The sequence below is a fragment of the Panicum virgatum genome, chromosome 9N (assembly GCF_016808335.1).
Source record: "Panicum virgatum strain AP13 chromosome 9N, P.virgatum_v5, whole genome shotgun sequence".
Lineage (NCBI taxonomy): Eukaryota > Viridiplantae > Streptophyta > Magnoliopsida > Poales > Poaceae > Panicum > Panicum virgatum.
Window position 1 is genome coordinate 59,109,834 of NC_053153.1, and position 141,723 is coordinate 59,251,556.

Here is a 141,723-nt window from a genome sequence, read left to right on the forward strand (position 1 = left end):
ACTAGCTTGAACAAGCATGCATCGCGCGCGAAATAGAGGCTTTACTACAGTTACCCTAAAATTTAACTTGTCCGGCCGGCCTGATCGATGGGCCATACTCGCGATCTCGGTCCCCGCGCGCGTGTACGTGGACCCTTGTACTGGCCTGTTATATGATGCCTGCCTGCAGATTGTGGTTACGTAGGGTAGCCAAGAGTCCAAGACACACGAACGAAAGGCCGGCGTTGCGGCCACTTTTTGTAGTTTGTACGCTACTGTATGTGCAGGATCAGATAGATGCACTGACTGATCACAGTGCTTGCATGCATTGGGCGATCTGCGGCGACAAAATTAATTAATATGCATGCATGCATGCAACAACTAAATGGGAAATAATTAAACAACTTGAGCTGCTGGCTAGTACAAATAAAGTGAGTGAGATCGATGATGCATGTGTACGTACGTTGTGGCAAAGAAATGCAAAGGCGGATGATCGTACATTCGGCCACGAATACTGCATGCGCCATCTCGCTCGTCGATCATGCATGCAATTATTCAAACAGCTTAACCGCTGCAGAGAGCGATCGCCTGTACGGGCGGGGATCGATCCATCCATCTTGATGATCACCCACCAATTAACAGGGCTACCATCTATCGTTTCGAGCATTAATTACTACGCATCTGAACAATCAGGAGGCGTCGAGTGGCAATGCAAACCGGTATATCTAGCTAACACCCGGATCTAAAGAGAAATAGAGCCACATTGTCCCAGACAAACTAGCTAGCAGCAGCCTAGTTCTATTTAATTTGCAGCGGGCTTTAATTCATTTCCTTCAGTCATGTAGGCTGATGAGTTAATTACTTCCTGTCCTCAGCAGGTCCGGGGCCCCCTGGTCCTCAACAGTTTCAACAAATTAAATCCATAATAATAATGTAATGGGTTAGAGGACCATCGTCCTAGTTACTACGTACTTCTCCTATTTACCATCGCTTCTCTTATTTATTGTAATACGTAATTTTTGTGATAGAAAGCCCTTATGTCATTTGCTTCCTTCATATTCAAAAATACTTTCTTATGAAACTAATAAAATATTAATAGACTGCTCGTTAAAATTTTGTCCTAACAAAACAAAATATGTCTAGTATGAAAAATGAATTGAGGCTTAATTAAAACTTTGATCATCAATATTAACATAAGGATTTGTTGATTTTATCTTATCTTACCACCACTAATGGTTGTCGACTCCTTTAATTTTGGACTCTACACACGTGAGAATGCGAGACTCACTTTGAAAACATCTATGTTAACCCTCGCATATAGGGTGTGATAGAATAAGAGAACAACACTAAAAACTTTTTATGAAAAGCAAAAACATTGGGAAACTATTTTTACTGTCTAAAATCATCATTAGCAACAGATACAATTGGACCCAATATATATCTAAAGTAAGGACCACTTACAAATTATTAAGTACTCCCTTTGCCCCCAAACTGTAAGTTATTTTAAATTTTCTAGGTACATATATTTTGCTATGCACATATAGATATAGATGTAGTGATATCCGCTATGTGTCAACACACATAATAAAAACTATGTAATTAGTAGAATCCAAAGCCACCTATAATTTGGAATGGAGCGAGAAATGAAGTACCATTGGTTCATATTTTAAAGCATTTTATATGGGTTAGAGCACCGTCCTAGTTACTACGTACTTCTCCTATTTACCGTCGCTTTCAATTATTTATGGTAACTAGTGAGGTGATCCGCGCATTTACGCGGCTAGTATTGATATTCTAAATATATCTTGCATTATTTATCTAATTATTATTCATAAACTTAAATCTTTCTCATCACATGCTACTTGCTTCAGTAATCAAGAGTGATTCTCTGCTGCTAGTGCAGTGGTGCCTCCTTTTACCTATATCTTTCTTTGTCAGTGATGTGGCCGTATAGCAAGCGTACAACCCTAATCCTGTCACGACTACCTATCTCCTCGATCTTAACTACTACTATTTGCTAGTTGTAGTAGTAACATGTTTTTTTATCTGCCAACCCTTCCAGTAATGCTGCACACTGCTTAGTTTAACTGTCTCAGCTGTTCTTTTGCGCTAGCTTCCCTACTTTATGATCCTCTTTGTCGTCTGTTGCTACCATATTTAATTATGTCGTCTATTGCATGGCACCATGCCTCCATGGCCTAGTTTCTGTTGGAGAACAATTGATCCAAGTTTCTTGCTTTTGGAAGCCAACAAATCTCTATAGTGCAGAGCACAAGATTTCGTTCAGAATTTCAGTAACCTATGTTCATGTTTAAGCTTGATGAGTTTATTATACCAATCATGTCCTAATCGATATTTACCTGATTCTCGATCTGCTTGTGGTGTTAATTTTTTTGAACTTGTGGTGTTAATTGTGAGGTGCGGTAGTGTCTTGTAGCAATGTTGGTAACAAATTTTTGTTTTTGTAGCAAGATTTTTTTTTGGACAGAGAGAGTACTACTCTAGGTAGCAGAGGCTGCTAGTTGTGCTGATTTAGTGATCCTGTCCTTGATTGCTCCAAAAGTGAATTAATTAAATCAGTATGCTACCTGTTGCTGGATCCTTGATTTCGGCTGCATGCATGCAATTAGGGCATTTCCAACAAGGACGTGCATCTGGATTAGCTATCCACATGCCACTTTTTTTGTCCTGTACAGAAAAAAGGAAAGTGGAGAAGAGGAGAGAACAATGCAACTACCTTTTCTTTCAAGTGATGGTCTGTGTATACACCACACAGGCGCGCGCACACACAACAAATCGAGCATGCCAGGAATGTAGGAAGGCCAGGAGCGTGCTTAGCTCAACGCTAGGTTCCACGCTGTAGAAAGACGGCCGGCCGCATGCATGATGATCACTAGGTCAACCGCGCTACGCCGCGCCCACTTGAAAATGTGGAGCAAAATGGTTGATGCGTTGATGGTTACATATGCGTATGGAGCAGAAAGAGAGGTCCGTTGAAGGGTGTAGCAATGGGCTGATTGTTACGTATAGGCCGAAAGGAGCGAATGCCAAATCTATGCCCCGCGTCAGGCTTCCTCCCACTGGGAGATTGGGCTGACTGTCTCCATGTATGGGCAATGGGCTGATTGTTCTCGGGACACATGTCACGTCCACAATCTCCGAGCGCTCCCAGGCCACCAATCTCATAGGGTGTATAGGAGTAAGAATAAAAATAAATAAATAAATGTGTTTGAATTTTTTTTTTGAAGAAATGGGCCCAAGGGGGCCGCCGGGGGGGGGGGTGCCATGTCAATAGGGGCATACTGCGTTGGCTGTCCGCAGTCGTCGTACTATAAATTCACCCTCGAAAAAATATACTATCCTGGTCATCTAAATGAACTCTCTACTTTACGTCCAGTTTTACTGCACCCGTTCCTTCTCTATCCCATCCACTGTGCCAACAACTAGGTGTGGGGCTCACAAGTCAGTTTTTTTTTAACCCCCCACACCCCCTGCCCCCTCCCTTCCCCATTCTCTCTCTGCTGCCTCCCTGCCTCCACCGTTCGCCCCTCCCTGCATTCCCCGCCGCCCCTGCATCCCACACCAGACTTCCTCCTCCGTCTCCGCCCCCTCCTCCCTCCGCCGCCGGCGGCTCGACGGCCCACGCGGCCTCCAACCCCTCCCTCATTTTCTTCTCCTCCCCTGCTCACCTCTCCCACCCTCGGCCATCCCCGCCGTCGAGCCATGCCGGCCACCCTTCTCCCGCATCCCTGCGCGGGACAAGCAGCGCCAGCCTTCACCTGCGCGCGCGGCGGCCACGGCCCCTCTCCGCCGGCTCCTCCGACGAGGCCATGGCGGTGGAGGCCACTTCCCCCCTCGAGCTCGGCCAAGGCCCCCTCGTCGACGGCGGCCATGGCGCGCGGGCCACGGCGGGGTGGCCACAGCAACAAGGCGGTGCTCCGTGCGCGGGCATCCGGCCGGCCACCCGTCCTGGCCCAGGCGGGTGCGCGCAGGCCGCCGGTGGCCCGTGCCCGTCCCTGCTTGCTCCGGTGCACGAGTGCGGGCGGGCCGCGGCGGCGTGGCGAACCTGCGGCCGTGCGCGGCCTGGCGAGCAGGGCCGGCCGTACGCGGCGTGCCTCGCGGCGGCATGGCGAGCAGGGGAAGACGGCGAGGAGGGCGCCGCGGCCACGGCGGAGTGGTGCGGAGCGGCGATGGGGCGGGTCGGCACGCGGCGCGCGGGGGGCCTCGCTCCACGGCGTGGATTTGCGGCGGCGTCGGGCGTTCCCCTCCTTCCCTCCCTCCCCCTTCCCCTGCGGGTGGAGCTCGGGCGGCGGTGGCGGCATCCAGTGGCGAGCGGTGGCGGCCGGGGAGCAAGGGAGGCGCGTCCTCGGCGCGGTTCCTCGACTCTGCTCTTGCCCCGGCGCAGGCGGAGCTCTTCCTCCCTCCCCTCTCTCTCTCTCGCGGCGCGGCGGCGGCGGACCCGTGAGGCCGGTGACCCATCCCCGGCGCAACGATGCGCCCTCCTCCCCAGTCTCCCTCCACGGCTCTATGTTCCGCCTCGCCGCTGGGCGCAGAGCTGGACGCGGCGGTGCGCGAAGCGGCGGCGCCCCGTGGAGACGGGTCAAGCAGACCCCGGCGGGATCCACACGCAGGCAAGGCGGTGCGGTAGGTCGGCGCATGCGGGCACGCAGGGAAGGCAGAAGCGCCAAATCGATGGCTCGCATCTATTTTCTCTCTCCCGGGCACGTGTCGCTCGCGGAGCATTGGAGCGCTCTCGAGCCTCCCTATCCAGGGTGCATAGTAACTAGAGTATGAGCAATAATTGAGCAGTGGATAAGACCACATCAGGGCCGTTCCTGGGCCAGGATGTATATCCATCTGGAGGTCTCTAGGTATGGGCCGGCCCAGTGGCAACAAGCCGAGTAACTAAAAAGTCTTTGTGGCAGTCATGGACTTAATTTGATCACCTAGTTTTTGTAGTTTTCTGTGCTTTGCTTGGTTCTGTTTTTTCTTTGCGTATTGTAAACTGGTACCCCAGTCGGCCTGTGTACTGGACCGGAACTTATGGTTTTCAATTAAAGCAGAGTTCTTCTCCTTAAAAAAAAAGTTGATCATACCCTCCTCGGCTGTCTGCTCGAGGCCGTGGCCAGCCACTCAAGACTCTCCGGGCATTTGCACGTGTCCTCCGGTCAGATAGATCCGATCCCAACAAAAAAGACTCCTCGCTCGAGACACCTGTGGACTTTGGTCAACGTACAGACTCTATCTGGCTGATCGATCTCTGGGTGCGGGTGCGGGTGCGGGTGCGTGCGCTCGTACGCAGCGAACCCGTCGACCTTTGGCGGCCCTCGCGACAAATGCTCCCCGACATGAGTTTTTTCTCTTTTTTTTCTTTTTCCGGGTTCCCCGACATGTGTTAACGGCGCCAGCAATGACAAGAAGCCGTGCAAGCACCAGGGCTCTGAACTGTAGTACTCAGCGTTTATTATTAACGTATAGCAGATGAGCTAGCCATCCATCAAGGGAAGAAAAATAATAATATGCGGAGATAAAGCATAAAAAAGTGTGTGTGTGTGTATTAAATCCCCTACGGTTTTTCTAAATTTATTTTAGTAGTTAACTAGCACGTCTATTATTCCGTGGTAGACAACATGTTCGTCAACAGAGAATATAAAAAAAACTCGATCGGGGTTGAAACGGTCCCCACCTGTGTTTCATTAAGAGGAAGCGACTGCCTCGGCTCTTAACCCGATCGAGAAACCCCTCGAACCCTGGCCCACCAGCGAGGGGGATTTTTTACCCCGCGACATCGGAAATTCGCGTCCCCCAGGACTCGAACCCGCGCCGCGGGGGTGCCGCCAGCCCCAGCCGGCCAACATGATGACTTTTTTCAATCTTGGGAATTGCCGATCTAACTATTCTCCTGGAGGTGCTTACATTACAGAATCGGGATATATGGGATGTGCTTGCATTGCAATGCACACGTAGGTATATAAAAACTCTTAAAATTTTATATAGACACACACACGTAGGTATATAAAAACTTTAAAAAAATTTAATCTGTGACTTTCCTCGCACGGAGAACGCCGCATGATCGACTTGCTTGACTCTGCATGCGCCAAATAATTACAGTGGCGCTGTGCCGGTCTGATTTTACCTGGCCTGCACAGTGCACACCAATGCAAGGAGGAGCAGCGGTTCGCTTTACAATTTCCAGTACACTACTGGCGCCCTTTCCGGCCGCGTGCAGTGCAGGTGCAGTCCACTGTTCTTCCTTAGCTTTTTACTACGTCGCGTACTACCGCAGCATGCATGCGCCGCTGCTGGCTAGCTAGCAAGCTTTGCTACGGACCTGCACGCAGGAAACCGCATTGATTCTACAGTTGCACATCTTTGGATCACGTACAACTTATTAAGGCCCCGTTTAGCTGCAAAAATCAAAATTCCAAAAAAAATTTCCGGCACCTGCATGGAGACTTAAATCTAGATGAAATAAAAAACGTATTGTGACTGCTGTCTGTAAATCGCGAGACGAATCTAATGAACCTAATTAGGCCGTGATCAGACGCTAAATTGCTACAGTATTGCTACAGTAACAACCTCTAATGACGGATTAATTAGGCTCATTACATTCGTCTCGTGATTTACAGACGAGTTCTGTAATTTATTTTGTGATTAATTTATGTTTAGTACTTCAAACATAAAAAGCTGCTTTTTCAAAAACTTTACGGAACGCAACTAAACGGGGCCTAAGTATTACAGGGTACACACCGTGTGGTGTGTGTGCGCTAGGGCTGCTGGCACCTCCAACTCCAATAGACCAGGGACTTGTTTAGTTGTAAAATTCAAAATTCCAAAACTATCACATCGAAAGAGAATCTTACATGCATTAATCATTAAATCTAGACGAAAAAAAATGAATTGCATAGTTTGCTTTTAAATTGCGAGACGAATCTAAAGAGCCTAATTAGACTATGATTAGACACTAAATTGCAAAAGGAATTGCTACAGTACATATGTGCTAATCATGGATTAATTAGTCTTAATAAATTCATCTCGTAGTTTATAGACGAGTTCTGTAATTAGTTTTGTAATTAGCCTATGATTTTTTTCTGAACGAACGGGCACGAGACTGTGCCTATTTCATTGATAAAGAAGGAGAGTACAGCCGGCGAACCGGAAAGAAAAAAAAGGAAAGGATTACTCTCTACGTATTAGCGACTCCAGATCTTTGGCTCCCGCAAGAGCCCATGCTGCCGCCTCATTCTTGATTTTAGAGAAGAGGCCTGGGGCTGATGTCTCATGCCTCCGGAAAACTCTTGCGTTTCGCTCGCACCAGATCTCCCAGATGACCAAGAGGGAGAGCTGGAGAGAATCGCTTTCCACAGCACATGTTCGCTTGTTATGATGTTAGACCACCACTGCAGGGTGTTCTCGCTCGGCATCCATAGCTGTGGGTGTAGTGTTGGTTGTGCCGTCCAAGACGCAATTAGGCTCCAAACTCTTCTAGTGAACCTGCAGTCTGCCATCAGATGAAGCGCGGTTTCAGGGGCACTTCGGCAGAGGGGGCATGAGGGGTTGTGCGGCCATCCCCTACGTTGTAGCCTGTCTGAGGTCCACACTCTGTTTTGGTTGATCAACCAGGCGAAGAATTTACACTTTGGCGGCGCCCAAGCCTTCCAGATCGCCTGTGCTCGTTTTGCTTTGACATTGCCAAGGAATTGCGCTTTATAGGCAGAGGCCGCTGTATACTTTCCAGACGCTGTTAGCTTCCATATAATTTGATCTTCCTGATTCTGTTGTAGCTGGGTGCTCCGGAGCATCCCCCAGAGCTTGAGCAATTCTTGGACGTGGCCGAGCGTAAGGCCCCCTGCTCTTCGTATGTCTCGTATCCAAGTATGCCTTTCTAGCGCTGCCGCCACTGTACGATTCTTTGGCCGGCTGATTTTGAAGAGGCTTGGCGCAATGTCTTTCGTCCTGCGGCCTTGTAGCCACCCTGAATGCCAGAAGCTCGTCCTCTTGCCATTACCCACAGTGATTGTTGTGCATGCAGCGAAAAGGAGGCCATCAATGTCATCACATGGTGTTTTTGTTCCCAACCAAACTTTTTCAGGTGACACCCATTCCTGCCATAGCCACCGCAGCCTGAGAGCTCTTGCGAATCTTTCAAGGTTAAGGATGCCCAAGCCACCATTTTCTTTAGGCATGGTGTATTGTCGCCTGCCCAGAGAAACTTTTTTCTCTGTTTGTCGAGCTCCTCAAGGATGTCCTTGGGCGCTTTTAGAACCGATAGTAGGTATACAGGTAGCGAAAAAGCACCGATATTGTCAAGCAGATTCGTCCAACCTGAGTGAGATGCCGCCCGTGCCAGCCCGCTAGCTTGGACGTTGCCTTGTCCAGCAGTGGTTGGAAATCAGCTTTTCATAGCCTCCTCACCGTGAGTGGAAGTCCCAGGTATTTAATGGGGATGCTGGTGCGCACTACGAGGAAGCCTGACAGAGTCTCGATCAGGTTCACGGCCTCGCAACTGATCGGTGTAACACTTGTTTTCAGCAGGTTTGTCGTAAGACCCATGACCTCGCCGAAGTTCTTTAGGATGAGTGCTAGATTATTGATGTCGCTTCGGTCTGGTTTTACGAAGATCACCGCATCATCCACATACATTGATATCCTGAAACGAGCGATTCTGCCTCCTAGCTTGTGCAGCAATTTTAGCTCTGTTGCCTTGAGAAGTAGCCCCGTGTAGGGGGTCAAAAGCAAGAATGAAGAGGAGCGGGGAGAGAGGGTCCCCCTAGCCTATGATTGATACTTCAAATGTGCAAAGATTTCATTTCAAAAACTTTGTGGGCGCAACTAAACGAGGCCCAGATCCATCATCTTGTCATTGCATTGGCAAGTTTTATTTCCAGGACTATATATATATATATATATATATATATATATATATATATATATATATATATATATATATATATATATATATATATATATATATATATGCATGCTAGACATGTATATGGAACTACGAATGAAAACGATTAAATATGAATCACTATGAACATCTGATGAATTAAATACATTGGTTCATATGTTTGAAAATTTGGAAACTTACTTTAACCAACACGAGGAAACCTAGCTTATTATGATGAAGTCGAAGTAATAAGCCTTAGCTTTGCAAACTTCAATTTAGCACGTACGGATGGTGTATGGCATGTCAACCCATCTTAGGTCGAGAATTAGTCCAAAGCACCCGGAATTCATTTTTCTAAATTATGATTAAGTACCCAAAATACATTTTTCTAAGTCACCCACATTTTTATTTGCAAAAAGATCGAATCCCCCTCCAAAAAGAAACATTATCCAAACCTGCTATCAATGGTAAAAAAAAATCACTTGCTTCCATATATGCTTTTAAATTTACCCACCTTATCCGGTGTAATAAAAAAGAACTAACCCAAAGAACTCAAAGGGACCTTATCCGGTGTAATAAAAAGAACTAACCGAAAGAACTCAAATATACTGCTCCAAATTACATGTTTGGGCATCACTTGCTTCCATATATGCTTTTGACGTCTAACATATATATAGATAGATAGAAGATACCGTTCAAAAAAAAAAAGATAGATAGAAGATAGCCACACACACATCTATAATGCTGATTCAATTGAGAAATACAATAAGGAAACATTGTTGGCATGTATGCTCATAACATCCTAAACATTAGTCACTTCATGAAGCTACTTGTCCATATATATTTTCTAATAAAGATATTCTTAGCTTGGCCAAGTGCATGTGTTTATGTTTATGGACTAACTGATCTAGGTTAATATATAAGCCACAGCTAGGTGAGACAAAATGGAGATAGATATATAGGGAGAATAATACCACAAGGAAGAAAATCACCTTATCAGTTAGTATGATGTCACAAATGCAACATAAGCAAAACGTGGCGTACCAGAAACATATAGCACACAACTGATTAATGATTTACATGAAGAATGGCAAAAATATGACGAACATGCTCGCTATTGCTTGGCTTTGACTTTCCCAAAATGCTCGCCATTGTGAGACGATGTGGGGTCCGGCATGCATGCCGCAAGAATCACCAGCCGGAGCCACCACAACACTTGCGGATGGCTCGGCAAGACTATCAAGACCAACTGTTGGGGAGTTGCACCTGTAGATACACATTCACATACACCAACACAGCAACACTACAGCACCTCCTGGCCTCAGGCCTTTCTTCAGCTTCCCACAAGCATATGCTCATTTTTCGCTGTTCTCTAAAATAGTCTCGCTCATCATCCGATCCATCCATTTGCATTGGGCACATCTATCCATGCGATCGATCGAGCTTGGAAAAGGAACCTCTTAATTCTCTCCTGTCCTCTATGTTCGGAGCTCTCACCACACTCACCAGTAGTAAGACAAAAGTAAACAGGCCCCCACTGTTCTTTTCTTCTTTAGCTGTGCTAGCTCCTCACTCTCACACGGTCACGGCCGTCTCACCCAGTAAACCCTCCTCCACCATGCCCTTGATCACTTCTTGCCGTCTCTCCACTCGAGCCTTCATCAAAATTACTCACCATGCTTGATGCCACCAGGAGGAGGAAGCAGACCACAAAAGAGGACCAGTTCTCTGCCATGGTATCATTCTCTTGATTGTGTTCATGTTCATCCCAGCTGGAACCAGCATGCAATCATGTATCTCATCATCATGTACTAGCTATATCCATTATGTTCCTCACATTTCTCCTCTAACTAATTTGGTGTCGAACTTTTCTGTTTGGAACGAGCGAGCAGCTTCACCATGGCAGGATCATTCCAACTCATGGCGGCGGTACCGGTGGCCGTGGCGGCAAGGAAGCGCATCGCAACAAGCAACACCACCACCAGCTTCCCGGAGCTCCTCCTGTGGCTCCTCAGCCTGGCATGCCAGCTGAAGCCTCGATGAGCGCCGGTGGCGGGTCCTCCAGCTGCTCCTGGGTCAAGCCGGGCTGCATGATGGAGCTCGCCAGGCTCGCCAAGATCCCGCCGCCGGAGTCGGGGCTCCCGTGCCCGCGCTGCCGCTCCGCCGACACCAAGTTCTGCTACTACAACAACTACTCCCTGTCGCAGCCGCGGCACTTCTGCAGGGCGTGCCGGCACTACTGGACGCACGGCGGCGCGCTCCGGGACCTCCCCTTCTCCAGCAGCGCCCGCCGCCGCCGCCGCAGCAAGCCGGCGTCAACTAAGCACGAGCCGTCGTCCAAGGTGGCCAGCTGCTGCGCTTCTGGGACAGGTGCCAGGGCGTCGCCATCCACGTCCTCCGGCGTCAGCGCCGTTCCTGGCGGCGGCGGCGGTAGAGCGGTCGCGGCGGTGGCCACGGCCGTCATGCACACGCCGCAGCCGCTGGCGCAGCTGGCGTCGCTGGCAGTAGGCGCGGAACGACATAGAACTGTTGCGTCGTCGAGGCTATGGTTGCCCGGGCACAGAAGCTCACAGCAGCAGGATCCCTTGGGCTATCGTCATCAGCTCGGCAACATCACAGCGCTGCCACTGCCACCACCATCAGGCTAGAGGTAGAGCACCAATGGCGGTATCCTCCTCCGCAGAGGCAGCCCTTGTCTTTCTTAGGCTACATTAATGCCGCCATCGCTGCACCACCTACGACGCCCGCCGCTGGCTCTCTCATCGGTGCATCAGACGCCGGCGGCACCGAGGCCGGTAGCTTCGCCGGAGGACAGATGCAAGCAGCCATCATCTCCAGGGTTCCCGGCTCCGCGGCGCTGACCACGGAACCGGCGGCGTCCGAGATGATGATGGGGACACTGACGACGGCGAGCTCGCCGGGAGAGTTCCAGGTGGAGAGCGGCGGCCTTTCTCATTTCCTTGGTAGCGGCAGCTGGGCATGCAGCTACGGATCGTGCTCCGCAGGCAACGGCGGCGGAAGCAACAGCTGCGCGGCCGCTCCGGGCACCTCCGTGTGGCCGGACCCGTCAGGCCCCACCTCGTCGTCTTCTGGTACCATGCTGTGACCGACCGAAGCACATGGTGCCGGCCGGCAATGGCTGATCGATGCTGCAAAAGGCAGCCTGTGGCTTAGGCTTAGTCGGCTACTGATGAGTAGTGGTAGATCAAACTAAGGAGCTAGCTAGCTAGCTAGAATTCGTGGTCCAAGATCATGCGACTAGGGGCTTGGGCTAGCCTGATCTGATCTAGAAGCTGTAGGCGGTGGGTTTTTACTGTTGCCCGATCGAGCGGTTCTATCTCTTGCTTTTCAGTTTTCACTGCGGCATGCTACATTGCTACCTCGATCGATGCTGTTCTTGTACTGTTCAGAATGGGCTAAAGCGTCTGCTGTAACTGCTGGGTTTTGATGTGCAATTGAAGCGCTGCGTGATGTGTAGTGTACCACCAATGGAATCCACAAAGCTAGACGGTCTCCTTCACGGCTCCTTACACTATTCAGAGTTCAGAGGCTGAATGACACTGTGGCAAGACCGCTAATATACACCAAGGTAGTGTGCGACTCTACTCTGCAGCTGGTTAAAAGACAATGCAAGACACCCGTCGACACCACACCGACAAACCAAAACAAAAACATTGCAGCTAGTAAATTAAGAGATCAAACTGGCTTTTGTAAGAGAGGAAGGATCAAACTGACACGTACAGAGACATTGAGATCTCAACTGGAGTTTCAGTGCATTGTCTCGTCTGCAGCATCCTTCTCAGACTGACGTTGCCGCCGCCGTCGCCACCGCCAACCCCTGCCCGCTTCGCCTCCGTACCCGAGGTCAGAGGCCGGGATCTCCTTGACCACAATGGGCGCCCCGGCGGGATCCCCAGGAATCCGCGGGGCTCTGGCACGTGGAGCTCCGGCTCGATGGTCCCCAAGCCCAGCGGGCGCCCTAGACGGTCCACCGTTGGCGTCGGCCGCGCGGCCGGGACGTGCGGCTCGACTGCCGGTGGAGGCTCCACGGCCGGGTGCGCCTGCGCCTGCGCCCGCGGCGACGTGCTTGTCGCAGAAGATGACGAAGCCCTCGAGGAGCGTGAGGAAGGCGGCGCCGGCGAGCGTGGAGCGGGCGGCCACGCTGGCGCCCGGGAGCGGGAGGTGCATGCACTACCGGAAACTGTGCAAATGCCGTGTGCACGATTTTGCCGTGCGCCTAATCTCGGGCACACAGCAAAATAGGCATTTGCCGAGTGCAGCAAAATCAACACCCGGCAAAACAAAGGCACACGGCAAATAAGGAGAAAGCTCACGGCAAAGTGCAGCACACGGTAAATATCAAACGTTTGCCGTGTGCTACACATCAGACACACGGCAAACTGTCACCCACGTAAAGGTCGTCCCCCACCCAGTCACTTTTGCCGTGTGTCACGAGTAGGCACTCGGCAATTATAATGTTTTACCGTGTGTTTTGTTAGTTTGCCGTGTGTCTGGGTACTAGCACACGGCAAAGTTTTTTTTAAAAAGTGATTCAACACTCCTAACTTTTTTGGTATACACTTACTGTTTATGGTATTTTATGTTGACATCTGGTAATTTTTTTGGTCTATTTGCTATATATAATCATTTAATTTCATTAAACACATTTGTTGTAATTAAGTCCAATTTGAACTGCAAATGATTTGAATAATAGAGTAAAATTCATCAAAAAATCATATTCCTGTTATTGAGTCCAATTTGAGGCCGTATCCATGAAATGGGAGACAAGTTCGAAAATCTTTTTCCCGAATCATGACCAGGAACATGTGGCGGAAATGTTTTAAAATTCTATAAATAACATATGAAGTTTAAAAATCATTAAATTTATCACGATATCATATTTTCATGTGCTGAGGCTATGGTAAAAATTTGAGAAGGTTTCGCACAAGTTGGACGTACGCTTCTTACAGATCGAAATATATCCGGAGAAGATCCATTGAATCGAGAAGGAATCGTTCAGATTTCGAGTCAAATTGAAGGTCGAATTGGGTTTTTCACTTCACAACTTTTTGTATATGCACTACCAAACTTAGATTCCTTAATGCCAAATTTTGATAATTTTTTGGAGCTGTTTATTAATTTTAATTTTTTTTGCAGTTAAACCATATCATGTGATATACATTTAAATTGAGCTATAACTACATGAAATAATGAATTTTTCAAAGAATCATCAAACATGGAATATTTATTCACTTTGGCAAAAGTATTTAAAGTTCTTTCAATCAAATTTAGTTAAACACATTGTGGAAACGATTTAGTTGATATAATTTGAAATTAAATTTCAAACACAAAAAAATAGAATTTTTCACTTAGAATCATAAAACATGAATTATCTAGTGTCTTTGGCAATATATTTTCAATGTCCATTCGATCAAATTTTGTAAAACAACTTTTGAAATCGAATTAGTTCATGCAAATTGAATTTTTGAAAAAAAAAACTTTTGCCGTGTGCCGTTTCTGTGGCACACGGCAAAGAACATGTTTGTCGTGAGCCCTGGATTTAGGCACACGGTAAACAATGCATCTTTGCCGTGTGCTCCAGATCTGGGCACACGACAAAGTTGCCTCCCACCCCACTTAATTAGCTGTGTCGTCCCGACAGCCACTCACACAGCACACACGCACTCACTCACAGGCCGCGCCACCACCCCCAGCGTGCCGCGCCGCCACTCGCCCACCGCGCCGGCCGTCCATCCCACTCGCCGCGCTGGCACCCGACCCTACCTCCACCACGCCGGCGCCACCACTCGGCCCCGCCACCACCACCTCGCCGTGCCCCCACCGAGGCGTGAGCGGCGCCTGGCCGGTCATCCCGGAGGCACGCCGCCCCGACCCCACGGCGGCCCGTGCCCCAACGTGAGCCGGCGTGCAGCCCGGCGCGCGGAGCTGGGGGGCACAGCAACGCCTGGACGGCCGCCCCCACCTCGCCAACGTGCCGCTGATCCCCGCCGCGGCAGTGTCCGCCCGACGCGGCGGCCACCCGACGCGCCGGCTCCGGCGCACCGGCAGGCCCTCCGCCGCCGGCCCGCCGCAGCGCCACCTCCACGGCAACACGGGGCCGCCACAGTGCTGTCTCGACCACGCCTCTCCGCGCCGCGTCCACGCCGCCCAGGGCCACCGCTGCCGCGCGCAAGAAGCTGCGGCACGCAGGAAGCCGCCGCGCGCAGGAAGCTGGGGCAGAGCTCTCCCGCAGCAGTGCTTCGTCCGCGTAGTAAGGCCATTGCTTACTTTATTTGGAGCATTTGAAATACCGTTGGTCATATAGTGCAAGCCGGCGGTTTAAATTTGATTTGCTCCATGTGCTGTTAACTAGAGTAAATGATTAATAGATCAGAAGCTAACATCTTTTATAAAAAATCATGTTCTGCAAACTCGTGTGCACACATAGGTACTTATGTTCTTGAATGCCTTTAGCTAACACAACATAAATAATTGCTGACGTATTTTGAAAATTGTTAGTGGTAATTATTGTTTTGAGGTGCTTAGTGAATTATTAGCTTGAAAATTTGTCTTGGTTATCAAATGCAAACTATGTTTTTTCAAGTTTTTATTAACACGTTTGCATGTCATGCTATTCGACCAATGGATGTTATGATCTTTTACAGTTGCATTGCCGCGTCCAGCCCTTCGATTGCCGCGAGAAGTACTACCGCAAGCCGTAGCTTGACCTCAACGACCCTGCCAAGCTGTCGCGCCAGCCCCGTGAGTTGCATGGATTTGATTTGCACTTGTATGGACTTTTATGAACTTGTATGGACATGTAGGGCTTGTATTGTATGGACCCTCCTTTGTGGCTTTGCATTTGAACTTGTATGAACTTGTACGAACGTGTATGGATTGTGGACTATATAAAATGTTCTCTGATGCTTATTATGATGTATGGACTATTCTATGAAGTATCTGTGAAATATATGAACCGCATGAAATCTTTATTTGATTTGGGGTACCATATACGTGATCGGAATAAAAAAAGACCAAAAATGCCTTTTTGCCGTGTGCAAAGCGGACGTTCACGTCGTGTGCCGTCACCCTACCTTTTTTTTGCCGTGCGTCAAGGCTAGCACATGGCGAAGTATTTACCGTGTGCCCGTGGAAAGACTCACGGCAAAGACGCTGTTTGCCGACCATTGATTGTCTGAGCGCTTTGCCGTGTGCAACACACGACAAATACTTTGCCGTGTGCAATACGGCCAAATGTCCGGCCTCCCGTAGTGACGTACCACGGCTCGTCCAGCCAGCCCGTGGGTACCGGCCCGGCGTCCTCCGGCGGCGGGCCAGGGTATGTACGTTTTCTTTGGAAGGAAACGGCAGGCGACGGTTTCGATCGATCGCCTTTGTGGAATTGGGGTATAGTAGATAGTAGTTGTCGAGAGCACGAACCGTGTGACCGTGTCGTCGACTCGTGCCCAAGTAGGTCTCGTGTGCGAATTTGACTCGTGCGATCGTCAAGTCGTTTCGGTTGACAGTCTGATGCTTCCTTCACATCTGCACAACTGAACCACATACGTATTGCATACGTACGTATCTACCTGACGTCCTGAAATCTAATTTGGTCGCGAACTGTGTGTAACGTAATTAATTATTAAACAGGTATGGCCTGACACATATATATGCATCACGGGAGTGGCTGTCACATAACTCTTGAGGAATTCTATTGCCAACAGAACAGGTTAGTTCACAGATCAGGAGTTCAGGACACAGGAAGTGCCCTGTCTGTCTGTCAGTCAGTCAATTTGCCACTTTCAAAATCGAATCACAAGATATATATATATATACCTAAGAAAAAAATATACATCTGTAACTGCTTTGCTCCCTTGCAACCAATAGGAAACAAAAATCCTACTATTGCTTTATTGCTACGAACATGAGTGAGAAGCTCGTGAACTTGTATTCAACTTGGTGACCCGATCACAATTTTATTTGATTCTGACAACTAAAATTGTGTCCTGGAACTAAGTGTAAGCTTAATTTTATCCAACTCTTTCGTCACCTGGCCTTATGGATCACTTAGTGCGTAGTGTCCCTTGCAAACAATAGTATAGGATCGGATGAACTGTGACCTACACAACACGAAAACATGGAACTTATCAGTATAAAGGCCAATAGCAAACAGACAGTCAACGTTGCTTACAGTACTTGTCACTTGGTGCATTGCAAACTTTGCTTTCTCAAAGACAGGCAACTGATTTTCAGTCAATACACAGGTGGCCTGCAGCTATAGATGTCCAAATGGGCTGGCACGATGCTGCGGCATGGGACACGACACTAAAAAACACAACACGAAAACGGCACGGCACGATAGGTTTAGTGTCAGTGCCAGCACGAACACGGTATAGTGTAGTGTGTTGACCGAACCCCCAGCACGCAGTGCCTGCACGAACACGACACGGATAATGGGTCGGCACGGACCTGGCACGGTACCTATTTGATATTAGCCGTTAGACCTGATTTACTAGTCGTTAGCCTTACAGATTTACTAGACCAGGAGCCCACTTAAGACCCGTTATAGCTACTGGCGTATATATGCCACGAACGACGCCTCTCACGCTCACCTCTCGCCTCTCTCTCCGGCCGCCGATGGTCGTTGTCCTGAGCCATTTAGTCTTGCTCTTGTGCTACACCGTCGTCCTCCTGCTTGACTCCCCTTCTCTTCTCGTCCTCGGCTGTGAGATCTAGATCGGAGCCGCGGTCCGGCCGGTGAAGCTGCATTGCGCCTCCATCATCGGTCCGGCCCGGCACTATCGCAGGACTTTTCCCCCTTCTAGTCCCATCCTCCTCTCCCATCTTCGGTCTCCTCAAATCCATCCCCAAACCCGAATTTTGAGTGTTTTGAGTCTTTTTGTGGTGGTAGTGCCTGGGCCGGCACTAACACGGCGTGCTAACCGTGCCGCCGGCACGACACGGCACGGTTAAGTGCCTATAGTGTAGTGCCTGGGCCGAGTGGCTAGCACGCAGTGCCGCACGGCACGGCACGACTAAGTGTTAGTGTCGAGTAGTGTAGTGCCGAATAGTGTCAGTGTCAAATAGTGTTAGTGCAGTGTCGGGCCGGGCTGCACGTTTGGACATCTATACCTGTAGCACTTGCAGCCATATTTATGAACACTAAGTAATTTCTTGGAAGCTTGTCGAGAATAACAGTAATACTCAGAATTTTGATACTGAAACTCCAATTGAAAGACCGACAGTATAACGGAACATGAAAAAACAACAATGTGTGCAGTTAGGATCCTCATATTCATATGAATAGAAACCATGTAGCAAATGTGTCATTATTGCTCTTATACCTAATTGCAAAATTCCGGCAAACAAACAACGAATAAATTGGACGCATATCATCCCTGATCCAAGCGTAGCAATCAAGAGAAAGCTAAAGAGTTCACGCCGGATTGCACCATCATTTACAGAGAAATAGAATTCCACCACAACTCTTCACGGTAAATGCAACACCTGATACTGTACATGTAAAAAAGAATAGTATCTGCATGTTTCTCCAAAAAAAATCATTTTTAGAGCCTAAAGCAGTTGCAAACTGGCGATTTTATAATTGGCTAGTTCAGAATACAAAACATTAAAGCATGCAGGGTTGAAATTGAAACTGAAGAGAAATCTGATTACACTCATGTTGAATTTAAATTAAATAAGTCCCTGAAACTCTGGTAAATATTTAGATTTTCAGATATGATCTGCACATCTTGCTACTACTCAAGGAGGCTGTTCAGAAACAACACAATAACAATTAAAATAATAGCATAGATTATGTACGCAACTTTGAAACCCTCTGGAATATATCTAACTGGATATATCTAGCAACAGGATATCATTGAATGGGATATTTCAGACAGACTTATAATTAAACAGCAGAAAAGCTAAAATACAACCATCACTAGAACTAGTAGTTTAAGGTATGTGCTGTCATTTTGTCTGTTCCCAGTCAGGTTTTGAAATCGGTGTACCTATCAGCCTATCAGGTAACATCTCTTTTCTCTATTGGTACATAAAATTCAACAGTATATTTCCAATTTATACCAATTGGAAATAAACAGGAGTTCAACAATCAATGCTTCACGAGCAATCCATAAACATTGGTATAATTTAACATGGGTGCCTTCGCCCCTACAGAACCCATGTAAATATAAAACTTAAGGTAGCCAACATGCATATTAGAACAAAACTTTTTCAAGGACTTTTAACTACTTAAACAAACCCTCTAAAATTATCATGAAAGAAAAGTTCACACTGGGCAAAAAACTAGTCAGGATACAAGTGATATATATCAGTTGCAGAAGTTAACACAAAGATTATTGCCCTGCTTTAGGTGAACACTTTTCACTCCCTCTTAATGAAAAACGTGCTAAGGCACGGTCGCGAATAAAAAGGTGAACACTTTTCTAGACAGCTTGTCAATGACTATTGTTAAGGATGATTGCATCAACACAGTGCTAATGAAGCTAAAGTAGCAGCATCAAACAGTGATGACCAGGGAAGAAAGAGCAGAGCCGAATAAATAAAATGGAGTACCATTATTATAATGTTGCAGGATTCTGCCTCTGTGTAAGATAAGATTGCAACACTGAATGGAGAAGAGGAAACCTAACATTGCGTTACATAATGAATTCACTGCCAACATGTGGGTACGGGTGTACCAATCAGCATATCCTAGGACAAACAGTGGAACAAACGGAAAAAAAAAACATTGGAATACCAGTGGTCTTACATGGCCCTGGATTAACTAGAGCACAAATAAAAAAATGCGACAGCACATAATTCAGAGAAGTACGTGAGTGTGGTCTGTGGTGCAAATTTGCTCATTGATATGGGGATTGCAACTGATCTGCTACTTGGGAGGAAGGAGGACAAATGTCACTCTTAAACGGGGTCACTTAGAGAAACTTATGCGTGTAGAAATAAATAATCTTGGCATTGATCAAACAGTACTTCATATCACCATCATGAAGCAACTCAAATGTAACAAAGGTCATAACTTTGCACGGTCAGGAATTCATAAGGACCAGCATGGTGGCGACAATCAACAAAACGAAATCAAATCAACTACAACATCAGGCAATATAATACACGAGAGCCAGCAAAATCGAAAAAAAAACGAACCTTTTTCACTTGTACTCGAAGGAGGGAACGGCCGTGGGGGGCAAATCCATCTCCAACACCTCCGACTTACGATCCCCACCAGCAACCTTGTCCTGCTTCTTCCCGAACAAACCGCCAAGCCACCCAGTCGAGCTCGAGCCAGAGTCAGGGACCGGAACCTTCTGAACCGCGATCGGCGGCGCCGGCGACACTCCCACGAAGCTAGGTGGTGCGTGCTGGCCAGGACGAGGTGGTTCGTGCTGGCCAGTCGGATCCTGCCCGGGGTACTGCAGCAGTTCCTCCGGCGGCGGCGGGACGACCAAGACACGGTTGAGCATGATCCCGGCGCCCTCGATGAGCGCGAGGAGGGCGCCGCCGAAGACCGCGGACCTTCCGGCGGCGAGTAGGCCCTGGCGCATGGCGAGCAGGCCGCCGGTGGCGGCGCCCGAGGCGATCGAGTTCCAGGGGTCCTCCTTCTCGCGGGCGTAGACGAGGGCGCAGTCGAAGGTGGAGAAGAGGCCGCCCCAGACGGCGAAGCTGCCGCCGAGGCGCGGCGCGAGCATGCGCGCGGACGTGGCGCCCCCGGCGAGGCGGTGGCCGCTGGGGGAGTTGTAGAGGCCCTTGAGGAAGTGGAAGGCGGAGCCGCCCACGGCGCCCATTCCGAACGCGGCGCCGACGTCGTCGATGATGCGGTCCGGGCAGGGCTCCCGCGACGTCTCCGGAGTGGTCATCTCCTCTGATCCCTCAGGCGGTCCTTGGCGGCCGGGAAAACCCTACGCGGGCGGAGACGGCGCGGAGAAGGCGAGATCGCGATGGTACGGGACGGGCGGGCGGGGAGGGGACGAAGCTTGCGACGCGGCGGGGGAGGAGGGAGAAGGGAGGGCCTCCTGGGTCTCCTATACATCTCGTGGAAGATGATTAAGCAAATCATCTATAAAACCCATTAAAATTCAATTAATATTGAATTAGTATTTTAAAAATATTGGACTAACATTTGAAAAATGTTGAATTAATATTTTGAAAATATTGAAACGGTATTTTGAAAATGTTGGAACTCAATATTACCACTTTCTTCTCCGGCGGTGGTGGCCGGCGGCGGCCGGCGGCGGGGCAAGGCAGCGGCGTGGAGCAGGCAGCGCGCAGGAGCGGCGGCGGCGGTTGCAGGCGGCGGCGGTGGCCGGCAGCGGGGCGCGGCAGCGGCGCTGTTGTCAGTCGAAACCCACCGGCGAGCAGCGACGGGCAACACGAAGAGTCGGGAGGTTGCTGGGGCGCTGGCAGGCACTGCTCCCTCGTCGACGGCCCGCAATTCCGTCACGCGCCCGGATGATGTGTGAAAACCGGGCGTGCCACCTGACCTATACCCGATCAGGAGGGTGCAGACGTGCTCCGAACAGTTTCCTGCATACAAAGACACGTGTAAACGTAAGTCCGAGCCGTGCTCGGCTCCCCGGGACGACTCTTGCATCGGCTTTAAAGAGCCGATCGAGTCCCGGTGTCAGATGGGATCTGATTGTATCCAGATTTGATAAATAAAGTAAATAACTATAAAACTGCTTCAATTAAATCTAATTGATCTAATCCACGATGGTAACAGCTTCACTGCTAGATCGGAACATTCTACACGTGACTAGGCCTAATGAACATAACAGATAACTAAACCACAACCCAAAACAGAGGCCTAAGAACTAGCAAGAGCCGATTCCCGGAACAATCCCTATCAAGGCTAAGATAAAGCATCTATTACACCACCGGATCATCCAATCCGTTTGCAAGGCCTAACCTAGCAGATATTACGCCAACTCTTAAGAATAAGAGCAAACCATAGCAGATCAGATCTACTAGACATAAAAGAAGCAGGATGTTGTCTCTGTGCAACTAATTCTATGCGACAAGAACTAGCATGCGATTGAAACGTGACTACACAGAGACAACGTGATATTCGTAGATGATAAGCAACGAAGCACAACAGATCTACTAAAATCCATGCTACGAACATCAGGATAACTAGTACTACTCGCCATCAAAAACGCTTCAGTACGAGTAATACCAAGATAAAAACAAGAACAATATTGCCCTGATCGCAAGAAGCGATCAGGGCAGCATGGCACTTACTTGGATGAAACCCTAGGATTTAGGGGTGGCGATGCGCCGAGAGTTGTTGTTTGCAAGACGTGATGACGCTCTCCTTTACGAATAACAAAGGATACATATTTATAGTCCGGAGACTTGGGAAACAATCTAAATTAATCTTGTCCCGATCGGACTCTATCTCTAATCTTAAACTAAATCTAAGGATACACGGCCCATGTGGCCCAGATGCTCACGTAGGAGCCGATTTACAAGTCTTCTTCGTCTTCTGCTTTAAGTCCATCTTGATTTCGGCCCATAAATTCTGTTAATTTATGGCGATAACACATGCCCCCCTGGTTTTGGCAATGATAGTTCCAAAACCAATCTGTCGCTTCATCTTCCCGTTAATGCTCATTAAACACACTGTAACCACTAAGGAAGACGCAACGTCTCTGCAACTGGCTCCTCGTAGAACGTGAAAAACTGTCGATCCGTCTTCCATCTTTTCACTATTTAATCTCACCCGAATCGGCTCTTTTCCACATCAAACTCCTTCCTCCTAGAGCCAGTAACGCAGAAACCCCAATCCTCCAGCACCAGCAATGGCCATCTCTTCTTCCTCCGATTCCAACTCTTTTGGAGACTCTTCTTCCTCCTCTTCCCCTTCTTCTTCCCCCCTTCCTGCTGCTTCCGTCGACTCCATCCCGGAGAGTCAGGAGCCGACGCCAGAGTGGGACCCAACCGCAGCGCACGAAGTGCTGGCTCCTCTGCATTGGGATGCAGAGGAGTTCGATTTCGGGGTCGCCTCCGAGGAGGACGAGCCCGAAACTAAAGGAGAAGACCTCCGGCTCCTGTTCCAGGAGGAGTCGGAGAAGGACGAGGAAGAAGACCCCTCTTCGGACGGAGTCGACTCTTCCTCGGAAGAGGAGATCGACTCCCCTTCTGATGACGACGATCCGATGGGCGGAAAGCCCTTCCGGTTCCTCGGGTCCTCCGAGGAGGACAGCGAAGAGGAGAACAGCGGCGACGGCAACGGCTGGAGCGACTCCGGGTCTGAAGGCGGCAGCAGCGTCTTCAGCAGTGACGACGACAGCAGCAACAACGACGGCAGCGGGGATGTGCCGGCCCGAAGCCCCAAGCGTCGTAGGTACTAGGTGCCTACGAACAGTAGTAGTAGTATCGTAAGAATAGGACCTCAAAGCCGAAGGATTGATTCCTTTGTAAAATCGGCTTTCCTTGTAATAAACTTTCCTTTAATGAAATCAAGTTTCCTCAATTTCATGTGTCTTCGTTTATTTCTCAAAAAGCCGATGGCAACGCATCAGGCTTCTATAAATATCCAAGAGCCGACGAAATTCAAACTAGGAGCAACCCGCACAAGAGTAGAATATCGCTTCCAGCTTGAACCGAACTCGACGAACTCTCAAATTCGAGTGTAATTCGAAAACCAAACTCTACAAATCCGAGCAAGAACTCTCCAAGCAGCAGGAATTCGAATCAAAACCCACAGCAATCCAACCCTAAGTCAACAGATCTGAACCATGGCGGATTCTGCAGTTCAGACAACAAGTTCTGATGATGCGGCAACTCACGGCCTGAAAGTAATATTCGGCCTAATCCTTTAATTTTCTTCAGTTTATCAAACTTCTGAAACTGAAACTCTGAAACATGACACCATACGTATATTTCTGAATTTCTGAACTTCAGCTGTCAGACATCCTTTTGCCGCATCCCACTAAACCAAAATCTTTCTGTCTTGGCCCACAAACCCATGAAAACCCCATAGATTTGATCTCTTGTGAAGCAAATAGAATCCCTTTTGTGAGTCAAAACATCGATTTGAACCTCTAGGCCGACTGCTTAAGAGCCTGGCCTAATCCACCTGAAAGCTGGATTACATGGTACAGCAGAGTAGCAAAAGCTCACATGCCCCTATGGCAGGATTTGAACATAGCCGATGCACTTAGTTTATCACTGTCTCCACTTGACAAAGATGAAAATCTTCTGAAAACCATCGGCTATTTCTGGTCTGATGCTCTGAATTGCTTCCTCTTTGGTCATGGACCCATGACCCCTACTCTGCTAGACATCACCATGATCACTGGACTAGACATTAGCTCTCCCAATTCTGCTGCTCACAAAATGGCAGAAGTCCCCTTTAAACTTTCTTCCAAAGTCAACTGCACAAACTGGGGTACTTACATGAGTCAGCTCATGAAAACAAAAGGTCCAGTGACTGAGAAGGAACACACAGCCTTCTTAAATCTCTGGCTAGAGCACTTCATCTTCTGTGGCCCTTCGTTAGCTCCAACTAAGAACTATCTCCCCTTGGCCTACCACCTGGCCCATGGTAATCACACCGGCCTAGGCAAACTCTTCCATGGAGAAATTTACAGATATCTCCATTTGATGACATCTAACTTGCTTAACAAAAAGAAACTGAGAACTGGAGGCCCTTGGTGGTTTATTCAGTTGTGGGCACAACTGTACTTCCAACAGCATATTCCCAACTTCCAAGGCCTGACTAGGAACTCTTTCCCCGATGAAAGTGGCAAACCAATCAGATGTACTAGTTACGGCCAAGCTTTGTTCAGTCTCCCTGGCAGTAAACTGAATTCAACAGATGCAGCAAACTAGTTTAGAATCTTCTACAAAGGACTAGACAATCCTCCCTACTTCCCGTTTACTGAATCTGAATCCTTTGAGAACCCAACTGCCTTTAGATTAGATAACTTTGCCGATGACGACAGCACTCGGCATCTATACTCTTTGATGATTCGGCCTGGTCTTCTTCCTGTTGGCATCAGCACTTCTAACAGAATTATCAAGCCAGGTTATGAATCTTACCAACCAGCCATAGCAGCTCGGCAATTTGGCCTAGGACAGGTCCCTCCCCACTTCCATATTCACCACTTGGTGGAGAGCAGAGCCGATCTGCCTGACGGTCTCACAAGTTCAAGATGCTACAGCATGTTCGATGACCTCCACATCCCAATACCAGCCGATCTGTCCTTCACCTCTTCATCAATCGGCTTTGATACTTGGTGGAACATGTGGAAAACTCATGTTTTCAGAAAAGCTCTAGGTCCCCGACTGCAGCAAATCGATCCTGAATATGTAATCCCCGAGGAAGAGGTACTGAATTTATGTACTTTATTCCTCCTGAGTCATCTATCCCTTTCTCTTGGCTAATCCTGCCCATCCTGTTAGCAGCAACAAGATGGTCCAGAACCTACGACCAGCACTGGGAAGCCATTCCACTTTCTTCCAACTGCTCCTGATGTACTCTTCTGCAAAGGATCACCACCAATGAAGAAAGTGATAATGTCTGTTCAGCCAGACTTACTTCAGTCGGCTTCCAAGCGAAGACAAACTTCTGCAAGTGTTGCCCCCCGAGTCTTGACCAAGAAAAGAAAGATGATTACAAGGCGAGTGGTCAAGAAACTAGCACCAGCATCCCCAAGTCCATCAGAGTCAAATACCAACCAGGTAACTCATTTCTCTGAAACTTCTTCTTTATCTCATACATGTGTACTCCGGTTGACTGTGGTTCTATGTTCAGGATGCAGCTGAAGACATCCCCAATGCAGAAAGTCCGGATCAACATGAGATGGCTGCAACTCTTGATGCACCGTCGGATGCAAGCGAGGAACAAACCGATGCTCTTGACGTCAACACCAGCTCTGATAGGACGATTGCACCTGAACCGCCCCACACTTCTTCTTCAGAACAGGTAACATTACAAAACCAATTCTGAATCAGCCGATAACTCCATAAATGCATCTTGCTCTAACTCTAGATACGCCCATAGAGTTTTGATATTTCAGGTTTGCTTTCCTTTGACCCTGCATCAATGGGCCTGACTACCCCTGGAGTAGAGACATCCTCTCTGCAGCAATTGGCCAACTTGGCACATCAGCTTCAACTTATCAAGGACCTTCTATCTGCTCCGATCACTGCTCTAGTTAATGATTCCAGCAAGACAAAGAAATTCTTCGAGCAAATAGAATCCCAACTCCGGGAGCCATTGTAAATCAAGCTCTGGTCAGCCAGCAACCTTCCATTCTTTCGGATAGAAGTGAATAAAGCACAACAACGGATGGAAGCACGTCGCTCTCAAGTTTCTCTGAAAGCTGACATTACCCAAAAGTGCAAGGCCCTCAACCAAAAGAAGGCAACCCTAGATACCAAAGCTGACGTGTCTGCCAACAAGAAGCGACTCGACCTCCTGAAGAAAGAACTGGCAGAACTCGAAGAAAAGTTCCGTACCACCAAGAAGCTCATCCAGGCCGAAGAAACTTCCATTGCAAACTCCGAACAAGAGACCCAGGAAATAACCGAGCAGATACAAGCAGAGTTTGCAGAGATAAGCACCTTGAGTCGGCAAATAGTAACAGGCGATGACAAAGATGACGAAGCAACCATAGCACGAGCAGACGCTGTCCGCACAGAAGCCATCCATGCCATAGAAGAATTCCTGAACCAGTAGATAAGCTCAAGAGACAATCAGTACTGCCTGTTAACCTGAAACTTGTATTTGTTTAAAAACATCTTAAGTCGATGGTTATACATCGGCTATCTTACTTCTCATATGCGTTTTTTTTACCGGCCAACTCAACGTGTTGGCCTGTCATCATCATTTTTTTTTGTACCGGCCAACTCAACGTGTTGGCCTGTCATCATCATTTTTTTTTGCGGCCAACTCAACGTGTTGGCCTATTACACTACAGCCAGATGAATCTCATCGGCTTTTCGTTACTCGCCTTTCCACATGCTCGGGAAATACTTCTTCAGATGCTGTCCATTGACAGCAACAGGAAACTTGACACCGTCCAATTCCTCGAGCATGTACGCGTTCCCAGGCAAAACTTGATCAACCTTGTACGGCCCATGCCAAGTTGGAGACCATTTACCGAACTTTTTATCTTTAGTTCCCAACAGCAATACTGCCTCCCAAACTAAGTCTCCCACCTGGAAATCCTTAGGCTTGACCTTCTTGTTGTATGCACGGGCAACTTTAGCCTTATTTTCCTTGATCTTTTCCAACGACCAAAGTCTTAGTTCCGTTAGGTCCTCCACGTTGTCATTCATCAAGGCTGCATACTGTTCAGCAGATAGATCATTCTGAAACTCAACACACCTTGATCCGGCCGTGATCTCCCACGGTAGCACAGCATCCTGGCCGTAGACTAGATGGTACGGTGACGTCTTGGTGGACCTATGACACGAAATACGATATGCCCACAAAGCTTCTGATAACACCTCATGCCAGCGCCTAGGATATTCATCGATCTTTCTTTTAATGAGCTTGATGAGGCTCTGGTTGGATGCTTCAGCCTGTCCATTAGCTTGGGCATAACATGGAGATGATCTGATCAGCTTAATCCCCATGTCATCGGCAAACTTTCTGAACTCCTCCGATATAAAGACCGATCCTCCATCGGTCGTAATGGTCTGAGGAATCCCAAATCTGTGAATGATGTGCTCTTTTACAAAGCTGATCACATCTCTTGACGCTACCGACCTCATGGGCACCGCCTCTACCCACTTTGTGAAATAATCTGTGGCAGCTAAAACCCATTGGTGACCCTTGCTGGACGACGGGTTGATTTGTCCGACCATGTCCATGCCCCAACCTCTGAATGGCCAGGGTTTGATGATAGGATTCATCACTGATGCTTGCACTATCTGAATTTTGCCAAACCTCTGACATGCTTGACATCCCTTGTAATATTTGAAACAATCTTCAAGCATAGTGGGCCAGTAATAACCCGATCGCCTAATCAGCCATTTCATCTTATGAGCCGATTGGTGAGTACCGCAGGCTCCTTCATGCACCTCATGCAAGAGCCGATTTGACTCTGAAGGTCCAAGACATTTCAGTAGCAGTCCTTCCAAGGTCCTGTAGAACATGTCATCCCCTATCAGAACATACTTCATGGCCTTGAGTCTTATCCTTCTGGGTGCCCCCCGAGCCGAATCCTTCAAGTAATTGAAGATATCGGCTCTCCAGTCTCCGGGTTCTAGAAACTGAACCTCCACCTCGACTCCATCGGCTGTCTCCTTGTAGCCAAAAGCCATCTGTGCCAAATCATTGGCTTCATTGTTTAGAGTCCTGCGTATCTAGTGGAAATTGATGTACCTGAATCGTGACATCAACTCACGGCACTGCATCCATATCGGGAAAAGAGCCTCGCTCTCACACCTATATTCCGCCGTGAGCTGAGAAATCACTAGCTTCGAATCTCTAAAAATTTCCACCGCTTCTGCACCGGCTTCGAGAAGCAATTCCATCCCTTTGCGAACGGCTTCATATTCCACCAAATTATTGGTGCACGGGGCAGTCATTCTGATGGAGAAGGAGTAAGTCGCCCCACGATGCGACACCAACAGAATTCCCACACCGCATCCATCATCACAAGCCGATCCGTCAAAGAACATAGCCCAAGCACGAATAAATAATGCAGCAATATCAGTGCTGATCCTGTCCGCAACAAGATCCGCCAGTGCTTGTCCTTTGACTGCTTTTGCAGGCTGGTACCGGATATCGAATTCTGACAATGCAAACATCAATTTCCAAGTCGGCCTTTAAGGACAGGGGCCGACAACATATGCTTTTTGACATCCGATTTGCATATGACAATTGTTTCCGCCGAGAGCATAATATGGCGAAGCTTCGTACATGTAAAGTATAAGCAAAGACAAAGCTTCTCGATTTCAGGATATATGGTCTCGGCGTCTAACATGTGTCTGCTGAGGTAGAAAACCACCCTCTCTTGGCCGTCATGCTTCTGTACTAGCACTGAAGCAATGGAAGTGTCACCCACGGATAGGTACACATAGAACGGCCTATCTTGCTGAGGAGGAACCAATACTGGAGGCTTTGACAAATATTCCTTGATTTCATCGAAAGCTTGTTGCTATTCTGCCCCCCAGCGAAACTCATCATCGGATTTGATCTTCACTAACCCCATGAATGGCTCAATGCGTCCAGACAGATTAGAAATAAATCGCCTGACAAAATTAATTTTACCGATGAGTTTCTGCAACTCCTTCTTTGTAGCAGGTGGCTTCATCGTCTTTACAGCTTCTTGACTCTTTAGGCCGATCTCGATCCCCCGTTCATGCACTAGGAATCCCAGAAACTGACCGGCCGACACACCGAAAGCGCACTTCTTTGGGTTCATTTTGAGCCCAAACCTCCGGGTCCGCTCCAAAACTTGACGCAGATCTTCTAAATGCCCTCCAGCTGATTTGGACTTGACCACGACATCATCAATATAAATCTCTACCATCTTGCCGATGAGATCATGAAAAATGTAATTCATAGCACGTTGGTACGTTGCACCGGCATTTTTCAGCCCGAAGGTCATAACCAAGTACTCGAACAAGCCAACTGAACCTGGTACTCTGAACGCAGTCTTGTTCACATCCTCTGGGGCCATGAAGATCTGGTTGTAACCAGCATTGCCATCCATAAAACTCATCATTTTGTAGCCAGCAGCTGCGTTGATCAATGTTTCTGCAACAGGCATCGAGTATTCGTCCTTTGGTGTTGCTCTGTTGAGATCTCTAAAATCGACGCAAACACGCCATCGGCCATCCTTCTTTTGTACCGGTACCACGCTAGAGATCCATTCTGCATATTGGCACGGCCTGATGAACCCAGCATCTAGCATCTTCTCCACCTCTTTCTTAACTTCTTCTAGGACTTCGGCCTTCATCTGACGTGCCTGTTGCTGAAACGGCCGAAATCCTTTCTTGAGTGGGAGCCGATGCTCGACTATGCTTCTATCCAGTCCGGGCATCTCGGTGTAGTCCCATGCAAAAGAATCCCGGTATTTTTTTAGCAGTGCAATCATCTCCTCGCGCAAAGCCGGATCCAACTTCTTGCTGATAAATGTCGGCCGTGGCTTATCCCCAGGACCGATGCCAACCTCTTCCAAATCATCAGCTGATGTGAACCCATATCCGAGTTTGCCGTCATCTGAAAAATCAGCTGCGAACGCAAGCAAGTCTTCACTATCCACAAGATCAGCGGCAAACACAGGGAGATGACAAGAAAAATTATTTGGCCAACCGCACGGGCTGGCCACTTCTATACTTCTGTTATCATTCAGAGCCAAATAGTCAATGAGTGGCCAACTGCCAGAGCAGGCCATCATGTGTATATGATATAACAATTCCGACCACAAACAGAATTCTTGTATTTTTTGGGGCCGATCGCTGGGACCGGCCTCTCTATTTCTATTACACCCCGTGGCTTGCCAGGATGCATCTATTCTGTGAGGCCAGTGGATAAGACCAGCCTCAGTCTATTTTTTGTCGTCTCGATCTGATCACAATCTTCCAGGGCGATCCCTGAGATCGGCTCTTGTCCTTCCGCATCCCAGGCGTTCATATCTGCGACCGAGACCTCGCTAGAATCGTCTGCAGGGACCACTTCTATTTCATCGTCATCCCATTGGACGAGGTACTGATGCATTGTGGAAGGGATACAATAGTTGGCATGAATCCAGTCCCTTCCAAGCAGCACTGTGTACGTACTCTTGCTGTTAACGATGAAGAACAATGTTGGTACGGTCTTGAGGCCCACTATCAGTTCCACATTAAGAACCCCCATCGCCTCTGATGGCTGTCCATTAAAGTCATTAAGCATCACATTGGTCTTGATCAGATCGGCAGAAGAACGACCCAATCGGCGCAGCACAGAGTATGGCATCAGGTTGACTGCGGCACCAGTGTCGACCAACATCCTGTTCACAGGCTTGCCGTCGATGAAGCCCTTGAGATATAACCCCTTCAGGTGCTTGTAGCTCTTCTCCTTGGGCTTCTCGAAAATGATTGGTCGTGGGCCGAGATCCAGCTGCGCGATGGCCAATTCCTCCGGTTGGGGTGCTCGAAACTCCGACGGGAGCACGAACACCATGTTCACATCAGCCGATGGCTTCTCATCGGCTTTTGTCTGCTTGGGGCGCCACTCTTTTCTTGGGGGCGCCTCTCCTCCCTTTGCGGTCGTCTAACTTGCTCCGCGAGATCCGGACGCGCCTTCCTCAGCACGTCGAGGTGCTTTGCTTCTGCCTCTTCCAGATTGCGCAAGCACTGCACCCTGCGCTTCTGCGAGCGATTGAGCCCATCAGGACACCACCGTGGGCGATGGTACCTGTCTTCTTCCTCTGGCTCGGAATCACCCCTGGATGGGCGCCTCTTGTGGTCATCCTAACGTGTTTCGGGCCCCAAGCGCCGGAACACCGATGTCTCATCCTGCTGGCGTCCTCGAGGCCTGAAGAACGGGCAGTGCCAGTGGTCGCGTATAGCCTGGCGTCTCCCCTGTGTCCTCCCTGAGCGGTGCTCGTACTCATTTTCTTCCGATTCATATCGGCGGCGTAGCTGGTACTGGTACTGGTATTTTTCCAGAAGCCGATTAGAAGCTGGTTGCGGATGTGACGCACTTGCTCTTCGGTTACATGTCGCTGTTCCGACTTGCGTTCATCCTGCGGTCGTTTGCCAGAAACGGCCTCTCTCCTCTGCTTATCATGGCGGCGCATAGGTCCCACCATGTTGATCTGGAATGCCAAGTCCTGGCCCTCGGATCCGAAAGCTGACAGCTCCACCAAGTTAGCTTGCGGGAAGGGCTTGGTGTCAACCTTCATCGTGTGTTGAGCCAGGATTAATCGGCATTGCTCGATAGCCGATTGTATCTGACGACGTAGCTCCTTGCACTCACCCGTGGAATGAGTGAACGAGTGGTGCCATTTCTTCACTCAATCGGGTATAGGTCAGACGATTGTGGGTTCGAGTCCCACCAGGCGTGCCAGAATGTGTTGTCAGTCGAAACCCACCGGCGAGCAGCGACGGGCAACACGAAGAGCCGGGAGGTTGCTGGGGCGCTGGCAGGCACTGCTCCCTCGTCGACAGCCCGCAATTCCGTCACGCGCCCGGAGGATGTGTGAAAACCGGGCGTGCCACCTGACCTATACCCGATCAGGAGGGTGCAGACGTGCTCCGAACAGTTTCCTGCATACAAAGACACGTGTAAACGTAAGTCCGAATCATGCTCGGCTCTCCGGGACGACTCTTGCATCGGCTTTAAAGAGCCGATCGAGTCCCGGTGTCAGATGGGATCTGATTGTATCCAGATATGATAAATAAAGTAAATAACTATAAAACTGCTTCAATTAAATCTAATTGATCTAATCCACGATGGTAACAGCTTCACTGCTAGATCGGAACATCCTACACGTGACTAGGCCTAATGAACATAACAGATAACTAAACCATAACCCAAAACAGAGGCCTAAGAACTAGCAAGAGCCGATTCCCGGAACAATCCCTATCAAGGCTAAGATAAAGCATCTATTACACCACCGGATCATACAATCCGTTTGCAAGGCCTAACCTAGCAGATATTACGCCAACTCTTAAAAATAAGAGCAAACCATAACAGATCAGATCTACTAGACATAAAAGAAGCAGGATGTTGTCTCTGTGCAACTAATTCTATGCGACAAGAACTAGCATGAGATTGAAATGTGACTGCACAGAGACAACGTGATATTCGTAGATGATAAGCAACGAAGCACAACAGATCTACTAAAAGCCATGCTACGAACATCAGGATAACTAGTGCTACTCGCCATCAAAAACGCTTCAATACGAGTAATACCAAGGTAAAAGCAAGAACAATAATGCCCTGATCGCAAGAAGCGATCAGGGCAGCATGGCACTTACTTGGATGAAACCCTAGGATTTAGGGGTGGCGATGCGCCGAGAGTTATTGTTTGCGAGACGTGATGACACTCTCCTTTACGAATAACAAAGGATACATATTTATAGTCCGGAGACTTGGGAAACAATCTAAATTAATCTTGTCCCGATCGGACTCTATCTCTAATCTTAAACTAAATCTAAGGATACACGGCCCATGTGGCCCAGATGCTCACGCAGGAGCCGATTTACAAGTCTTCTTCGTCTTCTGCTTTAAGTCCATCTTGATTTCGGTTAATTTATGGCGATAACAGGCGCGTGGAGCTGGCGGCGCACAGGAGCGGTGGCGGCGGTTGCAGGCGGCGCCGGCGGGTGCAGGCAGCGGCGCGCCGGAGATGGCGGCGGCGCGGTCCCCTGTTGCGGCGGGTTCACGGGAGGGGATGGGGAACGGGAGGGTTAGGGTTGGACTGGGTAGATCCAATGGATGTAGATTGTTGCACGAATCTCAAACAGTGGAATGTGAGGGAGAAAAAAAATCTTCCGGAAGATATATAGAATTGGCGGGGCCTCCTCCTATGTACTATCCTCCATGAGATGGGAACTCAAAGGAATCGCACAGCCCAGGAAGCCCAGCAGCACACGGCCCATCGGATAACAGCAGGAGGAACTTTTTTCTTTTTTATATTTTTAAAAAATAAAAATTTCAAAAATATATGTCCGTTTTGAAATATTTCAAAAATATCCCCCGGTCGCCCCCCATAGGGCGACAGGCCCTAAGTGTAATTTTTTTTCTTCAAATTTGCAACGAGCTCCCTGGAGAAAAAAAAGGAGACCTGTCGCCCACCCCTGGGGCGACAGGGGTCTGTCGCCCGTTGGCCGGGCGACAGGGTCCCGTCGGGTCGTCGAGTCGAGAGGCGATCGAGGAACGAGGATATCCATCGATGCATGGAGTCGAGCGCGTGTTGTAGCATGATCAGCAGAGAGACGGGTAATACTAGGTTGGAGTACCGGCCTACTAGTAGCAAAAGTACGAGTAGTATGTAGTAGAAACGTTACCGCGTGACGGTGACGTGAAACCGCACGTTTTTCCATGTACGTTACTGACTTAGCTGTGACGACGGCTCGATACACGCGTCGCTTTCGCGTGTCGTTCAGGACGCGCGGTCATTCGTGCGAAGATACACATGTTCCGGGGATCTATTTTCTCTCCTTTTTTTTTACTCATGGCTCGTCACGGCCCATGCGTGTTTGTTTAATAATGCCATTTATTTTGACCGCGAAAAAGGAGAATGAAGGAGGATAAAAAAACAATAGCTAACGCCACGTCGCGCGGGTGGGCACGTGCGCGTCCACCTCGACACATCGCGCGCGTGTATCGAGGTTAGTAAAGGAGGAATCAGCGTCAACCAAGGCCCAGGGGCAAGGCCAACGTCTGAAAACTGTTTGCGTACGTGACAGGTCGACCCGACGGAGTTAGTAAAGGAGGCGCGGTACATGACCCTGTCGCCCCAGGGGTGGACGACAGGCCCCTGTCGCCCGTTGGGGGCGACAGGTCTCCTTTTTTTCTAGGGACCTCGTTGCGAATTTAAAGAAAAAAAAATTACACTTTGGGCCTATCGCCCTATGGAAGGGCGACCGGGGTATATTTTTGAAATTTTCCAAAACGGATATATATTTTTGCAATTTTAATTTTTTTTAAATATAAAAAAGAAAAAATTGCCAGCAGGAGCGCATATGACATGCGTGCAAACACGGAAAGCCATGATGCTTTGCACCTTTGATATGTTTTCTTTTTATTTTTTCTACCATGAGACTTTAGTGTCATACTAATACTAGTATTCGGCATGTTGTCTAACTAAATCCATATTTTAAAATAGATGAATTCAACAAATGAAAATGAACTTCAAATTTTAATGAAAATATTGAAAAAATATATTACAGGTGTTGAATTGTATACTTTGAAATGTTGAAACTAGTATATCGAAATGTTGATTAAAATAAAAAAATTTAACATATTGGATCTCATATTCTTGCATTAATTCCAAATAATACTGTGATTCAAACGGACTTCAAATTGGATACATGGTTTGAGAGAAAAGACCCTTTAAAGTTTAAAGTTTAATTTGTTGCATCCCATCCACCTCCCGCCTCTCCTATATATGGCGACACATGTCCCTCGGTCCCTCCACACTTGCTCCCCAAGGCACTTTGGATTCCAGGCACTTTCTGGTTCGGATCAATCTCACTCATTGATATATATGGTAGCACAGTGGAAGATGTCTAGGTTAAATCTTTCGGAAGATGTATAGGAATTCCATAGAAGAGTGGTGCGTTTCGAGCCCCGATGACGAATTTACAAGCGATCGTGAGTTCCCAAACTCACGGTCGATACCCACAGCACCCACTCCTCTTTCCCCTTCCTCATCCTTCTATTTCCCATTCCTTCGGATCCGAGCGGCCCTCCGGGTGGCGCCTCCCCAATAGTCGCTCCCCGCCGCCACGCGCTACCCCGCCGCGCGCCGCCGCTGGACGCGCTCTCCTGGGCCGCCGCGTGCTCTCCTCGCCGTCGCCGACCCGCCTCCCTGGGCCGCCGCGCGCTTCGCCGCCCCCGCCGCCGCCGCTGCTAGATCCCGCCTCGTGGGCCGCCGTGCGCTCCACCGTCGCCGCGTCTGCCGGATCCGCCGGTGGGGATGCGCGGCGCGGCGGGCCATCGACGGGGAGCCGGTGGCACGGGTCGGCGTGCCAGGTAGGGTTTTTTTTATTTAACAAATTTTTGACCGACTCTTTTTTTTACATATAACAATTTTTTTACCAAAGTTTTTTTTCCTTTTGATTTTGATGCAAATTTTTTTATCCTAAGCATATTCTTTGTTTTCGGATGCAAATTTTTTTACCATTTTTTCTGTTCTGGATGAATTTTTTTCAAAATTTCTCAATTTTTGTTTCTAAATTTTTTCTCGTCAAATTTTTTCTCTCTACAAAATTTCTGTTGAAAAAATTTCTAAAATTAGAAAATGACAAAAAAAAAGTTACTAAAAATGAAAAAAATAGTCGGGAGATCGACCGTAGGGAGCCCCACCCTACGATCGACCGTAAACTAGCGAGACCCATTTCAAGCCCACTAGGGTCGTTCTTTTTCTCTTTGCACGGTTGGGCTTCGAGGCTCTGATTCTATTGAAATGGATAGTGCATACAATCGTTCTGTTTAGTTGGCTTGTCAGCTAACCAGCCAGCGGTGCTTCTCTCACACCAAATCAGCATCAACCACCCGGCAACAGTAAGTAGTACTTTTCTCTGACAACAAATCAGCATGAGCTGCTACCAGCCACAGCCAGCTGAACAAAGCGAATACGATTGAAAAATGATTAGCATGATTCAGTCAGTCATTTTTGTTTACCAATGAAAATGTGAAAAATTCTTTAGCTGATATATATACTCCGCCTGAGCGGCCGTCAGTTGATGCGAGAAAAGTGTTGCCTTCACGAGAAAAGTGTACGCTTAGCTTATAACCTGTAGGTGTCCACTTCTTTTAATTTTTTTTAAAAATAAACTTGCCTGACCAAGCTGTAAACATTTCTAAAAATAACCCGAATGCTAGAGATCTAACCTTTTATTGTGTTGAATTCAGCATGATTGTACTCTTGCTACCGAATAAAAGGGATTGTTCTCAAGAAGAAAAGGAAAGGGCGAATCTCCCGCGTATAAGGCATCACTACATGCCACCGTGTCATTTTGATCAGCCTGGTAATCTAATTCAAATTAAAAGAAATGTTGTTTGAATTTGGCCAAAAGGCTATATACATCAGCTCCCTCATCTGGTACTACGCCCAAGCCAAAGAGAAAGATGTTTTGAGAAAACTTAACTCGTGCCAATGACAGAGTGAAGAAAAACAAATTTGACCGTCAATTTTAGGGACATGCATGGTGACTAAATCCACACTTGTCGTGACTCGTGAAGAACCCAACTCCAAGATGGTTTTCTTGCACACTCCTGCCTTCTCCGTCCAACCTATTTGTCGCTTACCTTTCCCCTTCTCAAATTGAAAAAAGTTGAATTCCGTATGAAGTAAAAAGGAAAAAATTTCAAATAGTTTGAAAAATTTTAGAATGGGAAGGTTAAATCCAAACTGATTTTGATTCACTTTGTAGAAATGTTGGGACATATGTTCACATATTTTGCAAATTTCAAAATATATTGCAAAAGATGGATGAGCTTTCAATTGCTTCTAGTGATTTAAATACCGGGCTATCGGATTTAGCTTATATTTTCTCAACCACCAATAACGCTGCTATAGCCTTCTATTTCTACCATGCGTGGTCGTAGCGACAACACTCACTCTAGAGCCACTATTGCTATAGCTCGTTATTTAAAGCAATGTTTACTTCTTATTCGCTTAACTTTGAACAAAAAAAAGTCCACGACTTCTCATGAATGAACTCAAAGCTAGTAGTTTCAATTTCAACAAAAACTTCAAATGATTTGGTTTTTTCAAATACAAATCTCACCCATGCGCTTTCAGTTTCAACAAGCCAGAGCATTGCAATACCTTAATAGGCATGGATCAACACAGTATTACACCCAAGAGACGGCTCTGCTTATTAGCCATACCACGCACTTGAATTTGCACGGCAGAACGTAACACGATCGTAGCACAGAACAAACGGCCGCATTATTCACCAAAAAGAATCTAAACCTAGTGCAATTCACGAGCATAATCAGACGAAAAACCTTACATTTTTCACTCGGATCAATCGAAGGAGGGGATCGCCGTGGGGGGCAAATCCATCTGCAACAACTCCGGGTTGCGATCCCCACCAGCAACCTTGCTGTCCCGCGGCTTCCTCCCGAACAAACCGCCAAGCCACCCAGTACGGCCATGCTCTTGATCGAGCGGGACCTTCACCTCCTCAACCACGACCGGCGGCGCCGGCGGCAGTCCCAGGAAACCAGGTGGCGGTGCCGCCGGTGCGTGCTGCTGGCCGTCATCCTGCACAGGGTACTGCACCATGTCCCCCGGCACGAGGCGGTTGAGCATGATCCCGGCGCCCTCGATGAGCGCGAGGAAGGCGGCGCCAAAGACCGCGGAAGTTCCGCAGGCGAGGGGGCCCCGGCGCAGGGCGAGCGTGGCGCCGGCGAAGGCGCCGGCGGCGATGGAGTTCCAGGGGTCCTCCTTCTGCCGCGCGTAGACCATGGCGCAGTCGAAGGCGGAGAAGAGGGTGCCCCAGACGGCGAAGCTGCCCCCGACGCGCGGCGCGTGCATGCGGACGGCCGTGGCGCCGCCCGCCAGGCGGTGGCCGTTGGGGGAGTTGTAGAGGCCCTTGACGAAGTGGAAGGCGGAGCCGCCCACCGCGCCCATCGCGAAGGCGCCGCCGGCGTCCTCGAGGATGCGGTCCGGGCACGGCTCGCGGTTCATGTCCGGTCCGTTCACCATCTCGGCGCCGCCGCTGGGTCGGTTCGTGGACGGCGGCGGCTGCCAAAACCCTGTGGCTTGGAAGACAAGTTGGGGTGGAGGGGACGGCCGCGCCGGGTCTTAGCTTGTTGGTATTTTGTAGTGGTCTTCGATACGGACTAGGAGTCTGTCTAGGAGGAGGAGGAGGATCCATCAGGCTTTCATGCAATTGTATTAGTGTTGGGCCGGGCCCGGGCCCGGGCCCAAACAGGTTCCCCTTTTTCTTGCTATCTGTGGGCTGTGGATGGCGATACGTGGTTAGTTTTTTTGGATCACAATTGCAAGGTCATGGCGTCATGCCTAATAAATGCCATCCATCATCCTCGCGCTCTTGGCAGAAATCAAGAAACTTCGATTATTTTTTAGCGTGTTTGAATCCAAATGCTAATGTCTAAATTTGAAGTGTTAAAATTTAGCACAAGTCCATCCAAACAGGAGCTTTAATAGGATGCGCTAAATTTTAGACAAGACTAAAAATTTTAGCAAGCAAAAGAACCTGCAGTCTAGAGCTCATAGAGCTTACAAAGCCTCGGTAGCACTAGTATCTTAGGTTCTGGATTCGACTTTTCGTGGAAGCGAATTTTTTAGATTTAACGGTATGGTTATGTGCTTTCAATCAGTTGTAGGCGAGGTTTCCATCGACAGCGAGACGCCTGAAGTGACTTGACCAATCTCAAGAATTTGTCGGGTTAGCCTTTGAAGATGCTCATAGGAATTGGATTATCGTTCGCGCATTTATAGAGATGAGTGTGTGTGCGTTGTGAGTGTCTAAGTTGTATTTGTAATTAAAAAACTTTTATCAAAAGCAGTAAATGTTGTATAGTTTAGAATCCAACTTTAACGCATCCAAATAGGATTAACAAGACTTTCCTGTTCCGGACCAATACTTCCGATTCTTGCCATTTTGCTATGGCGCGGTGCTTAATGTGGTTTCATGTGTTTTTCCCCTAATATAAACATCCCCAAATCTGTCTATGTCGTCCACAGTGGAGCTCACGGTTGTTGGTGATTGTCCAAGGTTATTTAGTTGCATCCTTTTCTTTGAAACGGCCGTGCCCAGAAAATTTTGCTGTCTCTCTTAAGCGAAAGTCAAAATGGCATCACGAACAAACCACCTGCCTAGCGCGAAAGTACAAACAGGACGTGCGAAATGGGCCACTGGATGGCATCGTCCGAAGCCACGCACCTTGGACCTAAACGAACAGACAAGGGCCGAATTGGCTTGGCTTTTCGGCCCAAGGCCTATTTGTGCTGTAGATTTTAATTTCTCTACACGGACAATATATGCTTGAAATTCCTTTGGAACGACACTCTTATAAGCTGACAGGTGTGCTGAGATGCAATAGTGGGCAGTGTGACCTACTATGGAGTACTCTGCAAATATTTTATTAGTTGATAATAAGTAAACGTATTGTACACTGTAAGTTGCTCCTTTTTTTTTGCGAGGATTATACACTGTAAGTTGCTGGTGAAGTTCCTGTGTGGACAAGCTAGCGAAGCCTCCAAACACACTGGATCTATATCAAATTTAAAAACAATGTTAATTAATAATAAGCAACTATAACCAATGCAGAACGTCAATGAGTTTCATTATCAGAAATTGTTGGCACGTCAATGTCGCTTCCTATAATCATCTGCTTAATCACATGCATGCTCTTGACAGTAACATACGCTAGCTCCTCTAAACGTACATCTCCATCGTGTAAACGAGTACGTTGCGCCTTATTTTTTTTATGGAAGAATTGAAGGCGACACATAATGCGCGTGTGTGAGCACTAGATCGAGCTCCTGGCATTATTTTTGTAACCAAAACATTATTTTCATCTGCCTGATCAGAATTCTTATCCACAATTTCATCTAATAGCGAGGTGGCAACACTAGCTAGTATATATGCACAGATAGAACATTTAGTTGAAAATTCATGCTAACTAAAAGAAATGTTTTCCAGCGCTTGAGGAGTTTTTTTTTAAACCATGCTTGGATGTACAAGTTGCAGCTGAAATCACCTAGACCCAAAGTAAAAATAAAAAGGAAGGTCTATCCTAGAGATTTTCCATCGATCAATAGCAAATCCGTGCGGCGGCATGCGAGACTAATAGCAACATAAACACTGCTAGCTCTTGCAGCTATAGCTATAGGAGCTCGTGTCGTGTCCCCTGGCCACTGCGGCGACGGGTTCATGTCCGGTGCGCAGGCTGCTGACCTTGACCACATCAATGGAGAAACAACCAACGACCTGCCGAAACCGGAGTCTTGCCACCCAACAAACAAACCGCCTTGGACAGCAACACCAACCAAACCCGACCGGCCGGCCGATTGCTCTCTTCTCCAGTTCTCCCAAAGCTCCAGCAATTCAACACTCCATCGCTGAAATCGGACAACACTCCATTCACATGAAAATTGGGCAGGCAGGTGCCCCCCGGACACACACTAGAAATCGGAACGCGTTTCCTTTCCGATTTCATTCAGTCAGCCCCCTCTCGCGTGGAAATCTCGGAGCAGCGCGGACGTTACCACCTGCCAGCGCGTAGAAATCCAGCCGTGCAGTTGCCAAATCTGCACGGCTGTTCTTGCTCTGAATCAGCAGCAATCAGAGGAGCTGCAATCTGTACTCGATCTACTGCTAGTCCTCTACTATAAATCGCGTGACGGAACTAACCCCGCACTGCACCCAACAATCTCTCTCCGAGGAAGGAATCTGGAATCATACACGGCATTATCCTTTTTGGTTTGCAGCTCTTCTCTCTCTCTCTCTCCAACTTTCAGGTGGAGCGGACCAGCAAGTCACCCACATGGGCCGCGCCTTTACAGCGGCGCCGCTCCTCCTCTTGCTCGGTCTCCTGGCCCTGGGACTGGGAGCGGCAACTGCCAATGTAAGCGGCGGCGGGCGCCAAGAACCGATGGAAAAACTTCCCCTTTTTCTCGATTCGTGGCTGTCCATGCAGGGGATTTCATCCTGAGCCTCGCCGGTTTGTGCTGAATTTCAGGTGGGCGACTCCTGCTCCACGAGCGCGGACTGCGGCGCCGGGCAGTGGTGCTTCGACTGCGAGCCCAAGTTCTCCGGCTCCCACTGCGTCCGCTCCGCCGCCACTAACCCCTACCAGCTCATCGTAAGCCGCCGCAGCTCGCTTCGTCTCTTTCCTCTCTTCTAGCGCTGGAAGGTGGTCGAGGAGCAGCACCAGCAGTCGTTCTGTACATGTGCTTGGTTTGCGATTCTGAGTTCGTGTTTCTACGATTTCTTGGATGCCCAGATCTGCTCTCTGTTACAAGTTAATTAACCATACACAAACGTGAGCAGTTAGGAAGAATGCCGTATACCAGCAAGCAAAGAAATTTCTCTGTGCTATGTCAGCTGTTCTTGTTGAACACACCCTGACGACATGGCGAATAGTACATTCAGGATATTTTCAGAAATTTCTTCAGGTCTATTGGTGACCATTTCTGCGTATGGATTTCCAACCTAGTTGGTAGATGCTCTAAGTCAAAAATTGTTGGGCGGAGAAAATTTAGAAATTACGTTGTTGCAGCCGTGTTGTTTATTTTCCTCCTGAATTGTTTTCTTTTTTCCCCATCCAGAATAGTTCTTCTTTTAATATTCTTGGTCCAGTTGTTGCCGGCTGATATAGATGATTGAATTTCCATTTTTAAAAAAAAATCTCCAAAGACTAATTATATTCATTCTCACTAGGCAAAGACTCAAAAGATATCATGACAATTTGTTTTCAAAAGATGTCATTTCAAAAAAAAAACTTATCATATTCATTCTCCCATGTACTGAAGTCACATCCTGAACAAATTTTGCTTCTGCTATGGTATCTCTCAGAACAACTCATTGCCATTCAACAAGTATGCCTACCTCACGATGCACAATTCATATGCAATCGTTGGCGAGCCTTCGCACACTGGAATTCCACGCGTCACCTTCGACAACCAGGAGGATACTGTCACTGACCAGCTAAATGTACCTTCTCATCTTTCCAATCTTAGGCATGTCCTATTGTGCATCTTTCCACGAGGAATTCTCATTCTGATGACACTACCAATGATATGCAGAATGGTGTCCGGGCACTGATGCTTGACACATATGACTTCCAAGGAGATGTATGGCTGTGCCATTCAAATGGAGGGAAATGCAATGATTTCACTGCATTTTTGAGTATACTGAACATGCCTGACTCCTGTAGAATCTTAACTGAAGGTGTTCAGATTGCAGTTTGTCAAGATACTTTGGGTCATTGTAGGAACCAGCACTGGACACCTTCAAGGAAATTGAGGAGTTTCTTTCATCTAATCCGTCTGAAATAGTCACAATAATCCTGGAAGACTATGTTCATGCGCCAAATGGACTGACAAACGTGTTCAACGCCTCCGGCCTGCTTAAGTACTGGTTCCCAGTATCGAAAATGCCACAGAATGGTCAGGATTGGCCTCTTGTCAGTGACATGGTTGCAAGCAACCAGCGTCTCGTGGTGTTCACCTCCATCAGCTCAAAGCAGAGTAGTGAAGGAATCGCTTACCAGTGGAACTTCATGGTTGAGAATAATTGTGAGGCACCGACTCTTCGAATCTTTCTTTTTTTTTCTTTCCTGCAGATTGCAGCAACACCACTTGTATGCTTGAACATAACATAGTTTACTTGATCTCAGATGGTGATGACGGTATGGATGCTGGGCAATGCTCCAACCGTGCTGAATCTGCCCCTCTCAACGACAAGACTAAATCGCTGGTCCTCATGAACTACTTCCCTTCGGTCCCTGTGAAGTCTACAGCATGTCTGCAGCATTCCCAGAATCTTATTGACACGGTGAATACATGCTATGGCTGTGACGGAACCGCCAAATTAAAACTCTAAATTAAATGTAATGGCCGTCATTCGAACACATCGGACGTATTAGCTTAATGGTTTAATTTGACGATCCTTTTTCAACCCACGGCCCGATCGAAACAACACCGGTAGTCCCACGCGAATGTGGGCGCAGATGGTACAAGCACGACATAATACTTGAAATTAGAACAACGCGACACAAATAATACATAGCTTCTTACAAACCAAATTCAGATACAATAATTTCATAAACCGGGTTTAAAAACATACTGATATACAAGTCTTCCAACAGATAAAACTAGAATTTACACTAGGAAAAGACTATACTACATTACCCCTAGAGGTTCTGCCTAACACCAACGGTCAGACCGGTAGGAACAAAACTGAGGGCGGCACACTCTGCCCTCAAGTGTGTAACCCGCCGACTCCCTAACCTAAGGGTCTCGCTCGACGACCTGCCACCCCTCTGCATCCCGGCGGATGAACTTGACACAACAGGGGCAGAAGTCGACGTCCTGGGGTCCTGAAATAATTTGGGTAGCAACAACCCTGAGCATCTAATGCTCAGCAAGACTTACCCGACCAGTGGGTATAACTTAGCCCACATACCTAGACATGCACGGCTTTTGGCTGATGGTTATTTTGCAGAAAAGCGACTAAAGTAATTCTTTACTTTCATTATTTTAGCCCCAGATTCTATGTAAATTATCTCTAATCTAATGTTTGCATGAACCAACTATAGCAAATATGGTGGTGCAATCAATAATAATTCAATGTGTTCAACATCATATATGTATAATTATCATTCTATCATGGACTACGATGTGACTCGGTGATCAAGGTGCTCATATCCGAGAGCGACTGACGACGAATCAATCCGATTTAACCTTGCAAGGTGGACCTAATCCACACGGCACGTATTTGCCCCGTCGGACTAAACATGCCAACCATTCCCCTCCCCGCCTCGAACTACAGGAACCAGCCCAACGACATATGGTCAGCCGAGCTCAACGTGAGACCACCAAAAGTAAACAATGCATCCCCATTTCTCCGCGATTACTCGACTACCCCAAGAGTTGGGTGCGGGTTCCTGTACTTTCGAAGCAAGGCAGTACTCGGCTTACCGGTTTCGACTACCTCCTACTCTCGGTATGCGGTTAGTATAATTCAAACATGATCAGCAGGGCCAACAACGGTACGGTCCTCAATCGACTCGGACGGGGCTAAGACACCCAGGAATCCTGTCCTGCTGCCATACCTATACATATCATCATTCCCCGCCCGGTCTCATATTTCCATGTCAATTTCAACAACTCAGGTACTGTAGATAAGTATATAACCTATATCTCGCGAGTAACCGGAAATTACTCGACTTCTAAATATTCTATATCTCGCGAGTGCAAGAAGTCACTCGACTTCTATCGAGAACTATTGAGCATAGCATTTCTATCGTCCTATACATGCTAGTATAACTCAGGAAAACCTAGGGATCATGCAACTAGGGTTCCAATCAACTCCTAAAATGTAATGCACAATTAATAAATACATATATAGGTGTCAAAATTTCAAATAATAGGATGTGCACTGGGGCTTGCCTTGAGTCTGCTACTCAGCACTAGGGTTAGCCGGGCCTTGGGCCGACTCCTCGCGAACCTCCTGCTGCGGGGCTTGTCCCTGGGGCTCCTGTGGCTCCGCAACCACTTCGTATACCACATCCTCTGCTGCGGCTGCTACACGTGTGCATATGCATATGACATGAGAATGCATGCATGATTTATAAAAATTACAAGTAACTAATAGCCAAATTAATTTCTAACTTTTTGCATCATCTACCCCGCATTTAACCCTCTCAGCCATACACACACACACACACCGGTCAGACCGGTACCCCATACCGGTCAGACCGGTCTCATTTATCTCAACCACGCTACCGGTCAGACCGGTCCCTTCGACCGGTCAGACCGGTCCATCCCAGACAAACAGCTAGAATTCCTGGCGCGGCGAAAATCGCCCACCAATTCCGAAACCCATCTAGGAACTAGTTCAGGGCTGCCACTAGAGGTGTTTGTTCAGAGGGAATCGTCTAAAATCACCTAGAAAAGGAGATCGAATCATTCCTAGCTAAAATACATTGGATGAGTCCTTCCCCGGCGAAGAACTTGGATCCACTGCTCCCCAAGGAGGGAATCGTGGAGAAGAAGCTTCTCCACACCAGTTTGATCCTTCCTTGGCCTTGAATCGAGTGGAAATGAAGGATTGGAGAATTTAGGGCTTGGGGAGAGGGAGAGCTCGGGAGAGGGCAAGCTGAGCTTAGAGAGGGCGAGTGACTGGTTAGGGAGAGAGAGGAAATGGTTTAAATGATGTGGGGCCCAAAAACGGTTGAAGCGGTTAAACCAGTCAGACCGGTTGCTCATGCCGGTCAGACCGGTCTGGCCAGGCTGACAAGGGAATTTTGCTATCTTATGGTTTTATGGTTTAAGTTCGAATCTAATGACTCTGATTAACTTTAATTAGGGTTAATTAACACCTGGGTGTTACAATGGCGCAGCAGGGAATCAATGGGCTAATTTTATTGCAGTCGATTACTACAAGGTACTGAGCATGTGAACAATCTTTAGACTAAGCATGTGAACAATCTTTAGACTAACATTTTCAGAAATTCTAAAGAAACATACCACTTTCTTTAGAATATATGAATTTTTCTCTCTGTTTGTGTATGGAAACAGTATCTAGCGTTTTCAGATTTTCTACAGGCTGATGTTGTTTTGAATAATATTCCAGAGAAGCGATGGAGGGGGTGCATTCCAGGCAACAGACTTGCTCAATGGTAGACTGTTGTGCGGGTGCCAGGATGTCAGTGCATGCTTGGTGAGACAAGATACACTGCCTTTGCCTTTGATATGGATCCACATGCATTTTCTTGTTGTGATATACTAGTAACTATGAGTCTGACATGGATTCACCCATTTTTCTTTTCCATTTGCAGCAAGGTTCTGGCGTAGTATGTGCATGAATCCGTAAGGAATAGGCAATTTTTATTGGATTGGTATATTCATATAGGATAACAGATATGCAACAGTTACTTGGTATGGTGATGACAAGGCTTCTTCTGCATGATGTTGCTGTTGTACATCCTCATTGTTTGGTTGAATGCGCGGGAATGTGATGATTCTAGTCTCAAGGGAATACACTGATAGAAAGTAGATTGCCTTAGAGTGATACAGCAGTGTAAACGATAGGAATGTGGACGAAACAACACCAACTTCATGTTTGTAAATGGAAAATTTCTTTTCAAAACTTCAAGGTTTGAACTTTAAATGTTTTGTGGGCTTGTGGATTCATAGTTCGAATTTGAATCATTTTTAAATATGCATGAAAAATATGAAACATGTTTGCATGGGCAAGCATTTATTGGGAAAAAAAACTCATCACATTAAGATGGCATCCCCAAGCTTTGCATATGTAAAGGTTATGATAACATTTATAGATTGTTAATTACCTACTAGTAAGAATCACTAAAACAATCCAGTTGCCCATGGGTTACAAATTTATTCCAAGACCGTGCAAGCACACATTGGTAAGGAATGCCAGTCGTGAAGAAGCAGCACTCCTGTCCTTTTCTTCAAAACAAGAAAAATACGACGCTATCTTGCTCTCTCTCCAGCGAGATATAAACAATAAACAACACCTGAAACCTTGGATCGTGGGAAGCTAAAAGAATTGCATACCACATGGTATCGTTATGGGTGTGTTCTATCTTTAATAAACAGAGTTTAGAAGGGCCCCTAAAAAAGAGAGAGAGAAAAAAACAAAATAATCGCTGTTGCCGGGGATCGAACCCGGGTCGTCCGCCACGCGGGAGTACTCACCAGTATCCTACAACGACTTGGCTGATAAAATCATCTCATCATCCTTATTTAATCGTTACCTTATCAGCTCTGTTCGAACGTTGCAATTAACGTAGACGGTTTACGGTTAAAAACACATGCAGACATGTAATCGTAGGCAGCTTACCACATGTATCATATCAATCGACGATTGACGACGACGCACGTGCAGAGTAGCCGCCGGCCGGCGTGAAGAAGACACACTCATTTAACAACCGAACAGCACTTGCATGTAGGTGGACAAGTGCAGCTAGCTAGATGGCGATCGACCAGGGGATAAGATTGTCCATGGACTTGCGCGTACCATACACAGCAACCGATGGTACGCCTGATGCACACGTATACGCACGTAGGCCGTTGCATATATAGCATGGGCTACGCACTCGATTCTTTTTTTTTTTTGAAGTAAACACTCGATCGACTCCTTTTGCCGTAGCCAACACCAAGAGCCAGCTTTTTCATGCATGCCTTTCTTTCCATCATCTCAAGGCTCAAGCCGTAGAGATTTTGTAGTTTGTACATGTATGTGTTGTACAGGACACATACTTCATATATATATTCATTCCGTTCCAAATTATAAATTATTTGACTTTTTTAGCCTCAAGTTTAATTACTTTTATTTAAAATTTGTATAAAATATCACTTCCTTTGTTGTGGTTAATTTGCTTTATTATTAATAAAAGTTCTTCAAAAACGACTTGAATTTGACTATGTTTAATTTGTACAATTTTTTGAATAAGACGAGTGACCAAACTTAGGGTTAACAAAGTCAAACAAATTAGAGTTTGGAACGGAGGAAGTAAACAAGAAAAGAGGGCTAAGCCAATCGTACGTGTGTACGCAAGTACACAATAATAAGTAATAACTGTGTATGTGCACTGAAGATTAAATTGTTCATGAGTTCCTCTGTCATATGAGCTCAACTGACTCATCACTCATTTGAGTTTTCACAGTACAAGAGGCATGTGTGCACATGACGATACAGAACAACAATTCATACATTTTCAGTTTACACAATTACACAGTAGCCGGCCAGCAGCCTTACTAGCCTTGCCAGTATTACATATAGAAGCAGTTAATTATGTATCTTATCCTATATATATATATATATATATATATATATATATATATATATATATATGTGTGTGTGTGTGTGTGTGTGTGTGTATATGAGATGTATATACTAGCCAATCTAAGTGAAAAGATCAAACATATGTACTACTCAATATCCAAATCGAATAGATCAGAACTAGAGTCACTCTCCCAGCCACCAGCTGCAGGCTTGTTGCCACTCTCTCCTTCCTCAACCTCATCCTTAGGATCACCACCACCTGATTCCGCATCCTCCCAAGAGCCGCACCTCACCACCCACCTCTCCCCGTCGCCGCTGCCCGGCCTCACAACCCTGACGCCCTGCAACCTCCTATCACCCGTCGCCACGCCCAGATCAATAACTACTTGTAGTTCGCGCGAGGACGACGAGGAGGAGGACGCCTTATTAGCCGGCTCGTCGCCAGCTGCTGCTGCTGCTGCTGCTGCCGGCAGCTTATTATCAGTGCGCGGCGACGGTGGCGGCGGTGGCTCCTTGCGAAAGCTTCTGCTAGCTCTCTGTGACGGCGAAGCCATGAATATTCTCAAGAGGGCGGCGAGCTTGCTGTTACCTGAAGGCTTGACTACTCCCAGTCCCAGCTGGGTTTGTCCCTCATCGCCATGCAATCCAAGCTGCTGCTCATCCTCCATCATCCTCGTGTCATCGGCCGTCACCTGATTATTAGCAGCATGGAATTGGATCATCAGCCGGCGGTCTGCAGGCCCACTGGGACGACAGTAGTCAGCAGGGAGGCCGGCGGCGAAGTAGCTCGCGGCGCCGAACACGTCGAGCTCGCCGGAGCTGCCGTGCTGCCGCCGTCTCTGCATCGTCATCATGAATGGCCTGCTGGTAATGCGGTCGACGTAGCTAGATGCGCTTATAAAGACGGCGACGAGGGGGGGTGCATTGCATTATACTTGAGGCTGAGAGGGCATGGGGGAGGAATGAACGGCGCCGGTGAACCCGGAATTCCAGATCAAATGTCATGTACCCCGAAAACGATGGGTTTTAATGGATGGAAGTAGAGAGGGGTACTAGTAAGAATCTCATCCGATCCTTCTTGTCAGGCTAATGATTGCAGTGTCTGGAATATGGCCATGTCCACTCCACTGGCCAACATGGCAGCATGTGAGTCATGTAGGCTCAGAAAATTCCCATAAGTAGAAGAATGTTCTTGTAACTAAAGAAGTCTATTACATTCATATATCTTTTTTTTTTAAAAAAGGATAAGGTGGTGTACTTGTATTAAAACAGCATCCTTCATTGCTGTAGTTTTGTTTGGTCCCCTGCAGAAGTCAACTTCATATGACCAACTATTATGTATCCAAACAAGATGACCGTTTGTATCTGACTACACTAAAATGACGGTAAAAATAGCAACTATCTACAGACTGCACAGATGTAAGGAGCACCGACAGAGCTAGGCAGGAGAGAATGTAGTGTTCTTGAGTTGGCTAGTACTAGTAGTTTCCGTAACTCGATCATCCGCAACTTTTGCTTGAATAAAAAGGTCAAGCTTAGGGTAGGAAACTTGGTGGGAGACCGAACAAGTGTTAAACAAAACCATATTTCTGTTTGGTGAAGAATTCTACTAGTACTATAGAATTGTAGCAGTGGATATAATAGCCATGTGTCCACTTCACTCCAAGCATGGGCATGTGAGTTTTCCATCCGGTCAGAGGCCCAGCAGGCTTTTTGTCCGGACCGGACCGCCACAGGTGTCGTGCCATGCCTCTGGGCTGTGGACTCGGCACGTAGGCCGACCCGGCTCGAATAAGCCTCGACGGCAGCCCGGCCCGAGCACGGGAGGCCTGCGAGGCCCGTACGGCCGTGCCGGCCGAATGGCCCACTATAGGGCTGCTGGCTGCACACGCAGACAGAGCAGAGTAACAGACGGGGCACACTAATTTACGGTCGCCCGTAGAATTAGTCCCGTGCGGTCGATTTCAGACCAACGGCTTCACCCTATTATCTTTTGGCTCCGCGTCTCTGCCCCACCAGTTATAACTGGTTCGTTACTCCCAACCCACGCAGCTATTCCGACAGACCTTTGATCCCGTACCCCACAAAAGCTCTAACACATTAATTTAGACAAAAATACACTGGTGGTAAAGTTTGTATTATAAAAAATACAAATTGAAAAATTCATGCAATTTTTTAGTAGCAATATGGACAGAGAAAAATTGCAGGAAACATTGGAAAGAACAAAAATTGATAACAAAAGTTATCGAATTTTTTTTGAAAGGAACAAAATTCGAAAACAAAAATTTAGAAGAAAAAATAGATCAATTCCAAAAAAATGAAAAAGTTGGAGAAATTTTTTTTGGAAGAAATAATTTCAAATAAAAAATTATATTAGAAACACAATTTGTACAAAAAAGATTAAAAAAAGATACGAATTTTTTTTGAAAGGAATAAAATTTGGAAATAAAATTTTGGAAGGAAAAAATTCAAAATTCCAAAAAAAGTTGGCAAAATTATTTTCGTCGTTGAGCTCAAAACCTCCTAAAACATGAACCCTAACTCCCGAAATCTTTTCCCCTGTCCCGACACACGGACCCAGTCTCCATTCCGTCCCTCTGTTCCCCTCGATCCGCGCACGCCACTTCCCGCCAAAGCCGCGGCACGCGGCCGCGACCGCAGCGCGTGCCCGACCGGCGTCGTGGTCGCCGTCGAAAGGTTCACCGCGAATCTCTCTTTTCCTCTCTCCCTCCTTTTCTTTTCTTTTTCTTTTTTTCCCTTTTTTTTCCATTTTCATCTCCATTTTCTTCTCTCCTTCTCCCTTCCTCTCCTCTATCCTCCCCCGAGCGCTGCTCGGCCCGCGCCGCCCCTCCTCCACGCTCGCCTCGGCCACCTGCCCCGCACGCCCACGCTCCTGGCCCACCCCTGCACGCGCGCCCCACCCCGGCCGGCCCACGCACGGCCTGCGCACGCACGCGCGCGCGTGCACCGCCGCCTCCCGCCCTCTGCCTCGCCGCAAAGGCCGCCGCCGCGCGCACGTGCTCGCCGCTCCGCTCGGCGCCGTCCGCTCGCACGCGCTCCCCTGCTCGACCCACGTGCGCGCCTGCCCACGCCGCGACGCGCGCCCCCCCGCCCCGCCGCTGCCCCTCTGCGCGCGCTCGCCGTGATCGACGCCCGAGCCGCGACGCTGCGTGCCCTGCCGTGCGCACGCGCACCGCGTGGCCACGCCGCCCGCCGTGGCGCCCCGCCCTCGCCGCTCGCGCCGTCGCCCCTGTGCCGCACAACGCCCCCCCACGTGCCACACGCCTGTCCGTGCCATCACAACACCGCTGTGCCGCATCGCCGCTCGCGCCGCCGTGTCGCGATGCCATTAACGCGCCCCGCACCGCTCGCCGGCCTCCACCGCGTCCCGCCAAGCCTCCACCGCCTCTCCTCGGCTATAAAGGGACCCCGCGTCGCTCCTCCGCCACACAAACACCCCGCCGGCTCCAGCTCCCTCTCTCCCAGCTCGCTGCACTGTCGCCGCGCACTTTGCTGACCGCCGCCGCCTGCTCCCGTGGCTGGCCCGCTCCATCGCCTCCTTGCTCGAGCCCAGAGCCCAGGTAGAACCCCCGCCACTCCCTTGAGCTCACCCGCCGCCCCTAGCCCCTTTCCCGTGGCCGCAGCACCACCCCCAGGGCCGCCGTTGGCCGCCACCGCGCGCCGCCGTGGGGACCTCCCCATGGGTCACCTCTGCACAAATTGGGAGGGGGATTGGGTCTTCCAGGGGCCCCTCTCCCTTTTCCCCCGGACCCGAGCCACTGCCGTGCCTTGGGTCGCCGGCGAGGGCCGCCGCTGGCGCCCCGGGCACGCCTCCCCTGCTCTGCGGGAAGGAGGAAGGGGAAAGAAAGGGCTTTTTTCCCCCAAAAGCCCCTTCCCTTCTCCTTATTCCTTTAAGAACCCCTCCACCCTTTGGCCATTTTGCTAATCAAGCCCTGTCCTTTATAATATTTACAAAACCCCCCCACTATACAAACTTATTTATAAATAAAACCCTACCCTTTTCCCGAGTAATCCGAACCTTTCCCAAAATTCTAAACAGGTCCTTCCACTAATTACAAACAAGTCCCTGGACCCTTGTTTAGGCCCTAAACACCCCATTAACTTATCGTTTCATGCGCCAAAACATCTCTGATCGACCCGAAACTTTACCACGCCATTTCTAATATAGTTTTGGCCATGCCATTAGGAAACCGCCTTAAAATATTACTCCTATCTCCATATCTTAATTGTTTCCGATATGAGCTCAACGATAAAGCCTGTATTTCTTTTCTTGGTTGTGTGTTTGTTTGTATGCGTCGTAGACCGCAGTGTGAACGAAGGAGAGCCCGTCGACGAGCAGTACTGCGAGCAGGTGAAAGAGGACCAGTTCCGCGACCCCGAGCCCGAAGGACAGGACCTCCCCGAAGGCTTTGAAGACGGCAAGTTTAATCCCGCCCTTTGATGCATATTTGTCCTAGTTTTTATAAACACAACCTATTGGCCTGTTTTAGAAAATTGCATATGTTTTACCTGTTGAAAACATGGTTGGATAGCCACCCCTTGATTTGTTATAACTATTCCTTGACCACCTAGATTAATGTCTGAATGTGTTGTTTGGACGTTAATCACTGCTCGAACGCTTAGGACCGCATACGCAATACAACTTGTTTTATAAAGAAAATGTGTGTGTATGTGTGTGTGGGAAGGGAGAAAAGTGGATTTTCGAAAGATGAGTTTAGACGGGATGGATGTCATTTCTATGTGATTTACCGATGGGTGTGCTCGTGCCTGTGTGGCAGAGCAAGGAAGGGAGATATCCATCTTGTCACGATTAAGGACCGAGTTGGTGTGTCATCTCACCTAACTCCACTATCATGCAAACCACTCGACCGTTGAATGGGCAACGGCTTAGCATAAACCCCACTAGTTAGTCTGATAGCCATCAGGAGAGCTGAGAGCAACGGGTGATCAAGGAGAAGGGAATTAGCTCTGTGTGACTTATGCCCCGGTTAAAACCTCTGTGATAGGTCAATGACCCCTTGGTGGATCCCGTGATGGCTAGTCAGGTCTAGCTAAGGTGGGAATGACTTTGTTGGGATCTACACCGACACTACGGTGTTCGAGCTGTGGTACCCCGCTTGTGGGTAAAGTTGCACACCTCTGCAGAGTTAAAAATCTATTCGAATAGACGTGCCCACGGTACTGGGCGAGTTACGGTGTGGTCACATAACTAGTGTTTCTGTTGGGATGGGTTGGCGTGAGTTGTTTTGGGAAAAGTGTCCGGCAGTTGTGCCGAGTGCTACGGTGGATGAGGAGTCCGGTAGCAGCTTAAAACTTGGATCCTGTGTGGGTCAACACTACGTGTTACTCGGTGCAAGAAAAACTTGCTTTGAAAATCCCTTTCTTTCAAATGAACCCCTGCATAAAATATTGCTTTCTGCAAATTAAACCCTAGCCTTATCCTTGATTTACCCTGTGCATTATATTCTATTGATACCCCCTCCGTGGGTGTGGTTGGACTTGCTGAGTACGTTTGTACTCACCCCATCCTTTATTTTTACAGAAGAAGATCCAGACTTTGTTCCTGACGACGTTGAGTGGGGGTACTGTCCTGCACCCAGCCTTGCCTGTAGATTAGGGTCACCCGCAGGAGATACCGCATGGCGCAAGACTCTGATGACCCCCTTTTCATAATTAATATCGTTGTGTGGGTGTGGGTTGTAATCCTCGTGATAATGACGCTTCTCTGCTCATTACCGCGTAGAGTTGTACGGTGATGAGCATCTGATGTAATAAATGTGTCATCAGCCTCCTGGGACTGATGTTTGTATCACATCTAAGTCTTCTCTTATGAGGGGACGCTTCATGTAAACCCGGTGTCCATCTGCATCGTCAGCGTCGATCTCTAGTAGCGCCGCCGGCCTCAGTCCTACACAGCGCCGCCGGCCTCCGTTCTGCACAGCGTCGCTGCCCAAGTCACGTTCGACTCGTCTGGCGCGCGTCCGTCTGCCATGAAGCCGGAGGCCGCCCGCGACGCCATGGAATCGGCGCTGGCCGTCCACATGTGCCCCGGCGACGGCTCGGGGAGGCCGCCGACCACCTCCTTGCACCGCTCCTCCACGAGCGCCGCCTCCTAGAGTTTCCTCTCCCGTTGCTCCTCTCCTCGCACTGCTCCTCCACGAGCACAACCTCTTTACCTAGCAGCGCGGTGGGCGACGGCGCCACCGAATCGCGGTGGGCGGCGGCGATTCACGGGCGGGCGGCCCAGACGAATCGACGCCGGCGTCCCTTGGCGGACGAGTGCTCCAGCAGCTCCCTCGGCCTGCGATCTCCTGACCGACGGTCGCGAGGCCAGATAGGCCACGATTCGATGACGGTAGAGGAAACGACCTGAGCAGGGCGCTAGTGATTTGGGGTGATTAGTAAAATTAAGGATTAAGATGGAATGAGGAGGGGGGCTTAAGTGCAAAATAACCCACCTATGCCTCTAGTCATCGGATGAGCATACTGTGGTCAGAATTGGAGTTTCCAAAATTTGCACAGGTGACTAGTTTGCATAGGATATATTGCTTAAATAAAATGATGAGGGGCCCACCACGTGGGGATGGATTATGTGGGATGAGCAGGGTTAAAAAACCGCTCGGAACCGGACCGGTTACCGCGGTTACCGGTCTAACCGGTCCGGCCCGGTTCCGGATCTGGGCAGTTTTAAACCGGGGCCAATTCAAATTTTAAATTTGAATTCCAGGAAATGAAAAAATCCCAAAAAAATTCATAAAAATACTTCAAGTTGCGAGGAATGTAATGGTGTCAAATTTTTTGAAATATTCATTCATTTGATATATTTTGGGGGCATTTGAATTTAAATAAAAAAACGGGCGGCCCATTAAGGCCCAACGGCCCGTCACCGACACATAAGGCGCCACACCCCCTAGAAGCTTCAGACCTGCGCCCCCCACCCCATTTCCGCCTCCCTCTCCCTCCAGGCGGCGCCAGGAAGCCCGACCGGCGGTGACCGCCGGCCAACCGCTCGGTTAGCGCGGCTAGCCGGCCGGTAGAACCGTTTAGCCGGCCCCGGCCCGGATCTAACCGGCCGCGCCGGTTAACCGGCCGGGCGCAGCGGTAAGCCGGCCAGAATCGGCGGTAAGCCGGCCTGGGAGGTCGGTAAGCCGTTTGATTTTTTTTCCCTTTGAGTTGATTTACAAGTATTAGATGATTTGTTTTAGGATTTAGATGTATGATCTAGGTGTAGTTAGGATTTAGGTAAGATTTAAGTGTATGACGTAAGGATTTAGGTTGATTTGATTTAGGTAGAATTGAATATTAAGGTGCATATATGTTTTTAGGATTTAGGTTGATTTAGGATTTATGTGATTGATATGTCTTTGTTGTCCATTTATGCAGATAGACAATGTCAGGTAGAGATAAAGATGTTGTATGGGAACATGGTGAAAATTTTTATCCCGGATGGCGGTGCAAGTATTGTAATACACAGAAAGCAGGAGGTGGTGCGACTAGATTGAAACAACATTTGGCTCACCGCGGGGCGGAGGTGGTCCATTGCAGGAATGTGCCACCAGATGTGCGGGAGTATTTTCAGCGTGACATTGAGAAGGCTAGGAAGGCAACTGCTGAACGGGCTCGAGAGAGGTTGAGACGGGAGAAGGCTGCAGTGGAGGAAAACTATCCCGGTGAAGAAGAAGATGAGGAGACTCAGCTGCAGCGTGCCTTGGACCAATCGAGAGCGGAAGCAGTGTACCGACGGGGGGTGGAACAGAGAGGAGGTGTATACGAGCATGGAGGGGATAGTGGTTCGACGAGGGGGAATCCTTTGCAGAGGATGTTGCGTAGGGCAACTTCGCAGAGGGAGAGTCCTGCGGTGGAGGACTATAACGTGGCATTCGGTGGGAGAAGAGGAATGACCCAACAAAGAATTGATACAGGCTCTTGGACGCAGAAGGGTAGGAATGCAAAGGAAGCTATTGGTAAAGCTTGGTCAAAGTTTTTCCATTTTGCGGGAGTACCTGGAAGACAGGCTGACAATCCTTACTTTGTCAGCGCGGTCAGGGAGACACAGAAGTGGGGTATGTTTTCTTTCATTCGTATGACACCTATGAACTTACATTTCTGTATCTCATGATTTTCATATATTTGCAGGTGAAGGTATCGCATCACCAACTAGACGGGATATTGATGGCAAGTACCTTGATCAGAACGAGCAAGACTTGAAGACGAGGTACGTAAAGTTTCGGAAAGACTGGCCCTCTTTTGGCGTCACGTTGATGTGTGATTCATGGACTGGGCCGACAAGGATGAGTGTCATCAACTTTTTGATATACTGCAATGGAGTCATGTGGTTCCACAAGTCTATTGATGCGAGTGGAAGAACTCAAGATAGCACATATTTGCTTAGGGTAGGCCCTAAACATGTCCCATTCACTTTGAGTATATTTTGAAACTTACTAAAAAATCCTACCTATTTTGACAGGAGATTCGAAAGGTGGTGGACGAGATTGGACCGGAGAATGTCGTGCATATAGTCACCGATAATGGCTCGAATTACAAGAAAGCTTGCAAGGCACTAGGAGAGGTGTATGAACACATTCTTTGGACACCTTGTCTAGCACACACCGTCAATTTAATGTTGAAGGATATAGCTCGAAGGCCCGAACATTCTGGTACGATCAAGCAATGCAAGCGAATTTCTAATTGGTTACACAATCATGGTCAGTTGAATACAATGATGAGGAACGCAATCGGTGGTGAGTTGGTCAAGTGGAATGCCACTCGATTTGGAACCAATTACATGTTCTTAGAGAGCATCTATCGGAAACGTGATCGTTTCATGCAGTGGATGGCATCTACTGAGTTTTTACAAAGCAAATGGGCAGATACCGAAGATGGTCGATTTACTCATTCCAGGTTTTCAAATTTGGAGTGGTGGGACGGATTGAAATATGTCATCGACACAGTTCAAGCAATATACAAGTTCCTTCGCTTCGCTGATCAGGACAAGCGGCCCAACATGTGCGAAGTCGTGATGTCGTACCAGAATACGAGACAGGAGCTGCAATCTTTCTTTGGAAATAATGTTTCCACTCGGGACGAGTATCTTAAGGTTTTGGACGATAGGATGCGTGACCTTTTCATAGGCACGTATGTGGGTCCAGGTAAGACTATTCGAGTCATCTATTTTGGAACTCTATGAAACTTATGCTTATTTGAAGTGATTTATATTTTGCAGCTACTGTCCTAAATCCGAGGTATTCATACACGATGGAACCAACTCAAGAAATGTTCCGTGGACTCAAGGATACATTTGAGCGCATGACGGATGTCCAGAGCGCCGTGCAGGCATTGCAGGAGCTTGAGGTGTTTCGGCAGAAGGTTGGCGAGTTTGGCAGTGAAATGGCAATGAGAATGGCGATGGATCCAAAGACATCCCCATGTAAGAGTTACTTCGTAAGATATTGTTGTTTTCTCTATATTTGAATATATTGCTTACATACTTGGTTGCACATACAGCGTCCTGGTGGATGATGTTCGGATCAAGCACTCCAAAGCTGCAGTATTTTGCCATGCGGCTTGTTTCACAATGTTGTTCGTCCAGTGGATGCGAGCGCAACTGGAGTACTTTTGCCTTGCTGCATAGAAAAGTTCGCAATCGATTGTCGCACAAGAAACTTAACAAGCTGGTCTATGTCAACTATAACCTTCGTCTGCGACTAGAGGAGGTCTTCGGCCCACCGATACGTGAAGAAGGTGATTTTATCGACCAGCTGGCCCATCTTTCATTTTATGATGAGAATAATCCGGTGCGGGAATGGATGGAATATGGTCGATCTAACCGCGCTCCAGTTCTGGACGAGGATGATGATGACGGAGACGTCCCTCTCCCGTCTCATATTGTCAGGGATCAAATAAACCTCTCAGATCTACGTGACACTACGGGGGATGCTTGCATCAGCGATTGGGCACGTAGACATATGGGTGACACTCACCTAGGGAAGAGGAAATTCCAGAGGGGGCATACGAAGGGTGACTCGAAGCGTCAAAAACAAAAAGGAAAAGCAACAGCAAAATCAGTGAACAGCGACACGTCCACAGATGATGGCGATGGTGAGCGTAGTCCACCGTATCAAGAGACTGGGGATAGCAGCTCCGCTGGTGATGGTGACGGTAGTGACAGTGCAGATGCTGCTGCTGGTGGTGGTGGTGGTGGTAGTGGTGGTGGTATTCCCATTCGTTTCACAGGTATACATTGCACCTATATATGCACACCTGTTTCTGATTATGAGTACTAATTATTATATATGGTTAATTGCAGGGGAGACTCAGTTCACACATGCTACTCAGGACCCCGATCATGGAGCACCGGAATCGCCGAGGAGAACGGTTGGACCGACGGACAACGATACTCCACAGTACTCTTCTTCCTCCTATAGCGATTCCAGGCACTCTTTTCACTATCCCATACCTGACATCAACATGCAGCCACAGACGAGATGTGTGTACGAATGGGAAGACCCCCATTTTTACACTATGTTAGTTCAGGAATGGGAGACAACATCGGCATGGACAGGGCAATCTTGGCAAGACTACAAGGCTGAACTGCTTAGAGTGCGAGGTTTGAATGTGATGTCCATCGCCGAATACCAAATGGCGTCCAGAATGGGGGTCTTCCCATTCTTACGTTGAACTATTATTAATGTGTATCAGTGACTACTGTATTTGTAGGCACGATTATGACTATGGTATTTGTATGCACGCGCATTAATATTGTATATCTCTGCATAATTATAAATTGTTACTTTGGTGTGGTATTTTACATTAATATGTGCATAGTTTATACCAAATTTCCTTTTATTTCACACCACGGAACCAATTTAAAACTGTCGGTTTATTTTGTTCAAAGGCCGGTAACCGGTGAAACCGGTCCGGTTTTACCAACAAACCGGCCGGCTAACCGGTACTAACCGTTACAACGGGAACGTTTGAATTTGGTTTTGAATTTGGCCGGTCGGAATCGGTAACCTATCCAACCGGTCCGGTTATCCGGAACCGGTGGCCGGCGGTTCCGTGGAATCGGTCGGATAAAAAAACCTTGGGGACGAGACGGACGGGACGCGGGGGCAATCGATCGTGACTTTTAAAACCTCCGGGCGACAGTAACGGACCCCAGGTGCATCGGCCAACCCCTTTCTCCCTCCTCCAGCGCATCGCAGTCGCCGCGCCGCCCCGTCACGGCAGCAATCGGCATCGCCTCGCTCTCGCTGCCTCGGATGCTCCCAGCCTCGCACCCGCTGCTCTACGCTGACGATCTCCTCCCGCTCGCCGCTTCCCCGCCGCACCACCGCCACCTCACCCTCTCCGCCGGCGGTCGTGCCCACACGCTGCTCCTCGCGCCCCCGCTCGCGCTCGCCGCCGTCTCCCGGACGCCGCACCTCCGGGCCGCGCCCACGCGCTGCTCCTCCTCGCGCCCCCGCTCACGCTCGCCGCCCTCCCGGACGCCGCGCGGGCTGGCACAGCCCGCGGAGGCCGGATGTGATATCGGGCCGGCCGCTCCACTCCACCTTCTGCGCTGCTCCCCTGTTCCTGCTCGCGCACGTGGAGCTGCAGCTGTGGGACGGTGGCCGGTGGGTGGTGGCCTTGGCGGGGGTGTCTATTCACCGCGCGCGCGAGTGGAATCGATCCACTCGCAGAAGGCGCTTCGTCCTCCGCCCCCGCCCCGCGTCCTCCGCCCCCACCCCTTCGTCCTCCGCCCCGGCCGGCGGCTCTCGCCGCCGCGCCGTCCGCCCACCAACCACCGCCGGCGCATCCCCGTCCTCCCCTAACCTCTCCGGCGCCACGCCCCCGCCCGGGACCTGGCCCGGCCGCCGGCGCCCACCACCCCGGCCGGCGGCACGGAGCGCCGCCTCGCCGCCCGCCCACACACCACCGCCCACCGCCGGTCGATTCCTCCCCCCACCACCTTCTCTTCTAGGTCCGGTGGCCATGGAGCTCTTCACCGCCGCCGCCGCCACCCCCAGCAACCCTAGATCCTAAGGCCGCCGCCGCCCTCCACCACCCCGGCCGCCGGCGACCTCGCCGGCGGCCGCTCCCCCCACCAACCACCCCTCGGACCCCGGCCACCCCCCTCCCCTAACCCCGGCGCCAACCACCATCGCTGGCTCGAGATTGAAGAAGCACAGTCAGCTCGCCTCCCTTCTGCGACAGCTCGAGCTCCAGTAGCGCGCGCGAGGAATAGACTCCGCGGCCTTGGCCCATGGGGAGCACGCTGCTCTGGAGGCGAAGCAGCATGTGCCTGACTTCAGCTAGGTAATAATCAATCAATTTGCAGGAATTTGCTAGCAATTTTGCGTCACACGTTGTTCGGCTTATCTAGACTTGGCGACTTATCTCGACTTATTTCCTCACATAGAATACTATTTATTCTACTAGCCCTATACTATTCATGCGATCAGTAGACTCTTAGTTTTCTCGTCAACGACAACGACGACCAAATTTTAAGCTGATGACTAAATTTGAGTGACTAAAATTAATTTTAGTCATCCACTTTTTAAATTTAGTCATCCAAAATATAGTCTTACTCCAGCAGCACCAACTAAATAGACTTCTATATTGAGGAAAAAGAAGAGAAAAGAAAAAAAATAGTGGGCCATATTTTTAGCAGCCTAAGTAGAGGGTGACCAAATTGAGAGAGTGGGAGAGAAAATTTAGTCACCCCTTCATTTTAGTCATCTAAATAGGAGCCCTGATGGAGATAAAAATTTGAGCAAAATAACTAAAATATGGGTTTAGTCACCCAAATAGAACCCTACTAGACTTGCTCTGAGCTAAACAAGCCGAGCCGAGCCGGACTTCTAGCTTGTTGAGATAACGAGCCGAGCCGGGCTAGCTCGTTATCTTAACGAGTCCGACCGAGCCACTACCCCTATCCACAGCCTCATCCTCCAGTCGGCAGTTCGGCGGTGTTCGGCACTGTGTCACCGCCGGTTGGCAGGGCTGACCTCGGCCGCCGCCGACGCGCAGCGTCAGCCTTTCACGACCGCGAGCGGGCTCTCCTCCAAGGAGCTCGGTTCCACGGCCGACGGTGCAGCAACTGAGGGAGAGAGCAGAGAGAGGGGAGATGGAAGGTCTCACGGGCAGCGAGGTCGCCGGCTTCGTGGTGGGTGCCCTGCTGCTCGGCGCCACCATCGCTGCTCCCAAGGTCGACGGATTCATTGCCTCCTCCCAAAGAAGGTCCCTTCCCTGCCATTTCTCTGCCCTCTCTTTTGTTTTGCTTGCCTCAGCAGTCAGTTGTGCTATTTAGTATCTTGCACAAGGATGAATGTAAGCAATTTGTTATGGTCAGGTACAAACAGAACGTAAATTTAGTTTGAGAGTAGCGGTAAACATGATTTGGGATAGTTTAGTTGGGCAATTAAAAAAGGGGTGAAGAAATTTCTATGGAAGTAAGTATGCAAAAAGATATGCTCAGTACTTGTTCCCAAATATGGTTAATTGTTTTGGTCCAACATCTTGCTCCCAGTTGGTACCTGCTATGTACACAGAAATGAAACTGAAGCTAATTTTCCACTCCTCAGTTCTTCAGAAAATATGTATGCAGCACATCATGCCGTCAGTAGATGACTCATGCTTAGAAAACCCAAGGCCAAATGCCTTGAGAAGAAAAAAACATAATAATGAAAAAATTATGCAGAGTACAAAGCATCAGTCATCATCAGTGCTTAGGTTGAGAAAATCCATGGCAGATGCTTTGCACTCTGCATATCCTTACCACTCATCCATCTTTTATCTGATCAAAATACAGACGCACTGCAGGTCACTAGGTATGTGTAAGAGGTGTGGTGATCTTCGGATAGTAGCGTGCTCACAATGCAAAGGAATTGGCTCAGTTCGGAAAGGAGGAATGCTTAACCTGGGCATGCTAGATGATCTTTACGAATCACTTGGGGCTGAAGCCAAGACTGATAATTTGATCCCTTGCACAAAGTGCAGATCCAAAGGTCGTCTCTTGTGTCCGGAGTGCTCGAAGATCGCATGACCATTCAATAATACGAGCGGTGCAAGGAAATATAAAAGGCTATCAGTATGCTCATAAATTCTGCTGCTTTAATGTGTCAACGAACTGGTGATGCTACACTCAAATGCAGTCTGTTTTTTCTTCTTCATGATTGCATTGCATCTTGATGTTCAGTTGTAAACTGCAAGTTTGAACCTGGGTGGTCGAGGCACCCTCAACCAGCTAAGCTAGGCTCAGCTTCCTAAGCATGTTGATATGTCTTGCATTGAGATAGTGGGTACAAGCGTTACGGTGAGTTGTTAAATGTACCAACTAGAATCTGATGTTTCAGGGCCATCCCTAGCTAGTACTTTGAGAGAAATTCAATATGTTATGCTCAAATGACATATTATCAAAATTATATGTTAATGCCAAAGTTCAAGTGTTTACACAGATGGTCTTAGCAGGCTAGTTTCTCTTTTGTTTGGACTTTGGACCATGAGTCTATGGTGCCTTTTCTTGGTTATAAGGTTTCAGCAATAGAGCAGATAGAGTGGATGTGATTTTCTCGCTATTCTTTACAAATTTTAAAAGCCTGCTCAGGGACTCATGGTCTGAAGGAATCTCAGTTGCTTCTTCTCTTACAAGTGGAAATTCCTAGTAACATCACTCACTAACTCTGATATACATGGCCTACGCTGCACGTACCCGCTGTGCCTGCTTATTACTGAGTGGCCGGCAGAAAGGTTGGCAGATGAGTACTCCCTGAATCACATATCACTTTAGTTTTATTCTAAATCAAATAGTTTTTTAACTTTTACCAGCCTTATAAAAATATGTAAATTTACATAATGCTGAATGAATATACTATCAATATGCATCTCATTATGAATTTAATAAAGAAGTCCGTTTTTCAACCTCCAACTACGAAACCGGGTAACCTAGGCCCTCGAACTGGCAAAACCGTCCGAATCACCCCCTCGATCACTGTAGCAAGCTGTTTTTGGGGCGGTTATGCTACAGTAGCATTTTCAAATTTCTGGAATTCACACCTCTCTCAATTAAATAAGAAAGAAAGCATAGTTAATATTGTCTAAAAATCATGATATTTTTTTGGGAGGTAGATCAAAAGACAAGGAATTTATTTTGGCTAGATGTGATACATTAAACATAATGAAATTTGAATTATAAAATTTTAAAAATGGGTAGAATTCAAAATTTATTGAAGTTTTGGGTTAGCTAAACCTTTGATAAAAATGAAATAAAAATATGATAATTCATAATTTTTTATTTAGTTTAATAAGATATTTTTTATTGGCCCAAGTTTTTATGAAAGTTTTTGAATTACTTCGCAATGCTCAAATTTGATTCCTCAAATTTTAATTTATGAATTTTCTATAGAACTTGGGCCAATAAAAAGTACCTAACTAAACTAAATAAAAAATTATGAATTATCATATTTTTAATGCATTTTTATCATAGGTTTAGCTGACCTAAAAATTCAAGGAATTTTGAATTCTACCTATTTTCAAAATTTTATAATTCAAATTCCTTTATGTCTATTGTAGCACATCTAGCCAAAATAGATTCCTTGTCTTTTGATCTACCTCCCAAAAAAATATCATGATTTTTAGACAATATTAACTATGTTTTTTTTATTATTTAATTGAGAGAGGTGTGAAATTCCAGAAATTCGGAAATTTTACTGTAGCAAAACCGCCTTTGGCTGAGCCATGGTTGTTTTTCAAACGGTTTTGTTAGTTGGAGGTGTAGGATGTCCGGTTTCGTAGTTCAAGGGCCAAAATCGGACTAGCGTGATAGGTCAGGGTTGAAAAACAGACTTTTCCCTTTAATAAAACTAATTGATGTGATGTCATATGTTTGTTTCTTACATATACTCTTTCAAATCAAATTGAGGGAGTATTTCATTGCTACTGGTACATTCATATGGCTCTATCAGTATAAAAACAAGGGTCTGTGATTCATGAAGGAGGAAGCTGATGCGCTTAGTCATCATTTGCCTCCCGAGAAAGTCGCTGACAATTCCGCTCGCTTTCTGATGCAATTTGGTATCTACGCGGTGACTCTGGTATTTTTCCCATCAACCCCGTTGTGAAAATGGAACCCTGTTCATAGGGGAAGCTGATGCGCCCAGCGACTCCTCATGAGCCGCGTACGCGCCAGTCGCCGGCGCCTGCTCGAGGTCTGTGAGGCCGCGTGTTCCCATTGCACTCGAAGGTCGCTATAAAACCACCCGCCAAGGTTTCGCCGCCCGCGTCACACCAGCAGAGCGCCGCAGGCAAGGAAGAAGGAGCCCCCAGAGCACCTGCTGTGTGCCGCGAACAAGAGTCGACGACGATGGGGGCCGGGGCGAGCGTCACCGCGTCGTCCCTGGCGCCTACGGCCCTGGCGGCCGCCGCCATCGTCTGCCCGCCGGCTGGCCTGGCCGCCGGAGCGATCTTCGGCGCGGGGGTGGCGGTCGGGGCGGCGTGGGGCGGGGCCAACAAACCAACCGCTGCTGCTGCTGCTGCTCCTGCCTTCGACGACGCCCTCGACGCGGTCGTCAGCGCGGCGGAGGCGGTGGCGGAGTACCTGCGCGCGGTGATGGACGCCGCGTGTTCGGCCGCCGCCGGGGCCCTGCAGAAGCTGGAGGAAGCCGCGGCGCTCGTCGTCGACAGGGTCGTCAGGCTCCTCCGCCGCCTGCGCGGCCGCGAGGAAGCCGCCGCGGCGAGGCGCGAGATGCGCCGCGCGGGCCACGACGTGTACGCCGAGGCCGCGGCGCGCGTCGCCAGGTCCGGGCGCTGCATCATGGAACCGGCAGCTTCGTCGGCGGCCGTCGTCGTCCCTGCTGCTGCCGCCGCGCACGGAACGCTGGCACTGCCGCGATCGGTCTCCGAGTCCGACGACGTGGCCAGGCGCGCGGCCAGAAGCGCCGCGGGGATGATGGGTCTCATCCTTCAGGCCTTCGCCGCGGAGGCCGATGTGGGTGACATCATTCCTGCGGCGGCAAGGTCCTCCATCACCGTCATAGTAGCCGCGGCGGCCGTCTGCCTCGACGTTGTCGCTTCCACCGACGCAAATGCCTAGGCTTAGGCTCGGTTAAATTCTGTAAACGCAAAACGTAAAATTTTTATAAATCACTTGCATAGTGTACTAAATGTAGTTAAAAAATAAATCGCATTACAAAAATAGACTGTAAACCGTGAACGAATTTAACGAGCCTAATTAGGACGTGATTAGATACTAAATTGCTACAGCAATGCTATAGTAAATATGCTCTAATGATCCTCTAATTAGGCTCATTAAATTCGTATCGTAGTTTACAGACGATATCTATAATTAGTTTTGTAATTAGTCTATATTTAATACTTTAAATATTAAAAATTCCTTTGAAAAACGTAAAATACAAAATGAACTAAACAAGCCTACCTGGACCGCTGCAAGGCACTGCACTGCAGTCTGCAGGCCGTTGTTTTGATTTGCAGGTTTTCAGTTGCGTATTGGACAGTGTCAGTGTGTTTTAGGGTGTGTTTAGTTCACTTTGTATTTTGCATTTTTGTGTATTTGGTAGAGAATCTTTAATATTTGAAGTATTAAATGTAGATTAATAACAAAACTAATTATAGATCTCGTCTGTAAACTACGAGACGAATCTAATGAGCCTAATTAATCCATCATCAGAGCTTGTTTACTGTAGTATTATTGTAGCAATTTAGTGTCTAATCACATCCTAATTAGGCTCATTAGATTCGTCTCGCGATTTACAGTCTATTTGTGTAATGCGATTTATTTTTTGACTACATTTAAAACATCATACAAGCGATTTACAAAACTTTTACATTTTGCGTTTTGAAATCTAAGCCTCAGTCATTTCTTGCGATAGAGTTGCCTGCTATCCAGCGAGCAACAAGATCATTCCCTCTCGGCATGTCGTTTTCGATAAGTCATCTTTTCCTTTCACGGACCTACCTGCTAGTCGCCCCTGCTTGGGGTCTGCATCCGCTCGTCCGTGCCACTGCTCGCTCGCCGGCCAGCGTCGGGCGGTCGCCTGCTCTGTTGCCGAGCTCGCTCACCCCTGCGTGCATGCGTTCGCCGGCTCCGCCGCCGCTGCGCGCTCCCTGGCCCGCCGCGTGCTCGCCTGCTCCGTTGTCGTGCTGGCTCGCCGCTGTGCGCGTTCACCGAGCTCGCTAGTCGCTGCGCATGGCAGCTCCGTTGCCGTGCTGGCTCACCGCTGTGCGCTCGCTGGCCGCCGCCGGCTCCGTCGCCGGGCTCGCTCGCCGCTGCACACGCTCGCCTGCCGGCATCCGCTTGTTCGCATCGGCTCGCTTGTTGCTGCGGCGCCAGCTTGCACTTGCACTGGCTTGCTTGCTGCCCGCTGCTCCAATTTGCTTGTTGCTGCGCTGGCCTGCTTGCGTCGAGGTGACAGAGAATGAAAGAAGAGCTTTCGTTCGCCAAGATAGGAACCCGTACAAAATATCCGCGTACCCGCGGATACCCGACCCGGTGGGCACGGATACAGGTCTCAGATTGTGCCCATAGGTACGAACGTGCATATAACTCTAAACCCAATGATATTTTCTAACGGGTTTAAAAATTTGATATCCAAACTTACAAATTCACAACTCATATGACATATGAACCCGAATACCCTTTATATAAAAGATCTCTAGGGTTTCACTTGTTTCTCTCCCCATCCGGGCTGCTGTCCACCCACCCCTGACTCCCAATTCTCAGCCGCCACCCCCAGTCCACCACCCAGCACCACCCATCCCCTCCCCCTCAACCCTCCTCATACTAGGGATGAAAACGGACGGAACGGGCGGGAAAACGCTTCAACCGTTTTCATTTCCGTATTTTATTACGGGAAACAGGAGCGGGAGCGGAATAACCGGGAACAATAGCGAAAATGGGATATACCGGTTACAGAAAAGGGCAGGAATCGAAAAATTTACCGGAACCTATTATTGTTTAATCTCCATTCACCTTATATGAATATAACACTACACACTCCTTTATGCAAACTATTTTTCCAAAAAAAAATATGATTAAGACGTCATGTTTTCGGTGTTTAAACGGTAAGCGCACCTATTGACGTTGTGGAACAAGAGAGGATATATGGTGTGCTTAATAAATCTTTTCTGGAGTTTATAAACGTCAATAGGTCGGGCCGTATTTAGCATCGATTCGTTGACGGGCCGTATAACACATCAATCCCACCAGCCAGCAAATATCTTCTCTCCAAGTTTTTCTCCTCCCTTATCCTTTCCGTCGCATCCCCAGATCCCATCTGCTGCCGTCACCCGTTGGTGCTGCCTCGGCTCCTGCTCACCAACACGGTCCGCCCATCCCCTCCAAGCTTTGGCCTCAAGCGTGGCGCGACGGGGCCAGGCGACGGCCAGCAGGCGCGACGGGGCCAGGCGACGGCCAGCAGGCGCGGCGTGGCGGGGGCAGGTGGCGGCCAGCAGGCGTGGCGCAGTGGGCACAGGCGGCGGCCAGGCCAGCAAGCGCGGTGGAGCGGCGGGCGGTGGCAAGAGGGCGCGGTGGCACGGCGGGCGCATGCGGCCTGCAGCGGGCCCAGGTAGTCGGCAGTGGGGCCGAGGTGCGGCGGTCGGTGGGCGTAGGCACCTGGCAGAGGTCGGTGGGTGTGGTGGCATCGGCTGGCAGGGTCGGTGAAGGCGGGGGCTGGTGGGCGCGGCGGCATCGGCTGGTGCAGGCGCGACCGGTGTTCGCAATGGCGGCGGCAGGTGTGGACGCCTGGAGCGAGCGGGCGGCGGATAGCACGGGCACGATGGAGGCCCCGTGCTTGTCAGGCTGGCCCGGCCCGAAATGGGCCCAATGGGCCAGTGGGCTCGTGCTTGGGCTAAAGATGCAGTCCGTGGGCTGCCCCGGCACGACGTGCTGAGATATAGGGCCGGGGCAGGCACGACATGGTGAAGGCCGGGTCAGGGTGGGCCCGGGCTCGGGCTGGGCCGAGCGGCTTGAATAGACATCTATACTCTCTCTTGTTGTTTTTGCAGTGATTCCTCAGCTTCCTCTTGCGACAACACAAGTGAGTCTCTTCATTCCCTTTCTATTTTCCTCATTTTCTTTCTCTGGTTATCCGATAGCTTGATGTAAATCTCGTGTAAATCTCAATCTGCTCTTGTATATGCTTGATCTACTCGTATTTGCATGATCTGAACATGTTAATTATTCTGCACTTGCAATGGCTAGTACTCCTAGTAGCTCCCAAGTTCCAGGCTCCCAAGCATCGGGTGCTGTAGTGGCTGCGGCTGATAAACCGAAGAATATGCGTTGACTTTGTTTTGAGATGGATGTATCAGACTATTTATTTGTTAGCTTGGACTTACTTGTTTGCAAAATATTAATCTTTGCTTGCTATTAAAATTTGATAATATACTTGATTTCCTAAAGATTGCGGGTACATGCGTGCCCGTGGGCACGCGGGTATCAGTGGATAGCGGGTACATGTATCATTTCATACCCGTGGCGGATTGCGGGCACGGATGCGGGCACATGTTTTGGCTTGCGGGTGCGGGTTTATGATGTCTATATCTGCGTAGATTTTAACTGTTGCCATCTTGATTCGTTCGTGCCACGTACAGAGAGAACAAGAGGTGAGAGAGCGTCCAAGAAGAGAGCGGGAGGAAGTGTTAAGGAAGATAAACGAGAATAAGTGTTCATATTTAGTATGCATTTATTACCTGAAGACACCTGCATTGTGTAGGATAGTTTCTATAAATGATTTTTTTTGCTGACGTGGTCCCTATGAAAACAGTGCGTAGTTTCAACCATTGGAATTGCCCTTACACCCCTAGGACCCCTTCCTAGGTTGCTACCCTACCTAAGCACTGCAGTCGCACCTGAGAGCATGTTCAATAATAGAGCCCGTTATTGTCTCTAAGTTTATAAGAGACATCTATAAAATGACTCATACAATAGGTTGTCTCTCACTTTGTCTCTTACAATGGGCCCATGATCATTTTCTGTTTCTTTCACTCTCCCCTTCATTTACTCTCCCTGTGAAAGCATCTAGGCCCGTGGATGCTATATGGTAAGTTTCAGTGATTAGTGACAACGTTTGTTACTAACGTGTGTTTTGAAGGATTTATCGTTAAACTGTTTAAGTCGCATATGAAAGGAGACCCCTCAAAATTAACATACAATGACACGGACTCAAATCGTCAAGATTAAGGACCTTTCTAGATTCAAGTGTCACAAGGAGATGAAAGACAGTTGATTTAGTATAGGTTTTATAGTTTTTAGTTCATGACCGTACTATAAAGAGGTGTTCGAAGTTAGTAGCTTGACCATTCCATGAGTTGGCTGTTGGCGGTCGATATCGATGATTTTCGCCGCCAACGCTCCGTCTGATTTCATGAAATATAGGTCATAACCATGCCATAATCATTATTACTAATGAGTTCCACAAGTTTTGGTGCATATTTGATCTTAGGAACAACATATCCAAAATTGACCCAAAACAGACACTGTTTGGACCGGAAGGCCCGAATCCGGCCGACCGGCATACTTTTTTGTGGAATCTTGGCATGAGATTTTACCAGTATCATCTAGAGGGAGAAATCAAGCCATTCCAATAGGTAGTTTCCCAGAATGCACGAGTTGGATTCGGAATGCTTGAACCCTTAGCCAAAACGGAGGAATTTTGTGCCATGATCAGAGCACAAGATAACTACCCATCCAGGAGTGATCTCCAGCCATTGAGGAGCGTGTCGGTGCAACAGAGGGCCAAAATCCCTCCAGAGCGAGGCCGCCTGGCCTAGTTTAGGCCGCCCGGCCCAAAGAACGTCGGTTTGACGAACGGCCTTTTGCACCGACCTCCAGGGAGCATCAGGAGCGTTGAATCGAAGGCGGTGGACAGATGGCGTGACTCCTAGGCCGGCCGGCCTAGGGGAGGCCGGTTGTAAACATCCGTAAAAATTCATCCAATTAAATCACCCGCTAAAAATATTTTTAAAATCTTTTCGACGCTGAGCTCAAATCCTTCCAAATCTTTTTCCTTCCGAGCTCCTAATTTCCCCGAAATCTTTCCCCGGCAATCTGCTGACCTGACATCAGTACCAATCGCCGTCCAATTCCCTTTCCCTTCCCTCGTTCTGCGTGCGCGTCGCTTCCCGCCTAAGCCGCTCACGACCGTCGCTGACGGGCCGGACGCCGCCGCACGCGCGTGGCCGACCGCCGCCGCGAATTCCGCCGGCGCCACTCTCTTTTTCTCCTTTTCTTTTTTCCCCTTTTTCTTTTTCCTTTTCCTTTTTCCTTTCTTCCTTCTTCTCTCTTCTTCCTTCTTCTCCTTTCCCACACGCAGCACGATGCCGAGCAGAGCTCGACGCCGGCCGTCCCTCTGCGCTGCCCCACCCACCTGCGCCGCCCCCACCGGCCACTTGCCGCTATGCGCCGCCGCCCCCTTGCTCGCCACGACGCCCGCGCAGCACAGCGCTGCCGGCTGCGCGAGCTCGGAGCATGCCGAGCCCGAGCTCCAACACCGCCGTACCCACTTGCCACCGCCCCTGCGTGCCTCGTCCCCTCACCGCCGCTCCACGCCACCGCCCACCACTGCACCCCGTCGCATCCGCGCCACAGCACCGCTAGGCGACGCTGGCAGGCAGTCGAGCTGGCCCCCACGCAATTAACGCCGCGCAACAAGCTTGCCGGCCGCCGGCCATCGCGCTCCCCTCCTCCTCGCCTCGCCAGCCTATAAATACCCCTCCACCGCAGCTCACCACCCCCACAAACCCCGTCCGCCACCGCTGTAACACCCGGTTTATAAAAGGACATAAACCGAGCAATCATATACGTGCCAGGATCAAGTCACACGTATATACAACAGAATGAATAGTATATCACAGCACATATCACGTAAAAAGATATAATAAAGCGATTACGAATGTTATTTATTACATTAATGACAAAATGTCTGATACAACGGAAGCGAAGTATAAATACGATAAAACTCTCCGAAGCTGAGCAGGGCGCCACAGGGACGTCGACTGGGAGACGAACACCTAGAAGTCCTCGTAGTCCTGGTAGCGCTGAGCGAACTCCCTCGTGTCGGCAGGAACTGAGCAGCAGTAGCGTAACCAAGAGGAAAAAGTAGAGAAGAGGCAAGAGTGAGTACACAACTTGTACTCAACAAGTATATCACAAAGTATGAGGCTCTAAGGTTGGCTGACTCAACTGCATTAGCTTTTAAGTGTTGGCAAAATTTTATTAAAGCTATTACTACGAGTTGATGAATTACCATTAACCCAGTTACATAGTAATTAATCAGAATTAATTCAGAAACTACTGAGTACCAAACCAAACCAAACCAAGCCACCCCGAGAGGCACCTCCCTCGTCGGAAGGAGGTAACCCCACTAATCAAAAGGAGGATCTGGCCCGCTCATGACCGTGAGCACGGCTAGTATACCAGTTTTACACTCTGCAGAGGTTGCACATCTTTACCCACAAGTCGTGAGCTACGCTAGAGGTTCATCACACTTCCTTAGGTGAGATGACTAGTGACTCACTACGAGGCCGTTACAAAGAATCTCGTTGGTAAGGCGTAACCGCGAGAGTTAGGTCAGCGACGATGGGGCCCACCTCCAGGGGTACAAGCACCAGAGCGCAATCCTAGCACAGACCAAGCCGGAGGAGCAGGGACCATTGAAGCTTACTACTCTTGCCCCGCAGGTAAGTTACTCCAAACCAAAAAGACCTAATTAGTAAGCCAAGTCTATCCCATTCTAGCCTTGTGGTAGCGCTGTTGTCCCAGGTTGTCGCTCTATGAACCGGTCCTTATGGAGAGTGGCCAACCAAGCACTAAGCACCGTGCTGGCCCCCTAAACCATGTTTCTACAAAAACCATCTTTTAACGAGACGTGAGCCACTCATCACAACACAGAGGGTCACTCTCAGAATTAAGTTCAAGTAAACCATTAATCAAATTAATTAAAAGGACCAGAATGTGTTATAGCGCAGCAACCTAGCACAACTAACCAAAATGCAACCCAAATTTATATATAAAGGATATAAAGTGGCTAGGACAGTCCTTATAGGCTTACAATATTAAATGCAGTATGAAATTGTATTTAAAGTGATAGGTGGTGTTCATGTTATACTTGCCTTCCTCGTACTGCTCCTGCTGCTGCTCAAAGTGCTCGGAAGACGGCTGCTCCTGGTACTGGTACTAGGGCTCCTCCGGTAGCTCAACGTCTACTCACGAACACATGGCCAAAAATAATGCACAACATAAACATACAAGCAAACACTAACAAAAGCTAAGAAACAGTACATCAATACATAAAAACAGCACACTAAACTAGTCTAAAACTATTCTACGCGTTACAATGATCGCGTTACAAAGAACGCCTAAAACGGAGCTAAAACGCATAATCTAGGCTAAAAACAAGTTCTAGGGGCTTATCTGCGAGAAAAACTAAGTTCCAGGGGGTTTTCTGCAAAAACCGAGGGCCTAAACATAATTAACCGTTAAATCTAAGGGCTAACAAGCAAAACCGAAGTCTCTGAACTGTGGGCGCTAAAACCAGGAAGGTCAGGGGGGTTTTGGTAAAAACCGGGGCCTAACTGCAATTATTTTTGAACATGAGGTGGACCGCGGGTTTAATAGGAAGAAACCGGGGGTCTCTTTAGAAAAAGATCAAGGCCGAACCGTTACGCACGATCCTAGGCCGTTGGATCTCGATCCGATGGTCCAGATCTGCTATGGGTGCGATCTAATCATGGGCGTCCAAAACGGATCGGATGGCCAGGGTGGTTTGCGGGCGACGGCGGCGGCGGAACTCACGGAGCGCGGCGGCGCGCGGCCGTAGAGTCGCCGGAGTTCGCCCATCCGGTGCTCCGGGGGGTGGATTTGAGCGGGGCTGGGGTCTAGGGGCATCTAGGCGTCATGCGCAAACCACCGGAGGGGTTAACGGGGTTCGGGGAAGGCCGGAGCGTGGAGGGCAAGGGCTGTGGCGGCTCTGCGCCATGGTGAGACTCGCCGGCGCGGACCGCAACGGCGGCCAGGGGCCAGATGTGAACTACGGGCTAAACTAGCTAGCGCAAAAGCAAGATAGGGCCGGGCTAGTGCTCACCGAGGTTTGAGACGGGCGAGGGCGCGACGCAGGACGAGCCGGCGGCGAGTTCGGGCGGAAGCGCTGGACGGAGGTCGCGGTCCAGGGTGCGGGATGCTTCTCGGAGCCTCGGATCCTCTCCAATCGGTGCGCCAGGATGCTGTGAAGGTGGAACAGGGTCAAGAAGGGACCGGGGTTCCACTGCGGCGAGTAATTGCGGCGGCGGCGCAATTTACCGATGACGGGCCTTGGGTGAAATCCCGGCGCGATAGTGGCGGAGCTCGACGATGGCTGCCTCGGGGTTGATCCTGGGTCCAAGGCGGAGCTCACACGAGGGTTTGCAGGGGCTAGGGCGCTGCGGAGCGGCGGCTCCACGACGGCGCAGAGGTCCTGTTCCGGCGGCAAGGTGCGGCGTGGACGTGGGGCTGTGGTGGCGGCTGCGGGATGGGGTTTAGGGTTCCAGGGGGGTGCGGCCTGGGGCGTTTAAAGGGGGCGCCGGGTTTCTGGGCGTGCGTTCCCCGTGAAAGACGCGGCGAGATCCCTGGCGGGGACCGTGGAGTTTCTGTTGTGTGCGCGTGGTGCGGGGAAGGGGATGACCCCGACGTGTGGGTCCGGCCGGGCAGTGAGGGGAGGTGACGCGGGCCGAGTCGAACGCGGGAGAGAGGGCGAGTGGGAAACTGGCTGCGCTGGCCGCTGCGGCCTTGGGCTGAGCGAGTGCGGGTTCTGGGCCGCAGCGAGAGGCGGGGTTAGGCTCGCGGCTGCGCGGCTCTGGGCCGGACGCGGGGAGCGGAGTGGGCCGGGGAAGAGAGGGAAAACTGCTGGGCTGGGTTTAGATGGGTTTAGGGGTTTGGCTGGGTTTTGGGTCCGGTTTAGTTTATCTATTTTCCTTTCTCTTTTCTATTTCTAATTCAAACAAACTTAACCCAAATGAATCCAAATTTGAATTTGGATTCACTTAAGCACTCAAACAAACTAAACAATGCTCCAGCATGATGCAACAACCAAGTTTAAACTTATGATAAAATTTTAATTACTTAAGGAACAAAATTTTAGATTAAATGCAAGTCTAACACAATAAACCTTAGAAAAATTAAATAAAGCCAATTAAATTTATTATAAATTGCTGAAATTTAAACTAGGGTGTTACAACCGCCACTTTTGCCCAAAACCCCCTCCCTTCCTTTTTATTCTTTTAAGAACCGTCCCCCTCTTATGTCCTTTTCCAAATAAACCCTCCCTGTTTCCCTATTTAGGAAATAACCCTGCACCATATAAAAATAATTCCAGATAAACCCCTGCCCATTTTTAGAGTAGCCCGGATATTTTCTAAAATTCCAATCAAGCCCTTGCCATCGCAAAAATAATTACAAAGAAGCCCCTCTCTTATTTCTTTTAATGAATAAGCCCCTCCACTATATAAAATATTTATGAGTAGGTCCCTGCCTAATTTCCAGAGTAGCCCGAACCTTTGCCAAAATTCTATTCAAGTCCTGTCACTCCCAGAAATAATTACAAATAGGCCCCCGGATCCTTATTTAGCCCCTAAACCCCTCTTCGGCCTATCATTTCATGCGCCAAAAATCCTCCGTTTGCCCCAAAACTTTGCCACACCATTTCTAATATAATTTCAGCCACACCATTAGAAAATCTCCTGAAAATATTCTTCCCATATCCATATCTTAATTTTTCCTGATTCGAGCTCAACGATAAAACATTTATTTCTTTTTCTTTATTGTGTGCTTATTTGTGTGTGCCGTAGATCACGGTGTGAACGAGGGAGAGCCCGTCGACGAGCAGTATCGCGAGCAAGTTGGCGAGAACCAGTACCGCGACCCCGAACCCGAAGGACAATACTTCGATCAGGACTTCCCGGAAGGCTTTGCGAACGGCAAGTTCAATCTCATCCTTTGATGCATATTTTGTTCTAATTTTATAAACACAACCTACTGGCCTGTTTTATAAAACTGCATATGCTTTTACTGCTAAAACATGGTTGGATAGCCACCCCTTGATTTGTTATAACCATTCCTTGACCACCTAGATTGATGTCTACATATGATTCGTTCTGTGTGGATGTTAATCACCGCTGGAATTGCTTAGGACCTTATACTCGTTCTACTACACATCAAATGTGATTATTTATAAAAGAAAATGTGTGAGTGTGTGGGAAGTGAAAAAGGTGGATTGTTGGTAAATAAATGAAAAATGTGTTTCGATGAGATGGATGGCATTTTTGTGTGAATTGCCAAAAGTTGTGCTCGTACCTTTGTGGTTGAGCAAGAAGGTTGGGAGATATCCATCTTGTCACTATTAAGGATCGAGTTGATGTGTCATCTTGTCTGACTCAACTATCGTGCAAACCACTCGACTGTTGTGTGTGGCAACGGCTTAGCATAAAACCCACTAATTAGTCTGATAGCCATCAGGAGGGCTGAGAGCAACGGGTGATCAAGGAGAAGGGATAAGCTCTGTGTGACTTATGCCCCAGTTAAACCTCAGTGATATGTCAATGACCCCTTGGTGGATCCCGTGGTGGCTAGTTAGGTCTAGCTAAGGTGGGCAATGGCTTTGTTGGGATCTGCACCGACACTAAGGTGATCGTGCTGTAGTACCCCACTTGTGGGTAAAGTTGCACACCTCTGCAGAGTTAAAAGACTATTCGAATAGCCGTGCCCATGGTACTAGGCGAGTTACGGTTTGGTCACATAACTAGTGTTTCTTCTGGGAATGGTTGGGATGGCGTGAGTTGTTTTGGAAAGGTGTCTGGCAGCTGTGCCGTGTGCTACGGCGGATGAGGAGTCTGGTAGCAACTTTTAAAATCTTGGATCCTGTGTGGATCAACCCCACCGGTTAGAAAAGAATTGTTTTAAAAACCTATTTCAAAATAAACCCTTGCATGTGTTAAAATTAGCTTTCCACAAATTAAACCCTAGACTTATTCTTGATTTATTCTGTGCATGAACTCTGTTTATACCCCCCATCCGTGGGTGCGGTTGGACTTGCTGAGTACGTTTGTATTCACCCCTTGCTTAATTTTTATAGAGGAAGATCCAGACTTTATTCCCGAGGATGTTGAGTAGGGGTTCCGTTCTGCACCCAACCTTGCCTGTGGATAGGGTCACCCGCAAGAAGCTCCGTATGGCGCAAGACTCTGATGACCTCTTCGTAGTTAATATCGTTGTTTGGATTTTAGTGGTTATCCTCGCGATAGTGGTGCTTCATTGCCCATTACCGCGTAGAGTTGTACGGTGATGTACCATCTGATGTAATAAATGTGTTATCAGTCTCCTAGGACTGATATTTGTATCACATTTGAGTCACCTCTGATGAGGGGACGCTTCACCGGCCGGCCTGACTTTGTCACGCCACGTGTCCAGTCTTCGCGTGGAAGTTACGATGCCGACCTCCTTGCGTGAAGTGTAGGCGACCTCGTGATAACCGCCTTGGAAGCACTATAAAAGGGAGCCTCTACCCCTCATTCAAGACACACTATTTTGGAGAAGAGAAGAGCTCAAGCAAGATGTAGTCCCACTTAGTAGAATAGGGAGAGTGTGAGGTGAGAGTCTTGGCGAAAGCTAAAGTAAAGAAGCGGTGCCGAGTTCTCTCGGCCTTACTCTACATTTGTAAGCCACCTCAGAGGAATGAAGCATCTTCAGAGTGAAGTTCCTCATCTCTCGTCGGTATCTTGCTAGTCTTCCTCTTTACTTCAGTTACTTGTTTACTTTCTGTCTTTAATCTGCGGGATCCCTAGTCTGCGTAAGTAGCAAGTTCTACTTATTTGAGAGTGCTTTCTGTCTTGCCAGTAGGTAGGAGTACGTAGCTCGATAGTGTTAGGCGTGGTGCCTAAACTTGGTTAGTTACATAGGGTTGTATTCCACCCCACGGTACCGCAGTGGTAGGCGGCAGGTGGCGACAGCCCTGTCCGTCTTTTGTAGTCCACCACGTTCGGGTGTTTTCATAGCAGTAGGATTGCCAAAAGTACGTTGGGCCCCTTCTCACCCCTGTCTGAGCCCATCACTTAGGCCACCGAAGCAGATCAAGATAGTTTAGTTGCAAGTTTTCTGGGTAATGAGTTGGCTAACCGACGTTAGACCCTCTACCCACTTACCTCTCTTCCCCTGGTGGGTCCGGTTGAACTAGTTCTAGGTCTGGTCGCACTTTATCGTTCCCCATGGATTCGATACCCTGGAATACTCCAAGGTGAAAGCTACATCGGTCTCTGTGCGCTTGTGGAGTAATTTGTTTAGAATAAGAAGTGCCAACATTGGCCTTAGTGTTCATGCACACTTGCTCAAGATCAGCTCAAGACCTGCTATGAAAATCAGAAAAACACTTGGAAGCTGAAAGAATCAAGAATCAAATCGAATCCAAGTCAGAAAACAGGAAATAGGAAATGATAGTGGGTTCGGATAATCCGACGACCCTAGGGTCGGACTATCCGACCAAAGAAGCCGTATGATCCGACGAAGGAATATTCTAGTCGGACTAATACTCGGAGCATCCTTCAGATATAGTGTTTTCCAGGGTCTGAAACTTCCTTCACGCTCGGATGATCTGACGCCATCAAATGCATCGTCAGACTTTAGATCGGATCATTCTCCAGAGAGTTTGTTTTCTCGAGATGGAAAATATCCTTCAGGGTCGGATGATCCGACGTGGCGTTTATGGAGCGTCGGACTAATGGCAGTAGCAATGATCAAATGCACTAGTTTGAATTTCAAATTCTCCCTGCATGACCGGATAATCCGACGATGGGATAGAAGGCCGTTGGACTAATGTGTCGGATGATTGACGTCAGCAATCAGTTTAAAAAGTAACGACTAGTGTGGATATCACAGTGGGGTCGGATGAACCGACGCCCTAGTCAGAGCACCGTCGGATTATCCGACGCCTACTGACTTTTTCCAGAAAAGTTGGTAACAGCTATTAGGTGACCCCTAGCCTATATAAGGGGGTGCCTCAGGTCATTTGAGCTACCTTTTGAACCCTTGAACACCTGAGGCCACCCTTTTGCTGAGAGAAGACATCCAAACACTTGAGATCAACCATTTCCATCAAGAATTCAATCCTTGGAAGAGTACAAGTGTGCTAGAGCTTAGGGCCGACTTAGTGATGGTCAAGTGAAGGCTTAGGACTTGTTACTCTTGGTATTTGACTGCACCTAGATGGTCTTGGTGATCGGAGGCTCTTGGTGAGCTCTTGGAGTTTGTGGGAGCCCCAAGAAGAAGAAATTGTACACGGTTTGAAGCCCGCCATTCCGGAGATGGAGAAGGGGTATTCTTAGTGATCACTTGCTCTTCGTGATGCAAGGGAGGTTAACCTTTTGTGGGTGCTCCAACGTGAATTAGGGGGGAGTGTCAACTCCTCGACACCACAGGAAAAAAAATCCGGTTGTCTCTTGTCCTTTCTCCTTTATATTCAAGCAATTTACTTAAGTTGTTTCAATTTCTTGCTCTTTGCTTGCTTGTTTGGAACTAGGACTTGCTCTTGATAGTTTATTTCCTTTGGGCTAGCCTTTGCTTGGTAGTTTGATTAATCTAGAATGATGGCTATGTTAGTGTGCTTACCTACCTAAAATTATCATGTTAGTGTGCTCTAGTTGCTAGGTTCTTGAACTATAGGTTTGGGCAACACTAGTAGTAGGCTAAGGACAAATAGAAATCGAAAAAGTCTCAATTCAACCCCCCCTTCTTGGCCACGATCCTTTCAATTGGTATTAGAGCATAGATTCTCTTTTTAGGGTCTAACAACCTAGAGAAATGGCCCCCGGGGGTAGTAGTGGACCTCCCAAGTTCGGTAGGCGAAACTTCGCCTATTGGAAGGCTCGGATGGAGAACTACATTGAAGCTCAGTCCGTCGAAGCTTGGGAAGTCACCTCTAAGCCGATTGGTGGTGCTCCTACGGAGTCACAAGCTAAGTGGAATGCTAGAGCTAAGAATTATTTGTTTGAGGCTATAAGTGAAGAAGTGTTTTCTCGTGTCCATAGCAAGGCTACAGCTCATGAAATATGGCTTGAGATTGATAAGATACATAATGATTCTAAAAAGGTTTGTGAAGAGAAGTATCAAGTTCTAAATGAAAAACTCAATGATTTCAAGATGCTTCCTAATGAACTTGTGGAACAAATGTATTCTAGGCTTAACGTGCTTGTTGAGGACATTAACACGCTTGAGATTTCTCTTTTGTCGAGCAGCGATGTCATCCGGACGATCCTCCATTCACTTCACAAGCCAAAATACAACATTGCCACATCTCTCCTCTATGAGAAGGAAATTGACACTCTAGAGGTGGGCGATGTTGTAGGGAGGATCCGGTCACATGAGGTGTTTCTCATGGGGGAAATTGAACCTCCTCAAGCCAAAGGTGATCTTGCCCTCAAGGCTAAAGGTGAACATAAGTCAAAGAAGAAGAGCAAGGGAAAGGCACGTCAATTAAGTTCAAGTGAAGCTAGTGATGACTCAAGTGATGAAGAAGGCGATGAGGACACCAAGCTTGCTCTCCTCATGAGGAAGACCAAAAAGCTAATGCCAAGGTTGAACAAGAAGGGGTGCAACTTCAACCCCAAGAAAAACAAGTTCCGTACAAGGAAGCCCAAAGATGCCCTCAAGAAGATATGCTATGTTTGTGGCAAATATGGTCATCTTTCATATGATTGCCCTCAAGAATCCAACAAGAAGCAAGATGAGGACAATCAACCAAGGCACAAGAAGGTCCATGATCACAAGAAGGACTATGACAAGAAAGAGTACAAGAAGAAGAGGTCCTTCAAAAAGAAAGAGCAAATTAAAGCTTTCCTTGGGGAGTGGATCACCGACGGTGAGACCTCAAGCGACGACGATGATGATAATGATGATGACACCAAGAACGTCGTTGTGGGGATCACCATCCATGAAGATGAACCACCGCTACCTCAACCACCCATGTGCCTCATGGCTAGAGGTAACCCAAGGTGAATTCCGATGACTCTTGCTCTAGTGATGATGATAGTGATAATGAGTTGTCTCCTACAGATCTTAAGTTGCTTCTAGATGAATACAATAAAATGATCAAGAAGCTAAAATCTAAACTCAAGGTTTTAAAAAATGTGCATGTTGAGCTTAAGACTTCACATGATGAGTTACTTGTTAAGCACAATGAACTAGTTGAAAAACATGATGAAGTAGTTGTGCTCTATAAGTCGCTTGAATCATCCAACAAGAAGCTTAAGCTTGACTATGTTAACCTAAACTCAAAATATCAAGAACTTGAGTTTGCTTTTGATGCTATTGATGATGAGCTTGAAACTCTAAAAACCAAAAACATCAATGCATCAACTTCTTGTGAAACTCATGTGGAGGCTTCCAAATCTTTCACTAATCTTGGTGTCCCTAGTTTTTCCAAGACTAACCATGATAGGGAAAAGGAACTTGAGGAGGAGCTCCAAAGCTTGACCAAGTGCATGTTCAATGTGGCAAGAGGAGAATACTTGCACAAAGAGATTCTCTTCAACAATGCAAGACACTATGGAACAAAGGGTCTTGGATCCTTCCCCAAGCCACCGGAGAATTGCCCAAGGTCTCTGGTGCTTAAGGATTGCTTCAACAAGAAAGTAGGCTCCTATTGTAAACATTGCCAAGATGTTGGACATCATACAAGGGAGTGTCCTATTCCTACTCGTCCTCTTCCTACCTTGCCTCCCAATTATAAGTCTTAATTTAACAATCATCACTTTTTGTTGAGCAAGCTTAAGACTGGCAAGGTGAAGGCCAAGTTCATTGGCACTCAAGAGAAGAAAAAGCTACCCCGCCAATTATGGGTTCCCAAAGTCTTAATTACTCATATCAAAGGACCCAAAGTTGCTTGGGTTCCCAAATCTCAAGAGTAATTCATTTGTGTGTAGGTGAACTACAAAACCGGTGGAAAACATTGGGTGCTTGATAGCGGATGTACACAACACATGACCAGCTATGTAAAGATGTTAACCTCACTAGATGAAGAAGTGGGCGATCATGAACATGTCACCTTTGGTGATAATTCAAAAGGAAAAGTGGTAGGTTTGGGTAAGGTTTCTATTACCAAAGATCTCTCAATTTCAAATGTGTTGCTTGTTGAGTCAGTGAGCTTTAATTTCCTTTCAATTGCACAACTTTGTGATTTGGGTTTGACATGTACTTTTAGTGATAGTGGTGTAGTAGTGTCAAGCAAGGAGGACAAGAGCTTGATCTTCAAAGGCTTCCGGCACGGTAACATCTACCTTGTGGATTTTCATCTAATGAAACTAGTTTGGCTACTTGTCTCCTTTCAGATAACTCCATGGGTTGGCTTTGGCATCGACGAATTGCTCACATAGGGATGAGTCAACTCAAGAAGGTCTTCAAACGAGGTATGGTGGTTGGTGTTAAGGATGTTATTTTTGACAAAAACAAGTTGTGTAGTGCTTGTCAAGCCAGGAAACAATTTGCAACATCACATCCCATGAAGGCGTACCTATCCACATCAAGATGCTTGGAGCTACTACACATGGACCTTTTTGGACCAACCACCTACAAGAGCCTTGGAGGTAACCTCTATTGCCTAGTCATTGTTTATGATTATTCTAGATATACTTGGACTTTCTTTCTAGAAGACAAGAGCAAGACCGTTGGGATCTTCAAGATATTCATCAAGCAAGCTCAAAATGAGTTTCAGTCAAGTGTAGTGAAGGTCCGGAGTGACAATGTTCCGAGTTTAGGAACACTCAAGTTGAGGAGCTTTGCAATGACATCGGTATCAAGCATGAATTCTCTTCAACCTATACACCTCAACAAAATGGAGTAGTGGAGAGGAAGAACAAGACTTTGATCACCCTTGCAAGAGCAATGTTAGATGACTATGGGATCTCGCAAAAGTTTTGGGTAGAAGCCATCAACACTGCTTGCCATGCATTTAACTAGGGTTGGCAAGGGGCACAGACCCATCGGGTTTTGCTAACCCAAACCCGTGCCCACGAAGATGAAATGAAACCCGCTAAAAAACTCATACCCATCACGAGTTTATTTTTAAACCCAGACCCATGCCCGCTCGGGTCTCGGGTTGCCCACGGGTCGCCCGAACCCGTCAACAACGACGGCGGAATAGGGATGGAGACGGGGAGAGGACGGTGGGAACGTAACTGTGAGGGCCCAAGGCTGCTGTGTGGCCACGCGCCTACGGGTGGCCGCGAGTCTGGGACGGCCGCCGGTGCAGGTGTGAGCTGCGGGCATCTAGGAGGGAGGCAAGCACGCGCAGCTATCCGTGTGAATGAGCGCGCTGGTCGCTAGGCGAGCGCTCGTGGCCGGAGGGGCGAAGTGCGCAGCCATCTGGGTGAGCGAGCGCTCCCAGCCGAGCGGATAGAGCGAGCCAGCGCAGCCAAAGGGGTTGGGGCACGCGCAGGCTATGGGACGAGCACGCCGCCGCGTGAGAGAGGGCCCTGCGTGCGGCTAGTTTGGAAGGGTCAAAGGAGAGAGAAAGATTAGATTAGGGTTTGTGGATTGTTCTCGTATTATATAGTTGAGTTATTGGGCCAATTTAGTTGGGCCGAGGAATGGAGCTATGGGCTTGTCTACTTCATGGACAGGATTTAACAAACCCATGGGTTTGCGGGTTCATGTTCTACTTTCCCAAATCCATGCCCGCCAACCCGATGGGTTTGATATCAAACCCATTAACAGACCCACGGGTACAAAATCTGACCCGGACCCGTGCCCTAATGGAGCAAAAACCCATCGAATTTTGGGTTTCGGGTACCTGTTGGCATCCCTACATCTAACCGGGTGTACCTCGACCGATTCTTGAAGAAGGCTCCATATGAGCTTCTCATTGGGAGGAAGCCCAACATCTCCTACTTCCGAGTTTTTGGGTGCAAGTGCTACATTTTCAAGAAGAGGAAGCACATAGGTAAGTTTGAGAGTAGGTGTGACGTTGGCTTTCTCGTTGGTTATTCATCAAATTCCAAAGCATATCGAGTATTCAATAATGTCTCTTGCATGATTGAAGAAACTTGTGATGTGGAGTTTGTTGAGACTAATGGCTCCCAAGGGGAAGTTTTTGCTTGTGATGATGTAGGTGATGAACCACTAGGGGAAGTCATGAAGAACATTGCCATTGGACAAGTCAAGGCAAAGGAGGAAGATGAAAAGATCACTACACCATCCACTCAAGTTGGAGCCCCTTCCAAGGATAACTCCAAGAATGAAGAAGAAGCTTCACCAACAATTCATCATGATGAGTCATCCGATGAAGAAGATGAAGATCCACAACCTCCTCCTCAAGATATCCAAGATGAGCAAGTGGTTCAAGAACAACTCCACTTTGATGACACCCACATCACAAGTGAACAAGCCCAAGCTCAAGCACAAAATGTCGAACCACAAGAAGATTCATCATCTCAACCATAACAGAGGCTAACAAGGACTTCAAGGAACCATCCCATTGACTTGGTCATGGGTGATCCTACCGGTGGTACAAGAACTCGTAGACGTCAATATGCTCTTTTTGTAAACATTACTTGTTTGTTTCTTGCTTGGAGCCCTCAAATGTAGAAGAAGCTTTTGAGGACCCGGATTGAGTGATGGTAATGCAAGAAGAGCTCAACAACTTCACCCGCAATGAAGTTTGGGTTCTTGAAGAACGTCCTCAAGACAAGAACATCATCAGCACCAAGTGGGTCTTCCGCAACAAACAAGATGAGCATGGAGTGGTGGTTCGAAACAAGACAAGACTTGTGGCTAAGGGCTTCGCACAAGTTGAAGGGTTGGACTTTGGAGAGACATTCGCTCCCGTTGCAAGACTTGAAGCCATCCGTATCCTTCTAGCGTACGCTTCACATCACAACATGAAACTCTTTCAAATGGATGTGAAGAGTGCATTCTTAAATGGCTTCATTAATGAGTTAGTTTATGTTGAATAACCTCCCGGGTTTGAGAATCCTAGATATCCTAATTATGTTTATAGGTTGCACAAGGCGCTCTACGGGCTCAAGCAAGCACTTAGGGCTTGGTATGAACGCCTTCGTGACTTCCTTTTCAACAAGGGCTTCAAGATCGGGAGGGTGGATACTACTCTCTTCACCAAGATCATAAACCAAGAACTCTTCGTATGTCAAATCTATGTTGATGATATCATATTTGGTTCAATTAACCTACTCTTTGCAAACAATTTGGAGACATGATGGTTAGAGAATTCGAGATGTCCATGATCGGTGAGCTCAACTTCTTTCTTGGTTTTTAAGTCAAGCAATTGAAGGAAGGAACTTTCATCCATCAAGAAAAGTACACAAGAGATATTCTCAAGAAGTTCAAGATGGATGATTGCAAGCCGATCAAGACTCCAATGCCAACTAATAGTCATCTCGACCTTGATGAGGGAGGTAAATCCGTAGACCAAACTCTTTATCGCTCAATGATTGGGTCGTTCCTTTACCTAACCGCATTTAGGCCTGATATCATGTTTAGTGTTTGCATGTGTGCTCATTTCCAAGCTAATCCCAAGGAGTCTCGCCTAATTGCCGTGAAGCAGATCCTTAGATATCTCAAGTTCACTCCTAGCATAGGTTTGTGGTACCCCAAAGGTGCTAGCTTTACACTCTTAGGGTACTCGGATTCGGACTTTGCCGGATGTCGGGTTGATCGTAAGAGTACTTTGGGTGGGTGCCACTTGCTATGGCGTTCTTTGGTCTCTTGATCCTCAAAGAAACAAAATTCCGTGGCCTTGTCCACCGCAGAGGCGGAATACATTGCCACCGGGGCTTGTTGTGCTCAAATCCTCTACATGAAGCAAGACTCTTGGACTATGGTGTGGAACTAGATAGGATCCCTCTCCTTTGTGATAACGAGAGTGCCGTAAAAATTGCTAACAACCTGGTTCAACACTCTCGCACAAAGCACATAGATATTCGCCGTCACTTCCTAAGAGATCATGTGGCAAGAAATGACATATCACTTTGTGGTGTTCGTTCCGAAGATCAATTGGCGGATATCTTTAGCAAACCCCTAGATGAGAGCACCTTTTGTAGGTTGTGAAGTGAGCTTAACGTTTTAGATGCTTCTAACGTCATGTAATTGCCTTGTCATATAGTTGCATCTCATATGTACATATTAGGGGCTTGTCTAACCTTGTCAAGATAGTGATGAACATGGGTTTTGCATGAGCCGGTGGACCTCTTGTTTTGCTCATGGCTTGAAGAAAGGTTCATCATAAAGAAGCTTGCCAAGGGCTCAAAATTGACAAGATAGATTTAAATTTCTTGCAATGCATTCTTCTTGTCATATAGTTTGCATTCATATTTAATACTTGTCTTGCATAGCATTGCATTGCGTTAGTGGCATCACAAAGGAGAAATCACGCTTAGAGAATGTCATACATATTCAATATGTTTTGACAACTCAACAAGAGTGATAAGACAAATGTTGCGCTTTTATGCCTATTGAGTCATGTCCTAGCGAACTTAAAGGTTCAATCTCTAAGTTCATAGGCAAATGTCTCATACATTCCCGTTTTAAGCTCTTAATCGTTTGGATCTTCATTTGCCTACGTTATGTAAAAGCTCTTTGAGCATCTATAAGTATGAGTGTTTGAGGGGGTGAGGTTGTCACTCAAAAATGGTCCAAATTGAGTGTTTATTGCTTTCGTTTTGCGAAGTTTGGATCAGAAGTAGAGGCTTAGTTCAGCAGATTTTTTCCAGTGCTATCGGATAATTCGACCCGTTTCTCCAAAGACCGTCGGACTATCCGTCCGCACCATCTTGCACAGTCATCTACTCTGTCAGAATTAGTCCGATGCAGTTCCTTTTAGGCCGTCGGATCATCCGACTTCTCTCGACGGATAATTCGACACTACCCCCGTCGGACTAATGCCTCACCTGTGTTTGACCAGATTCAAATCAAGTCAAAATTACTCCGACGCTCGATACTTTACACTGTCGGACTATCTGACGCTTTTAAATCGTGCGGGCCCAGGCTGTCAGTCCTTATCAACTCTGTGGGCCCCACTTGTCGGGTTTATCCCCTTCCTCCACCGCCGTACGTTTTCATCCTAACTCCCGTACGCCGCCGGCCCCTCTTCACGTACTGCCGCCTCCACTCACCGCTGCACCACACCACCACCGCACCGCCGCCCTCGCGCCGCCGCACCATCTCACCGCCGCAGCCGCGCAGCCACATCTCCTCTGCATCTACACCACCGCCGTCGCAAGGAAACCTAACCCTAGCTCCGCCTCGCGCCGCCGCCGCCGCCCTTCGCCGCTGCCGCTGCCATCCTGCACCGCAGCACGCACCCAGGCGACCTCCTACAGACACGCACGCACCAGAGCGCCCCTAGATCGAGCCTCAGTGGCCCTCTCGTTCCCACCTTGACCACCGCCCCAAAGGTGTTCGATCTATTGCCTGAGGGGAAATTTTCTCTGATTGCGCTTCGGCATCTTTGAGATCTACAGCGGTATGGTTACATCTCTTCTAGCATGTGATTTCATCCAAGTATATCCTTTGAACATGCTCAAATCACTTAATACTCACATATCCTTCTTGATCACTAGTGCACATCTTGTCTACGAGTACAAACTTTCACTTGTTTAACATTCTATCACTCCTTAGACACTCTAACACTTGCACAAACTCATTGCAAAATCTTTTGAAGCAAGTACTCATCCACTAGAAATTAATGTTTAGGCTCAATCGCTCTTTGCTTTGCTTAGGGATCTCTTACCTCTAGATTATAATCTAGTACTTATTATATAGCCCTGTCTCACTCTATTATCTTCCACCGTTCTCTTGAAACAGATGGCAGGTGACAGAAAGGGCAAGGCCAAGGTAGATGAGCAGCCTAAGAAGACAAGGAGGTCTGGTGAGGAGCGAGATTGGGACGTGCTCACGCAGCCGCAGCTGCTGCACACCGCCCTCGGAGGTCGTTCCGCATCGGAGAGCCACCGGCAGCTACTTAGGGGGAGTCGGAGCCAGATGTAGAGGCAGTTCCAGGCACTCCGACCTTGCGCCGTTCAGCACGTACCCGGGGCACAGCTCAGACCCCACCTGCTCGTGGTGGTCCTCGCACCCATGGTGGACGCCCTCCGTGGCCTGGGGGTCGCACTCAGCCTACAGATACAGCTAGACAGACAGAGGATCAGTCTAGGGACATGCCGTCTGTGTTTCTGATAGACGTCAGAGAGTTTACAGCACCAAAGGTGAAGAGGTTGAGGTATGTAGATGAGCAGACTTGGTTCCCCGAGTAGCGGGAGAGACACGCAGACCCTTACTTTCACACACTCCTTCAGGAGTCTTTCTACCACGGGTACCTGCAGCTTGGCATATTGATGAGCGAGCACAGGATGCTTCACTAGGGAACCTTGTGTGTGTCAAGCGGGGGTGAGCCTATTCAGCCTTTCTTTGAGAGATACCCCGGCTTGCTAGCACTTCTAGTAGAGAGACGTCAGTACGTCCAGGAGTGGGTGCGTGTCTTCTACGCTACCGTGTTCATTGGAGAGCACCGCAAGTACATCATGTTTATGTTCAACAAGAAGATGTGGAGGTTGAACAGACAGAGTTTGGCCAGGTACTTAGGTGTCACACTCTCATATGAGCCCTACTCTATCCACTTCCACACCTACAGTGATGCAGAGCCACCATGTCGCTCTAAGGAGATGTTGTTCCCTTCAGACGAGGATGTGAGTATCCTCTTCCAACAGCCGTTTCTCCCAGGCACACCGAGAGTTCCAGGACGGCTCACTCCAGTGGCCAATGTGATTCACTTCGCTTTGAAGAGGAGCTTGCTATTCAGGATTGGTTACAGCGAGGGGATCACAACACTTCAGTAGTGGCTTCTGATTTATATCCTCTCAGTCATGCAGTTTGATATTGTTGACTTCTTTATCTGCAAGATTGAGGATGTGATCATGGAGGGTTTGACCTCGAGCAGGAGATAGCCATATGCACACTGGATTAGTTGGATCTTGGCTCAGCTCGATCAGGGTGCGATGATGCACGATCTGGAGATCTCGACCACTTCGTTCAAGGACTATTCTCCTACTATTCTTGACGATGGTCGTAGAGGTGCTAGAGGTCAGCGCAGAGCCGAGCAGAGACTCAGAGAGAGAGAGAGCTCAGGCAGAGGCAGCCGCCACCAAAAACCCTTTCACAGCCGCTGACGCTTCACTTGCCGCTGCAAAGGCCCAGCTACCTCAGTTTCTTGACACAGACTCCGAGGACTCCAAGAATGACGAGGACTTCACTCCCACTATTCCCGTCCGACGAGCAGCTCACGACGATGAGGCCGGTACGTCAGGGGCAGGAGCACCACACCACGACCTTAGGCCCCCGACTCCGCCTCCAGTGACAGTGGCTCAGGTTACAGTGCTAGATACGCTTGCTCATATCCTTCAAACTCTCACAGATCAGCAGCGTACCTTCGCCGAGCAGCAGGGCAGATAGGCAGACACTCAGCCTCAGATCTTGGCTGAGCAGGCCCGACAGCAGGAGGCCCAGATGCTCATGTTTCAGGAGATGAAGCAGTAACAGGAGGCAGTTAGACTTCAGCTCTTCCAGCAGCAGTAGATGCAGCAGCAGATGCTTCAGTACTTCTCTAGCTACTTTGGAGCTCTGTACAGTCACGCCGGACTCGCTCCACCTCAGCCTCCAGCTCCTCTCGTTCCTACGGACCCAGCAGCTCCTATTGGTCCCTCTGCCAGCCTGGCCCAAACACCCTTGGCGTCATTCCCGATGTCGCCACTTCTTCACCCAGGGGTGTTTGGTTACCCATATCAGACACCGATGACACAAGATCAGCGGAGGTAGTTTCTAGAGTAGCAGCGCTAGTTCTAGGACTTCCAGCAGCTCAGTACCGCTCAGTCTCGCCCTCCAGCTTCGGTTGTCTTGTCTCTTCCTGTGGAGACTATCCAGTTCGACAGCACCTCTCCCTCACCGTTTCGACCCTCAGCTGTTCGTGCTTCGGTGGACTCCACGCTCCTCACTTCACTTACGGCCTTGGTCGATCCTCAGACGGAGACCACGGTCATCGCCACTGAGGCAGTCATTTCTTCAGCTCCTACTACTTCAGCTGCCCCGTCTCCCTCTCCGACCGAGCGCGCTACTTCCACTTCCTCGGACGACGACGACGACGTCGACCACTTCATCGCCGCTCCGAGCACGAAGACTCCAACCCAGTCTTCTCCGCCCCGAGGAGTAGTTAGCTCTAGCCTTCCTTTTTGGTGCTTTATTGCTAAAGGGGGAGATAGATAGGGGGAGTAGAGATAGGGGGAGCCAGGGGGTTTGTGGCGTGATTTGGACTTTTCATGGATTTTGATGTATCAGACATGTCATTTGGCTTTTGTGTATGACTCTGTGTTGACATGGCTATACATGTGTGTTTCGTTTAAGTTAATTGCTTGCGCTTTAAATTCTTTATTTGCTATCTCTATCTTTGTGTTGTCACCAATCACCAAAAAAGGGGAGATTGAAAGCATCTAGGCCCGTCGATGCTATATAGTAAGTTTCGGTGATTAGTGACAATGTTTGTGACTAATGTGTGTTTTGAAAGATTTATCGTTAAACCATTTAAGTCGCATATGAAAGGAGACCCCTCAAAATTAACATTCAATGACACGGACTCAAATCATCAAGATTAAGGACCTTTCTAGACTCAAGTGTCACAAGGAGATGAAGGACACTTGATTTAGTACATGTTTTATAGTTTTTAGTTCGTGACCGTACTATAAAGAGGGGTTCGAAGTTAGTACCTTGACCATTCCATGAGTTGGCCTTAGTGTTCATGCACACTTGCTCAAGATTAGCTCAACACCTGCTATGAAAATCAGAAAAAACACTTGGAAGCAGAAAGAATCAAGAAACAAATCGAATCCAAGTCAGAAAACAGGAAATAGGAAATGACAGTGGGTTCGGATAATCCGACGACCCTAGGGTCGGACTATTCGACCAAAGAAGCCGGATGGTCCGATGAAGGAATAGTCTAGTCGGACTAATACTCGGAGCATCCTTCAGAGACAGTGTTTTCTAGTGTCTGAAACTTCCTTCATGCTCGGATGATCCGACGCCATCAAATGCATCATCAGACTTTAGATTGGATCATTCTCCAGAGAGCTTGTTTTCTCGAGATGGAAAATATCATTCAGGTTTGGATGATCCAACGTGGCGTTTATGGAGCATCGGACTAATGGCAGTAGCAATGATCAAATGCACTAGTTTGAATTTCAAATTCTTCCTGCATGACCAGATAATCCGACGATGGGATAGAAGGCCGTCGGACTAATGTGTCAGATGATTGACGCCATCAATCAGTTTAAAAAATAACGGCTAGCGTGGATATCACAGTGGGGTCGGATGATCCTACGCCCTGGTCAGAGCACCGTCGGATTATCCGACGCATACTGACTTTTTCCAAAAAATTGGTAACGGCTATTAGGTGATCCCTAGCCTATATAAGGGGGTACCTCGGGTCATTTGAGCTGCCTTTTGAACCCTTGAACACCTGAGGCCACCCTTGTGCTGAGAGAAGACATCCAAACACTTGAGATCAACCATTTCCATCAAGAATTTAATCCTTGGAAGAGTGCAAGTGTGCTAGAGCTTAGGGCCGACTTAGTGATGGTCAAGTGAAGGCTTAGGACTTGTTACTCTTGGTATTTGACGGCACCTAGATGGTCTTGGTGATCGGAGGCTCTTAGTGAGCTCTTGGAGTTTCTGGGAGCCCCAAGAAGAAGGAATTGTACACGGTTTGAAGCCCGCCGTTCCGGAGATGGAGAAGGAGTATTCTTAGTGATCACTTGATCTTCGTGATGCAAGGGAGCTTAACCCTTTGTGGGTGCTCCAACGTGGACTAGGGGGGAGCGTCAACTACTCGACACCACGGAAAAATAAATCCGGTTGTCTCTTGTCCTTTCTCCTTTACATTCAAGAAATTTACTTAAGTTGTTTCAGTTTCTTGCTCTTTGCTTGCTTGTTTGGAACTAGGACTTGCTGTTCATAGTTTGTTTCCTTTGGGCTAGCCTTTGCTTGGTAGTTTGGTCAATCTAGGATGATGGCTATGTTAGTGTGCTTACCTACCTAGAATCATCATGTTAGTGTGCTCTAGTTGCTAGGTTCTTGAACTATAGGTTTGGGCAACACTAGTAGTAGGCTAAGGACAAATAGAAATCGAAAAAGTCATAATTCAACCCCCCTTCTTGGGCCACGATCCTTTCACACTGCCTAGAAGCATGTGAAGAGGCGGCTCTTGCATAAGAGTCTCTTCTCCAACTTTTTGCTTTCCTCTCTCTGCCACATAAGCAAACAAAGGGCTATAAGCCCCTTGTTGTACTTGCTTTGACATGAGGCCGCTACTCGGCTACTACTTCCGAGCATGGGCATGCCCTCGTGCTCCGTTCCTGGGACGCACATTGTTGGCATTTCTTAGCGTCATCACTAGGAGTGGTTAGTCCCCGGCAACGGCGCCAGAAATGCTTGTTGGCATTTCTTAGCGTCATCACTAGGAGTGGTTAGTTTCTAGCAATAGCGCCTCGAAGATGCCGTGTGGTATGTCTTAACATTTACAGAAGGATCCGCAAGCGCAGGGATATACCATTGTAGCATTTCACCCGGAAGTATTCAGGGTATTGTTATTTATATTTTCCTAAGGGATGGCTAGGTTGTGTAAAGTATATTTACTTAGTTACATAACCATGACATGTATGAGCAAGATGAAGACCACTGACTATACAGGGGTAAGTGATAAATAATAAGGATAATCAGGGGTAATGTGACACACACAGAATAGCCAACTCTCATGAATAAAGAATAATCAAGCAATCCTAAGGTTAGTGGGAGCATAGGCTAAGATTCCTGTCATACTAATCATGTTAGCAGATAAGTTACGTTAGCTGCGTTGCTTAGAGCTGCAGGTGCCGGGAAATTAGGGACATCGGGGAGAATGACCCGCACTGGAGAACAACCAGTCCCGTTTCATCTTTGCATGAACTCCTACACCGTACCCGAACGTCGGGGAGTACACTAACCGAGAAGCAACTTCTCGGCGGACCGACAGGGCTGTCACCACCTGCGGTCTACCCCAATCACACCGTGGAGCACCATCATATCCGAAGGATCCCGCATACCCGGGCACCATGCCCGCATATGAGATCACTACCCTAGCACCCCCGAGTCCCCCACTCTTCGGATGGACAGGTAAGATGCTAAGGCAAGCCCAAACGCACAACGAACTGATATCCTTACCCAGATCATCTGGTCTAAGCATGCAACTACTATAACTTGGGTAAACATTGACCAAGGCTAAGCAAGCTACGAACATAGCAAGATAACCAAGAATGAACTCTGAATGATTAGCATAAAGAAAGTCGGAATACAAAGCAATACCAGAGGCCGAGGATTGCTCGCCGACCCCGAGGACGACTGGATTCGCTAAGAGATGAAGTACTAGCCTAGCTCCACTACCCTAAGGAGTACAAGTCACAAGAGAGTGTAGAGAGAGAGGCTTCCAAGTGGTGTGTGATGAATGAGTGGTGGGAGGACCCTTTTATAGCTTGAGAGGTCGGTTCCCGCCATCTCTTCGTATGGAAACATGCCAAACCACCATTGAGAGGATAGGATCAGTCTTCCCGCCAAAACTCAGCGGGAAAACCTTCCATAGGTGGTCGGCCGACCCCCCCCCTTGGCGCCACTGGCCACCGACCTTTGCTGGTTCACTGCTCTGTGGGTTCTGATGTCAGATGGTCGGTGCAGGGGCTTGGTTGGTCGGTTTGGTCTGGTTTGTGGGCCTCCTTTGCTCATGTTATGCAGGACATGATCGTCTGCGACTTCTGTCTGTGTGTTCGTCGTGTTTTCGTCTTATTCCGGACTTGTGCTCCTGAAATCATAAATTATAGAAAATAACTGTGGAGCTAGGTTAGTGATACAAATGTGCGAGTAAGAGGTATAGTTTTCCTTCTTAAATGAGTATAGTTGATGGTCATATTTCACACTTAACGACCATCAACACACACCTGCCCCGTTCTCTAGGCGACTCATCACCTGCTGCACCACCAAGTTAGCCGATGTCTTCGAGTGGGCCGGTGCCAGCCCCGATAGGGCTGACGTCTCCTGCTTCCATCGCTGCCTCACCCTTGCCTACGTCTCCTGCTGCTGTGGCGATCCGACCTGTGGCCAAATGACCCCACAGTATGATGACTCGATGCAAAGCAGGCTATCGGCAGCCAAGGAACATTCTCAACCTCAATACAATTTGTCTGTCTCCACTGCCGACCTACCGTGGTGCTTTAGCTGACCCCAATTTGCATGATGCTGTGGTTGAGGAATTCACTGCTTTGCAAGCTAACCACACTTGGAATCTCGTCCTGCTTCCTTGTGGTGCTAACATTGTTATAGGCAAATGGGTCTACCGCCACATGATTTATCCAGATGGCACTCTTGATCGCTACATGGCTCGTGAGGTTTTGCGGGGCTTCACAGAGCATCCTAGCCTTGACCTCGCAGAAACCTTTAGCCCAGTTGTTAAGCCTACTACGATTCGCATAGTTTAGTTTGTTGCCCTCGCTCGTGACTGGCAAATTCATCTACTCGATGTGAAGAATGCATTCCTCTATAGCGCCAACTCCGAGATAGTGTATTGTTCTCAACCTTCTGGTTTCACTGACCCCTCACGACCGGATCACGTGAGTCATCTCAACAAGTCTGTCTACAGTGACAAGTGTCGCATAACTTATCCACCAGGTCATTGACGCTTTCACAGCCGAGTTTTCCATGAAAGATCTTAGCAGTCTTCACCATTTTCTAGGCATGTTAGTTACTCGCTGAGATCAAGGGATGTTTCTCTCACAGTGTCACCATATGCCTAAGATCTTGGAACATGAAGGGATGCTCGATTGCAAGCCTTGCTCCATCCCTGCTGACACATGCACCAACCTATCTGCTAATGGACCTCCGGTCGCTGATGTCATTCACTATCATGGCCTTGTTGGTGCTCTACAATATCTGACTTTTCAATCGTCCTGATTTATCATATGTTGTTGATGGTTGAGCCAATTTGCCTTTACATGCATGAACCCCGAGAGTCTCACCTTGCGTTGGTCAAGTGGGTGTTACGGTACGTTAAAGAAATGTTGGATTTCGGTCTTCAGCTTAATCGGTCTTTCACTTCGGAACTCGCTTATTCAGATGCTGATTGCGCTGGTTGTCCTACTAGACTTTTTGTCCTGGTCTATAACTACTTTTAGTCCCGATTTTTCAACCGGGATTGACCATCCAGGACAAATGCCTTATCACTTTTGTCCTGGCACCTATCCAACCGGGATTGATCTAATTTTTCACGAACAAAAAAATAGTTCGCTAGCCCCACCCCACGATGGCCGTGCTTGCGGCCACTGTGCTCACTGCCGCCAGGAGGTGCGCTTCGGCCATCCCAGCGGAATGACCTTCAAGTTCCTCTCTGCTCGTCCCGGCGGCCATGGCGCCACTGCACAAAACTTGACCGAAAAAGAAGAAATCATACAAGTATTACCATTTCATCACTAAAAAATACAAGTGCTTCTATATTTCCACACAAACTCAATCAGTCTAGCTGCAGTTACCACAAGACTACAAACACCAAATGCCCCATCTCTACTGCTACTCCTCTCGTGACTTGAAAAATGGATAAGAAAACCAGAATATTTCATCAAAACCAAACAAACAACCACATCACATGCGAGACTCCCAACTTGTGAGCGGTCGTTGCTGTCTTGAGCCTTCACCAATTTAGCTCGCCACAGCCGCTGCTCGCCAGGCCCGCTCTGAGCGGCCGCGCCTCTGGCCGACCACGCTGTCCTGGCCCGCCGCTCTGGCCGGCCGCGCAGCCCTCATGCCATGTAGCTCCGGCCTTAGGCCTGCCGCGCCACCCCATGCTGAGCAGCTCCGGCCAGTCGATGGCCCCCATGGCCTGCAGCTCCATCCCGCTGCACCGCCTCTCGCCCACAGCTCCGGCGGCTACGCCGCCCCTAGCTCGCCGCGCCGCCTGGCGGCCGCTGTTGTCCCTCCGGCTAGAGAAAGGAACGAGAGATGAGGGAAGACCGAAGAGGATAAGGAGAGGATGGTCGAGAAGAAAGAAGCAGTGGGTAGATGAAAGGATTTTGGTGATGCCTAGAGGGTGGGTGAATAGACAAACCAGCAAAACATGACAAATTCTTCGAAATAATTAGCCATGTCGGAACTTTCGACCCTGTGAAGGAACTTCCGACCCCACAAGAGTGTCTGAAAAAAATTCAAAAACTAATATGAAATCAAAGAACCTGTTTGAATCAAAAGTTCACCAAGGTATCGTAGAGCAACCTGCAAGTGATCTCGTGCACTAGAACAAGTCAAGTGAATAGATCGAGTCAAATTAAATTCTTGATCAACAAGAACAATATATGAAATAGTAAATCACAAGACACAAGATTTGTTCCCGAAGTTCACTCCCACAAATGGAGCTACGTCTCCGTTGAGGAGGTCATAAAGAGCCGGGTTGCCATATAACCCTTATCCTCACTCAATCAACCACTTAGGAGGATTGAGTACTCACTAGCTCTTGTCCACAAAGTACGGGGTGATACAAACTTCCCAGGGCGCTCACACACGAGAGGGCACTCCACGGGCGACGCCGAATCATCTAGGAGCAAGCTCCAAGAGTAACAAACGTGAATTGAGTTGTTGGAGATGCTTCTAGTGCCATAAAAAGAACTTGGCTGCTCACTCTTGTCAAGAACTCAAGCTCACATTCAAATCTAGCTCACACCCAACCCCTTGCTTGGATTCACTCAAGGATTAGCACTTGGAGGGAGTGGGGAGAAGTTTTGGGGGCTTAAGGAGGTGTTTAGGTTCACAGAGTCAGCAGCAAGGACTGAGCGAGCTGAGGGAGTATTTATAGAGGCCCCTCAAAAACTAGCCATTGCTGGCAGTTTATGTGCTTGTCAGAACTTCCGACCAATTAGTGTTCTTCTGACTGAGAGGGTTTTGTCGGAAACTATATGGGACCTCCGATAGGGGGGTTGGAACTTCCGACACACTAGTTTTCAGCTAGCCAAGGACCCATTGTCGGGAGAAAGCTGGCACTTTCGATGGGGGTCGGAACTTCCAACCCCTATTGAAATTTCTAGTTTAAGTGCCCGTGAGTGCGTGGTGTCTAGTATCGGTTGTTAGCTTCTTATCTAGACACTTTAGCATCTCCAGACTATTGTTTCACGTCCCTCTTAATAGTACGGTGCTTCCTATACTCAAATTTAAAATAGAAATTAATAAAAGTCTTCAATGAAGCTCATGCACCATTTCTTTAGCGAATATAGCGTCGATACTTGCTCTTTTCAATTTCAATAATTTTAAATCCTGCACATAACTCAATAAATGTATTAGCTCCTTAATTGTGCGTGTCATTATCATCAAAACCCACTTTAGGGGGCCAAATGCACTTACAATCTCCAAATTTTTGGTGATTGATGACAACACAATTAAGGTTCACAAAGATATTCAAATAAAATCATTTATCCAATGCTATAGTTGAGGTCCCCTAAATTTGTGCATGAATTCAAATAATTTTCAAGAAACGGCCTCAAATGCCATTTGCACAAATTCAAAGAGCTCTCTTCTATTTCATTGTATTTCAGTGGGGGTGCAAAGTGTCATGCATAAACTCGTGATGCATATGACAAGATATATCAAATCAATAAAGTGAAAATAATCAATACATCACCACAAGAGCATCACAAGCACAAATACATTGAGTCTAGCCACATTAGCATAGCATAAATAATAAAGTCTTAAAAACCCAAAGTTTCACTTGGCACACTGTTGACAGTCCTTAGCCTAACAGAATAAATCTGCAAGCGTACGGATACCGATGTAGCTTTCACCTTGGAGTACTCCAGGGTATCGAATCCACGAGGAACGAGAAGTGTACTGGCAATGACTCTTGTTTATCCAGGGGGTATGATGGGAGTGAAGAGGTCCAGATAAGATAGGTAGAGGTAGTCTAACGTCGTCTTACTAACTACTCCTGTCAAGAATACTTGACTTATACTCTAGTTACTTCGGCGACCTAAGAGAAGGGCTCAGACAGGGGTGAGAAGGGAGCTCGACGTTCCTTCGGCAACTACTGCTATGAAAACACCTGAACGTGGTGGACTACAAAGGACGGACAGAGCTGTCACCACCTGCCCCCTACTACTGCGGTTCCGTGGGGTGGAACACAACCCAAGGTAACTAACCAAGTCTAGGTACCACATCTAAACTATCGAGTCACTGACTTCCGCCTCACGTTAAGGCAAGAAGAAACCCCAAATGGGTAGAACTAGCTACTCACGCGGACAAGGGATCCCGCAACTAGAGAGATCAAGTATTCAAGTACTAATAAAGTAAAGGAGAGAAAGTAATAATGATGAAAGAAGAGGAAATTACTCAAATCAAAGCTTCATTCCTCGGAGGTACAAAGTTGGAGAGGGGCCGACACTCCGTCTCCTCTCCGGACTCTCACCTCGCCTTTCTCCCTATTTTCTAAAGATATGTGGAGCGCTACGCTTCACCTTGGACTTGCTCCAATTCACCATGGCTTGAAGTGAGGGAGGGGGCTGCTATTTATAGTGCTCCGGTGGTTGGTTCTTGAAGCCACTACAAGTGTACGCAACTACCTTCTTGGCTTACACTCCACGTGAAAGGGCTGCTTGAGACGCTGCAAAGTGGGGCCGACCGGCCTCCCCTAGGCCGGCTGGCCTAGGATCTCGGCCATTCGGCCACCGCCTTCGAGTGGACACTCCTGATGCTCTCTGGAGGTCGGTGCAAAAGGCGATTTGCTCAACCGACATTTCTTGGGCCGGGCGGCCTGGCTCTGGAAGCCTTTCGGCCCTCTGTTGCACCGACACGATCCTCTCTGGTCATAGATCCATCCTTGATGGGGTGGACGTCGGTGCTCTGATCATGGCCCAGGATGCCTTCACTTTGGATATGGGTTCAAGACTTCTGGGTCTAACTTGTACATTTTGAGGTTCACCCTATTGGAATGGCTTGATTTCTCACTCTAGATTATACTGGTAAAATCTCATGCCAAGATTCCACAGAACGTATGCCAGTCTGCCGGATTCGGGCCTTCTGGTCCAAACAGTGTCCATTTTGGGTCTATTTTGGATATGTTTTTCCTGAGATCAAATATGCACCAAAACTTGTGGAACTCATTAGTAATAATGGTTATGGCCTATATTTTATGAAATCAGGTGGAGCGTTGGTGGCAAAAATCATCGATATCGACCACCAACACACACCACAAGTCTCACACATAACACAAATGTCTTACAAGTCCACAAGCTAGATAGATAGATAATAATACAAGACGAGATCAACGAGATGGATAAAAGATAAACATCAAAGCCCATGACCATCCAGTGAGCTCACTCCCGCTTTGGCATCAAGCGCCAAAAAGGAGTGACCCCGCCAAGGGCACTACTCATCGTCGTCGTCGTCATCTCCTTTGTCGTCATCGTCGGTGGGGGTGTCAGCAGCAGGCACGTCATCCTCATCCGAGCCCTGACGCCCATCAAAGTCCTCATCATCAAAAGGGGGTGGAACTCCATACATCGTAGAGGAGCCGCCCAAGTCCTCCCAAGGGTTGTAGAACACCGGCGGAGGAGGAAACTCCATGGAGGCCCTCACTGGAGAATGCTCGATGTCGTTCTTGGCCATGAGCGCCTTCTGCCTTGTCTGAATCTTAAGGAGCTGCTCATCAACGTACTGTCTGTGGGAGCGAATCTCATCGGCATTGTGCTTCCCTATGTTGAAGCAAGCAAAGAGCCCCTGGAATATAAAGTTGAGAATGCCCTTCTTCTTGGTTGGAGCACGGGGAGGACCACGAGAGCTGGAGGGACCGGCCTGAGATGGATCATGAGAAGTGTCGGGTCCCTAGGAGCTAGACTGACCCCAAGACGGAGGAGGTGGTGCATGAGAACCGATCTTCAGAAGCCTGTCAAGAGTGCCCTTACTTGGCTTGTAGACTAGATGATTCTGATCAGCCAAGATATTGATTCCTGTTACTTCCTTGATCATTAAAAATATATAAGGAGCGTAGTGACATCCCCTCTTGGGTGAAATAGAAGTGAAAATGATTTCCTCCCACAAGAAATCAAAGACACTGAACTTTGTGGCTCCTGGAGTCATCTTGGCCAATAAGTTTTTGGACATATTTGAAATTTTATCAGAATTGCCAGCCTTTGCAGCAAGGGTGTACCGGAACAGCTGATTGATGAACTTGTAATAGGGTGTGAGTCCTGAAGTCTGCCCGAACACAATCTTGCCATATGCACTGTCATACATGTAATGCATCTCTCCATCTTCAAGTACATTTTCATCTCATGTATCTTGGGCCTCTGGAGATCTGCAGCTGAAAAAACAAGTATGGTAGCAAACTGAATGTATGAAACAGAGAAGCGCTGGCCTCTGTTAATGTTTATTGTAGTAGTGTCACTGAGTTTCAATCCATTCTGAACGTCTGCTCCAGTGGTTGATTGCGATGCTTCGACTGCGGGATGGTGTTAGACTTAATTGTACAGCATATATGAGGCCCATATGATCAATACAAGTTGAGAGTCCTATCTCCTTCAACTTTTAGCCCGCCTTGGAGGGGCCAAAGGGCTGATTGGTGCTAAACTTTAGCCATCCCTTTTTAGCCCACCTGTTTGGATTACCAAGGCTAAAAAAAAGGTAAAAGTTGAGGCTAAACTTTAGCCCCATATAAACAAACATACCCTAATTTGATGTTGTATATGTCTATTATTTGTTCCTAATTTGAAATTGAGGGAGTGTTTCTACTGGTACATTCATATGGTTCTGTCAGTGTAACAACAACCGCAAGCAATAGACTATGGGCAAACAGAATACGTGGACAGGTCTTTGATTCTTGGGAGAGAAACTGATGCGCTCGGCCCCTTTGAAAATGGAAAACAATTGAAAACGGTTAGAAGCGGTATTACAATACGGAAAGCGAAAACGATCGGCTCGGAAATTTCCCGTATTTACAAAATTAATAAAATCAAATATGGTAAAAACAACTATAAAATAAATTGTAAATGATAATTTTTATATTTACCAATAATAAAACAGTCAGCAACGGTATCATAATATGGAAAATAATAAGGATTGGTACGGAAATATTCCATCCCACTTTCATCCATTTCATCCATAGTTCGTACTCCCTCCGTCCCAAAAAGAATGTAAATCTCATTTTCTGAGGAGTCAAACAATTTTCAATTTTGATCAAATTAATACAAAATAGTACTAGTATATACTCTCTCCGTCCTGAAATGTAGGACATTCTAGAGTTCAAATTTTGTACTCAAATGTAAGTCATTCTAGGTTGAGAGTGAAGCAAACCATCTTAATCGTACATTATTTTTGGGTCTTTCTCAATAGAAAAATGTGTATGTAGCCATGTAGAGGAGGTGCATGTGCGGAAGGTGCATTGGAAAGAGCATGATGTTTTAATTAGCACATATTTAGTTACTCAAATAGAGTACCAATGCTTAATAATTAGAGGTAGGAGAGTCTTTTCTCCATCTCCATAATCTGTTGAAAAATCCTAGAATGATCTATATTTCAGGACGGAGAGAGTATATTACAACATAAGTATCTTTAGATTAATCATGTAATATATTTCTATACTATATCGATTCGTAGACACAAATGTTAGTAATTTTTATATAAATTTAATTTAAATTAAAAGTGTTTGATTTTTCGAATAACAAAATTTATATTTTTTTTTGCGACGAAGGGGGTACATATGTATCAATGCAAGGAGGAAGCTTATAGATGCGCTCGGCGCCCCCGGCCCAGCGACTCCTGATGCCCCGCGTGTTTAGTTGCCTCCCGTAAATTTTTTGAAAAGTCATCTTTCTACATTTAAAGTACTAAACATAGACTAATCACAAAAATAATTACAGAACTCGTCTGTAAATCGCGAGACGAATCTAATGAGCCTAATTAATCCATCATTAGAGGTTATTACTATAGTATTACTGTAGTAATTTAGCGTCTAATTACAGCCTAATTAGGTTTATTAGATTCGTCTCGCGATTTACAGGCAGCAGTCGCAATGCGTTTTTTATTTCGTCTAGATTTAAACCTCCATGCAGGTGCCGGAAAATTTTTTGGAATTTTAATTTTTGGAACTAAACACGGCGTAAATAGGCCAACAATGCCGCGTGTTCCCAATGCACTCGAAGGTCGCTATAAAACCACCCGCTTGCGCCCCCAGGGGTTCGCCGCCCGCGTCACACCAACAGAGAGCGCCCAGAGCCCCGCTGTGTGCTGCGAACAAGAGTCGACGACGATGGGGGCCGGGGCGAGCGTCGTGTACGCCCTCGGGTTTGCGGCCGGGGCGGCGTGGGCCGGGGCTAATAAACTTGTCGATGCTGCTTACGACGCCCTCGACGCGGTCCACAATGCCGCGAAGGAGGTGGCGGAGTACCTGCGCGAGGTGATGGACGCCGCGTGCTCGGCCGCCGCGGGCGCCGCCTCCTGGGCCCTGGAGAAGCTAGAGAAAGCCGCGGCGTTCGTCGTCGACATGGTCTTCAGGTTCCTCCGCTGGCTGTTCGGCCGCAAGAAAGCCGGCGCGTCGAGGCGCGAGATGCGCCGCGCGGGTCCAGCGACTCCCGACGTGTTCGCCGAGGCCGCGGCGCGCGTCGCCAGGTCCGGGCGCTGCATCATGGGGCCGGCAGCTTCGTCGGCGGTCGTCGTCGGCCCTGCTGCCGCCGCCGCGCCCGGAGCGCTCGCCCTGCCGGAGTCGGTGTCCGGGTCTGACGTGGCCATGCGCGCGGCCAGAAGCGCCTCGGGGATGATGGGTCTCATCCTTGAGGCCCTCGCCGCGGAGGCCGATGTGGGTGGCAGCATTCCTGCGGCGGCAAGGTCCTCCACCGCCGTCATAGCAGCCGCGGCGGCCGTCTGCCTCGACGCTGTCGCTTCCACCGACGCAAATGCCTAGGCTTCACCACTGCACTGCACTGTGCTGGCCCCTCCGTTGTTTTGCAGGTTTTCAGTTACGTATTTGCAGTGTGTATTCCAGTGATGCTTTTGCGACAGATTTGCCGGTGCACCTACCTAGTGTGTGTGGGAGTACTTGTTTGCATTACGCCCTCGTGAAATCAGTACTTGTTGCCTCTAAAAGTTGGAATTTGTTTTTGTGCGTGTGTGCCCTTGTTCTTCCCTGCTGTGATTGCCTTGCCTGTTAGTTAAGGTTTCTGTGATTGAGAAACAGAGCATACTCCTCCGTTCTGAAATGTAAGTCATTTTGCTTTGTTTTAAGTCAAAGTAGTCTAAGTTCGACCAAATTTATAGAAAAGTATACTAACATCTAACACATCAAATAAATAAATTAAGAAAGTATATTTTATAATGGATCTAATTATTCTCATTTGACATTCAAAATGATATTACTTTTTTCTATAAACTTGATCAAACTTGAAATAGTTTGACTTAGGACAAACCAAAATGACTTACATTTCAGGACAGAGAGAGTACGTAACACACCAATATTTTAGAAGCTTCCAACGCAATATTAAGTTGTCGCCACTCGCTATGTCTGAGCCCTGCCATCACTTTGGGTGTGATTGGTTACCTAGACTATGGGGGCGTTTAGTTCCCCAACGCGAAATTTTTTGCGTGTCACATCAATGTTTGACCAGATGTCGGGAGGACTTTTCGAACACTAATTTAAAAACTAATTTCAGAACCCGCTTGGAAACCGCGAGACGAATCTTTTGAGGCCTTTGACCGCACCATTAGCACATGTGGGTTACTGTAGCACTTATGGCTAATCATGCACTAATTAGGCTCAAAAGATTCGTCTCGTCGTGTACATCCAAACTGTGTAATTAGTTTGGTTATTTAATTACATTTAGTGCTTCATACATGTGTTCAAAGAGGAGGTGAAAATTTTTGGGTGAAAATTTTTGGGAACTAAACGGCCCCTATTCCTAGCCTGGCTAGAAGTTGTGCATGGTCAGCCCAAGTCAGGCTATTTGTAGCCTTTGGGCTCGTGTTTGGTTGACTGCAATGGGGTTTTTTTTGCTCCAGCTATGTTGTGTTTGGTTGATTGCATATGAAGTTGGCTTGCACTATGTAATATATTTTGGAGTGATTGGTTGCTTGTAAAGAGGCTGTTGTGAGCACCTTGCACTGGAAGGTGGTATGCTTACCCTTCCGCCTCATAAAAGCAGCTTGTCGCCCCTTCGAGTCCCCCGCGGTCATTGTCACCCCTCCCCATCCCCTACCCTTTCGCGTTCCGTCTCCAACTCTCCTCCCCTCTCCTCACCGAGCTCGCCGCCGGCACACCATGGCTGGGGGAGGCCATTGCTCCCGAAGTGGTGCGGCCAAGGGGACCGCAATGCAAGGATGTCCGCGCTCCGACAGTGTGGAGGCATCCTTGCAGCAGCCCATCCTCATCGACTACTCTCCGTTCATGTGCAATCGGGTCGGCCGTGTGCTGGGTGCCTGGACTACCACGAGAGGAAGCGCCAGGCGGTGGAGGCGGCGGCTCTGAAGAACCGAGGCACCAGGTCTCCGGTGGCCTCCAACAGATCCAGGTCCCCCCTTTCAGTTGGATCTGAGGATGAGGATGGCAAGGAGGAGGGTCAGCAGGGTGAGGGGGAGGCTGATTCAGACGAGGTGGAGAGTGACCAGGAAGAGGAGGATGCGGATTCCGACACGGCGGAGGCGGAGTAGGGCAAGGAGGGGGGTGATTTCGATGACAACAACAGCGACTCCTCTCCATTAACACCGGTTTGAGATCTCTGAACACCTACACTGCATCATAGCGTTCATTAGGGTTGATTAGCGACTCCTCTGTGTTTGTAGTGGTCATTAGAGTTAGGGTTCATTAGTTGTTCTATTTGTAGTGTTCATTAGGGTTAGGGTTTCGTAGTTGTTCTGTTTGTAGTGTTCATTTGGGTTAGGGTTCGGTAGTTGTACATTGTAGCCTAGTGTGCGTTAATTTGGTCACGAATAGTCTAAAATTTGTTGCCATTTTCTGGTTTGAAAAATCAATGAAGGTCAGCTCTGTTAGCGAGATCCTGAAGGCATGGAGGTTTAAAATTGGGGTGGTATTGATAGTGGCACACAGTATAGGTGCCGCCATGGGAAACCCCCTAGGCGTATGATCTGCTGGGACGGCCGCCACACTGAGCGTCGTTATTTTGGATGCCCTATGGTAGTATGCAAATGTTTTTACATTGTAGCTCTCTTTTGATGTTTCATTTGGTCTTCTTATTGGACTGAATTGTTAAGTAATGATGCCCCGAATTAATTTCGCAGGGGAGGTCAAGGATGTGCCGTTTCGTCAAGTGGATCGATGAAGAACGGTCTGCAAAGTTCCAAGAAGTTGCTTGCACTCTCTGGGATGTTGTTGCCAAATTCAAGAAGAGGGCAGATGATGCCCAAGCCGACTTGCTTGGGGCAATTCAGCTCTGGAATGAGATGTATGAAGAAAAAGAAGCTCTGATTACTGAGAAGGAAGACTGGGCCAAGGAAAGGGCTGTTCTTGTGAGTCAGAAGGAGGTATTTCAGAAGGAGGCGGCATTGAGGGCCAGGTTTGCTCATGTCTCTTGCAGCACGCTGCAGGACAGGATTTCCCGTGAGATTCAAGACAAGAAGATGTTGTTTGCTGTGATCGTCTGCATGATTGGTCTGATGGTTGCCATTCTCTTTGGCATTGTGTTCAAGAAGTAGCTAGCTAGAGGTCTGCACCTCTTTAGTTTGGTGATGGGTTGATGTTGTCTAGCTATGGTTGTGGGTTGCAGGTGCCCATTTCGTTGACCTGCCGTGCTTGAACAAACCTTGTGCTTGGGTTGTTCTTAAGTAATGTGTTGAAGACCTATTGTAATATGTGACATCAGTATTGCACTAGGTGTGCTTGAACTTGTTCGCTGGTAATTTGGATGTTAGTGATAAGTAATCCTTTATCTAAATCATTGTCAGATTGCTTTGGTTCCTGTCAATTGCATTGTTTGCTAACACATTCAACTGAGGCATCACACATTCATGAATTGCATTGTTTGCATTGTTCTGATGGTTGCATCGTTTGCAAACATATTCATTAGTGCACTGGGATTACAAATTTTGCATGTCAAGAAGAGTTACTGCAATACAACTTGAAAACGATTAAACTAAGGAGCACCACAATGAGGATCATGCATGTGTTGGTGACACACTGCGTCCCAGTTGCCCCCAGTTGCTGGATTGCATTGACTTTTTCTAGTCCAATTTCAGTACCAGCAATGTCATGGTTGCCATAGAACGCCATAAGAGCTTCTTCTTTGCTGTTGTAACTCTTGTAACTTGAATGGCTAAAACCAGAAACTTGCATCTGACAACTGGGCCAGTCGTCATACACACCTGGTCGTCTCCCCTTGAACACAACGTAGTACTTCATTTCTACAACACAGCACAAGGAACCATCAGTGATATCCACAGACAGAACATCATATGCATGGCACAGACGAGCATCATTCAAGCTAACACAAAAGAAGCATAACACACATCAGATCAATCACCCTAATACTAGCTGCATTTACCTGCACTCAAGTAGTTCAAGGTTTTCTACTACACCAGCAGATAAATAACACTCAGAGCTCTAGGTTATCAAACCAAATGAGCACTCTGAAGGAACAACTTCACCTCATTCTAATTTGCCTAGCTTTACAAAACAGCCATTGGTTATGAAACCAATGCACATGTAACATTGCAGTTAGATGGTTCCTGTCAAGCTACATGGTTGTGCACTTGTGCCTACTCACCCAAAAATTGTTAGCTGGTCAGATGTCACCCCCAAAATATGTCATCAGCAGTGACACTTGTCAGTACAGCAGATCATTCTTCGTGAGATGGTTGGTGAGCCACATATCCTTCTCCTCTTCATCCATGTCCAGGAAACCAAGAGCAGACCCCTTGTGCTCCATCAGGTGATCAAGACAGAACATCAGCTGGGCCTTTGTGAAGTTGCTGCATCCCATGACTGCCTTCACAATTCCTGGTGCCCCCTCAGCATGGATGGTATCCTTGACAGCACCAGCAAAGTCCTTGACAGCCTCTGTAAGAGCAGCCATGCTTCCCCCTGGTCCTCAAATGCTGCCCTCTTTCTTTTGCCTGAACCAGATGCATCAGCCCTGTTCTTGTTGTCAGTGGCAACACTTGGAGCAGCTCGACCATCTCCTTCAGCATCCAGATCGATTGCATCTTGAGAAGGTGGCTCACCCAGAGGTTCATTGGACCCCATTGCAAACCTGCCTGTTGCTACTCCACTGGCAAAGATTGCCTGCATCTGGACATAGTTGACAAGGTGCACATTCAGGAATTCAGCATCCTTGGGGTGATCCTGCAATTACAGAGTCAACAGGACAACGCTCAGCCACAAAAATATGGAATTCAGCATCCTACAAAGAAGCTTTTTGAGAGAACAAACAGATATGTACCTTAATATGTCCAGCGTAGTGCTCAGCAGATAAGGAGATCATGCATAGATCTTCCACCCACAGCGCGCCACTGAGCTCATTCAAACGGCATATCTTCACCCACCTTGCATGCCACTTCCTGAGGTGGTTGTACACCTGACTGCCTGTGATTTCTTGAGCAATGAACTCTGACAGATCCCTAGCAACCTTGTTAAGGTGCACATCTTTGAAGCGCTTGTCAGTATTGACCCCTTCCCCCACAAGCTCAGTGAAACGACGAAGGATGAACCCAGACATGGCAGCTGTCCAGTTAAGCCTCCCTGCTGCACCATTGCCCTGCACAAGATTCCCTTGCCCTGCCTCCTGAATGCCATCCCCACCCACAACAGGACCAGCATCCATTGCCTATTTAATTGACATACAACAAACCAATATGTAATACTAAATATGTTATACACAAGAAAGTAATGCTGCAAAGTCTGACAAGGTCATCAAATTAAACATGAAAGCTCCCAAATGTATCAAAGTACAAGACAACATCATAAATCAAATTACAGCACGACAACAACCATCAAAGTTACTTAGTTCAAACACAAGTAGTCCTAATCTGAAAATACAACTCAGCCTAAGACCTAGCTCCTCATGCCTCCCCTAGACTGCCACATCTGCTCAGCCCAGGTATCCCTTTTAGCTGCCCAAGTGGCATTGTCCATTAGCACATCATTGGGTATGTTCTCATCTGAGTTATTGGGAGTCCAGTCCTCCTCCAGTGGAACATGTTCATCTTGGCCATGTCTGAGTATCCAGTTGTGGAGGATACAACAGGCCAACACCAACTTCACTTGGGTCCTGTAGGGATGGAAGGGCTTGTTACAAAGGATCTTAAACCTATTCTTCAATGCCCCAAAAGCTCTCTCTACAGTAACCCTTAGTGAAGAATGTCTCAAATTAAACAGCTCTCTTGCATTTTGGGGCATCCTGGTTCCATACTCCCTTAAGTGGTACCTTGTTCCTCTGTATGGAGGCAAGAACCCAGGTCTAACTGCATACCCAGCATCAACCAAGAAGAACTTGCCTACCAAGGTAAGAATTGGGATCAGACATCATTTACAGAGGCCCTACTTTAATGCAATTACTAGTTTGGTGGTTACCTTGTGGAACTTTCAGACCATCTGACCTTTGAAGTGCATCAGATAGCATTAGAGAATAATGAGCTGATCCTTCCCACCCAGCTAAGACATGAGTAAACCTTAGATCAAAGTCCACTGCAGCAAGGACATTCTGGGTGGTGGTATGCTTCCTTCCTAGAAATGCAGCTTTTAATTTTTCTGGAACTCTAGCAAGGACATGAGTTCCATCAATGGCTCCAATGCAATCCTACAATTAGTACCACCATATAATCACTATGGATTCATGCTTCCAGAGCTTGCTAATCTTGATAAAATTGTAAGGACCAACCTTGAAGAAGGGGTTCCACCTCCTGCTGTTTTGAATTGTAGTAGGGACTGAAGTAGATGCTGGCACGATCAACTTTGCTCTAAGCTCTCCCACTGCATATAGGACCTCTTGGAAATACCTACTAAGTGTTTCAACTGATCTAAGGAATGGAACCCGAATGCACCTAAACCTTTGATTGTGGCCTACAACATGAAGGGACATTGCTAGTTGTTCTTCAATGTTGCAGTGAATGCTATCTTTCAGTAAACCTCTAGCTCTAAATAGGTTACACAGCTGGAAAAAAGGGGTTCTTCTCATCCTAAGAGTGTCCACACAATTAGTGTCATCAGTATTGAATATGAAAGTCAGATTTCTCTGCCTTTGTTCATCCCTAGCAGACATTGGACCATAAGTCACAGAGGGCCTAGCATTCGCAAGACGTCTAGACCTAACCAACAACCAGGCACTCACAACAACTACCACTACAGCACCCCTAATAATCAGCTCCCTGCGCCTTTCAAGGATCTCATCCACATCGTCCATGTCTAGAAAAACAAATCTTTCATCAGATTTACAAGTAGATTCAACAAACTTGGCATTACCAACCAGATCTACATCTCAAATGACAGTCAGAGACAGATCCAAGCATTACCAAGCAAATCTACTGCACGCGGTATACGTACTTGAAAAAGTCTCAAGGAAATCGACACAACCACAACAAAAAGCAAGAAGGCATGGAACAAAACCATATAGGGCCGGATACAAGAAGGGGAGAAGACGGAGTCTTGGATCTTTCACCTTTCCTCCACACGCCGAAGACAGCATGCGGCCAAATGCTCCTGTTGACGGCGGCGGAAATCCAAGAATGGGCAGAGGAGGAGGAGGTGATGAGTGCTGGCGGCGCGAGAGTGAGGAGGACGGCGCCCGTGAGCGCAAATGGGAATAGTAGAGCGGTAACCCTAACTCACCTCCACAGATAAACCAGGGCCAGGCATAGCCACGGCGGCCCAGCACGGGCCCACAAAACTTGGCCCCCGCGAGCTCTATGCAGGCTGATTTGCTGGAAACGCAGCCATCGAACGTTTCTGGGAATGCAGGCCGTACACAGCAAAATGCATTCCTGGAGCAAGGCTAAGGTCCCTACACAACAAACCAATCACTCCACCCTGCACTATGCAAGCCTGGCTAGGTCTTAGTGCACCCTGCCAATCACACCCTTTGTGAACTATGGAACCGGTAATGTTTCTACTCCCAAGCTCCTGCTACGTACTACCTTCCAACCTGCGCTATACTAGAGTCAAAACAGCACAAGATGCAGATTTGCACGAGCTTCTCTTCCTTTGCCCCCGCATCTCTCCTTCCGTACCATCAACCTCCGGCTCTGGGCTGGGCCTTTGTTAACTGCAATCGGCCATGAACTCCGTAGTAGAGTAGTAGCAACCACCATGGTCTTCCCCTCTTTCTTCTCTTCCAGCCCCCCTCGATCGGGCCACATCATGGAAGATTATACCTCCTGCCGTGACATCAATGGGCGACATAGGCCCTGTTTGGATCCATGGGTTAGATTTAGATTGGGTTAGATTGGAGCCATCTAACAAAAAAGTATCCAAACATAGTCGGTTAGAGTGGGTTAGATGCATCTAACCCACCCAAAAAAACTATCCCCCTTAGGGGGTGCTTATTTGGGTTAGAGTGGTGGGGCCCATATTTTTTTCCTCTCTCTGGATCGGTGTGTGGCCGAATAGGACTTCCCTCCGCAGCGCACCCGCCCTCGTCGCCCCCCTGTGCTACCCGTCGCCCCCCCACTGCCTATCGCCGTGGAGCACACTAGCCGCCTGCAGAGCCCACCTCACCGCCCCTACAGAGCCCCCACCTCGCCGCCCAGGGCGGCCGCGCCGGCCGTCCGTCTGTGGAGCGCACCCGCGCGCCACCGATGGCTGGCGGGCAGGCATCCCAATGAGAGCAGCAGATACGAGCGGCGAGGAGGACAAGGCAGGTGGTGTTGGGCTGCTCCTCCTCCCTCCTTCCTCCCTAGTGGCGGCGGCGAGTGGCGGCGCCGCGCGGGTCGAGCTGGGGCGGCGGGAAGGAGGACTGGGCCGCCGACTATGAGCCGCCGCCGATCCCCGCCGGCCTCGACATGGGGCTGGTCGGCGGCGACAGCTGGGATGCCGTGCTCGGCAACGCCGCTGCCGCGGGGCAGGACCAGACCTTCCTCAACTGGATCATTGGGGCCGCCGGAGACCTGGATTAGCCGGGGCCGCCGCTTCCCATGCACCAGCAGCCGCTCATTTTTTCATTTGTGGAGATGATTTATTTGTGACATTTGTGAGCGGGAGGAAGCCACACAAGAGCTAGCCACACTAGATCCACCTAAATGATTGAAAAAGTGCCTTTAGTCTAACTCTAACCCTTGCATCCAAACACCACTCAAGTTAGAGTTAGTTGAGAGTTAGTCTAGAGCTACAAACAAACTCTAACTTCTAACCAAGTTAGAGTATCCAAACAGGGCCATAGTGTCAGTCGGCATAGTGTGGTTAGCGGTTACGACATTTGGCAGTTACAACAATTAGGCCTTTCAAGCTACTGCGATCGCCGTGAGGTGGCCATCAGCATCCTGCCGACGCACTATGGCCGGGGCTGTGGCCGGCATGCTGGTCCACGGATCAAGCATCACAGCCATGCATGGGAATGCATGGCGCTTCCGTATCTACGTCCACGTTCGGTTGGCACGACGGCGGATCCAGAAATCAAAGAGGAGCTGAGTTTTTTTCTTTCTCGCCCTTCTTTTCTTCTGTTTCCCCTTCTTCTTCATTTTTTTTCTCCTCAAAAATGGATGGAGGGTCAAGGAAAACTCCATTGTTTATGGGGGTCTAGGAGACCCACCGCTAGATCCGCCCCTAATGCTATCCATGGCATGGCACATGGTATATATCTATGCACGGTCATGGGCGACATCCAGTTCATGGGCGAGCTAAAAAGATCCATGGGTGATCGACTTAACAAAAACCGACGAGATATGGAAACATTTATCAATAGTGCCAAACACGAGGACCACAAATGAGTAATGAGAACGGGATGGTGCGCCTCATCCCGGTAGCCATTCTCCAACGTACGGACACCGCCGGTGTTCACGCTCACGCGCACGAGAACATGCCGGCACCACCGCGAAGAGGAGGAGCGCGCGAACGCGGTAGCATCCTAGGCGGGCACGGGTGAGCGGCGGAGGTAGGGGTGCGACGTGGGGAATGGTGGCGGCGGCCATGGCCGCTGGCGAGTTCTGGCGGCGCTGTGGCATGGTGGTGTGCCGGAGCACCATTAGCAGGGGATCGGCGGCGACGCCAGGGAGCTCTCCACGCGATTACTTGCGGTGTGATGGCCTGGAGGTGGTGAATCAGCCGGCGGCAATGGGACCTCGGAGCGGCTCGGTGGTGACTCGGCGGCACGGTCGCGCGTGTGTTGCGCGTGGATGAGGGCCAGGGCTCGCTGGAGGTGGATGCCTAGTTTGAGGGCCAGGGCTCACGGGAGGTGGGATGCCGAGTCGGTCTCCCTTGGGAAATTTGCTGAGGGAGCGAGCGGGTTTGCCGAGCCGGATTGCGAAGCGAGCTCGATGACGAGTCTATTGGAGGGCATTTTCGATGGTATCTACTTTTTTTAGCAAGCCCAGGTGTGATACCGAGTTTTCAAGATGTAAGCGGGCCGGTCTGCAGACTGCCTGCAAGCCGCTGCAACCGCCGCGTGCACAGGCGGCTAGCTCGGCAGGGGCCGTTGCTACAGATTCTCATGCTGCTTTGACCCGCTAGGCCTTGCCGGAGCATGCAAGCACACCTGCAGGCCGCCGCAACCGCCGCAAGCTAGATAAGGCTTGGCACTCAATGGCGTTAGGTAGGACCAGGGTTCCCCTTACCGGTGGGAACTGGTCCGGTTTGACCGGTTAGCGGTCAAACCGGTCCGGTCCGGGTCCGGTTTGGGCCGGTAACAAACCGGCCCAAATTCAAAATTCAAATTTGAATTCAAAAAAAATGAAAAATTCCCAAAAAATTCCTAAAAATACTTCAAGGTGCGACGAATCTAATGGTGTCAAATTTTCTCAAAAATTCGTTCGTTTAACATACTTTTCGGGCATTTAAAGTTAAAACAAAAAAGAAAAGGAAAAAAATGAGACGGCCCATTAAGGCCCACTTGATAAACCGGTCAAACCGGTCGGTAAACCGGTCTAACCGGCCGGTATACCGGTCCAAACCGGTTACACATGCGATTTAAATTTGGATTTGAATTCAAACCAGTCAAACCGGCCGGTAAACCGATCTAACCGGTCGGTATACCGGTACGAACCGGTTGAACTGAGTTTTTTGAATTCAAATTTGAATTTGACCGGTTTCTACCGGTAACCGGTCAAACCGGTCCGGTTTACCGGAACCGGAGTGCTCCGGTTTGGGGTGTTTGGTTGGGAAAAAAAACCCTGGGTAGGACAGCGGATAGGTGAGGCCGCGAATTAGGAGAAATCATCCACAAGCTAAGAGTCAACATTCAATATTGTGCAACAATCTTTACAAGATGCACAACACTTTGCATCAACGTTAAGGAGATAACCAATAGAGAAGGTTTCCTGATTATCACAACAAAGACAATGAATGGGATACTGAAGTACAGCTTGGCTCCAGAGTTTTCAATGTAGTTTCAGCACGTTCTGCTCTTCTATCTCCAAAAGAAAAGAAGAAGAAAAAAGAAGCACGTTCTGCTCTTCCGGGTAGAAGCTCTGTCTATCGATTGGAAACACTTCCTCCTCTAGTCAAGTGTCCAGGTAGTGCAAGGATCACCAAAATCTTCAGAAGAAAACAATCTTGATATACTTCCTCCTCTTGAGCTGTAACTGAAATATTTAGAAGGAAAAGAACTTGAATATGTCTATTGCATACTTTCATATGCCAAAACAAATTGGCACAGTATATTGCAAAAAGGCATGCACGGTTCATTAGTTCCTTACATGTAAATTAACTAAACTAACTGGAATAGGGAAAGTAGCAAAAAACATGACCAACTATGAAAATGCTACTCACTCGATTGCGGATCAACATGAACAAAGAAACTGGCAGCAACGATCAGATAACACAATATCAGAACAAGTCCTTTCAAGTAGTTTGCGGTGCCATCCTGTGATACAACGAACACATTGCAAAGGGTCAGATATCAAATATAACTCAAGTTTGTGGAAGACAGATCTCAGTGAAAACAAAACAAGGCAGCTGGCGAAGCACGTCACTATTAAAGGAAAGAGACCATTATAATTGGGGAAATGAGTGAAGAGACCATATGTAAAACTAAGAAAGTTGGAAAAGCAGCTTAGCTTTACCAGCATTTATAGTGATCACAGATGATAGATTCAGTAAAAGGTTTTTACAAAAGTTTCACCAACAATTTCACCAACAGTTTACAAAAGTTTCACCAACAGCTTTACCAGCATCTATCATATGGCTCACAATCCATATCATGCATTTTAAGCCTTGGTTCACACAAAGCCAAATGTCTACGCATGTGACTAGTTCCTGAGTTACGGGCAGCAGCAAATACCTCATTGCAATGCTTGCATCGTGCTTGCGTAAGTTTTCCACCATTGTAAATAGGATCCATATCATTCCATATTTTAGATCTCAATTTGCGTGGTTTGCTTCTGGAAGAAGTGGAATTATCTGTAGCATTGGTGTAAGAGAGATGTCAGTGGAAAGTATGGCATGGAACCTAGATACTCACATTGATTAGATAGTGATAAAGCATGGCATGGAAGCTAGTCTAGTTATTATTACCAGGATTATCCATTGATATTGTTTGATCATCCAAGTTTGGCGATGGTGATGTGGAACGGGATGGGGATCTCTCTGGAGCATGTGGTGCCAATACAGGACTTGTCGGGCTGCGTGATATCGACCTTCGCCCCATCACCACAGGTGACAAAACCAACCTCATCATTGGAGAATCTGTCACTAGCGGAGACCTTATCACCAGCGGAGACACTTGTTTGTTTCCCACCATTGGAGGCTTGAACCACTTTGCAGGCCTCTGTTTACTGATTTCTGCACTCCTCTTTAATGGAGAGCTTGTAGGAGACATTTGTTGATTTCCCATTGCAGGAGACTTCACTCGTTTTTTAGCCGATTGCTTCTTTTGACTTGTTTCTGCCCGCTTTACAACCATGTGCCTTTTCTGATTTCCCACAGCAGGAGGCTTTTTATGCTTCGTTGCTGAAGAGCTGATCAAAGGTGCGCCACCTGAGCCCCCAACTTCTTCAGGTACAGATTGTGATGCTAACTCCATCTGCAAAGAAGAAAATGCAACATTACCATCAGCTAGGGAGAACAATCTAAAAGCTCATTTACATGTGACTAAGAGACAAAAAAAAAACTAGTAACAAGGCATACAAATGGTTCTAGCAATCAATTCTGAACAAGAACTTAGGCACTCTATTACTCAATTAACCAAATCAAATTTGGTGGACCTAGACAGGGAATGTCTAGCCAACGAATCAGCCTCACAGGGACGCCAAAATACACTGCATCAGCCTGGGAAAGGCAAATCATGGCTTCGCTCCAAACATTGTCCTCACATACCACACCTATGCTCAACGACCAAATTTTGGTCAGGTTGCTCCAAGTGCTCAACCAAACACAGCCTAAACCTGTGGAGAGTGAAATACAGAGAACCCTGGCCATTTTTTTACATGGATTGAATTTTACAACAGTGAATAGGATCCTGACTACAGATGGTCTCATGATAAGGGGAAGGTCCAATGAGTCTGTATTACTACTGTATTCACAAGTAACTACAAAGTTCTGAAACTTGACAGAAAAATAGTTTGGTTTCAAGCATACCAGCTAGGCAGTACAGACTGCAAGACTGCTAGTTCATGGTGACTAAATACATATCCAAAGAAAGATGGTGGGATTTCAGACTGCTAGTTCATGGTGACTTGCCTGTTCTTGAACCGTGCAGGCAGAGGGAGGCTGGGAGGGAGAAGACTCGGTGGCCTGGCGCAACTAGGACTGTACGGGTCCGGAGGGCATGGTGGCGCCATGAATATGAGGCGGCCATGCTTCGGCTTGGTGCGCACGGGACGGCGCGGGCACAGAGGCTAGGGTAGGGGTAGCCGCGCGGAGTGCGGGGGAGGGAGGGAGGAAGGGAAATAGCCGGCGTGCAGTGCAGGGAGGTAGGGAGGGAGGGCGGCGCTGCGGATTTTGTGGAAAAAGGAGTCAGGCTGGCCTGCAGAACTCACTAGGCTTGGCGAGCTGCACATTTGAGGTCCATATGCAAAACGCGGGCTCCTGTAGATGTTTGGAAAACTTTTTTTTGCAGAATGGCCCATGCAAGCAACCAGGCCGGCCCGCACCTGCCTACATTTTGACCGAGTTTGTTGAAGATGCTCTTACTAAACCTTTCCAAGCTGCTGCGATCGCCGTGCAGTGGCCATCACCATCCTGCCCTTTCGCCGCGGCAGTGGCCGGGAAAGACACATGGTACCTATGGACTATGGTCATGGGCGAGCAGCTACATCTCCATCCAGTTCATGGGCGAGCTAAAACGATCCATGCGTGATAAAGTTAACAAAAATGGCATGACGACGCCAAAAACCAACGAGATATGGAAACATCAATACCGCCAAAAAAACGTTGCTTCCATGCTACAGGAAGCATGCAAGGCTTCAGTAGTGCTCGTCAGGTTAGCTAGCAGCAGAGCTCTCTCAGCTTGTTTACACGTGAATGTGAAAACGTTGCTTTCATACTACAGGATCAAATGTTAATTCAGTCGTCGGCATAGCGGCTTTTGGCGGTTCAATTGGCGGGTGCAGGATGCTCCCGCCGTCTTGACGGCTGCCGCCTCGTTCGGTGATTTTCTACTACTGTTGTATGAAGTGGCGGTTTTTAGTCATATCGTCGTTTCAACCGGCTGTAGCCATTTCAAACGGCAGCAGACATATACAGCTTGTTCGGTTAGACTAAAGTGGCTGGGCTGGTGACTGATTTAGCAATGTAGCTACAGTAGTCTTGTGTGACAACGGTCACAAATTGTCTCTGGGCTAGCAGCAGCTCAGCTTGTTTACACGTGAATGTTTTTTTAAGATTTTACACGTGAATGTGAAAAAGTTGCTTTCATATTACAGGGATCAATGTTAATTCAATCGTCAGCATAGCGGCTGCCGGTTCGTTCGACGATTTTCTACGTACCATTGTATGAAGTGACGGTTTTTAGCCGTTTCAACTGGCTGTAGCCATTTCAACCGGTGGCAGACATATAGTTCTACAAATTGTTGGTTCTCATATTTATTTTTGAAAAACAGTAAAACAAAAAATAAAAATAAAAAATCTCCAATTTGAGTGGGTGACATAGTTTCTCAGCCGGCGTGTGGTGTGGGTGACGGTTACAACAATTGGGCATTTCAAGCTGCTGCGATCGCCGTGCAGTGGCCGGGGCAGCGGCATGGTCCCCGGATCAAGCATCACAGTAATAATGGCGCTTCCGTATCTACCTGTACCTTCGGTTGGCACGACACTATCCACGGCATGACACATGGTATATCTATGGTACGGTCATGGGCGAGCAGCGCTACATCCAGTTCATGGCCGGCGAGATAAAAAGATCCATGCATGCATGCATGGGTGATCGAGTTAACAAAAACCGACGACATATGGAAACATCAATACTGCCAAATAAACAAGAGGACCACAATCAGTAATGAGAAGGGGATGGCGTGCCTCCTCCCGGCGGCCGTTCTGCGACGACGTACGGACACCGGCGGTGGTCACGCTCACGCACTCGAGAGCATGCAGGACGATTGCAACGTACGGATTCTCCAACGGCGTGCTAGATAGCGCCCAGCCACCAACCCAGGAGGCCGGCCGGCCGGCCGCACATTGAGCGGCGGAGCTAGCTAGCTACCTGGCTAGAACGACGGCAGCTCGGCGCCGCGCTGCTTGAGGTAGACGGCGCAGTCGTCCCTGGGCGCGATGGTGGGGATGTAGGCCAGGTCGTCGCACCCCTCCGTCCTGTCCCGCTGGAACTCCACCAGCGTCGCGAGCAGCGCCACGAACAGCACCAGGTGGTTCAGCGCGTACCGCTGCCCCACGCACTGGTGCGCCCCGGCGCCGAACGCCAGGAAGTTGCGCCGGAACGCCACGTCCTCCCGGCGCTCCTCCGAGAAGAAGCGGTCCGGGCCGAACGCCGCCGGGTCGCGGAACCCCTGGAACGACGACTCGTACAGCGACGGGAACACGGTGGCGCCCCTGGGCACGGTGTAGCGCCCCGCCAGCCGGAACGCCCCGCGTGCGATGTGCGGCACCGTCGTAGCGGGGGGCCGGTGCCGGATCACCTCGCGCGCCACCGCCTGGGTGTACCGCATCCCTGCCATCTGCGCTGCGGTGATGGGCTCGCCCGAGCGCGGCGACCAGAGCGCGGCCACCTCGGCGCGGACGCGGGCAAGCATGTCCGGGTGCGCGTACAGCGTCGACACCGCCCGGCAGAGGGAGGACGTGGCCGCGTCCTGCGCCGCCAACAGGAAGTCGAACACGTGCCCGCCGATCTCCTCCGGCGTGCGCCGGGGGCGGGTGCCCCGCCGCCGCCGCCTCGTCCATCTCCCGCAGCGTGTCATGCATCCAGTAGTCCATCAGGCACGATGGCTCGCCGCCCGCGCGCATGCGCGCCTTGCTCGCCCCCTCGCACCGCGCCAGCGTGCGCAGCAGCAGCGCCACGGCGCGCTTCGCGCGCCGGAACGCGAACCCCGGCAGGTCTGTTAGCTAAACTGTTGCACATCATTGTAATTTCCTGTTTTCAGTTGATGCATTAGCTAGGCTAGTGTGGCGCGCACGGGCGGAGGTGTGCCCAGTCCGCGACGCGCCCGGTTCTGTCAGTCAGTCCGCGCCGCGATCCTGGTTGCCGCACGCAGCGCGCGCCGCGGAGCAACGGAGTCGTGCACGATCAGCGTCGTGGCGCAGGGAGCTCGGTCTCCATGCCGAGTTGTACGCATCTGCATTGTGTAGATAAGCATCAATCAAAGACCGAACAAGCTGCGACGTCCCGCAGTGAATACTCGCCCTCTCTCTCGTTTGTGTGTTCCACCGTGTTCGCGTGTGTTCGTTGCGTTCGCCGGGCATCGCCGGCGATCGTGATCCGAGCTGTGCCTCGCGGCTTGGCTCCAACAATTGGCATCAGACCTGGTTCATGCAATACGACGGGTCTGTGAGCCCGCCCCGTCAACCACCGGAGAAGAAGTACATCATCCCGCGGTGGCGATCGTTGGAGGAGGAGATGAGCACCTGTGGTGAGAAGGAGGCGGCGGAGCGAGCGATGAAGGAGGCGGCCGGCAACCTGCTGTGGCCGATGTTGACCCGCACCAACTACCAAGAATGGTCCGCACTGGTACAATGCAATCTTGAGGGCATGTACCTGGGGGACGTGATCGAGTCCGACAAGGTGGAGAGGCGCAGAGATCGGCTCGCCATGGCGGCGTTGATCCGGGCGGTGCCACAGGACATGCACTCCCTGCTCCTGGCGAAGAAGACGGCGAAGGAGGCGTGGGAGGCGATCAAGACGATGCGTCTCGGTGCGCAGCGGGTCAAGGAGGTGAATGCGCAGAAGCTGTTGGAGGACTTCGAGTCGATCTCTTTCAAGCCGGGAGAATCGATCGATGACTTCGCCATTCGCATCACCAAGATCGCCACGGATCTACGTGGGCTTGGTGAGGACAGCATCACCGACGCGAGCGTCGTGAAGAAGTTCCTCCGGGTTGTTCCGTCATGGTACAATCAAGTCGCTGTCACGATCGAGATGTTCAGCGACACCAAGACTATGTCGATCGAGGAACTCGTGGGTCGTCTTCGGGCGGCGGAAAATTGATTTGAGTCCTCAACGGAGCAGATCACTGATCAGGCGGGTCGGCTGCTGTTGACGGAGGAGGACTGGGCGGCCAGGAACAAGAGTCGCATGTTGTCGGAGTCATCCTCCGGCAGCAAGAGCACTGGTCAGTCCGGGAGGAAGGAGAAGCCGAGTGCGCGTGGCGATGCTCGTGACTCAGGCACCAAGCTCACGTCAATGGGCACGCCATGCCGGAAGGGAAAGTGTCGCAAGTGCGTTATAAATGGGCACTGGGCAAAAGGGTGCAAGAGAGCACCAAAAGAGGAGCGGCAGGAAGCTGCACACCACGCCGTCGCAGATGCAGATCAACCAGCACTGATGCTGGCACAAGTCTGCAATGTCGTGCGCACTGACACACAGGATGTGTTTCTGAATCAAGAACAAGTGTTCCCAAAGGAGTACAGCGATGGTTCATGGGTACTTGACACCGGAGCTACAAATCACATGACCGGGAACTGTTCCATACTGGTTTCTCTTGATGAATCAGTACGTGGATCGGTGCGTTTTGGTGATGAGTCCATGGTCGAGATCTGTGGAATTGGTGTTGTGACAATCGCCGGCAAGAACCAAGATCACAAGGTACTATCGGAGGTTTACTATATTCCATCTCTGAAATGCAACATTGTCAGTTTGGGTCAGCTGGAGGAGGGAGGCTGCAGAATTGAAATAGAAGACGGAGTACTGCAAGTCTTTGAACGCAAGCAAGCTGACAGCCAACGAGCACTCCTGATCAAGGCAGAACGACTGAACCGGCTCTATATTATGAAGGTAACAGTCACTGCACCTATATGTTTGCTGACAAAAATGAGCAATGAGGCATGACTGTGGCATGCTCGGTATGGCCATCTGAACTTCAGGTCATTACACGAGCTCGGAGCACAAGAGATGGTGGAGGGAATCCCAGTGATCAGATGTGCAGAACAGGTGTGCGATGGCTGCGCCCTTGGCAAGCATCACAGAACTCCGTTCCCTCGAGCTTCATCGTTCAGAGCCGAGGCAGGTTTGGAGCTGGTGCACGGTGACTTATGTGGACATGTTACACCGTCGACACCCGGAGGCAAGTCTTTTTTCTTGCTCATCGTTGATGACTACAGCCGATACATGTGGATCGAGCTGCTGGCTTCAAAGAGTGAAGCATTACAGTATTTCAAGAAGATCAAGGCGGCGGCTGAGGTGGAGTCAGGCCATCGTCTTAAGGCTTTCAGAACTGATAGGGGTGGTGAGTTCAACTCTGGTGCTTTTATTTCTTTCTGTGATGAATCAGGCATCAAGCACAATACCACCACACCCTACTCTCCATAGCAGAATGGTGTTGTTGAACGACGCAACCAGACTGTAGTAGAGATGGCACGCTGTTTGTTGAAGAGTATGTAGGTGCCGACCAAGTTCTGGGGAGAAGCTGTCAGGGTGGCCATCTATTTGTTGAACAGGTCACAGACCAAGAGTTTGAAAGGGAAAACTCCATTTGAAGCTTGGTATGGGAAGAAGCCTGGAGTCCGGCACTTGCGCACGTTTGGCTGTTTAGCTTTTGCCAAGAGAGTTGGGCCTGGGGTCACAAAGCTGTCTGACAGATCCACTCGGGGTGTCTTTTTGGGTTATGAAACTAGAAGCAAGGGGTATCGAGTGTATGATCCGGTGAACAACAAGTTAATAGTGACCAGGGATGTGATATTTGATGAAACAAAGGGATGGAATTGGGTGGAGAATGGTGGCGAGAGCAGTGACTCAGATTCAGTGTCTGCAACTTTTAGTGTTCAGTTCTTTGACACTGAACCAAATCCGACAACAGAAGCTGGGCCTGATTCAGACGATGGTGCCTCTCCACTCTCACCACAAGCAATTCCATCGGCTGGGGGTGAACCTCACACACCACCTGGACAGGCTGTACCGGGATCAGTGCCCATTCAATGGGTCTCACCACCGACAGATGCTTCTGAAGGTTCAAATGAAGCACCAAGAAGATATAGGATGCTGTCAGACATACTGGATTCCAGTGATGAGGTTCAGGGTTTTGAATACAGTGGTGCTTGTTTTCTAGCAGCAGATGAGCCAAAGTCAGTAGATGATGCTTTGACCGAGGCTCACTGGAGAGAAGCAATGAAAGCTGAAATGAAATCAATTGAAGAAAATAGAACTTGGGATGTCTGTGAACTGCCAGCCAAGCAAAAGGCCATTGGCCTGAAATGGGTTTTCAAAGTCAAGAAAGATCCAAATGGCAACATTGTCAAGTACAAAGCAAGATTAGTGGCTAAAGGTTATGCTCAACGACATGGAGTGGATTTTGATGAGGTCTTTGCCCCAGTGGCCAGAATTGAGACAGTGAGAGTTCTTTTGGCAATGGCTGCACAAGATGGATGGCAGGTGCACCACATGGATGTTAAGTCTGCATTTTTAAATGGTGATCTGTCTGAAACTGTGTATGTTCAACAACCTCCTGGATTCAGAGTTGGTGATGGTGACAAAGTACTGAAATTGAGAAAAGCACTCTATGGGTTGAAACAGGCACCTAGAGCCTGGTATGCAAAACTTGACAGAGAGTTGCAGGCTCTTGGTTTTGTCAGGAGCAAACTGGAGCATGCTGTGTATGTGAGGAGGAACAGCAGGTCTTTTCTGCTTGTGGGGGTGTATGTTGATGACTTGATCATCTCAGGGCCAAATGTCAGTGACATTGAAAAATTTAAGCAAGAGATGAAAAAGAAGTTCAGCATGAGTGATCTTGGTCTTCTCAGCTATTACTTGGGAATTGAAGTGAAGCAAGATGAAGAGGGAATCACACTGAGTCAGAGTGGCTATGCAGGTAAAATACTTGAAGCTGCAGGCATGACAAAACTGCAATGGGTGTGAAACACCAATGGAAGCTCGACTCAAACTCCACAAGAATGATGGCGAGGCTGTGGATCCAACAGCATACAGAAGCATAATTGGAAGCTTAAGGTACATTGTCAACACTAGACCGGATCTTTGCATACTCGGTTGGTGTGGTCAGCAGGTACATGGAAGCTCCAAACAAAGAACACTGGGCTGCTGTCAAGCACATTCTCAGATATCTAAAGGTGACCGCAAGCTATGGCTGCAAGTATGTGCGAGGAACTGATCTGAAACCCAAGCTGACAGGGTTCAGTGACAGTGACTTTGCTGGAGATGTGGAAGATAGGAAGAGCACTACAGGTGTGATCTTTTTCTTGGGAAATAATTTGATCACTTGGGTGTCACAAAAATAGAAGATAGTCACCCTATCATCCTGTGAAGCTGAGTGTGTGGTAGTAGCAGCAGCAGCCTGCCAGGGCGTCTGGTTGTGCCGGCTAATTGGCGATCTGATTGGGAAAGAGCTGGCGCATGTCAAGATGTTTATGGACAACATGTCCGCGATCGCTCTGAACAAGAACCCGGTGCACCACGAGCGAAGTAAGCACATCGACACCAAGTTTCATTTCATTCGTGAGTGCGTGGAAGATGGCAAAGTGCAGGTAGATCATGTCGGGACCGCCGGTCAACTGGCAGACATTCTGACCAAGCCATTGGGACGTGTGAAGTTCTTGGAACAAAGGAGAGCTCTTGGAGTCGTCAAGCTGCAACAGGTTTAGGGGGTGTTTGTTAGCTAAACTGTTGCACATCGTTGTAATTTCCTATTTTCAGTTGATGCATTAGCTAGGCTAGTGTGGTGCGCACGGGCGGAGGTGTGCCCAGTCCGCGACGCGCCCGGTTCTGTCGGTCAGTCCGCGCCACGATCCTGGTTGCCGCACGCAGCGCGCGCCGCGGAGCAACGGAGTCGCGCACGATCAGCGTCGTGGCGCGGGGAGCTCGGTCTCCATGCCGAGTTGTACGCATCTGCATTGTGTAGATAAGCATCAATCAAAGACCAACAAACTGCGATGTCCCGCAGTGAATACTCGCCCTCTCTCTCGTTCGTGTGTTACACCGTGTTCGCGTGTGTTCGTTGCGTTCGCCGGGCATCGCCGGCGATCGTGATCCGAGCTGAGCCTCGCGGCTTGGCTCCAACAAGGTCCACGGGTACCGCCATGAGCCGAGGTTGAACAGGTTGTAGTCCCTCGCGAACTCCTCCCGCGCCTCCGCGGTGAGGTACGGCCCCACGAACACCATCTGCGACGTCTCCAGGTTCATGTCGCGGCAGGGCGCCCGCAGGGCGACGGGCGTCGCCCCGCCCTCGGCGGCGCTCCGGTCCAGCCACCGCCGGAGGTGGGCGAGGATGACGCGCTGCTGGATGGCGGCGTAGGTGGAGAACGCGCGCGGCGTGAAGTTGGGCGCGATCCGGCGACGTAGCTCCCTGTGGCCCTCGCCGGACATGTAGATGAGGCTGTGCTCGCCGAAGAGCTTCTTGCCGAACGGGTGGACGATGAAGTGGAACGCCGAACGCGTCGGGGCGGACGTTGGCGAGCACGCGGTGGCTCAGCTCCGAGTCGCGGATGAACACGACGAACGTCCCGAGGAGGTAGTCCGCCGAGAGGCCGAGCTCCGATGCCTTGGCGCGCGCCGCCAGCCCGTCCCAGTATGCCGGCGGGTCGCGGATCAGCGAGGCGATGCTCCCGAAGAAGGGCACCGCGAGAGGGGGCCCGGGCAGGGGGGCCCTTCTTGCGGCGGTAGGAGAGCTGCTCCATCACGACGTAGAACGCCTCGCTGATCCACCGCGAGTAGCAACAACGGCGCCGCCGCGCGGATGTCCAAGAAACCAAAGAGCGAGGACTCCGCCATGGCAGCAGCTGCTGCTGCTTTTTCTGTTGGCTGACGCTCGCGGGGCGGGGCGGGGAGCTCAAGCTCGTCCCTCCCCTATTTTTAGGGAGACGCGACGCTTGGGCGCACGATAATTTGAGACTGGACTGTGCATTTGCTGAGAAGACTGGTGGACAGGAGAGGTACTCAGCCACCATGGCCACAGCCCGCATGCATGGGCCACCTTGATTTGCCGCCCCTCCTTTTATTTGAACGAAAGAAAGTAGTATATAGATTAAATAAACTAGCTGCTCTTAAATTTATCCCGAGGTGTCACTTAGATTCACGAACTTCGCATCCTTCATATTTGAGGGACAATTTATCCCGAGGTGTCACTTAGGTTCACGAACTTCGCATCCTTCATATTTGAGGGACAGACAAAGAGAGGAGGCAATGCCATTGGTGTCGATGTCGAGCTCAGGGCCGTGCGAGGGAAAGAGTGCCGACGGGAAAGAGCGCCGACGCTGGGCGCTGGACGCCAACCCTATGCGTTGCCGCCGCCCTGGCCTGCGCCGGGCGCTGCAGCCTGCTGGACAGGGGAGCGGCGCTTTAGCCCGCCGTGCGCTCGCCGCCCTGGCCCACATGCTCGCCAGCGGAGCCTACACGTTGCCACATTGAGCCCGCCTGTGCACCGCCACCGGATGCCCTGGCTAGAGCGCGCGCCGCCGTGAGAGCCCCTCCCAGGGTTTGAAATTTCGGCGAAATTTCGCCGAAATTCGGCGAAAAATTTCGTTTTCGCTAGTTACCGGGAAAAAAAATTTCGGTATTTTTCGGAAAATTTCGTTTGAAAATTTAAAATTCAAAAAAATTCGGCCAAAATTCACTGAAATTCGCCGAAATTTACCGAAATTTCGTTTCCGCTAAACACCGGGATTTGCAACGAAAACGAAATGGTTAACCCTCGCCCCTCCACACGCCTCGCGCACACCGCTCGCCTCCGGCTAGCCTGCCTCGCACCCTCGCCTGACGCCAAGCGCCGTTTGTCAGTGCGTCGCCACCGGATGCCCTGGCTCAAAGCGATCCCGGCGGCGTCTTGGAGGACGCGGCCAAGAAGGCCGGCACCAGTGATGCGGCATCCACGACGCTAGCGTCCATCCAGGAGGTGGCATCCCTGGCGCTCGCGTCCGTGCAGAAAGCGGCTTGAGACCTATGTTGCCCGGATATGCGGATACGGATACCGGTAGGCGATACGGGGATACTCCGATATGCCATTTTTCTAAAAACAAGGATACGGGGATACGCCAATATATATAAAAAATAAAAATAAATAAAAGTTTTAAGAAATAGAATGTGAGAAAATAGAAATTCTAAGGACTATAATGCGTCATAAACTCATATATTCATATGTTCTATAATTATTAGAAAAGGAAAGGGGCAAAGGAAAAAAGAACCAACCTTATCTTATCTGTTCGTCTGTTCCACGAATGGATGTCGGGCGTCTTCTTCCCGGCTCCTCCTCTCCCTCTCCGGAGGCCGCGGCTCATCCTCTCCCTCTCTAGCGGCCGCGCGGGCCGTCCAGAGGCGCGCTCCGGCGGCCTTGGCAGCCCGCCAGCGGCGAGCTCCAGCAGCGCAGCACCACCCTAAATAGTGCTTTAACAGATGTGTGGGCCTCTATCTGGACATGCCGCGCAGCCGCTGGAGCAGTAGGAGGCACGGACGGATGGGCGGGCGGAGGTGACGGCAAGGGAGCGACGAGCGATGGAGAAGGAGCAGGAGGAGGCACGGGCGGGTGGCCGGGCGGCGGTGACGGCAAGGGAGCGATGAGCAGCGGGGAAGGAGCAGGAGGAGGCGTGGGCGGGTGGCCGAGCGGCGGTGACAGCAAGGGAGCCGTGCGAGGCTGCTGTGGGCCTGCGGCTGCGCAAGTGGGGATGAGAGGGTGGCACAGCTGAACAGAGGACATTTATACGAAGCGATTGAGTGGTGTTGTTAGGGTTTGAAGGTATCGGACATGTATCCACAGGTATCCCACGAGTATCCGATTTATTTTTATTATTTGAAAATACCTAAATAGTCTGATACTTACGGGATATGTATTCGAGAGTATCCGTGGAGTACGGGTATCCGATACCGGTATGTGAGTTTTACGAAGTATCCGCGTAGCATAGGCTGAGACGGCGGTGAGCTACGTGTCCGGGCTGCTCGCCGCAGCCGCAGCTGCTGCTTCTTCGGCCGTTGTCTCGGCCTGCGACTGCGAGGCCTTGAAGCGTGCCGCCTGCGCCGCCGGCAACAAGATGGTGGAGCTCGTGAAGCAGGTCCTCGGCAGCGGCGCGGCCGCGGCCGCGAAGACCAGGCTCGACATGGTGGCGGCGGCGCTCCGCGGGAGTGCCCGCGGCCGCGAAGACCAGGCTCGACATGGTGGCGGCGGCGCTCCGCGGGAGTGCCTGCGGCGCGTCATTCGCCGCGACCGTTGTGGCCGCCCTCGACGCCGCCTGCTTGGCCGCCGTCCAGGCTGGCGCACGACGGGCCTTCGCCACCATGCTGCCGGAGCTTGCGTCCGCCGCAAAGACCACTAGTCTAGCGGCGGCGGCGGCATCACTCGTCGAGGATATCAAGTTCATTGTCAAGGTCATCCCGCTCGTGGAGAAGCTCCTGGGTCTGGTGGTCCCGGCAGAGGTCAAGGAGGCCATCGCCGTCGTGGCGCTGTCGCAGTGGGTTTGTACTCGGCGTTCTGTGCCGCGCCGGCCGAGCCCATCGTGACGAAAGCTCCAGGCGGCGGCGGCGCCTCTCAGCTGATCCTCAGGGCGGCGTTCGAGGCGAACCCGTCGATTTATTTCAGCCTGCTCCGATCTATTGACCTAGAAACCGCGGCTGAAGCATTTGGCTTGGGCGCGTGATGCGCCCCCGCGCGCGGCCGCCCCAGCGCGATTGCCATATGAACTGAAGTACTGAACATGCAGCGCTGTTGCTGGTTTATCCTTCATCCTAGCATGTACCGGTCTTGCTCCGAGTCTGAGTTCCCCAACCAAGCTGAATCTGAATGAGCGTCAGCTGATCCGATGATATAAAGTATGAGGAACCATTTCTGTTAATGGCATTGGTTGAGTACTGAATGATTTGGGCGTCGGAGCTCTGAATGAATTGATCGATGTAAACCATTTCGGTTAATGGTCTTTGTTGAGTTCACATGGGAAAGTGGATCTTTCGCTCCGTGGCAACGTTGAATGACCAGCTAGCTACATTGCTCCCGGCCTCCCGCTATAGCAGCTATAGCGTGTGCAGAGGTCCCTTTCTATTATGAGATTTACTCTTTTAAGGTGATTTAGATCTTGTAATTGTGTAATTCACCCAACGTGAACCGTTGGATCCCGTCCAAGATCGATATCTGTGTCTTGTTTTGTTTTTATTTTCTTTTATTTTTCTTTTCTTTTCTTTTATTTTTATGTTTTTTTTTTGTCTAGTGTTACAAATGACTTACATGAGTGCAATATCTAAGTCAACTGAGAAGGAGGCAGATCCTTCTGTTATTGCCGTAATTTGTCTTCCGCACTAGAAGTTTGTTTCATTTCCGCTAATAGCAGATTTTAGAGAGCTAAAACTGCTAAATCCATCTCCATTTTGTGTCGCTACACAGCTTGCTCTCGGGTTGAAATCAATGCCCGTTTTAGTGGCAGAACTTGTTCATGACCTGCGGCCTGTATCTGAATGATCCCAATGATGTACTTATGTGAAATAGTGAAAGGACCAATAAGTGTGTATAAGGAAAATTGCCCTTAAGTTATTGTTTGTGATTTTGGTGATTGAATAACAACATGACCATTGGGACTAATATGTGTGTCAAGAATGAATATTTGTAGGAGTTTTTTACGTATAAACCATTATGAAAGTTGCTGGTGAGCTACGTACCACTAAAAAATTTGGAGATACATGTGTATCATCGCCCGAACTTTCTTTTACCTTTGTACCATTCCGTCCACCTTCCGTGAGAACCTAACAGTTTTTGAGCGCTGACAGATGGAACCCACGTAGGGAATGTCCATTGTGCCCCTGATTCCATTTGCATACCCCTTCATGCTCATTGCTCTGTTCTGTTCTCGATCCCCCCATTCAGTCCCGATCCCATGGAACCCTAGCTGGCCGGCATCGCCTTCCCTATCTCTCTCCTGCCACCCCTCTGTCGACCCTCTTCCACGTGGCATCTCAGGGCGCCGCAGCCCTCCCTTTCGTCTGCCTCGCCTCTGTTCCACGCGGCATCCAAGGCACCACATCCCAAGGCGCCGCTAGGCGCGCGGCCAGGGTGCGGTCGGGGCGCAGTCAAGGCGGGGTCAGGGTGGGGCCGTGCCACGGGGCCAAGGGGTACCAAATGTGGCGCAGATCAGTACTGTATATGGGATGGGACATTTCTCATACCCATGCGTCATGTAACTAGTCATGTAGACTTAGAACTAGTCGGTATGAAAAGAAATCACTCGAGTAGTACTCGGAATAGGCTCCTAAGGTTGTACCGATTTAGGGTTACACGTAACCCTGCTCCCTCAGCTTATATAAGGGCAGGCAGGGACCTCTCCAAATCATAGGCATGATAGACATCATAGGCGCATCTATCTACACCCAAGGCAATACAAACCACCCAACAGGATGTAGGGTATTAGAGCATCTCCAAGAGTTCCCTAAATCTATTCTCCATCTAGTTTTTTTGGAAAAATAAAGAAAAATCATCTCCAATGGTTCCTAAAATCCATTTCCCAATTGCTAACAATTCCCAAAACTACTCCCTCCACGCGCATATATGAGCGCTCGTGACTAGTTCCCCATTTCGATTTTGCCGCGGACGTGGGGCTGGTAGCTGGGCTCGTCGGTGCTGTCGACGGCGCCCGGGTCAACGACGACGGCGTACGCCATGGGCGCCGCGTGCGGGGAGCAGGTGCTGCAGCACGCGGCGTGCGCCGCGGCAGGGTCGTCCCGGTCCATGCCGTGGGGCGGGCGCGGCGGGGGCAGCCCCTCGCCGCCCAGTAGGACGAGGCGCTTGGTGAGCTTGAGGCTATCGTCGAACACGCGGCCGGAGGGCTGCGATGTGGCCCAGGCGCCCCGACCCACAACTGCAAGACGGGGGGTCGTCAGTTGACGAAGCTGATCCTGCAATTCTGCAACGAGATGTGCACGTCCTTCCTCAGCCCGGCGGCGCCGATCTCGCAGCTTACCACCAGCCTCCGCTGCCCGAACCCGAGTGCGCCGACGTGCACCTGCACAATGATCTCCACCTCCAGCTGGCCTCCACCTGAGCGCGCCGTCGGCCGGCTGCCCCACGCCGCCTCTGGCCAGCGTCCTCCCCTTGTGCATGCAGCAGCACCGCCGAGCCGCTCCGGTACCACAGCACGGTCATCTTGTTCGGGTTCACCGTCATGAGGAAGAAGTCGTCGTAGTCCGCGCGTGGCGGCCGCGACTCGTTGCGCATGGTGAGCTTGTCGACGGAGAAGGCGAGAAGCTCGGGATGCCCGGCCGCAGCACGACGAGGGCAACGGCGACGCCGGCTGCCCTTCTGTGCGCACCTCCGCCAATGGCGACGCCGCCGCTGTCACGGTGCGCCGCTTCTCAACCGCGCCGACCAAGGCCGGGTGCCTCGCGAATCATGATCCTCGACGCGCAGGCGCTGCTCCGAGCCGGCCTCCCCGTCCGTCCCGTGCTATGTGCTCTTCGTAGAAGAAGAAAGTGTTTTTCTTTACCTTTTTTCTTTATTGCATTTAAATAGCTAAAACTTTAATTTTAGGGAGTGAATTATGCCAAACTCTTGGAGATGAGCTCTCTTTTTCCACCCTATATTGTTTTGGGAGTTGGCAATATGCATGATTTGGGAAACGAAAAATACTAAACTGTTGGAGATGCTCTTACGCAACTTGTGGACCGAACTTGTCTCAACCCTCGTGTTGCTTGTACCATCGTGTTCTTAATCTCGGCGACTTTCCACAATTATTCATCTACATAAGGGTATCTCTAGGTAGACATGATGGTAAAACACCAACAGCTGGCACCCACCGTGGGGCCGATCTCCAGCGATCCTCAGACAAACTCGATGGCCATCTTCAATTTCTCCACCGCCATGCTCGAGGAAAGTACAACTTTCATCTTCGGATCATGGATTTGTGTAGCTAATGCCTAGGGAGGCTTTCACAGCCACCGTAATGACTCTACAGAACCAAAGATCAATCAACTCAATGTTTCCGATAATGCTATGGAGCTTGCTAATGATCTCGCCAAAATCCAAACTTTTCGATCTGCTCGAGGAACTACTCTCTAATGATCGGAAAGATATCCAATCTGAAAACTTTTTCAACTCAGAAAAAGCTTAAGATGATCTGCTCAGCGTAGATCCTACCAATTTCTGGGAGGCACAGGATTTATGATGAGTTCCCAGATAACGAGCCAATATCCATTATTGGTCAACATCTGGACCTCACAATTGCATCAACGCCGCAAGGTCAGTTCATGTATTGAAAGGGCTTGGAGCTCCCAGAACTACTCGGATACGACACCCAACTAGTGGCATACATCCCAAACCTCCCGTATCAGGAAGGAAACCACCTTTCCCCAATTGCGGAAGAAGGAACAGGATCTACAAAGATAGCCACATACTACCCTGATGAATCCTACACCAACCGCTACGTCTACATGGCAGACGTAGGCAACGGTAGCAGAGAAAATAAATTATTAGAAGACATCTCAGCAGATGATCTCATCGCAAATGTTGGCAACGAGGATGAGGCCCAGCATATCGCAAGAAGAGAAAAGAATCGTGAGCGCGCACAATGGAGGGAAGATGTGCGGCAACGCCAGCAATAGCGACCCAGCGCAATCTCTAGGCCGAATTCGAAATAGCTGCTGAACAAGGCTTTCATACCCCAGTGGCCCACATCACGTACGCCGCAAGACTCCTGGATCACATTAAAGATCCAACAGTTTCCCAAAGCATCCACTTGCTTCAACATGCTGCCCTGCCGCTTAACAAAAAAAGATAAGATGACATCCCTATCAAGAAGCCAAGGCTACGCAGTTTCTAGTCAAACATCGGGAGGAAGGCCTAGAAGACGGGAAGGAAGCGCCCAGAACAATCAAGATCAGTAGATTGTCCCCGCCAATCGAGATGCACCTCCAGCACTACTAGCCCACTTGGCAACTGGCGGCGGGAGAGGCGATCAACCCCATCGACAACCTCCACCACCACGAGGTAACTACCACTACAGGAATCGCAAAGGTTCACCGTCGGCCGATTTAAGACCGTCGGGGCCGACGGTAATAATTAAATTATAGGCGTTGGTGGTCCTTCCCCGACGGTTATAATTTTATAACCGTCGGTTTCTGTTAAAGGCGTCGGCAGGCCGACGTTTTTAATTAAAACCGTCGGCTACGAGGGTCGGCCGACGGTAATAATTAAAACTGTCGGGTAGAGCCGACGGTTTTATCGCGGGACCCACCAGGCCGGAGTCGCTTTCCCCAATCTCTCCACACCGCGCCGAGGGTCGCTTTCATTCCAATCTTCTCCACACCGCGCCAGGCCCGCCGACCGCGCCCAGTCTTCGCCCGCGCCCGCGCCGCCGCCACTGCCGACCGCCCGCGCCGCCGCCTCCCCGTCCCTCTTCTCCACCGCGCGCGCGTGCCCGGCCCTCTTCTCCGCCGCCTCCATGGCCAGCGTCCGTGCTGGCCCGCGTCGCTAGGGTTGACGGCGCGCGAGGGTGAGCTTGGCGGCGGCGCGAGGCTGCTCGGCCTCGGCGAGCACGCCGTCCACCGGCATTGTTGACTCTCGGCCTCGTCCACCGCGCGCACGCGTCCCCGGCCCTCTTCTCCGCCTCTCCCTGCCGGTCGTCGCGCCCAGAGGCAGGAGGGGCGCCGCCCATCCCCGGCTCGGCGACCGCTCCGTCCACCGCCCCCGTCGCCTCTGACCAACAGGCCCGGCCGTCGCGCCACCGCTGCCGCCTCTGCTGTTCGGGCACCGCCACCGTACCAAGGTATTTTCTACTTCTTCTTCTCTGTATAGGTTACCTAATAATGTGAAAAGGGATTTAAACAATATGCATCACCAACACATGTTTGTTGTAGTTTTGATTTGTTGTAGTTTTGAAAATGGGTTGCTCGATTTGTTGTATAGGTTCTCGATTTGTTGTAGTTTTGAAAATGGGTGACGACCGTAAGGCGATGTATGATGGATGGAGTCGAACTGGCGAGCATACTATGGAATGGGCTCGTATCGCAAATGCTTTCATGACCCAAGCCTTTGCCAGTGGTTGTACTGTTGCGAAGTGCCCGTGTAAGAATTGCAAGAATCGTCTACGTCAGTATAGACATGAAATACAGGTTCACCTTTGCAAGGACGGATTTATGCCTGAGTACCTGGTGTGGCACGAGCATGGGGAGCTGGAGCATGCCAGTGAGTCAGACGGAAACGATGATGAAGATCGGATGGATGAGATGATAGCGGATGTTGGTAGGGAGTACGAAAAGGAGTCACCGCCGGAGGAGGTACAGAAGTTTTTCAGGCTTCTTGCCGCCTCAGATGAAAAAGTGCATGAAGGTACCAATGTGACCGTTCTGCAGGCGGTGACACGCCTTATGGCGATGAAGTCCAAGTACAATTTCGCGAACAATTGCTACAATGGTATCTTGAAGCTGATCATTGATCTCCTTCCCTCAAATCATAAGATGCCGAAAGACCTATACCAATCTAAGAAGATTTTGGCCGGTCTGGGCATGAATTATGAGAAGATTGATGCGTGCGAAAATAATTGCATGCTATTTTGGAAGGAACACGAGAACGATACTCATTGTATGCATTGCAATTCGTCCAGATATGTGGAGGTCGTGAGTGATGATGGAGAGAAAGTAACTACAAAAGTATCGGTCAAACAACTTCGGTACATGCCTATCACGCCAAGGCTTAAACGGTTGTATCTGTCCCAAGAAACAGCAAAGCAGATGAGGTGGCATTCCGAAGGTAAACGTGAGAGCGAGGACAAAGATATTATGGTGCATCCTTCAGATGGCGCAGCTTGGCAAGCTCTGGACCGTTTTGATCCGGAGTTTGCAAAAGACTCCAGAAATGTTCGTCTTGGGTTGTCAACAGATGGTTTCACTCCGGCGGAGGTCTACCGCATGGGAGGTATGTAAACATATTGATGGTTTATAAGTTAATGATTATCGATTCATAACACTTGTGTTTTTTTTTTGTAGAATTGGGTTGGGCGATGGGTATGTGGATCGTGAGGCTTATTCTAGACGACGGAGCTCCAGTGCCAGTTCTAGTCGGTCACAGTCTACTGCGGAGACAAATGAATTAAAAGAGCAATTGAGACGTACCCAAGAGCAGATGCAACAGATGCAGCAACAGATGCAGTATTTGATGATGGCACAGGTAATATCTTACGTTGTAACATGAGGCGATCATCTGTTTTCTTAAGATCTCATCAATAATTTACGTATGCAGTTCTTGGCTGGGGGTAGCACCGGATCTCAGTTCGGTATGCCGCAGCAATCACAAGGTTCCGAGAGTGGCCAAGCATATATTCCACCACCTCAGGGATTCATGGCGATGTTGGGCGCATCTCGGTCTGGAGGCCAAGCTTCTACAGGTGTTCTCCCACAAATGCCGCCGTTCGGTCCGTGGTGGCAGACTCCGCCAGCACCATTTCCTCCACCAGCAGCGGTATGACAATAGCTAGCCGCTTTCTTCACTTCTGTGATTAGTACCTCAGCTCAACGTTTCGATCTTCTCATTAATTTTACCTCAACTACTAGTACTGAGCTGTGATCCAAGATATATGGTTCCGTCTCAACTAGCTCAGCAATTGTTACCCATACTAGTCACCCAGAACAGAAATAACACTACCCTTGGAGCTTTAATTAGTGATTTACCCTGGAACTAATGCAAAGTTGCAGAGGGCCTGATAAACTAGCCCCCAACATATTTACATTACCAAGATGATTGACTCAGTAGCCACTGTTTTGCTATCGATAAATCCATTCCCGTTTTGCCTTGATAAAATCTTTGCCTGCCAAATGCAACAGGATATGTACATTTTCCTATCTACTATAGGAAATTTGCTTACCCCAAGGCTTAAACGGTTGTATTTGCTTCTCGTAGGGTTCCCGTCAAGGAACGCCTGATGGCGACATATTTCTCAATTTGAGCGGTGGAGGTGCGAGTGGCGGAGGTGCGAGTGGCGGAGGTTCGAACCACGACATGGCGATGGATTGATCACCTTGCGGGGAAACTTGAATTTGTCACCTTAGAAGACTTTGAACATGTTTATGTGAGATATTATGCTTGTGTTTATGTGGATTTTGGACATGTATTACTGTTGAGGAGGTTATGCTTGTGTTTATTGCTGTTGACTGTATGGATCGGAGGTTATGCTTGTGTTTATTGCTGTTGATCGGAGGTTATGCTTGTGTCTATTGTTCTGTATGGATCGGAGGCTGTGTCTATTGTTCTGTATGGATCGGAGGGTGTGTGTTCTGTATGGATCGGAGGCTTCCCAGCCGGGGAGGGAGAGAAAAAAAACAGGGGCGGTAAAAAAAAATAATTTAAAACTGTCGGTTCACGAATATGGGGCCAACGGCTTTAAAGTCTAAAGGCGTCGGTGGTCGGCCAGGCCGACGCCTTTAAAAATTTAAAGGCGTCGGTGACTTTGGCTGGGCCGACGGGTTTAAAGGTTAAAGGCGTCGGTGGTGGGCCAGGCCGACGGTTGTAACGTGTTAAAGGCGTCGGTTGTCAGCCGACAGCTATACGGGGCGGTCCCCGCGTTAAAGGCGTCGGCTCGTGCCCCCGACGGCTTTAATTCACAAAACCGTCGGTACCGACAGCTTTACTGGGTTAAAGGCGTCGAAATAGTTCTGACGGATAAAACCGTCGGTCCACCGACGCTTTTAAGTTAAAAACGTCGGCTACTGTTCAGAACCGATGCCTTTACGGCCGACGGTGAATCCACCGTTTACTGTAGTGTACCAACATCTACATGATGTCCCTTCCGCTGATCTTCGCAATTATGCTAGGGTACGATGCCAGGCAGATCATCAATGCCCAACAAAGAAGCACGTGTCCTTCAAGAAGGATATAGAGCTCCATGCGATGCCGACCGTTTCCTGGCATTCAGACAGGAGTTCAGCCTCTATACCTACCCAGAAGGCTTCAAACCAGTCGGCTTCAACAAGTACGACGGAAAAACTGCCCCACACCAATGGCTTCGGATCTATTTCCAAGCAATTGATGTGGCAGGCGGCACCGATACTACCAAAGTCGCATACTTCCTGCTAGCCCCGGAGTCTGCAAAACTCCTATGGCTGGACCCCCTTTCGGAGAACATCATCGACTCCTGGGAAACCCTTTGTCGACAACTTCCAAGGAGTATTAACTCGCACAAGTACTCGTCACGATTTGTCTCAGTGTAAACAGACCAGGAACAAATCCCTGCGAGACTACATGAAGCGTTTCTTTGAGAAATGTGCCACCACCACCAACATCACCGAGGAGAACGTCATCGACTGCTACCATCAAGGCCTCTTCGACCGTTACATCTTCAGAGACTTTGGCTGTCAACAACCCAAGACCATCGTGGAAATCCGTGACATGATGACCAAGTGGGCCGACAACGAATAACAAGAGAATGACCGCTTCCCAAAGTGCGTTGACGACACCAATGGCAACAGAAGGTACAATGATAATTGCGGCAAAGGCTCGAGAGACCAACCGGAATAAGGCAGAAAGCGAAGGTCCGACGATCAAGTCGCGGCACTCGACCGCCCTCAGCGTGGAAAGAAATTATCCACACAAGAACAATTTAAAAAGCTTCTACTCAAAAGATGCACGTTCCACCCAGATGGCAAGCACTCCGCCAAGGAATGCCAAAACTTGCGAAAAGTTGTCAGCAACTTCCTCCCTGAGGATAAGGCAAGAAAAAGGACAGCGAGGAAGATGATGATAAGGAAGAAGCAGAGAAGACCATGGGTTACCAAGACACAAGTAGAACAGTATATGTCATCTTCGGAGGAGAAGGCTGCCTCTCAAAGCAAACAGTAAACATCGAGTCGACCGGAGGGTCTTAAAGTAAGGCCCATCTTTGCCATTGATGTTAAGGCAAACCTCTCCCCCTCTAACAGTATCCATAGTCGACCCCCTTAGAACATTAGAGAACCCCTTTCTGACCATAACCTCTTCCACGAAGTTCCAGATTATGTTATCATAAGCTTTTTCGAAGTCAATTTTAAACACTATCCCAGCCATCTTCTTATTTTGTAGCTCATGAACCACTTCATGCAGCATAACAACCCCATCCATTATGAATATGTTTTTGATGAACGCCGTTTGGCTGGTTGAGATCAGTTTTGGAGCCACTTCGGACAATCTCCTCATGATTAATTTGGTAAGATCTTGAAGCTAACATTCAGGAGATAGATTCTGTATTGCCCGACATTGTTGGCTTCAGCCACTTTCAGTATCAATGCCACCCCATAATTCAGATGAGCTAAATCCAATCTCCTTAGGTAAAAATCATTAACCATTCTAAAAGCTCCCCTTTAATGGTTTCCCAACAAGTCTTGTAGAATGCAACCCCAAAAGTTGTGAGGAACGAGAGTACTCTATCCTGCTTGTGATGAGTGAATTGTCAACCGTGCGGTGTGATCGTGCGCTTGGTCTTTGGATTGCAGGTACACGGGCGTCGAGTGTCGACGGGGAGCTGCCGTGGAGGTGCTATGGCCGATGGACCGTGCGGTGGACGGCGGTGAAGGGCAGCCGGGACCGGAGCTCGGACCGGGCAGCAGCTGTGGCATCCACTCCTGGATCGAGGGCGCAAGCGGCGACGGAAGGCAGGTTTCTTGGTTTGCGCCACAAAACCAAGGAGGCGGACGGTGGTTGAAGACACCAAGTCGTGGAGGTGACGGGCGTCGGTCTCGGGACTGACGGAGGCGACGGGCGTCGACGGCGTCTAGGGCCTCGCTGCGGGCGAGGAGGTGACGGGCGTCGGGTGGCGTCTAGGGCCGTCACACGGCGCGGAGGCGGGAACGGCGTCTAGGGCCACGGCGCGGAGGCGGGAATCTTCCCGCGCGTGAGGTTTTAGCGGTTTTCTCAAAACCAGCCATCTACCTGGGTTTCGCGGACCCTCTAAAACCGCGGACTGGATCTTCATCAAGACAGCAGCATCGTGGAGAAGACTTCATTTCGAAGAAAGATCCTCGGCCGTCGAATGAGATCGTGTACAGGGGGTGCTGCAGGCCAACCGGTCTGACCGGTCCCTGGCACCGGTCTGACCGGTCTAACCAACCGGTCTGACCGGTACAGCGTACCGGTCTGACCGGTCCCGCTGGTATAAATACCCCTTCACTTGTGTTAGGTCAAGTGCGGGTTTTGTATTGTGTCCGTGAATTCTATGGTTCTCCAGGCCGCCGCCCCTGTGTCTCCCTCCCTCTGTTCCTCTCTTTAGAGTAGGTTTTGATCATGGATTGTTGAGATCTTGGATTGGATTTGTTTGGGAAAGGAGGCCCTATCCTCCTCATGCCCTCAGGGCTTTTGAATCTGATGAGTTCACTCTTGTGTGCTAAGTTCTCGTCCTCCCCCTCCTCTTTCGTGCTTTGGACTTGAATTCTCCTCTTTTGGTGTGTTTAGTGTTTAGAGGAGACAAGTTCTTTGATTCGTGGTTTGCTGGACTCTTTGTGGCGATTCTGATCTCTCTGGCCAAGTGCTAAATCCCCTGGAATCGCGAGTGCACCCGAATTGCTGTTCTTGAGTTCTTGAGAAAACCCCAATCCCTTTTGATCTCCACCATAATTCTCAAGATTCGTTGATCTTTAGGACGAGATCTTTTGGGAATACGTTCACGGGGTAGGGGCGAAGCAATCCCCCAAGTTTCATCGATTTTCGTGATCGTTTGCTCGAGATTCACCGTTGGAATCCAAGTTCTCGGGGGGTTTTTTGGGTGCTACCGATCAGACCGGTAGGCAAGACCGGTCAGACCAGTCTAATTGTTCTTGAACAGCAGAGACCGGTCAGACCGGTCCTGGCTGTTCAGATCAGCTGTTTTTCCGATTCGCTTCCGATTTGCTGCGTGGTTTCGCTCGCTCGTTCGAGAACTTTTGTGTTGGTTTAGCTTTTCAGTAGCTACTCCAAACTTTGGTCAGAACACTTGAGGGCTTGGGTGATTTTGGGACATAGGCCGACGATTCGAATTTCGAAGAAATTTTTGATCGGCTCCCATTCACCCCCCCTCTGGTCGCCGGCTTCGGTCCTTCAAGTTGTCACATGTTGTTTAGGCAAGGTGATATCATTTTTTATGCAAGTGCACAACAAAAATATTGTAACATTTTTTTCATAAGTAAAATATTGTAACATTCATGAAAGAACAACCACATGCTATCCACACACACACTAAATAGGTTCACAATCTTGACAGAGAGAATAAGCTACCACAATTGTTTTGCTACATTCATGCATATGTTTCACAATCAGGATTCACGCAACAAAAGCTGGTCGGCGAGCATGGCCACATCGCTGGCCATTCCGGCCGTTGGATCGCCCGGCCAGGCGGCCTAGAATCAATTTTTTTTTCAAAAGAGGCCTTCTAATGAAAGTTCGCAAGTTTTTCACAAAACCCCTCAAGCTTTGCTTAAATCAACTCGTAGATCAAGAGCACTCAATTTATTTGCATCAACCCTCTCATACTCCATTGAAATTAACCCATGGTCTGTCTCTTAGGTTATTTCACAAAAGAAACCTCAGATTTACACGAAATGAACCCACGGAACAACCCTTCTCCTCATCAATTTATAAAATAGACCTCGTTTCCTCATGAAATTATTTGCACCTGTTGATGGTCCTTAAATGCAAATATGACGGTCAGTCATACTTAATAATAAAGAAATATTATACGTCTTACTCACATATTTGTACCACTAATCTAGCTCCACAGTTGTTTTGTATATCTAGCCATTTTAGGGATGCAAGTATGGAATAAGATGAAAACACGCAGCAGACGCTACAAGAACACACAGAAGATTATATCCGGCGTCATACTTATAAAGAGGGTCCATCTAACAGAGCAAACGGACGCACCACGCAAGATGCACCTGAGGATAAGTACTAGGGCCCACATGTCAGCCTGACAGAAGATGGATCGGGGGAGAAGAGAGAGAATAGAGAAGAGAATGGAGATAGAGATGAATAAATAACTGCGTGCTTTGACTTTACAACTCTATGGGACCCACGCACACTCTTCATCTCTCTCCCTCTCCGTTTACCATGCTAACGACGTCGGGGGGGGGGGGGGGGGGGCACATGCACCCGATTGCACGGGATGTTTTCCGAAAGCAAAACAAAAGTGTAATTGTCTGGAAGGAAAGTGACACGGTACATACCTCTTAGAGAAATTAGACGTTCACCTTATTTTCATTAGCTTAGGCCATGTTTGAATCAGTTAGAGCTAACAACCATCTAGCTGGATAGTGCTAGCCGAGAGTTATCAGCTGTGAATAGATGTGTCCTGATGGAATAAGTTAAGAGTTAAAAAATTAGCTTAGCTTAGATGCAGGACGGATCCAAACATTCCTTTGGCTTTGCATGAAGAAAAAATTGAACCATTATTGCTAAGATGAACCATAGATGAAATAAATAGGTTGCATGCCAAGAAAGATTAAAAAGAAATTCAGAATAGCTGCCACCCTTCAACGCCATATAGATCATCATACAAAAGTTCTTCACATTAATTAGGCCCCATTTGGCAGGGCTCTACGAGTAGCTCCAGCTGGATCCTTGCCAAACGAGATGCTTCACCCTCGACTCTCACTACTACAGAAAATGTTTTCTGGGGCGGGTAGAATGCCATTTGTAGGAACGGGTGCGCCACCCGTAGCTGTCTCCCGCAGCTAGAAATAAAGTTTTCCAGGGGCGGGTAAAGGACCCGCTCCTGAAAATCAATTTCCAGGGGCGGACCAAGGCACGACCCGCCCCTACAAATCCACAAATGGATTTGTAGGGGCGGACCACCGAACAAGCAGCCCCTAGAGATAGATTAAAAAATTAAAAAAACAGCCGCCTAGCGCGTCGCTCGCTCCCGCGGGCCGCTTCTGCCGGTCGCCGCGCCGCTCGCTCTCGCGGGCCGCACGCCGCTTAAGCCGGCCGCCGCCCAGGCGGCACGCCATTCCCGCCGTGCAGGACGCCGCCGCTTTTGCAGGCCGCCGCGCCGCTCGCTCCCGTTGGTGCGCCGCCGCCATAGCCTGGGCCGGGGATGAGCGGCGGCGCCGCCGTGGCCGCCGCCGCCCAGATCTGGGCCGGATCTTGCCCGACGGCGCTGCCCGGGCCCACACCGCTGTGGCCGCTGCAGCGCGCCGCCTGGCCGCTGCGGTCGCCGGGCCGCCGGGGGGCCGCTCGCCGCGCGTGTCGCCGCCCGTGCGCCGACGCAGCTCCAGCCCCGCCGCGCGCTGCCGTGTCCGCCGCCGCCGGTGGCCACCGCATAGGCCGCTCCTGGTCGCCGCGCGCCGCCGCTAGCCGCCATGAGCATGGCCGCCGCCCAATGGCGTACCCAATGGGTGGGCCATGTATGCCATGGCATACCTAAATATTTTGATCCACCTAGTAAATAATAGTGTCATTGATCAAATTAGTTAAGAGCTTGATTATCAATTTGTTGTGATAGACATAGAGTTGATTTCTTGTATATGTGCCTTCAATCCTTCCAACTCATTTGCTTCTTTTGATGCATAAAAGGTACGTAGACTAGCTGAGTGAAAGCGATCGGGTGCTCTAGCCTAAGAAGGGGAGGGGTGAATTAGGCACTCTAAAAACCTTAACCTATGGCTCCAACTAGTTTGCACAAAACTTAATCTAAAACAAGCTATCTAGATGTGCAACTACGGTTCACCTTAGTGTGAAACCCTCATCCCAAAAGAGTTTAGCAACATATAGCCAATTCTATCATGAAACTACTCTATGAAAGTAGAGGCACAAAGATTGCAATATGAAATGCGGAAGCTTAAAGGAGGGATGAGAGGAAGCGAACTCTCGGCACGAGGATTTATCCCGTGGTTCGGATTGCCACAAAGGCGCTCCTACGTCCACGTTGTTGAAGCACTCACTAAGAGTATCGCATCCCGGCAATCAAGTCTCTTCCGTAAACACAATCACGGTCACCTTGATCCCAATCTTCACTAAGAGAGATTGCCCACGAAGGAGGGGTCTCCGTCCCCGCACAAAGTTGTCGACGCCGCTCCACACCAAGCCGGAGGGTCGTAGACTTGCCGGCGAGCCACCAAAGCTCCAAGGATGGCCGGCGCACCAAGATACAATTTTGGTTCACTCTAGAACCACAACACAAGGATCTAAACCTTGCTTGATCACTCACTCAAGAGCTAACCTAACACTAACACTCACAAAGCTTGTGCTAAGGACTAAGGATTTGATCTCTATGCTCTTGGATGGCTTGGAGGTGTTCTTGGATGTGTGTGTGATGTCTTGGGACTCCAGCAGTCTTCAAATGGCCGGGGGAGCACATATATATATGCCTCCAAGTCGAACTAGCTGTTTGTAGCTGTTAGCAGCTTTTCTGCGTAGGCATCGGAACTTCCGGTGCAGAGGCATCGGTTCTTCCGGTCACTCACAGCAACTGAAGTAGCCGTTGGCTTCCTGACACAGCTGCAGCGACTCCAGGGACCATCGATTAAACCGATGCATATGGAGTCGGTTGAACCGGTCACTCACAGCAACTGAAGGCGCTCAGTCTTACACCAAAGCCAGGGCGTCGGTTCTTCCGACAACCATCGGATGCACCGGTGCTTAGGCATCGGTTCTTCCGGTGCTATTGGTTTCTGCAGAACTCGTCCAATTTAGTGTTTTTTTAGTTCTTTCTTCGTGTTTTGCTTTGTATGGCCTTTTTACTTCATCCCTGAGATCTAGAAATGTTCACTCAACAAAATCATTAGTCTCATTGATTGCGTTGTCATACGGTCACCAAAATCACTCGAAATGGCATAAATGGTGCCATGTTCGTTACACTGAGTTCTACCTTAACAACATGATTTGGTGAAACTTGATTTGCAACTTGACAATTATATTGATGATGTGAGACAAAATAATAGCTTCAAAGGCATGGTGAATCTTGCTTACCTCTCACTAAAGCTTGTGCACAAACAAATAGACACACGTTATATAATATGGTTTACACGCTTTT

The 141,723-nt window shown here is 49.0% G+C and overlaps 10 protein-coding genes and 1 pseudogene across 13 annotated transcripts; 8 read left to right on the forward strand and 3 right to left on the reverse strand.

Moving 5' to 3' along the window:
- The first annotated feature begins 10,908 nt into the window (after nt 1-10,908).
- On the forward strand, nt 10,909-11,975 carry LOC120689175 (dof zinc finger protein 2-like). Its single transcript, XM_039971498.1, has 2 exons — nt 10,909-11,373; nt 11,553-11,975. The coding sequence occupies exons 1-2, from the start codon at nt 10,909-10,911 to the stop codon at nt 11,973-11,975; spliced, it is 888 nt and encodes a 295-aa protein (XP_039827432.1).
- An 8,065-nt stretch (nt 11,976-20,040) lies between these two features.
- LOC120693295 (mitochondrial import inner membrane translocase subunit TIM17-2-like) lies at nt 20,041-20,745 on the reverse strand. 4 transcript variants are annotated; one of them, XM_039976716.1, is made up of 2 exons: nt 20,341-20,745; nt 20,041-20,289 (listed from the first exon to the last, which is right to left on the reverse strand). In XM_039976716.1, the coding sequence occupies exons 1-2, from the start codon at nt 20,743-20,745 to the stop codon at nt 20,041-20,043; spliced, it is 654 nt and encodes a 217-aa protein (XP_039832650.1). The 4 variants fall into 4 exon arrangements, with proteins under 4 accessions (XP_039832650.1, XP_039832652.1, XP_039832651.1 ...); XM_039976718.1 differs by having other exon boundaries at nt 20,041-20,236; nt 20,303-20,745; XM_039976717.1 differs by having other exon boundaries at nt 20,041-20,193; nt 20,248-20,745.
- Nucleotides 20,746-37,318: 16,573 nt separating this feature from the next.
- On the reverse strand, nt 37,319-38,245 carry LOC120692681 (mitochondrial import inner membrane translocase subunit TIM17-2-like). The gene has a single exon (XM_039976057.1). It carries the CDS (start codon nt 38,221-38,223, stop codon nt 37,540-37,542), a length of 684 nt encoding a protein of 227 aa, XP_039831991.1. The 5' UTR covers nt 38,224-38,245; the 3' UTR covers nt 37,319-37,539.
- Nucleotides 38,246-40,974: 2,729 nt separating this feature from the next.
- LOC120693449 (PI-PLC X domain-containing protein At5g67130-like) lies at nt 40,975-46,369 on the forward strand. Its single transcript, XM_039976897.1, has 9 exons — nt 40,975-41,114; nt 41,229-41,351; nt 42,065-42,202; nt 42,295-42,393; nt 42,483-42,786; nt 42,888-43,064; nt 45,615-45,658; nt 45,848-45,934; nt 46,053-46,369. Exons 1-9 carry the CDS (start codon nt 41,034-41,036, stop codon nt 46,077-46,079), a joined length of 1,080 nt encoding a protein of 359 aa, XP_039832831.1. The 5' UTR covers nt 40,975-41,033; the 3' UTR covers nt 46,080-46,369.
- Nucleotides 46,370-55,905: 9,536 nt separating this feature from the next.
- Nucleotides 55,906-57,281, forward strand: LOC120689178. Its single transcript, XM_039971501.1, has 4 exons — nt 55,906-56,109; nt 56,183-56,439; nt 56,514-57,143; nt 57,270-57,281. The coding sequence occupies exons 1-4, from the start codon at nt 55,944-55,946 to the stop codon at nt 57,279-57,281; spliced, it is 1,065 nt and encodes a 354-aa protein (XP_039827435.1). The 5' UTR covers nt 55,906-55,943.
- Nucleotides 57,282-57,852: 571 nt separating this feature from the next.
- On the forward strand, nt 57,853-59,859 carry LOC120689179 (WAS/WASL-interacting protein family member 1-like). The gene is made up of 3 exons (XM_039971502.1): nt 57,853-58,279; nt 58,353-58,420; nt 59,251-59,859. The coding sequence occupies exons 1-3, from the start codon at nt 57,853-57,855 to the stop codon at nt 59,857-59,859; spliced, it is 1,104 nt and encodes a 367-aa protein (XP_039827436.1).
- A 1,006-nt stretch (nt 59,860-60,865) lies between these two features.
- On the forward strand, nt 60,866-62,483 carry LOC120691834. The gene is made up of 2 exons (XM_039975030.1): nt 60,866-61,267; nt 61,850-62,483. Exons 1-2 carry the CDS (start codon nt 61,155-61,157, stop codon nt 62,070-62,072), a joined length of 336 nt encoding a protein of 111 aa, XP_039830964.1. The 5' UTR covers nt 60,866-61,154; the 3' UTR covers nt 62,073-62,483.
- A 1,905-nt stretch (nt 62,484-64,388) lies between these two features.
- On the forward strand, nt 64,389-65,117 carry LOC120689181 (translation initiation factor IF-2-like). Its single transcript, XM_039971503.1, has one exon. The coding sequence runs from the start codon at nt 64,389-64,391 to the stop codon at nt 65,115-65,117; it is 729 nt and encodes a 242-aa protein (XP_039827437.1).
- Nucleotides 65,118-101,277: 36,160 nt separating this feature from the next.
- LOC120689182 lies at nt 101,278-102,063 on the forward strand. The gene has a single exon (XM_039971504.1). It carries the CDS (start codon nt 101,278-101,280, stop codon nt 102,061-102,063), a length of 786 nt encoding a protein of 261 aa, XP_039827438.1.
- A 14,553-nt stretch (nt 102,064-116,616) lies between these two features.
- Nucleotides 116,617-123,568, reverse strand: LOC120692167 (annotated as a pseudogene).
- Nucleotides 123,569-132,652: 9,084 nt separating this feature from the next.
- Nucleotides 132,653-133,964, forward strand: LOC120687318 (peflin-like). Its single transcript, XM_039969295.1, has 4 exons — nt 132,653-132,671; nt 132,743-132,923; nt 132,996-133,214; nt 133,653-133,964. The coding sequence occupies exons 2-4, from the start codon at nt 132,879-132,881 to the stop codon at nt 133,764-133,766; spliced, it is 378 nt and encodes a 125-aa protein (XP_039825229.1). The 5' UTR covers nt 132,653-132,671; nt 132,743-132,878; the 3' UTR covers nt 133,767-133,964.
- The last annotated feature ends 7,759 nt before the right edge of the window (nt 133,965-141,723 follow it).

Bases quoted from the DNA above. Each gene is read 5' to 3' on its own strand.
- LOC120692681 (XM_039976057.1), bottom strand. From the start codon at position 38,223: ATGGTGAACGGACCGGACATGAACCGCGAGCCGTGCCCGGACCGCATC.
- LOC120689182 (XM_039971504.1), top strand. From the start codon at position 101,278: ATGCCGCGTGTTCCCAATGCACTCGAAGGTCGCTATAAAACCACCCGC.
- LOC120689181 (XM_039971503.1), top strand. From the start codon at position 64,389: ATGGGGGCCGGGGCGAGCGTCACCGCGTCGTCCCTGGCGCCTACGGCC.
- LOC120693295 (XM_039976715.1), bottom strand. From the start codon at position 20,745: ATGACCACTCCGGAGACGTCGCGGGAGCCCTGCCCGGACCGCATCATC.
- LOC120693449 (XM_039976897.1), top strand. From the start codon at position 41,034: ATGGGCCGCGCCTTTACAGCGGCGCCGCTCCTCCTCTTGCTCGGTCTC. The intron at 45,659-45,847 runs GTACTGAGCATG...ATAATATTCCAG, and splicing joins TTGCAGTCGATTACTACAAG to AGAAGCGATGGAGGGGGTGC. The intron at 45,935-46,052 runs GTGAGACAAGAT...TTCCATTTGCAG, and splicing joins AGGATGTCAGTGCATGCTTG to CAAGGTTCTGGCGTAGTATG.
- LOC120689179 (XM_039971502.1), top strand. From the start codon at position 57,853: ATGGAATATGGTCGATCTAACCGCGCTCCAGTTCTGGACGAGGATGAT. The intron at 58,280-58,352 runs GTATACATTGCA...GGTTAATTGCAG, and splicing joins TATTCCCATTCGTTTCACAG to GGGAGACTCAGTTCACACAT. The intron at 58,421-59,250 runs GTTGGACCGACG...AGCGCATCGCAG, and splicing joins CGGAATCGCCGAGGAGAACG to TCGCCGCGCCGCCCCGTCAC.
- LOC120691834 (XM_039975030.1), top strand. From the start codon at position 61,155: ATGGAAGGTCTCACGGGCAGCGAGGTCGCCGGCTTCGTGGTGGGTGCC. The intron at 61,268-61,849 runs GTCCCTTCCCTG...GACGCACTGCAG, and splicing joins ATTGCCTCCTCCCAAAGAAG to GTCACTAGGTATGTGTAAGA.
- LOC120687318 (XM_039969295.1), top strand. From the start codon at position 132,879: ATGCAACAGATGCAGCAACAGATGCAGTATTTGATGATGGCACAG. The intron at 132,924-132,995 runs GTAATATCTTAC...TTACGTATGCAG, and splicing joins AGTATTTGATGATGGCACAG to TTCTTGGCTGGGGGTAGCAC. The intron at 133,215-133,652 runs GTATGACAATAG...TGCTTCTCGTAG, and splicing joins CATTTCCTCCACCAGCAGCG to GGTTCCCGTCAAGGAACGCC.
- LOC120689175 (XM_039971498.1), top strand. From the start codon at position 10,909: ATGAGCGCCGGTGGCGGGTCCTCCAGCTGCTCCTGGGTCAAGCCGGGC. The intron at 11,374-11,552 runs GTAGGCGCGGAA...CCTCCTCCGCAG, and splicing joins CGCAGCTGGCGTCGCTGGCA to AGGCAGCCCTTGTCTTTCTT.
- LOC120689178 (XM_039971501.1), top strand. From the start codon at position 55,944: ATGACCCAACAAAGAATTGATACAGGCTCTTGGACGCAGAAGGGTAGG. The intron at 56,110-56,182 runs GTATGTTTTCTT...ATATATTTGCAG, and splicing joins CAGGGAGACACAGAAGTGGG to GTGAAGGTATCGCATCACCA. The intron at 56,440-56,513 runs GTAGGCCCTAAA...CTATTTTGACAG, and splicing joins ATAGCACATATTTGCTTAGG to GAGATTCGAAAGGTGGTGGA.